This window comes from Alnus glutinosa, chromosome 9 (genome assembly GCF_958979055.1).
Source record: "Alnus glutinosa chromosome 9, dhAlnGlut1.1, whole genome shotgun sequence".
In the NCBI taxonomy this organism is placed as follows: domain Eukaryota; kingdom Viridiplantae; phylum Streptophyta; class Magnoliopsida; order Fagales; family Betulaceae; genus Alnus; species Alnus glutinosa.
In genome coordinates this window covers 25,650,040-25,794,218 of record NC_084894.1, presented here as the reverse complement: position 1 = coordinate 25,794,218, position 144,179 = coordinate 25,650,040, and the positions used below count along the sequence as shown (strand labels likewise).

At 35.4% G+C, this 144,179-nt stretch overlaps 9 protein-coding genes and 1 pseudogene across 18 annotated transcripts in view; 6 read left to right on the top strand and 4 right to left on the bottom strand.

Annotated features, from left to right (window-relative positions):
- Positions 1-41,885: 41,885 nt before the first annotated feature.
- Positions 41,886-48,509, top strand: LOC133877481 (uncharacterized). The gene is made up of 9 exons (XM_062315798.1): positions 41,886-42,167; positions 42,704-42,908; positions 43,592-43,682; positions 44,135-44,280; positions 44,757-45,000; positions 46,220-46,324; positions 46,409-46,591; positions 47,335-47,536; positions 47,628-48,509. Exons 1-9 carry the CDS (start codon positions 42,011-42,013, stop codon positions 48,140-48,142), a joined length of 1,848 nt encoding a protein of 615 aa, XP_062171782.1. The 5' UTR covers positions 41,886-42,010; the 3' UTR covers positions 48,143-48,509.
- A 6,355-nt stretch (positions 48,510-54,864) lies between these two features.
- Positions 54,865-65,337, top strand: LOC133878620 (uncharacterized). Of its 6 annotated transcripts, none has more exons than XM_062317192.1 (10): positions 54,883-55,317; positions 55,802-56,006; positions 57,840-57,930; positions 58,956-59,101; positions 60,252-60,495; positions 60,836-60,940; positions 61,024-61,206; positions 62,170-62,371; positions 62,955-63,390; positions 65,312-65,337. In XM_062317192.1, exons 1-10 carry the CDS (start codon positions 55,143-55,145, stop codon positions 65,322-65,324), a joined length of 1,800 nt encoding a protein of 599 aa, XP_062173176.1. In that variant the 5' UTR covers positions 54,883-55,142; the 3' UTR covers positions 65,325-65,337. The 6 variants fall into 6 exon arrangements, with proteins under 6 accessions (XP_062173174.1, XP_062173176.1, XP_062173177.1 ...); XM_062317191.1 differs by lacking the exon at positions 65,312-65,337 and having other exon boundaries at positions 54,902-54,999; positions 55,080-55,317; positions 62,955-63,694; XM_062317190.1 differs by lacking the exon at positions 65,312-65,337 and having other exon boundaries at positions 54,865-55,317; positions 62,955-63,694.
- An 8-nt stretch (positions 65,338-65,345) lies between these two features.
- Positions 65,346-72,924, top strand: LOC133878621 (uncharacterized). Its single transcript, XM_062317197.1, has 9 exons — positions 65,346-65,520; positions 66,428-66,632; positions 67,227-67,317; positions 68,456-68,601; positions 69,103-69,346; positions 69,760-69,864; positions 69,949-70,131; positions 70,984-71,185; positions 71,897-72,924. The coding sequence occupies exons 1-9, from the start codon at positions 65,346-65,348 to the stop codon at positions 72,391-72,393; spliced, it is 1,848 nt and encodes a 615-aa protein (XP_062173181.1). The 3' UTR covers positions 72,394-72,924.
- Positions 72,925-77,631: 4,707 nt separating this feature from the next.
- On the bottom strand, positions 77,632-80,129 carry LOC133877633 (transcription factor DIVARICATA-like). Its single transcript, XM_062316023.1, has 2 exons — positions 78,713-80,129; positions 77,632-78,364 (listed from the first exon to the last, which is right to left on the bottom strand). The coding sequence occupies exons 1-2, from the start codon at positions 79,129-79,131 to the stop codon at positions 77,842-77,844; spliced, it is 942 nt and encodes a 313-aa protein (XP_062172007.1). The 5' UTR covers positions 79,132-80,129; the 3' UTR covers positions 77,632-77,841.
- Positions 80,130-89,196: 9,067 nt separating this feature from the next.
- On the bottom strand, positions 89,197-94,539 carry LOC133878022 (laccase-4-like). Its single transcript, XM_062316502.1, has 6 exons — positions 94,270-94,539; positions 92,465-92,616; positions 91,523-91,767; positions 91,305-91,433; positions 89,816-90,736; positions 89,197-89,711 (listed from the first exon to the last, which is right to left on the bottom strand). Exons 1-6 carry the CDS (start codon positions 94,360-94,362, stop codon positions 89,581-89,583), a joined length of 1,671 nt encoding a protein of 556 aa, XP_062172486.1. The 5' UTR covers positions 94,363-94,539; the 3' UTR covers positions 89,197-89,580.
- Positions 94,540-106,246: 11,707 nt separating this feature from the next.
- LOC133877634 (laccase-4-like) lies at positions 106,247-111,842 on the bottom strand. Its single transcript, XM_062316024.1, has 6 exons — positions 111,666-111,842; positions 109,499-109,650; positions 108,548-108,792; positions 108,324-108,452; positions 106,863-107,783; positions 106,247-106,758 (listed from the first exon to the last, which is right to left on the bottom strand). The coding sequence occupies exons 1-6, from the start codon at positions 111,756-111,758 to the stop codon at positions 106,628-106,630; spliced, it is 1,671 nt and encodes a 556-aa protein (XP_062172008.1). The 5' UTR covers positions 111,759-111,842; the 3' UTR covers positions 106,247-106,627.
- Positions 111,843-121,780: 9,938 nt separating this feature from the next.
- On the top strand, positions 121,781-125,085 carry LOC133876916 (protein NRT1/ PTR FAMILY 8.2-like; annotated as a pseudogene).
- Positions 125,086-126,729: 1,644 nt separating this feature from the next.
- On the bottom strand, positions 126,730-141,572 carry LOC133877497 (protein COFACTOR ASSEMBLY OF COMPLEX C SUBUNIT B CCB1, chloroplastic-like). Its single transcript, XM_062315826.1, has 5 exons — positions 141,513-141,572; positions 128,024-128,364; positions 127,725-127,849; positions 127,456-127,608; positions 126,730-127,380 (listed from the first exon to the last, which is right to left on the bottom strand). Exons 2-5 carry the CDS (start codon positions 128,354-128,356, stop codon positions 127,194-127,196), a joined length of 798 nt encoding a protein of 265 aa, XP_062171810.1. The 5' UTR covers positions 128,357-128,364; positions 141,513-141,572; the 3' UTR covers positions 126,730-127,193.
- LOC133877495 (protein NRT1/ PTR FAMILY 8.2-like) lies at positions 135,540-139,887 on the top strand. 5 transcript variants are annotated; one of them, XM_062315819.1, is made up of 5 exons: positions 135,540-135,679; positions 136,436-136,605; positions 136,942-137,159; positions 137,434-137,987; positions 138,815-139,887. In XM_062315819.1, the coding sequence occupies exons 2-5, from the start codon at positions 136,476-136,478 to the stop codon at positions 139,647-139,649; spliced, it is 1,737 nt and encodes a 578-aa protein (XP_062171803.1). In that variant the 5' UTR covers positions 135,540-135,679; positions 136,436-136,475; the 3' UTR covers positions 139,650-139,887. The 5 variants fall into 5 exon arrangements, with proteins under 5 accessions (XP_062171803.1, XP_062171802.1, XP_062171804.1 ...); XM_062315818.1 differs by having other exon boundaries at positions 135,653-135,793; XM_062315820.1 differs by lacking the exon at positions 135,540-135,679 and adding an exon at positions 135,706-135,793 and having other exon boundaries at positions 136,452-136,605.
- The window catches only part of LOC133877496 (protein NRT1/ PTR FAMILY 8.2-like), a 31,576-nt gene continuing 23,151 nt past the window's right edge, over positions 135,755-144,179 (top strand). The window contains exon 1 of the mRNA XM_062315825.1: positions 135,755-135,793. The gene's annotated coding sequence lies outside the window, so the exon portion shown is untranslated. The remainder of the gene's footprint in view (positions 135,794-144,179) is intronic.

Here is a 144,179-nt window from a genome sequence, read left to right as displayed (position 1 = left end):
TCAGCCCTTAACCGGCTTTAGATCGTGGGGCACCTCCCTTTTGTGTGGATCATGGGACTGAGGTATATTCTCCACGATCGTTGCCAAGTTGGTCTTTAACCGACTTGAGATCGTGGAGTTGTGGGACTTCCTTCATGGTCGTCATAAGGTCGGCTTTTAACCCTCCTTGATCTTTATGTAGTGACGGCAAATTATCGAGTCTGTTGGATATGACAGTCTTGGCAAGTCTTAATTGGCCACAATCCTAGCCCATTGGGCAGAATCCGACTTATTCCCTAACAGTTACCCCCCAATTCCTTTCGCATGAAGTAGTTTCAGTGAAAGGAATTTTCTTGCGCGGTTCTGCCGGGCTTTGGATGCAAATTATACTGGCTCGCTTTTCTGGAAAGAACCGGGAAATCTTGTGTTGCAAAATTTTTGAAATTCAAAATGTTTGAATTTAAGCGCCCTTGGAAACGGAAACGTCAGAAATAATGACTTTGGTTATGATGAGATTCGAAATCTGTTGTCAGATCGGTTCGTATTCTCGCACGGCACAGACATTATTAGGTTGATCCGAGCTTCTCATGTCGCATGTAATCACACTCGTTAGACTTTTGGCCGTGGAAGCTATTTCACGCACGGGAACACACATGTTGCTCTTCTCTCGAGGCCAGTTGTACGCCCGACGGTTAAAAAACTTTTAACTCGGCGCATTCAATGAACGTCTTTTTAGCTTCCTGACGAAGGACTATATAAACCCCCCATTCCTCATTTTTACTTTTCTTCATTCACTGTTCTGTAAAAAACCTCTGAGTTTTCCTGCGAGGATTCCCTTATTCGGCCAATCTTTTCCTGTTTCCCGGTTCTCTTCAAACAGCTAACCGATCTCCTTTAGACTTTTGACCGATCTTCTTCAAACCTTTGATCGATTTCCTTCAAACCTTTGATCGATTTCCTTCAAACTTTTGACCGATCTCCTTCAGACTTTTGACCAACCTTCTTCAAACCTTTGATCGACTTTCATGGCTTCTGATTCTGATTCTAATGGTGCTCCCTTCGGTGGCGGCCTGAATCTCGTTCCTCATGAGAATAGGTTTAGGTCTTTGATTCCGGCTTCTGAGGAAGGTCCCCTCCGCCAGAGCTATAATATCCCGGACTCCGTGACTTTCCACTTTCAGGAGCCCGGCCAACTTTCCATCGCGGGCGGCGACGTGGCAATTACCGAGTGAATGCTGATGGTAGGATTTCGATTCCCTTTCACTGGGATTGCCAGGGAACTGCTAGTGCAGCTAGGGGTGGCTCCATCTCAGATAAAACCGAACGGATGGACATACCTGTTCTCTTCTTTCATCCTTTAGAGGATCAAGCTTCAGAAGAGGATGTATGTAGCTGAGTTCCTCACCATTTGCTGAGCTGGCTTCCGAAGAGATGGCGCGGTAGAGTTTACCTTCCGCAAGAAACCGTCTTTCATCCACCTAGCTTGGAGATATTCTAACAGCAAAGAATGGAAGGAGCAAATCTTCAGAGTCTCTGGCCAGTGGGAGAGAGTCGAGTCCTCATCGTCCCCGGACCAAAGGGTACCCCGGGAATGGGCCCGTATGAGATCGGGGCTGCAGAAGCCCTTGAGCTAACTGATGAGCAAGCCGATAATGTCGACGCCATGCTTGCCTTTGCGAAGGCTATGCCTGCCGAAGAGGCGTCAATGGTGCTGGATTTCGACCACCTCGTGACAAACGAGAATATGCGAAATATTCTTGGTTACGATATCCCTATTTTCGATCTTCCCTTCTTGAAGGTGGGGAAGGGTAAATCCCAGAAACCAAAGGAAGATCCTTGTCTGCTACCCGGAAGGGTAAGGAAAAGGTTCCCGAGGGACCGAAGAAGTCTAAGGAGCATGAAAAGGCTCCAAAAACTGTCAAGAAACTTCTTGCTGACGCCCAACGGATCGGTGCCGAGCAGGAAGCCAAAGCCAAGAAAGCGGCTGAGAAAAAAGCCGCCGAGAAGAAAACTGTCGAGCTGAAGGCTGCCAAGAAGTGGACGGGAAAATCAAAGGCTTCCCAAGAAAGACCTCGGTTGGGCAAGGAGCCTGAGGGGGAGCCTGTTAAGAAAAAACCAAGGATTGAGGCGGCACGATCGTATCTCAAATCAATTGGTTCGGCGGTTAAGGGTATTTGGTAGCGCGCCAAGCGGCTACGTGGATTTTAAATTTAGGGGTAATTACCTTTTTCCCCCATCAACTACCAGCCATTGTCAACATGCCCCCATGAACTGACACCTCAACCAAAAAAAAGCATCAAACTACCAACTTTACACACTTTGCCCTATTCCGTCAGTTTAATTCGTAAAAAGACATAAATGCCCTCAACTTTTTTAAACATATTAATTTTAATATTTTTTTTTATTAATTACTGTTGGAGGGCATTTTGGTCTTTAAACCAAAATTAACGCCCAAAAATGGAATATTCCGTCCAAGTTAACGGAATTCCTTGACGGAAGGGGGCAAAGTGTGTAAAGTTGGTAGTTGGATGCTCTCTTTTGGTCGAGGAGTCAGTTCATGAGGGCATGCTGACAATGGCTGGTAGTTGATAGGGGGAAAAGGTAATTACCCCTTAAATTTATAAGTTTACCACTCGCAATAGTACGTATCGATTGTACTATAGTAAGGGTAATCGAACCACAGATATTATTGGTTGTTTTGCGTAATAGGATATCTAACGGAACGTATCTAACTTAACTTAAGAGTAAAAATAAAAGTAAAGGTTGTAAAATTGAAGCTACAACAATAAGGTGAAGGAAAGAGGAAATTGAAAATAAACTAAGAAAACTTAGGGTGTTGATCTTATCCAATACTCCACCAATGAATGCTCAAAGTCTATATGGATCTTCCTAACATGCTTGATATGAGCACATAATGGGCGTCAACCATTATGATGACCTCGACACGAAAATACTTTCGTTAAGACGTAGTTATAAAGCACCTAGTTTTACATTAATCTACTCCACGTAAAGATTAAACTATAATTAGGAGTGGGCGTCGGTTCGGTAGGCGATTAATTCGGTTAATTCGGTCGGTTAACCGACTTTTGTCGGAATGTAGTCGGTGAATTTATTTCGGTTAAGTCGGTTAAGCGGTTAATAGGCGGTCGGTTAAGCGGTTAATGGGCGGTCGGTTTAGTCGGTAAAGCGGTTAATAGGCGGTCGGTTAAGTCGGTAAGGCGGTTAATAGGCGGTCGGTTAACATTCGGTTAAAATGGGTAATGAAACGACGTCGTTTTGATTTTTTAAAGGAAAAAAAATATCATACGTTTCGTTCTTACTAAAACGACGCTGTTTCGTTTTATGTTGGTTCGGTTAATCGGTCGAAATAGAATTCGGTTCGGTTCGGCTGCCGCTTAAAAGGCGGTTCGGTTCGGTTCGGCTGCCGATCCGGCTTTCGAAATAAAATTTTATACCGACTACCGAACCGAAATTAGTCGGTTAAAGTCGGTAGGCGGTTCGGTTCGGTTTAATTCGATAAGCGGTCGGTAGGCGGTAGGCGGATAATTTGCCCACCCCTAACTATAATTGAAAAACATTTACTCTACCAAAGGTGTGGAGTGACTAATGCTCCCTAGCTTACTACTCTAAAACACATCCCAATAAGCATACAAGATATACAAAAACCCTAACTATGCCACAATGATAAGGTATCTAGTTTCGCACCAATCTATTCCATGTAAAGATTAAACTACAATGAAAAGACATTCTATACTACCGAAGGTATGAAATGATCGGTGTTCCCTAGCATACCCTATAAGGTGACTCTAATAGGTAGTCATACATCAAGTCATATAGAACCATTGCAAAAGACATCATTCTTATTTCTAAGAATGTTGGTTTTACTCAAGAAATCTAAGAAAACTCATAGACAAGTTTAACTCTTTTTCATGAATAAATAGATTAGAATCTTGATACCAAAACCTTTTAGCATGGGTTTTGATATCCTCTAGCCCTCAACAATCATCAAACACATCTAGAAAATCCTAAGAACCTCAAGAACACTACATAGGTTTTGGATAGAATTAGGATCAAACCCTAAGAACTAAATTAGCTAGACATGAATTGAATCTAATCTAAGCATGAATTTAAAGGAAAACAGTAAAGAAACAAGAAGGAAATGAATTAAAAACAACTATATTAAAATCATAAAATTCGGATTACAAAAAGGGAGAAAAACCTAAGCTAGAACATCAAGAACAAAGAAGAAAAGGAAAGGAGACAAGCTCTCTGGAACTAAGCCCAAAAAACATGCATTAAAGGAAATGAAAACATGAGAAATTAAAGTGATACACCTAAGAAAATCCGTACAAACCCCAAAAGATGCATGTTCTAACCTAAAACCCTCATCTCATATATATATAGAATTAGATTTACAAAAGACCATCAAGAGTTAATTCTAGCCGCACAAACAGAGCTGGTTGGCGTCCATTTCTGTCCATTAAACTCAACTTTCAATTTGGATCGCACAAAGATTTGGAAATATCTTGATCTTCTGGAAGACGCGAAGTCGATCGATCTACTTTTATTTCGATCGATCCAATTTTCGATCGATCTACTTTAAAGTCGATCGGGCAGAACCAGTCTCGGGTAGAACCGGACAAGGTGAGTGGGAAGGCTCGACAAGCCAGTTCTTGCGGAGTCCCCTGCAGATCCATGTGCGTTTTGTAGTTGTCCAGGTGCTCGGTAGGATCCTCAACCCCGGTATAAGTTTGGATAGCCGGAATTTTGAATTTTTCCAGCAGTTGGACCGCCATGATACACTCAGCAAATGGGGAAGACCTGTTCAAGAGACCGTCTACTCGAGAAATTTTCCCCTTGCCCTTTTGCTGGATTTCAAGCTGCAATTGGTTATACTTTTCTTTGTACTTCTCATCAAGCGTGGCAATGGCTTCATTGAGCCTTCTTTCTTCATAATGGTGATTCACCATACCTTCGCTAGGAGAAGGGTTCACGACTCCTTCAGCTCGCCAAGATCAGTTTTCAGGTTGAATTCTTTCCGTGAGCCTTCTACTTTCCCTGTCTTCTTCCTCGTGGGTGTTGCTTTCTACTTCTTCATGTCCTCTAGGTACTTCAGGAACTCGTTCTTCTGCCAACCGCCTCTGTAGACGGATGTTTTGCTGAGTTAGGACCTCTATGTCCCTAGACATTTGGGCTATTCGAGCCTCCATCTCAGCCGTATGTTGATGAGATGTACCCCCCACCTCGTTACAGGGGGTTATTTGCTCCTGAAGCTATGGCTCTTGTTCGTACCATTTCAGATATACTTTTCCGTAGTAAACGACGCACACTTGCTAGTCGTTTCCCACAGACAGCGCCAATCTGTTAGAACAGATTCTGGTATGGTAGTTGTTGAACGAAAGAGGCTTCCTCCAATATCCTGTAAAAGAGAAAAACCTGTTGGGGAAATTATCATCCCCTAGGCAAATGGGCCTATATCCGAACCTGGGCCCAGTTGATCTTGCTGGCCCAACTTGACCCGCTAAGTTACTAAGATTTAACAGAATCCTATAATACCTTGAAGGCTATATTTAGAACACATGGGATAAGATACATGATTAAAATATCCTATGAAGAGTAAGTGTCCCACTCTCCTACTCAACCTCTATCTCATCCCACTAAGGGTCCCACTCAGCCATGACATGAAGGTGGAACAATGCGGTTGATAATATGTGCCTATATATAGGTTGCTACCCCAGGTACAAAATACACTCTGATTATATATTGAAAATACACAAAAACTCTTGACTCTAAATACTCTCCAAAATGGCACACTGACATAGACATCGAAGAAGGGACGTCGGGAGACCCCCCCTTTGACGCATTGTTTGTTCTTCCTTATAGATTACGAAGTACACGGCGAATCAAAGATCTACACGTCACCAAACAGAAAACTGTTCTAACAGTTTGGCACCGTCTGTTGGAAACCGCAAATCGTTTCTTACAAAAAATAAATCTAAAATGGTGACTTGCGATTAGATCACGCCCTTTGTCAACAGTGGCAGATTTGCGCAGATTTAGGTTTGCAGGCAACATATCTGAAATCAAAAACAACTTCAGATCTATAATCATCAATAGCTCATGCACGTTCAAGGATACCGAATCTGCGCTAAGCAATACCAGATCCGTGTTCATCCACAAACAGATCGTCGATCTACGCTCCATTATGCTAAAAAAAAAAAAAAAAAAAAAAAACACCTTGAGACAGTCTTCATGGCTCGGGACCTCCGAGGCGATCCACTTAGAATCCAGCAACTCATGCTCCTCACGGTCACTGCTACCTATTGCAGATCGAGGATCTAACGTTCCTATATCTAGCGGCTGAAACCAAGACCGGGCCCTTGGGCCAAGCGCTCGGCCTCTCTTTACACGACTCACAAGGGAAACACTAGGCGATAATTGATCTACAAACACAGAAGCACAACCAACTTCTGGGAGAATCCTCAAAACTCCATGACCGGCTGGAATACTTTGCGAAACTGACGGTGGAGGAAGACCTGTTGTCAGAACTGGAAACCCTAGCTACATTGGGTGATAACAACGACGAGAAGGCCTCTCCATTGTCTCTTCGCCCTTTACAAGGCTATCTGTACCCACGACATCATGTGGCTGTAAATTTCTCTTGGCAAAAACGTGGAACCACGGCATGCGACTGGTAGATACACGACGTGACCTACCAACCGAACCATTAGGCTGAAGGCTCGGCTTTTCTTCACACAATTGTCCTTGCCGGTCGAACAGAAGGTTTCCTCTCACAGGTTGCCTTTACCAACCTTTCCGAGAAGCCAAATTCTAGTGGGAGTTAGTTTCTGTGGCATCATGCATGCACGACACCGGCTCACGTTCTTCCACGAAGAATCAGACGAAGCCGAGTGCAAGATAAGTTTATCATGTTCATTTGATTAGCTCAAAATATACTTATCCTGTCATTAGTTTTAAGAGAAAGCACCGGTAGAAAACAGACACTCTACGTGTTCGATTCTCTTTTCTTGTTAGTTGAAGTGCCAGCACCAAAAAGAAAAAATGAAGACAAAACCGAGCCGGAGACGTCCATAACTCTGATCCTCACTTTCTAGCCTGAGGTGATCGTCGGTGGGAAACCGAGCCAGAGACGTCAACAACCCACTTGCAGCCGCCAGGCCTGGGACATATCTAATTCTCCACGGTCCCACCTTTATCCAAAACAACCGAGAATCCTTGAGGCCACGGCAGTGGGCCGCGATACACAGAAGATAAAAACAAAAGGTGGTTGAGGAGTCCGGATCATCATTCTTGCTGCTCGGGTCACCCCCCTTTTGTGCTGCTAATGCAGGGTGTTGATCTTTTTCAAAGTACTGCCCATCTTTATCGAATGCACAGGTTCTTTTTGTAGCTTCAGATGTTCTCCAAAGAACCAAAATGCATGCAATTCAATATTGCAACTCTGGGTTCCGCATTCGGTGCTCCACAGAATATGATCCACAACTCAGTTCTAGTCATCTAAAACAAATGTATTCAAGTCTACTTGAACCCAAGCCAAAAGATTAGAAGTGGATCTATCTATGGCAGGCACAAGAACTGATCATCACCCCAGCCATCAAGATTATAATGTCTGAAGCTGCTCATCTCGCTGTGATGCAAAAAAAAAATAAAAAAATCCTAGGCACAACTTGCTGAAATGTCCTGGAAAATAAAGGTCAATATTGTGGAGCAAAACGTGGCAGCAGTCACGCCCCCGTTTTGGGATATAAGGGGAACGCGAACTTGAGCTATAAAACATCTCTATAATTTAAAACATGTACACAATTTCCCAGGAATAGCGCATGGCTATATTTCATTATATGTATCCTTATATCCCAAAACGGGGGCGTGACAGCAGCTAACATCCAAGATTGGGTGAAAGATCCTTGTAGATGCCGCCGAGGCCAGGGGCAACACACACCTCACAGAGGAGGCCTACCCAACCATTCTCCACTCCAATGGGTTTCGAAGCTCCACCTTGAAGGGAGCGCACTTGCTTCTTCAACAAACCCTTCGGCCGGTAAATCACCGATTAAAGGCCGAAGCACCTGACACCGGGCCACCACAAACACCGAGCATTTCACCATCTAGCCGAGGAGCAGACTGTCAGTCCAGGTAGTTCTCCACGATCAGCACGAAACCAACCACCAGACAGTCCTGTGTGGGGAAAGGACATACGCGAATATTCTGTAGAGAACAATCAGACCCTTTTGTGTCAACAAGTGGAGCAGAATTGAGTCTATAACGCAGAAAAGTTTTGTGTAGCTATCAAGTCCAAAGATTCTAAAGCCGAGGGTCTAATTTGACCGAGGATCCAATCCGACCAAGGATAAAATCCGAGTCGAAGAAAATCCGAGCTAAAAGATAACTTCCGAGTCGAAAGAGCAATTTTCCTGAAGGCTCAAATCTGAGCCGTGGGTCCAATTCGACGAAGGTTCAAATCCAACCAAGGGTCCAACTTTTCGGAAGGTCCGATTTCCCGAAGGCTCAAATTCGACCAAGGGTCTAACTTCCCGAGGCTCCAATTTTCGAGGGTGAAATCCGAGCCGAGGATCCAATCCGAGTCAAGGATCATTCCGAGCCAAGGATAAATCCGACCCAAGGGTAAAATCCGAGCCAAGGATAAATTCGACCGAGGGTCCAATTTTCCCGAGGGTACAATCCGAGCCGAGGATCCAATCCGAGTCAAGGATCATTCTGAGCCAAGGATAAATCCCGACCCAAGGGAAAATCCAAGCCAAGGATAAAAAATACGAGCCGAGGATAAAAAATCCGAAGCCGTGAAAATCCGAACCAATGATAAATTCGACCGAGGCTCCAATCCGACCGAGGGTCCAATTTTCCCGAGAGTAAAGTCCGAGTTAAAGATAAATTCAAAGCTGTGGAAACATTCCGAGCCAAGGAAGCAATCCGATCGAGCCTCAATGCACAACTCCATCAGAATATTGAGATCAGTTCACTCTTTGCATTTTCATTTATGCTAGCCTACTCATAAATTTTTAGACAGTCAAATATATCTCATGCATTGATCGATGAAGTTTAAAATGAACTTCTCACTGCAACATATAAAAATGATTACACATCAAGTCTAAAAATTGGGGGTACCAACAAACTTTTCCTCTGGTAGTACAAAACAAATATCATAAACTTTCATACTTAGCTAAAAATCAGCTAAGTATAAAAGTTGGGGGGTACCAACCCGGTGAAATAGAAAACTGAAACAGAAGACTATATCAAATCAAATGATTGAATCTTAATGCAATTTTGCATACTTTGCATTAATAAATTGTTAATTGCTAGATTTTGCTGCATATATGCATACCTATGTGCCTTTTAGACACAGGCGATGCTAATATTTCATACCAGAGGTCTCTATCTAGCGAGATCGGAATGGGTTATCTAGCGAGATCAGAATGGTAATTATGTATAAGCAATTATTGTTGAATCTGCAACATTATCTTCATTTGAAATCTGCTCATATATGAATGATCTTATCCGAAGACGTCTCAGTACTTGACAACACATTTTTTAACTATAAAAATTAAAAAATTAAAAAAAAAAAAAAAAAAAAAACACATTCTAAAATACATTGACAAACATACTCATAAAAAATCTAAGTAATTATCATCCAAGTGCGCGCTTTTTAAACGTAATTTTTTTTTTTTTTTTTTTTTTTTTTTTTTTTGTGTCTGAGATCCATGATATGTTTGCTTTATATTTATCCTTAATACCCCATAGATAAAACAAATAGATAAAACCTGTATAATAATGTTATTTACTAAATTGTTATATGATTATTTGTGACATTAAAAATTAATACTTGTAATAACAATTAAAATATAATTTTTATTGTCACATCATTTCAATTGTATAATAATCCTATAGCATTGCCATTCATAATGTGCTTTCTAATCAAATTTCATGCGACCTTTTACGTTATGATAACCAAGGCCTCCCAAGCTCCAAGATTTATACAATTTATCCTTAACTTCAATTAATGTTTTGATTTTGCTTAGAGAAAAAATAATAATAATAAAAATATTGTTTTTTTATAAATATAAAAATATTGCGTTTGATCAAGTGGGTGATGCGACTAATTCATAACACAGTAAATCCACGTGACTAGTATGTGGAATGTTTTAAGTACGGGGTTTGCATGGCAATTATTCGATAATAAATTAGTCCTTAATGGAAATATAGCATAATAAACAGGACCTAAAAGGTAAAGAAAACATAAGCAGATCGATCAAGTCCTGAACAGACTTGATTGTCTTCTTAAAGTGGTTATTTAATCTCTTGTCAACTGCTAGTCTTACTATGGTTATATACAGTGGCGGACCCAGCCTTGCAAATATGGGAGGGCCAAATTGAAAGAAAAAAAATTTGAAGGGGCAAACTTAAAAAAGTAAACAAAATTAAGGGCAAAATTTTATTTTATTTTATTTATTTTAGAATTTTTCTTTTTTTTTTTGAGAAAAATTCTGGGGTTTGGGGGGGCCAAGGCCCCCTTAGCCCCATGTAGGTCCGCCATTGGTTATATATGCATTAGGTGTCATATCTTGAAAAGCTAAGTCTTCTATTCGGGGCTGGATTAGGATGGTATAATATTATATTAAATGGGTATCAAGTCTATTTTGGTTAAATATTATTTAGTTCCTTCAACTAATTAACAGCTATTTTTTATCAAACATAGCGAATTGACAAGTGTAATAATTGAGCCCTTCAAACTGTCAATCTGTTATTATTTAGTTACATCTATCAATTTTGACCGTTATATTGGATAGAAAATCAAAGTTAATCAAAGTGTTTTGAAAATGCCCTTATTTTGACCATTGAAAAACAAAAAATAACCCTTTGTATTTATTAATTAGTAGAAAAAATATTTTTTTTTCTCGAATTTAAAATTAAAAAAAATTAAAAAAAAAAAAAAAAAAGTACACATATCCCTCTTATACTATTACTCAATTGTCAATGTACCCACCAAACTACCAATTGTGTCAATGTCCCCCCTTAAAATACCAATCAATGTCAATGTCCTCCCAATGACAAAAATAACCTTCATAAAATTATAAAATTTCTTAAAATTATATAAAAACAAAAAAAAAAAAAAATTTAAAAAAAAAATTAAAATTAATTAATTATTTTTTTTTTTTTTTAAAAAAAAAAAAAGGTTTTTCATTATTTTTTTGAGATTTTGTTTTATATAATTTTTAGTTTGGGCCACTCCCTTAGATTTTCATTTTTCTCATTTTTTTTAATCTTAAAAAAAAAAAATCATTTTTTTCTCGAATTTAGAAAAATATGTCTTATTGTAACTTTTTTAGGGTTATTTTTGTCTTTTTGTTGGCTTTATGAGGGATATTAACATTTTTTGGTAGCTTAGAAAAAACATTTACACAATTGGTAGTTTGAGAGGCACATCGACAATAGAATGATACGTAGTTTGAGAAAGGTATGTATATTTTTCCCAAAAAAATTACTCTGTGTTTATTAAAAAAATAAATTTGTATTCACATGATGTCGAAATTAAAATATATATATATATATATATATATATATATATATATATATATATATATATATATATAACCATTTTATTCATACTAGGATATGCTGAATTGCATTCATACTATTTGAATTCTTCGTGTTAGATCAACTTTTACACCGACTTAATCCTTAACTCAAACATAAACATTACAAATCAAAAACTGTTTTGGACACGTAAATTTGCTAATTAATACAAAATAAAACCTAACAAATTTTAAAAAGCTTTAATAGTAACCAGACAAATTATGTTAGGGTGCATTTGGAATTGCAATTTCGTAGACAAAAAAAATACTATTTTAAATAAAATCACAAAAAATGAATTGTTTGAAAATTGCGTTTTTAAAAAGTTATAATTTGAAAATGCATAAAACTATTTTTTCAAATCGCAGCCAATTAAATGGTTGCTTTTTTGAAAATGTAAAATTTTAAAGACTAACCTGCGATTTTAAATGTCAAATTACGATTTTATCAAATGCTTAACTATGTTTTAAAAATTAATTTTTCAAACTACATAAATATCTTTAAATATCTTGAAAAACTAAATTTTGTGGTTGTGAGGGGTGGAGCATCTAAAGCATCAACTGCTGTAGACTGTAGTGCTGTGTGTCGCTCTTGAGAATTGGCCGGCTGTCGGGAAAGTCATTTTAGCTATTTGCTAAAGCTAGAGTTGTTGTCTAAAGTTTCTTACTTTTTTTCTTACTTTTCTTGAACGTGATTGACGAGCCTGAAGAAAAAAGATGTAATTAAGGTCATCAATTAGATTTGACCACCTTAACTCCACATTTGGTTCGAAGTCTTCCCTTGACCCATTGACCCGCCCGAGGGTTACAAGTTCTGCATGGCTTCTGAGTGGTGCCGTGAAGAATCTTATTTTAGCTTTATACCACGTCAATGTCATTTTTTCATCTTTATATTACATCATTCATTTGTTCTTTTTCTAAATTTTCTTCTACGGAAAAACATTTGACAAAACGTATCCATTGATGTCACATCAATAAGATATCATAATTATAAAATAAAAATATAATTTTAGTGTTATAAGTCATATTTTTATTTTATTATTATTTTATTTTGTTAATATGGCAGTATCAATCACATTAATATTTTTTTTTAGCAAGGGCTAATCTAACCGCTTTAGAGTAATATTAGAAACTGCACTTTTCTCACACCATGATGTCACTCTTTTAATGTGGCACTGCCAGTGAGTAGAGGTAAAAATGCAAGCGAATAATAACCATTCGCATCCATTATCTGCACATAACCACTAACCATTATATATATTCACTAAAACAATGTTGTTTTGAATTTAGTAAGTTTATGACGTTTAGGTTGGTTATGTTATGTTATGTTATTTATTTTTTTTCACTATCATTTCAAAGTAATATCTCACTATATTTACTTAATTCTCAACTATAACATTTATCAACATGAGAGTTTTGTTCTGCGCGCGCCGGGGGGGGGGGTGAGGTTTCATGCCTCCCTCCCCCGGTAGTGTTTTTCCCCCCCTCCCCCTTCTTTTTTAGGCTGGAGATGTTCTTTTGTTCCTCTCTGGTTAGTGCCAGTGGAGTGTTTGTTTTCTTGCAATCATTAGGTTTTTGGAGTTTTCATTCTCCCGAATTAGATCCGGTAGTGGTTGTTGTTCCCCGACAAAAGACTAAAACGGGATTTTGGTTGGGAAGCGACTCTCTGGTGTATTTTTTCTCGGCGAAGTTTTCTGACCTGATTTTCTTTGTTTGGGTTTTATTCTTTGGTGTCGGATTTACTCACTTCGGCGGGTTCTTCCAAGACACGCGCCTCATCACAATGGTCGTTGGCTTCTTCCATTCCAGCAGCCTCCAGCCACGGCAATGTCAGTCCTTCACACTCGGCGCGTGGCCTACACGCGCTAGGGAAGTCTCTCCCTGGACAGGCGCGTGTGTATCACAACTTGTCTTCCAAGGCGAGGTTTGGGGTTTTTCGGTGGATCCGAGGTCTTTTGGAGGATTTCTGCTGTTAAGGAGGTCTCCGGTGGCGGCGCGTGTGGTACAAGCGCCGTCGCCAACGACGGCGCCACCCGACGCCGGTCTCGATTTGTGCTTCTGGTTTAGGGTGTTTTATTTCATTTTTTTTAGTGTTTTCTCACAGTTTGCCTTTGTGATACTTAAAAGTTACTGGACTATATGTTGGCCTAGGTGCTAGATCTGCCCTCTTCTATTTGTGAGTTGTGTTTTAAATGTAAAAAGTGGCTCATTGTTGTCCCTATAACGATTTGTATTGTTCAAGTTGCTGTTTCAAGTCAGATTTATCTGGCTTAGGATATTGGGGGTCTTGAACCTCTTGTTTTTGTCCTTGCCTAGGACTTTATTCATTAATATATGATGTCATATGCTATTTGTTCAAAAAAAAAAAAAATTATCAACTATAACATATCATAATTTTAATAAGTAACATTTTGCATGCGTTTCGATATAAAGAAACAACTTAAAATGATTTAATCCTTAAATTATTTAATTGAAGTTAAGGATAAATTGTATAAAGCTAAGATTTGAAGTTAGGATATTTAGTAACTGATTACTTATTTTAAAAGCTTAATCTTTACGGGTTTTTGTTGAGACTCCTACTTAACAAGTAAGATTCCACACGTGTAAAATATTTAGCTGAAACTAAAAGTAAATTGTGAAGTAAATGTTCAAAGTAAATCATTACATATTTTAAAAACTTGAGTTTACTTTATGAATATTTGTATGTGATTGTGAGCATGTGGCGTGTGGAAGGACAAAAGAAAAAGAAAAAAAATTCAAGTATGCATTTTTTTTTTTCCATACAAGATCACAAGGACTCATTCTAAAAGTTACTATTTTGCCACTCTTGTGTCCATCTAAGAATGATGTGACTTTTAAAATTACCACTTGATTAAAATTCAATAGTGATCAATCACAAGTTTAATGATAATTTTAAAAGTTACATCATTTTTGGGAGGGCACAAGAGTTATAAAAGAGTGACTTCTAACATTACTGGATTACAACTCAATGATAATTTTAAAAGTCAAATCATTTTTTAAGGGACACAAAAGTTACAAAAAAATGACTTTTAGCATTACTCGATTACAATGAGTAATATTAAAAGTCACTATTTTGTCACTCTTGTGTCCCTTCAAGAATGATGTGGCTTTTAAAATCAACACTTGATTAAAATTCAATAATAATTAATCACAAGTTCAACATTAATTTTGAAAATCACATCATTTTATTCAACAGCATTCTTTGGTCTATGAACAAACCTACAATACAAAATAATTCAATTAACCTATTATCTTTGAATGGTCTTCTTCTACACCTAGCTAGCTAGGCTTTTATTGTGACTTCCCAACCATCATATTAATGCAAAGAAGCATATATACATGGAATCAGGGGCCACTTTCCCCCTCAGTTTTTAAATTATTGCTTAGCTTAGACAGAACAGGAATCCTTATGGGGCCAAGAATCTTTTGGTCTCTGCCAAAATAAAAAATAAAAAATGGGAATGAATACTTTTTATAAACACAAACTAGTCTATGGGAGCTGATGCTTGTATTTATAAATAAAAACAATACAACTGAAAATTATTTACAAAATTCAAAACTTAAACTACACGTACAATCTTATCTACTAAATTCAAAACTTTAATTGCACAATCTTATCGTGAGCTAGAATCTGGTCTCACTATTTTGTATTTGAATTTTGAGTTGCTATTGTTAAATCTGCAACGTTATTTTCATTTGAAATCTACTCATATATGGATGATCTTATCTAAAGACGTCTCAATACTTGACAACACATTTTTAAACTTAAAAAAAAAAAAAAAAAAAAAAAAAAAAAAAAAAAAATCTAAAATACATTAACAAATATACTCATAAAAAATCTAAGTAATTATCATCCAAGTGCGCGCTTCTTAAACGTAATATCATTTTTTTTTTTTTTTTTATGAGATCCATGATATGTTTGCTTTATATTTATCCTTGATACCCCATAGATAAAACAAATAGACAAAACCTATATAATAATGTTATTTATTAGATTGTTATGTGATTATATGTGACATTAAAATTTAATACTTATAATAAAAATTAAAATATAATTTTTATTGTCACATCATCTCAATTATATAATATATAACATTGCCATTCATAATGTGCTTTCTAGTCAAATTTCATGCGACCTTTCACATTGTGATAATCAAGGCCCCCCAAACCTCAAGAATTTTCCAAAAAAAAAAACTTTACTAATAATTTTTTTTCTTTTTCAATTTTACCCCCTCCCCCAAATTTCAAATGCTAGCTCTACCCTTGGTGATAAGTCTGATAACCATGTCTACCTTGGGCTCGATCGACTTTTCGGTGAGTTCGATTACCTTACCTACCACGAGTTTCAAACATTGGTCCCTTTCTTCTGCCCTTGGGCAAATATTGTTGTGGTGGGCCTTAGGTCCATTATCTTGTCCTGGGATATGTTTGGTCTTGTATCACTGATTGGATTTGGACTTCAATATTGTGACGCTATTTTTTTCATTAATATTTTGATTTTGCTTAGAGAAAAAATAATAATAATAAAAATCTTTTTTTTTCTTCTTATAAATATAAAAATATTGTGTTTGATCAAGTGGGTAATGCAACTAATTCATAACACAGTAAATCCACGTGACTAGTATGTGGAATGTTTAAGTACGGGGCTTGCATAGCAATTATTCGATAATAAATTAGTCCTTAATGGAAATATAGCATAATAAACAGGACCTAAAAGGTAAAGAAAACATAAGCAAATCGATCAAGTACTGAACAGACTTGATTGTCTTCTTAAAGTGGTTATTTAATCTCTTGTCAACTACTTGTCTTACTATGGTTATATCTGCATTAGGTGTCATATCTTGGAAAGTCTTACATTGGGGGATGGATTAGGATGATATAATATTATATTATATGGGTATCAATTCTATTTGGGTTAAATATTATTTAGCCCCATCAACTAATTAACAACTATTTTTTTTATCAAGCACAACGAATTAACATACTCTTATAATTGATAACGTTTTTGTGGTTGTGAGGGGCGGGGCATCTAAAGCATCAACTGCTGTAGACTGTAGTGCTGTGTGTCGCTCTTGCGAATTGGCCCGCTGTCGGGAAAGTCACTTTAGCTATTTGCTAAAGCTAGAGTTGTTGTCTAAAGTTTCTTACCTGAAGAAAAAACATGTAATTAAGGTCATCAACTAGATTTGACCACCTTAACTCCACATTTGCTTCGAACACATTCTCTTGACCCATTGACCCGCCCGAGGGTTACAAGTTCTGCATGACTCTAAGGGGTATTGTTAAGAATCTTATTCTAGCTTTATATCAAGTCAATGTTATTTTTTCGATCATCTTTATATTACATCTTTCTTTCTTTTTCCTAATTTTTCCACCACTCAAAAACATTTGACAAAACATGCCTATTAATGTAACATCAATAAGATAACATACTTGTAAAATAAAAATATAATTTTAGTGTTAAAAATTATACTTTTATCTCATTATTATTTTATTGTTAATATGGCAGTACCAATCAAATTAATATTTTTTTTAGTAAAAGCTGATCCAAGCACTTTAGAGTAATATTAGAAACTACACTTTTCTCCCACCATGATGTCACTTTTTGATGTGGCACTGCTAGTAAGTAGGGGTAAAAATGCGAGCGGATAATAACCGTCCACATCCGTTATCCACACATAACTACTAACCATTATCTTAATATACGGATGCAGATGCGGTTATCAAAATTCATTAAGTAACATTTTTCATGCGTTTCGATTTAAAGAAACGGTTTAAAAGGATTTAATCCTTAAATTATTTAATTGAAGTTAAGGATAAATTGTATAAAGTTAAGATTTGAAATTAGGATCTTTAGTAACTGGTTACTTATTTTAAAAGCTTAATCTTTACGGGTTTTTGTTGAGCCTGCTTAACAAGTAAGATTCAACACGTAAAATATTTAGGTGAAACTAAAAGTAAATCATTACATATTTTAAAACCTTAAGTTTACTTGATGAATATTTGTATGTGATTGTGAGCATGTGGCTTATGGAAGGACAAAAGAAAAAAAAAAAAAAATATCAAGTTTGCATTTTTTTCCATACAAGATTACAAGAACTCATTCTAAAAGTTATTATTTTGTCACTCTTGTGTCCATCTAAGAATGATGTAACTTTTAAAATTACCACTTGATTAAAATTTAATAATGATCAATCACAAGTTTAATGATAATTTTAAAAGTCACATCATTTTTGGGAGGGACACAAAAGTGATAAAAGAGTGATTTCTAGCATTATTGGATTACAATTTAATGGTAATTTTAAAAGTCACATCATTTTTTGAGGGACACAAGAGTGACAAAAGAGTGATTTCTAGTATTACTCGATTACAATGAGTAATATTAAAAGTCACTATTTTGTCACTCGTGTCCCTCCAAGAATGATGTGGCTTTTAAAATCAATACTTGATTAAAATTTAATAATGATCAATTACAAATTCAATCATAATTTTGAAAGTCACATTATTTTATTCGGTAGCATTCTTTGGTCTATGAACAAATCCTACTATACAAAATAATTCAATTAACCTATGATCTTTGAATGGTCTTCTTCTACACCTAGCTAGCTAGGCTTTTATTGTGGCTTTCCTACCATCATATTGATGCAAAGAAGCATACATACATGGAATCAGGGGCCACTTTCCCCCTCAGTTTTTAAATTATTGCTTAGCTTGAGACAGAATAGGAACCCTTATGGTGCCAAGAATCTTTTGATTTCTGCCAAAAAAAAAAAAAAAAAATTAAATAAAAAAAAAATTCGGAATGAATACTTTTTATAAACACAAACTAGTTTACATAGTGTAATACTTCCCATAATTAACTATGGGAGCTGATGTTTGTATTTATAAATGAAAACAATATAACTGAAAATCATTTACAAAATTCAAAACTTTAACTACACAATCTTATCGTGAGCTAGAATCTGGTATCACTATTTTGTATTTGAATTTTGAGTTGCTATTGTTGAATCTGCAACATTATCTTCATTTGAAATCTGTTCATATATGGATGATCTTATCTGAAGACGTCTCAATGCTAGACAACACATTTTTAAACTAAAAAAAAAAAATGCATTCTAAAATACATTAACAAACATACTCATAAAAAAATCTAAGTAATTATCATCCAAGTGCGCACTTCTTAAACGTAATATCGTTTTTTTTTTCTCTGAGATCCATGATATGTTTGCTTTATAGTTATCCTCGATACTTATAGATAAAACAAATAGACAAAACCTATATAATAATGCTATTTACTATATTGTTAAATGGTTATATGTGACATTAAAAATTACTACTTGTAATAAAAATTAAAATATAATTTTTTATTGTCACATCATCTCAATTGTGTAATAATCCTATAGCATTGACATTCATAATGGTCTTTCCAGTCAGATTTCATGCGAGCTTTCACGTTGTGATAACTAAGGCCGCTCAAGCCTCAAGATTTTTCAAAAAACAAAAAACTTTACTCCTAAATTTTTATTTATTTATTTTTTTGTTTTGCCCCTCCAATTTTTTTTCTTTCAATTTTACCCCCCACCCACCAAAAAAATCCCAAGTGCTAGCTCGGCCTCGATGATAAGTCTGATAACCATGTCCACCTTGGGCTCAATCGACTTTTCGGTGAGTTCGATTACCTTACCTACCACGAGTTTCAAACATTGGTCCCTTTCTTCGGCCCTTGGGCAAATACTGTTGTAGTGAGCCTTAGGTCCATTATCTTGTCCTGGGATCTGTTTGGTTTTGTATCACTGTTTGGATTTGGACTTCAATATTGTGACGCTATTTTTTTCAATAATATTTTGATTTTGCTTAGAGAAAAAATAATAATAACAAAAATCTTTTTTTTTTATTTTTTATTTTTTTTATAAATATAAAAATATTGTGTTTGATCAAAAGTGGGTGATGCAACTAATTGATAACACAGTAAATCCACGTGACTAGTATGTGGAATGTTTAAGTACGGGGCTTGCATAGCAATTATTCGATAATAAATTAGTCCTTAATGGAAATATAGCATAATAAACAGGACCTAAAAGGTAAAGAAAACATAAGCAGATCGATCAAGTACTGAACAGACTTGATTGTCTTCTTAAAGTGGTTATTTAATCTCTTGTCAACTACTAGTCTTACTATGGTTATATTTTACAAACATAAGCCATTCACTAAAGAGGTATCATATCTTGAAAAGTTAAGTCTTTTATGGGGGCATATTAGGATGCTATAATATTATATTATATGGGTATTAAGTCTATTTGGGTTAAATATTATTTAGCCCCTTCAACTAATTAATAACTATTTTTTATGAAGTACAACGAATTGACAAGTGTAATGATTGAGCCCTTCACACTGTCAATCTGTTATTATTTAGCTACATTTATCAATTTTGACCGTTATGATGAATGAAAAATCAAAGTTGACCAAAGTGTTTTGAAAATGCCAATATTTTGACCATTGAAAAACAAAAAATAACCCTTTGTATTTATTAATTAGTAGAAGAAGAAAAAAAATATATATATATATATATATATATATATATATATATATATTAAAAGAAAAAGAAAAAGTACACATATCCCTTTTATACTATCACTCAATTGTCAATGTACCCACCAAATTACTAATTGTGTCAATTAATGTTCCCATTTAAACTACCAAGCAATGTCAATGTTTGCTCAATGACAAACATAACCTTCATAAAATATAAAAATTCTTAAAATTATATAAAAACAAAACAAAAAATTAGTTTTTTTTTTAAAAAAAATAAAAATATTTAAAAAAAAAAAACAAGGTTTTTCATTATTTTTTTGAGATTTTGTTTTATATAATTTTTACTTTGGGCCACCCCCTTAGATTTTCATTTTTCTCCTTTTTTATTTTATTTTTTTAATCTTAAAAAAAATCATTTTTTTTCTCGAATTTAAAAGAATTTGTCTTATGAAAACTTTTTTAGAGTTATTTTTGTCTTTTTGTTAGCTTTCTGAGGAAGATTGACATTTTTTGATAGTTTAAGGAGGGCATTTACACAATTGGCAGGGCCGGCTCAAAGCCTAGGCGAGTTAGGCACTCGCCTAGGGCCCCCGATTTGATAAGGCCCAAAAAATAAATTCTAGGCCCAATTTTTTTTTTTTTAATTTAAGGCCCAAAATTTTTTTAGTAAGGTCCAAAAAAAAATTCATAAAACTTAAGGCCTCTAAATAAGTAATTTAAAAAAGGACTTAATTTAATAAGGCCCCAATATAATAAGCCCATGGGAACTTATCAAATAGAAACTTAATAGAAAATGATTAGTCTATTCAAAAGATTTAGATAGAATATTTTGTTTTTGTTTACAAGTTGTTTAATTCAAAACCTAATAGAATGCAACTAGATAATGAAGGAACTAATGACTTGAGAAATCTTAGCGCTAAACTTAAAAGTCGTGAAATCTTAGTGTTTAATTAATATAATAATAATAATATTATTATTATTATTTTACTTAATTTTTTTTTTAAGGCCCCATTTTGAAGTTTCGCCTAAGGCCCCCAAATACATTGAGCTGGCCCTGACAATTGGTAGTTTGAGAGGCATATCGACAATGGAATGGTACGTAGTCTGAGGATGATATGTATATTTTTTCCCAAAAAAATTACTGTGTTTATTATAAAAAAAAAACAAAAAACAAAAAAAATTTATTCACATGATGTCAAAATTAAACTATATATATATATATATATAACCATTTTATTCATACTAGTATGTGCTGAATTGCATTCATACTATTTGAATTCTTCATGTCAGATCAACTTTTACAAAATTTGCTAATTAATACAAAATAAAACCTAACAATTTTTAAAAAGCTTTAACAGTAACTAGACAAATTATGTTAGGGTGCGTTTGAGATTACGATTTCGTAGACAAAAAATACAATTTTAAATCAAATCGTAAAAAATGAATCATTTGAGAATTGCGTTTTTAAAAAAAGTTGTAATTTAAAAACGTAGAAAACTGTTTTTTTAAATCGCAGCCAATTAAATGGTTGTTTTTTTGAAAATGCAAAATTTTAAAAGTTAACCTGAGATTTTAAAGGTAAAACTGCGATTTTATCAAATACGTCACCGTGTTTTAAAAATCATTTTTTTAAATTACATATTTTAAAATCATTTTTTTTTTAAATCGAATTTTTTAAAATTTTAAATTCAAAAAAAAAACCCTCAAGAGTCGGTAGCGTTTTTGTGGTTGCCAGTGGCGGGATCTAAAGCATCAACTGCTGTAGACTGTAGCGTTGTGTGTCGCTTTTGCGAATTGACCCGTTGTCGGGAAAGTCACTTTAACTATTTGCTAAAGCCACATTTGCTTCGAACATCTTCCTTTGACCCATTGACCCGCCCGCGGGTTACAAGTTCTGAATGACTTCTGAGTGGTACTGTGAAGAATCTTATTTTAGCTTTATACCACGTCAATGTCATTTTTTCATCTTTATATTACATCATTTATTTGTTCTTTTTCTAAATTTTCTTCTACAGAAAAACATTTGACAAAACGTACCTATTAATGTCGCATCAATAAGATATCATAATTATAAAATAAAAATATAATTTTAGTGTTATAAGTCATATTTTTATTTCATTATTATTTTATTCTGTTAATGTGACAGTGCCAATCACATTAATATTTTGTTTAGTGATGGTTCATCCAAGCCTTTTTAGAGTAATATTAGAAACTATATTTTTCTCTCACCATGATGTCACTCTGTTGATGTGACACTACCAATAAGTAAGGATAAAAATGCGAGCAAATAATAACCATCCGCATCCGTTATCCACACATAACTACTAACCATTATATATATATATATATATATATATATATATATATATATATATATATATATATATACTAAAACGATGTTGTTTTGAATTTTGTAAGTTTATGACCTTTAGGGTTTTTTTTTTTTTTTTTTTTTTTTTTTTTTTTTTTCACTATCATTTCAAAGTAATATCTTACTATATTTACTTAATTTTCAACTATAACATATATCAACATGAGAGTTTTGTTCCGCGGCCGCGGGGGGGGGGGGGGGGTGGTGTTTTTCCCCCTTGCCATTTTAGGCTGGGGATGGTCTTTTGTTCCTCCATAGCTAGTGTCAGTGAAGTGTTTGTTTTCCTCAAGTCATTAGGTTTTTGGGGTTTTTGTTTCCCCAAGTTAGATCCGGTAGTGGTTGTTGTTCCCCGACATGCAAAAGACTAAAACAGGATTTGGGTTGGGAAGCGACTCTCTGGTATGTTTTTTCCGGCGGAGTTTCTTACCTGATTTTCTTTGTTTGGGTTTTATTCTTTGGTGTCAGATTTGCTCACTTCGGCGGGTTCTTCCAAGACATGCGCCTCACCACAGTGGTCGCCGACTTCTTCCGGTCCAGCAGCCTCCAGCCACGGCAGTGTCGGTCCTTCACACTCGGCGCGTGCCCTACACGCGCCAAGGAAGGCTCTCCCTAGACCGGCTCGTGTGTGTCACAGCTTGTCTTCCAAGGTGAGGTTTGGGGTTTTTTGGTGGATCCAAGGTCTTTTGGCGGATTTATGCTTTTGAGGAGGTCTTTAGTGGCGGCGGGTGTGGTACACGCACCGTCGCCGGTCTCTATTTGTGCTTCTGGTTTTGGTGTTTTATTTCATTTTTTTTAGTGTTTTCTCACAGTTTGCCTTTGTGATGCTTAAAAGTTTATGGACTATATGTTGGTCTAGGTGCTAGATTTGCCATCTTCTATTTGTGAGTTGTGCTTTAAATGTAAAGAGTGGCTCATTGTTGTCCCTATAACGATTTGTATTGTTCAGGTTGCTGTTTCAAGTCAGATTTATCTAGCTTAGGGTATTAGGGGTCTTGAACTTCTTGTTTTTGTTCTTGCCCTGGGACTTTATTCATTAATATATGATGGCATATGCTATTTGTTAAAAAAAAAAAAAAAAAATTCTCAACTATAACATATCATAATTTTAATAAGTAACATTTTTCATGCGTTTCGATATAAAGAAATAGCTTAAAATGATTTAATCCTTAAATTATTTAATTGAAGTTAAGGATAAATTGTATAAAGTTAATATTTGAAGTTAGGATATTTAGTAACTGATTACTTATTTTAAAAGCTTAATCTTTACGGGTTTTTGTTGAGACTCCTACTTAACAAGTAAGATTTAACACGTAAAATATTTAACTGAAACTAAAAGTAAATTGTGAAGTAAATCTTCAAAGTGAATCATTACATATTTTAAAAACTTAAGTTTACTTGATGAATATTTGTATGTGATTGTGAGCATGTGGCGTGTGGAAGGACAAAAGAAAAAGAAAAAAAAATTCAAGTTTGCATTTTTTTTCCATACAAGATTACAAGGACTCATTTTAAAAGTTATTATTTTGCCACTCTTGTGTCAATCTAAGAATGATGTGACTTTTAAAATTACCACTTGATTAAAATTTAATAGTGATCAATCACAAGTTCAATGATAATTTTAAAAGTTACATCATTTTTGGGAGGGCACAAGAGTGATAAAAGAGTGATTTCTAACATTACTGGATTACAATTCAATGGTAATTTTAAAAGCTATATCATTTTTGAATGGACACAAAAGTGACAAAAAAATGACTTCTAGCATTACTCGATTACAATGAGTAATATTAAAAGTCACTATTTTGTCACTCTTGTGTTCCTCCAAGAATTATGTGGCTTTTAAAATCAACACTTGATTAAAATTCAATAATGATCAATCACAAGTTCAACAGTAATTTTGAAAATCACATCATTTTATTCAGCAGCATTCTTTGGTCTATGAACAAACCTACTATACAAAATAATTCAATTAACCTATGATCTTTGAATGGTCTTCTTCTACGCCTAGCTAGCTAGGCTTTTATTGTGACTTCCCAACCATCATATTAATGCAAAGAAGCATATATACATGGAATCAGGGGCCACTTTCCCCCTCAGTTTTTAAATTATTGCTTAGCTTGAGACAGAACAGGAACCCTTATGGGGCCAAGAATCTTTTGGTCTCTACCAATAAAAAAAATCGGAATGAATACTTTTTATAAACAAAAACTAGTCTACATAGAGTGTAATACTTTCCATAATTAACTATGGGAGCTGATGCTTGTATTTATAAATGAAAACAATATAACTGAAAATCATTTACAAAATTCAAAACTTAAACTACACGTACAATCTTATCTACTAAATTCAAAACTTTAACTACACAATCTTATCGTGAGCTAGAATCTGGTATCACTACTTTGTATTTGAATTTTGAGTTGCTATTGTTGAATCTGTAACATTATCTTCATTTGAAATCTGTTCATATATGGATGATCTTATCTAAAGACGTCTCAATGCTTGACAACACATTTTTAAACCAAAATAAAAAAAAATAAAAAAATAAAAAAAAAAAAACAACGCATTCTAAAATACATTAACAAACATACTCATAAAAAAATCTAAGTAATTATCATCCAAGTGCGCACTTCTTAAACGTAATATCCTTTTTTTTTTCTCTGAGATCCATGATATGTTTGCTTTATATTTATCCTCGATACCCATAGATAATAGACAAAACCTATATAATAATGCTATTTACTATATTGTTATATGATTATATGTGACATTAAAAATTAATACTTGTAATAAAAATTAAAATATGATTTTTTATTGTCACATCATCTCAACTGTATAATAATCCTATAGCATTGACATTCATAATGGTCTTTCTAGTCAGATTTCATGCGAGCTTTCACGTTGTGATAACCAAGGCCCCTCAAGCCTCAAGATTTTTTAAAAAAGAAAAAACTTTACTCCTAAATTTTTTATTTTTTATTTTTAGTTTTGCTTAGAGAAAAAATAATAATAATAAAAATCTTTTTTTTTTTTTTTTTATAAATATAAAAATATTGTGTTTGATCAAAAGTGGGTGATGCAACTAATTCATAACACAGTAAATCCACGTGACTAGTATGTGGAATGTTTAAGTACGGGGTTTGCATAGCAATTATTCGATAATAAATTAGTCCTTAATGGAAATATAGCATAATAAACAGGACCTAAAAGGTAATGAAAACATAAGCAGATCGATCAAGTACTGAACAGACTTGATTGTCTTCTTAAAGTGGTTATTTAATCTCTTGTCAACTACTTGTCTTACTATGGTTATATCTACATTAGGTGTCATATCTTGAAAAGTTTGGTGTGTTTGTTTTGAATGTTGAAAAACATTCGAATTGGGTTTTTTTTCAAAAACCCAGAACCCGGAACCAACCCGAATAAAACCCGAATGATGCTTGAATATGGTTTGAATTTTGAGGTGAAAACCGTGAAATGATGACATGCTCGACTTGCTTTTCAGACTGGTAGCATTGATTGCAACAGTCAAACCAACTTTTTCTTCTTTTTTAAAAACAAAACTCTCTCTCTCTCTCTCTGGCGAAAAAACTCGGGACGACGGGATTTGGAAGGCCGGCGGGATAGGGATGATGGGTCGGGACGCTCGGCCGGATCTAGGCGGTTTTCTGGTTAGATCTGGGTTTGGATCGGGACGCATGGATGGATCTAGGCTCTGGACGGCATGGTTTTTCGGCCGAATCTAGGTTTCCGTCTGGATCTCTCAAACCCACTCCGGTGTGCGTGGGTTCCTGCCGGATCTTTTCCGAGCTCAGTCGCCGCCCGTCCATGGCCTTCGGAAATGGACGCTCGGCGGTGACTGTCTTGGAGGTGGCGATGCCAACGTGTTCCAAGGTGGTGGTGCCGGGTGGTTCGTGTTCCAGGTGGTTTGGGTGGGTGGTTCAGGGGCACCGATCTTGCCTTAGAAGAAAACCAAAAAACTCAAAAAATAAAGATGGGAATAAGCTTTTGGGTGTGAGTGTAGCAGAAATGATTTGTGGGGAACGAATTGTTCTTGTGAGTGTAGCAGCCTTTTTTATTTTTTTGATTAACCCAGATTTTTGCTATTAACCCAAACCTCTTTTTTTTTTTTTTTTTTTTTGGTCAAAAATAAAAATAAAAATAAAATTTTAGTTTTTTGAGTTTTTAATTTTTAATTTTTAATCCTTTTTTTTTTAGTTTTTTTTATTATTAGTTTTATTTTTTTAATTGAAAAGTGACACGTGGCAGGGGTAATATGAGAATATTTCATCAAATATGACATTTTCCAAAGGTTTTGGTAGTTTGGGGAACCGGAGTCGAAGTGTTGGCAGTTTGTGGGGCTAAAATGGTATTTTTCCCAAGATTAATTTTCATCATACCAATCATTATTTACAATTTTTCAAAAATATTTTTTTTCAATCTCAAAAATTTAACACTTATTTTCATAACACCAATCATTATACACAACTTTTCATACAATCTAATCATTTCCAATCACTTTCTATCATTAAAAAACATTTTTTTTTTAATCTCAAAATTCAACACCCAAACACATATTCAAAAAGAATCTGAATTTTATTCAACATCCAAACACATTTTCATTATCTTGAAATTCACAAACGGATTCAGAATATTATTCATATTCGAAATATTCAATACCCAAACGTAAGTCTTTTATTGGGGGCATATTAGGATGGTATAATATTATATTATATGGGTATCAAGTCTATTTGGGTTAAATATTATTTAGCCCCTTCAACTAATTAATAACTATTTTTTATGAAGCACAACGAATTGACAAGTGTAATTATTTAGCCCTTCAAACTGTTAATCTGTCATTATTTAGCCACATTTATCAATTTTGACCGTTATGTTGAATGGAAAATCAAAGTTGACCAAAATGTTTTGAAAATGCCCATATTTTGACCATTAAAAAACAAAAAATAACCCTTTGTATTTATTAATTAGTAGAAGAAAAAGAAAAAAAAAAAGTACACATATCCCTTTTATACTATCATTCAATTGTCAATGTACCCACCAAACTACTAATTGTGTCAATTAATGTCACCCTTTAAACTATCAAGCAATGTCAATGTTCGGTACAAACATAACCTTTATAAAATTATAAAAATTCTTAAAATTATATAAAAACAAAACAAAAAATTATTATTTTTTTAAATAAAATAAATTTTTTTTTTAAAAAAAAAACAAGGTTTTTCATTATTTTTTTGAGATTTTGTTTTATATAATTTTTAGTTTGGGCCATGGCCACCCCCTTAGATTTTCATTTTTCTCCTTTTTTATTATTTTATTTTATTTTTTTAATCTTAAAAAAAAAAATCATTTTTTTCTCGAATTTAAAAGAATTTGTCTTATTGAAATTTTTTTAGGGTTATTTTTGTCTTTTTGTTAGCTTTATGAGGAAGATTGACATTTTTTGTTAGTTTAAAGAGGACATTTACATAATTAGTAGTTTGAGAGGCATATCGACCGTGGAATGGTGTGTAGTTTGAGGAGGATATGTATATTTTTTTCCAAAAAAATTACTCTGTGTTTATTATAAAAAAAAATAAAAAATAAAAAATTATTCACATGATGTCAAAATTAAAAAAATATATATATATATAACCATTTTATTCATACTAGTATGTGCTGAATTGCATTCATACTATTTGAATTCTTCATGTAAGATCAACTTTTACACCAACTTAATCCTTAAGTCAAACATAAACATTACAAATCAAAAACCGTATTTTGACACGTAAATTTGCTAATTAATACAAAATAAAACCTAACAATTTTTAAAAAGCTTTAACAGTAGCTAGACAAATTATGTTAGGGTGCGTTTAGGATTACGATTTCGTAGACAAAAAATACGATTTTAAATCAAATCATAGAAAGTGAATCGTTTGAGAATTGCGTTTTTAAAAAAGTTGTAATTTAAAAATGTAAAAAACTGTTTTTTTAAATCGCAGCAAATTAAATGAATGCTTTTTTGAAAATGCAAAATTTTAAAAGTTAACCTGAAATTTTAAAGGTCAAACTACGATTTTGTTAAACACTTAATTGTATTTTAAAAATCGCTTTTTTAAATCACATATTTTAAAATTATTATTTTTAATTCGTACTTCTTAAAATTGTAAATTCAAAACAATCCTTTTAAGAGCATTCCCAATGGTTTATGTATTTTTCAATCTAGAATAGCTAATCAAAATCTAATTTATTTAGTTTAGCTAATGAATTTTAAATGCACTAAACATCCGATTATCTATTTTTAACTCTATATTATTTTTTTATTATTTATTTCATTATAGTATTTTTTTTCACGTGGGTCCCGCTTTATAACCCCACTACTTTACACACTTTCTCTTAAATCTCCACTATAAAGAAAAAAAAAAAATGTGGAGTGGTAGAGGGAAAAAGGAAAAAAGCAAAGCTAAAAAAGTGGAGATAAAGAATAAAAAAAAATAGATAAGTGAATAGTATAACTCTACATGTAGAGTTTCACTATTTATGGAATTAAGGAAAATCTATTATAGAGTTGGAATACATAAGCTGATGGAGTCTCATTTTAACACTTTTATTATCTATTCTAACTTAAAGTTGCAAATAGATAATCCATCAGGAGTGCTCTAAAAGCCCATAACTTTTTTGTGGTTATAGGAGGCTGGAGGCGGCATCTAAAGCATCAAGGCATCTAAAGTGTCTACATATAGACGGTAGTGCTGTGTGTCGTTTTGCGAATTATCTGCTGTCTGGAAAGTCACTTTAACTATTTGCTAAAGCTAGAGTTGTTGTCCAAAGTTTCTTACTGTTTTGTCGTTTTACTTTTTGTTTTTCTTTTTAAAGTAAAGTTTCTTTACTTTTCTTGAACGTGATTGACGAGCATGAAGAAAAAACATGTAATTAAGGTCATCAATTAGATTTGACCACCTTAATTCCACATTTGCTTCGAACATCTTCCCTTCGCCCATTGACCCGCCCGTGGGTTACAAGTTCTGAATGACTTCTGAGTGGTACTGTCAAGAATCTTATTTTAGCTTTATACCACGTCAATGTCATTTTTTCATCTTTATATTACATCATTCATTTGTTCTTTTTCTAAATTTTCTTCTACGGAAAAACATTTGACAAAACGTATCTATTAATGTCACATCAATAAGATATCATAATTATAAAATAAAAATATAATTTTAGTGTTATAAGTCATATTTTTATTTCATTATTATTTTATTATGTTAATGTGACAATGCCAATTACATTAATATTTTTTTTTTTTTTAACAAGGGCTGATCTAACCGCTTTAGAGTAATATTAGAAACTACATTTTTTCTCCCACCATGATGTCACTCTTTCAATGTGGCACTGCCAGTAAGTAGGGGTAAAAATGCAAGCGGATAATAACCATTCGCATCCGTTATCCGCACGTAACCACTAACCATTATCTGCATATGCGGATGCGGATGCGGTTATCAAAATTCATTATCCGCATATATATATATATTCACTAAAATGATGTTTTGAATTTGGTAAGTTTAGAACCTTTAAGTTATATTAGTTTTTTTTTTTTTTTTTTTTTTTTTTTTTTTTTTTTCACTATCATTTCAAAGTAATATCTCACTATATTTACTTGATTCTCAACTATAATATATCACAATTTTAATAAGTAACATTTTTCATGGGTTTCGATACAAATAAACGGCTTAAAAGGATTTAATCCTTAAATTATTTAATTGAAGTTAAGGATAAATTGTATAAAGTTAAAATTTGAAGTTAGGATCTTTAGTAACTGATTACTTATTTTAAAAGCTTAATCTTTACGGGTTTTTATTGAGACTCCGCTTAACAAGTAAGATTCAACAAGTAAAATATTTAGCTCAAACTGAGAGTAAATTGTGAAGTGAATGTTCAAAGTAAATAATTACCTATTTTAAAAATTTAAGTTTACTTGATGAATATTTGTATGTGATTGTGAGCATGTGGCGTATGGAAGGACAAAAATAAAAATAAAAATTCAAGTTTGCATTTTTCCATACAAGATTACAACGACTCATTCTAAAAGTTACTATTTTGTAACTTTTGTGTCCCTCTAAGAATGATGTGACTTTTAAAATCACTACTTGATTAAAATTCAATAATAATCAATCACAAGTTCAACAGTAATTTTAAAAGTCACATCATTTTATTTAGCAGCATTCATTGGTCTATGAACAATCCTACAATACAAAATAATTAAATTAACCTATGATCTTTGAATGGTCTTCTTCTACACCTAGCTAGCTAGGCTTTTATTGTGGCTTCCCTACCATCATATTAAATTATTAATGCAAAGAAGCATATATACATGGAATCAGGGGCCACTTTCCCCCTCAGTTTTTAAATTATTGCTTAGCTTGGGACAGAACAAGAACCTTATGGGGCCAAGAATCTTTTGATCTCTGCCATATATATATATAAAAAAATAAAAAATCGGAATGAATACTTTTTATAAACACAAACTAGTTTACATAGAATGTAATACTATTTAGTAAATTGATATACGATTGTTAAATAACGTAGTGACGTGATATAAAAAAAAAAAACAGAGTCCTTGAAACAGTAATACATTATTTTAATTATATGACAGTCATATAACATTATTCGTTTACACGTATTTGGCACCAAGTCAACTTATCTTTTACTGCAGTTGTCTATATAATTTAAATTAATAGCTAATGCTTCAATGTAATCTTATTGTTTGATACCTAAAAGTAGTAACCACATTATACCGATGCAGATTCGGATATTGCTAATAAACGCATCCACATCCGCATTTTCACCCCTACCATTAAGTCATTTTTATTTTTATTTTTATCGGGTAAAATAACGATGGAATAAAAATTTAGTTTATAACATTACTCTAACTATTATTAAAAAGTCATTTATAAATTGACCTAACAATTTATAATTTATTAGATAATTATGAAGTGTGGAATTGATAAATTAGTCCACTATAATTATTTTATTAATTATTGAATTATAAACATCATAGTACTTACCCCCACTATATTTTATAGTAAACATCGTTAATACCTACCACCACTATATTTGTTGTCTAAAGTTAGAGTTGTTGTCTAAAGTTAGTTTGGCAAACCACTCAAACTCTCCCTTTATTTTTTTTTCACTTCTTCCAAAAAAAACATTCTAATTTTTTTACACTTTTCATATCACATCAATCATTTTTTATTATTATTCAAATAAAAAAACCCACTACAAAACAAAACTTTTTCACTTTTCTATAAAACATTCTCAAATTTTATATCACATCAATCACTTCTTACTACACAACACACAAATATTCCACAATACAATTACTTACCAAACAAGCCCCTACTTTTCTTGAACGTGATCAACGAGCCTGAAGAAAAAACATGTAATTAAGGTCATCAATTAGATTTTTTGACCACCTTAACTCCACATTTTTGACCCATTGACCCGCCCGTGGGCTACAAGTTCTGCACGACTTCTGAGTGGTACTGTTAAGAATCTTATTTTAGCTTTATATCACATCGGTGTCATTTTTTCATCTTTATATTCTATCAATCGTTTTTTCTTTTTCTACTTTTTCCTCCGCTCCAAAACATTGGACAAAACGTACCAATTAATGTCACATCAATAAGATAACATAATTGTAAAATAAAAATATAATTTTAGTGTTAAAAATTATATTTTTATTTTATTATTATTTTATTCTGTTAATGTGGTAATGCCAATCAAATTAATATTTTTTAAGTAAGGGCTGATCCAAGCGCTTTAGAGTAATGTTAGAAACTAAACTTTTTTCCCACCATGATGTCACTCTGCTAATGTGGCACTACCAATAAATAGGAATGAAAATACGAGCAGATAATAACCGACTGCATCCATCATCCGCACATAATCACTAACCGTTATCTGCATATGCATATGTGGATACGGTTATCAAAATTCATTATCCGCATATGCGGATAGCGGTTTTAGAGCATGCAGATAATAATTGTATCCGTGTTCTCTTTATATATATACATATATAATTAAATTCACTAAAATGAGGTTGTTTTGAATTTGATAAATTTAAGACCTTTAGGTTATGATAGGTTTTTTTTTTCACCATCATTTCAAAGTAATATCTCACTATATTTACTTAATTCTCATATGTAACATGTCACAATTTTAATAAGTAACATTTTTCTTGTGTTTCGATATAAAGAAAAGGCTTAAAAGGATTTAATCCTTAAATTATTTAATTAAAGTTAAAGGATAAATTGTATGAAGTTAAGATTTGAAGTTAGGATCTTTAGTAATTGATTACTTATTTTAAAAGCTTAATCGATCTTTACGGGTTTTTGTTGAGACTCTCGCTTAACAAGTAAGATTCAACCCGTAAAATATTTAGTTGAAATTGAGAGTAAATTGTGAAGTGAATGTTCAAAGTAAATCATTAACTATTTTAAAAACTTAAGTTTACTTGATGAATATTTGTATGTACGTGATTGTGAGCATGTGGCGTATGGAAGGACCAAAAAAAAAAAAATAAAGTTTGCATTTTTCCATACAAGAATAAAAGGACTCATTATAAAAGTTACTATTTTGTCACTCTAAGAATTATGTGATTTTTAAAATCACCACTTAATCAAAATTTAATAGTGATTAATCACAAGTTCAATGATAATTTTTAAAGCCACATTATTTTTGGGGAGGGATACAACTTACAAGAGTAATAAAAGAGTGATTTCTAACATTACTCGATTACAATTCAGTAGTAATTTTAAAAGCTACATCATTTTTGGAGGGACACAAGAAGTGACAAAAGAGTGACTTATAGCATTACTCGATTACAATGAGTAATTCTAAAAGTTACTATTTTGTCATTCTTATGTCATTTCAAGAATGATGTGGTTTTTAAAATCAACGCTTGATTAAAATTCAATAGTGATCGATCACAAGTTCAATGATAATTGTAAAAGCCATATCATTCTTAGATGAATACAAAAATGACAAAAAAATGACTTCTAATAGTACATTCGATGTAGATGTATATTTTGTTTAGGCATTTTTCCATACACATGGTGAACTATTGTTGTAGGGAGTATATATGCGCATTGCTGGTGGCAGTGGACCCAAAGAGAATCCATCGCGGCTCGGGATACTGCTTATACATGGCCGGCCTTCTCTTTCTGGTCCCTGTCTGATTAACTTATTGATAATTACATTTTTTTTTTTTTTAGATTTTTACCCCTGAATGATATCATTTGTATAATTGTATTGATCTCTATCCCTTTTTATGATCAAAATTATTTATATATATATTTTTATACGTATATAAATATAGAGAAATGATATAAATATAGTTTTTACACGTTTTATTTTTGAATTTATTATTAAATTTGTATGGAGATGTGTAAGAAATGTATATATATAATTTTTCATAAATGTAAATAACTGTGGGATCCGGCTTCCATGCGGTAGTTCAAAACTACCGCATGGGTGCTGTAGTGGAAAACGGTACCGTTTTCCACTTAAAAAAATTTGCAAAATTTTTAATAAATTTAAAAATAATAAAAATAATAATAATTAAAAACAAAAAATATAAAAACCTAAAAAAAATTAAGGGGTGGCCGGCCACCCCCTTGGGCAACGCCGGCCACCCCATTATTGGCCAAGGGGGTGGCCGGACCACCCCCTTGGCCGATTTGGGGTGGACGAACCACCCCAGTCGGATTTGGGGGTGGTCCGGCCACCCCCAAAAGGCCAAAAAAGAAAACAAAAAAAAAAAAGTTAGGGGTTTGGGGGGTGGCCGGACCACCCCCAAGGGCCTGGGGGTGGTTTCGACCACCCCATACGGCCGATATGGGGGTGGCTCGGCCACCCCCAAGGCCTTTAGGGGTGATCCGGTCACCGGCCACCCCCAAAAACCCATTTTTTTGTTTTTGGGTTTTAGGCCTTTTAGGGGTGGCCGGACCACCCCCAAGGGCCTGGGGGTGGTTTCGACCACCCCATACGGTAGATCTGGGGGTGGCCAACCCACCCCCAAGGCCTTTGGGGGTGATCCGGCCACCCCCAAACCCCTACCCTTTTTTTGTTTTTTTTGTTTTTTGGCTTTTTGGGGGTGGCCGGACCACCCCCAAAGCCGACTGGGGTGGACGATCCACCCCAGATCGGCCAAGGGGGTGGTCCGGCCACCCCCTTGGCCAATAATGGGGTGGCCGGCGTTGCCAAGGGGGTGGCCGGCCACCCCTTAATTTTTTTTAGGTTTTTATATTTTTTGTTTTTAATTATTATTATTTTTATAATTTTTAAATTTAAAAAAAAAATTTGCAAATTTTTTTTAATGTGCTGTAGTGGAAAACGGTACCATTTTCCACTACAGCACCATGCGGTAGTTTTGAACTACCGCATGGAAGCCGGATCCATAACTGTGTCCCTGGGTTCCTTTGGTTTCTTACATAATTGGTCACTTTTTTTTTTGGCAAAACTAAAATACACACAAGGATTTAAAGGAAAGAAATAAATATCTATTTATCAAAAAAAAAAAAAAAAAAACCTAATGAAAAAAAAATTAAGAGCATTTACACCTGGTTAGCTGAATGCAAATTTGGGTAAAAATCTAACTGCATCTTACTAGTTATTTAGCACAAAAATTGGTGAGCTAAAAAAAAAAAAAAAAATCTTTTTGACTCTATAAGATATGCACATGACTTTGAAATGTAGGTGCTTTGAAAAAAAAAAATGTAAATGAAATAGTGAAAGTGAATATTTAAAATAGAGGGTGAAATATAGGTACTTTGAAAAAGTTGATAGCTAAAATAGAAAAAATATGATTTTTTTATCTTATTATTATTTTATTCTGTCAATGTGGCAGTACCAATCAAATTAATGTTTTTTTTAGTAAGGGATGATCCAAGCGCTTTAGAGTAATGTTAGAAACTACACTTTTCTCCCACCACAATGTCACTCTATTGATGTGGCACTGCCAGTAAGTAGGGGTAAAAATGCGAGCGGATAATAATCGCCCGTATCCGTTATTCGCACATAATCGCTATCTGCATATGCAGATGTGGTTATCAAAATTTATTATCCGCATATGCGGATAGCGTTTCTAGAGTACGTAGATGCAGTTAATAACCGTATATGCGTTCTCTTTATATATATATAACGAGGTTGTTTTGAATTTGATAAGTTTATAATTTTTAAGTGGGTTAAATACTTATTTGCCCCCTGTGCTTTACGACATTTATTTTTTGCCCCCTCAGTTTTACTTTTTATCAAATTTGGTACCTGTGGTATATGAAAATACGGAAATGGTACCTCTGTCCAATTTCTCATCCAAAACTAACGTCCAGCCACGTCATCCTACAGGTGTCGGCGTACATGCGGGACACTTGTCTCTGTGCACACCTCAGCCAGAGAGAGACATCCACATCAGCCTCTCTCCACTACTGATAAGTCTTGAATTATTCGATTCAAGATAGGGGTGATCAAATACCCGCAAACCTGCCCCAATCCGCAAGCCCCGCCCCTAAAATTTCGGGTTTTAGTTGATTTTTTGCGGGTGCAGGTCTAAAAATGAGATACTCGTGCGGGACAGGGCGGGTTGCGGGGGGAACCCTTAAAAATTTGCGGGTCCCCGCCCCAACCCGCATATTATTTTTTTTAAAAAAATTACATAAGTTACAACTTAGCTAACCCTAGCTGCTCTTCACGTCTTCTGCCTCTTCATCTTCGCATGACACAACCCACAAGCCACAACCCACAGTGCTGCACCCCACGACGCCCACGCCCACTGCCCACAGCGCCGCAGAGGACGACGAAGAGCCCAACTCTACACCAGCACAACTAAGAGGACGATGACGGCAAGGTCTTTCTCGATGAGTCAAATATCGTTCACGAACTCCCTATTGACGATTGACGAAAAAGGTCCTTCCTCCTCTCTTTCTCTCGCTTTACTTGTGAATATGTATTCATGTGTGAGTGTTTTGTGGACGCAGATCTTCCTGATGCAGAAGAAGACGAAGCCAGCTCTGATGCCAATGTTTACGGTACGCCACCCAGCTTCAATTCATCCATATCACATTCTATTCATCTAGCTTCTCAATATCACTTTCTATGTATGCTTTTTTCTTTTCTTTTTTTTTTTTTTTTTTTTTTTTTGTAAATATATATATATATATTTTTCTTTCGTTGGGCGTGGAAGCCTTTTGTTTTGTTTTGTTTCATTTTATTGTTTTTTCCCCATCTGTGCGATGCTCACAACTGCATCTGAATGTCAAGTTCAAGAAATTTCATTTGAGAATTGTGCTGAATGCTGATAATCTGTATTATTCCATACCCGCGGATCCCCACCCCGTTTATCCCCACCCCATCCCCACCCGCCCTGCACGGGTGCAGGGAGTTTTTCACTGGGTGCGGTGCGGGGTCAAAAAAACCCATCCCCGCCCCATGCTCAGCCCTAATTCAAGACACCTTAATTTGCATTTGTTAGACCTAGTTCTTGTTGTATATATAACGTGTTGTTGTAGTTTTTGTGTTTTGTCTTATTTTCAGGTCTTAGTTGAAATCTAGTTCAAAACACTTGAATTAGACTTGAAAATACGTCAAAAGCGATTTGGTCATTTCCAGAGTTCAAAATTGCTCCTGCCAAGTGAAGAATCGGCTAAGGCAAATCGATTGATCGACTTTATAATCAATCGATCGAATCATCAGTCGAAGAAAAATCGATCGTGCGAGATGCGATCGATCGAGACAGGGCAACCACGACTGCGATCGAGTGAAATGCAATCGATCGATCGAATTTTCCGTCTTCCAAAAGATCAGATATTTGAAGATCTTTTGAATTCTTTATGCAATTCAAATTATAAGTTGGATTTTGTGGACAGAAATGGACGCCGACCAGCTCTGAATACTTGGCTAGAATTAATTCTTGATGGTCTGCCCGGGAACCTCAGAGGTAGTCAGTCCGGCAGCCAGCACAACAACAGCCTCAAAATGAGGATGTGATGCAATAAATGACCCAGATGACATGTCCCCAAATAGCGAGACATTTGACAGTATGAGCAGTGAAGAGGATGATGAAGGTGAACATCATCCGAGAAGAGCGAGGAGGTGTCCCCAGTGGATGCCGAAGCGGGACCTTAAAGAAAAAGTGCAATTATCAGTTGGGTTGAAGTTTAGCAACCCTACTGAGTTCAAGAAAGCCTTACAAGTGTTTGCGGTGCAAAATTCATTTGACTACAAATACCAGCACAATGAGAAGACACGGGTCTCCACAGTCTGTAAGAAAAATTATCCATGGAGAATACACGCAGCTAGTCTAACTGCAAATCATTCTTCCAGATCAAAACCTTCCACTCAAATCATAATTGTGGCAGCCATTACCACAACAAGCGGGCAACAATACCTTGGGCTGCTAATAGATATATAGACAGTTTTCGGGACAATAGAGACTTGAAACCAAAAGCTCTGAGGGAGATGATCAGGAGGGATTACCATGTTGGGATGAAACTGTTGAGCTGCCACCATGCAAAAAGAAAGACACTAGAGATCTTGGATGGTATAGATGGTAAGCAATATAAGCACACTAGGAAGTACGCCAATGCATTACTGCATTGGAATCAAGGTTGCTCAGCGTACATTCAGCGGGATGGAGTGTTCTTTCAGCGGATGTATGTCTCGTTGGCTGCCTGCAAGCAAGGCTTCTTGGCTGGCTGTAGGCTGATGATCTGTGTAGATGTTTGTTTCTTAAAGGGGAAGTGGGGAGGTCAGTTGCATGCAGCAGTTGCAAGGGATTCAAATGATGACATATTTCCAATAGCATATGTTGTATGCGAGTCTGAAATAAGGGAAACATGGACCTAATTCTTACAGGCACTGTTAGAAGATATTGGGTACCCTCGTGAGCATAAGTAGTCATTCATGTCCGACCGTCAAAAGGTAATATTTATGTAATTGTCTTGTGCTCCTACAAAATGTACTCAAAAATATTTTACATGACTCTACTGAATATTATCAAACAGAGGTTGATTCAGGCTTTAGAGGAACTGATGCCTGGCTTGGAACACAAATACTGTGTCAAGCACTTGCATGCCAACCTGAAGAGGAAAGGCTTTAAGGGGAAGGAGTACAAGGATGCTCTTTGGGGTGCAGCCAGGGCACCCAACGAGATACAATTCAAGTATTAGCTTGAAGTAATCAAAGGAATGCACCAGGGTGCATACAACTACCTTGAGAAGGTTGACCCTAAGATGTGGTCACGCCATGCTTTCAGACCGAGCAGCTGCAGTGACATATTGTTGAATAACATTGCGGAGAGCTTCAATGCATGGGTGATGGAAGCGAGGGACCAACATATTATATATTGTTTGGAGACAGTACGGCGACAGCTGATGAATCTGTTTAATAAGAAAAGGGTTGAAGCAGCAAATACAACTAATATAATGTGTCCTAAGATCATAAAAAAGATGGAGCGAAATAAGGAGGAGGTTGATGATTACATATGTCACTAGAGTAATAACCTCCAATTTGAGGTTGACCACATCCATGAGCCCAGGAGGATCGTTGACCTTGAAGTAAAAACTTGTGAATGTGGTCGATAGCAGCTAAACGGTATTCCATGCCCTCATGCAGTTTGTACAATATACAGAAACAAGCGATACCCTGAAGAGTACATCAGCAAATGGTACTTAATGGACACATATAGACTGTCATATGCCCCTAGTATTCATCCAATGCCTGGACCCAGTGACTGACCCATTGACCGCGATGTAGACCCTATATAGCCACCGATTTTAAAGCCATAACGCGGTAGGCCAAAAAAGCTCAGGAGAAGAGGCATTGATGAGACGGAACCAGATGAAAGTGTTAAGGTCACTCGAAAGAGCTAAGATGTATGTTGTGGAAATTGTGGTAAAAAAGGTCATAATGCTAGAAGCTGCAGCCAACTTGAAAATCCAAATAGGAAGAAGTACCCCAAAAGGGTTAGAAAGCCAAAGCCGAAGCCAACAATTGTAAGTTATAATATAATTTTTTTTTAACTATACAAAATAACCATAAATTGATTTATAATTGAATGTTATGTGTTTTCTATGTCCCAGGGAGGAACCTCGAAAACAGTATCTACCCCTGAAAACAATGCCCCTAGAAACACTGTTGGTCAACCATCTACAAGTCAACCATCAGGCAACCCTCAAACTACAGGTCAATCATGAGGCGACCCTCAAACTACAGGTCAACCATCAGGGGACCCTCAAACTACAGGTCAACCATCAGGCAACCCTCAGACTACATCTCAGCCCATCAAGAATAGAGAAAGGCAGGTCTCTGACCTATACCGGATGTTGAAACAGGTGAGCTTCTCATAAAGTTTGTGTGGATTTTTCTTTAGGGACAAAATATTAATTTTTTACTTATTACTTACAGCTTCAGGAACAAAATTGAAACCCAGTGCATCAACTGCAAGGAGGATCGCAGCAGGATTACAAAACTGATTGTGTCTTTGACATTTGGTCCACTAGTGGTGTATGTAAATTTTGAGATCTAGTCATTGAATGTGAATGACTATGAAGTTGTGAAAGATGTGGACATGTAGAGTAGTGCATAGGTTGGTCATTTTCTGAACAGGTTTATGATAAACAGGTTGAGTGTGTGCAACAAGTTTGTCATTTTTTTAACAGATTTAATTGTAACAGATTATTATTAGTTTTGGTCATTCAAAGTAGTGAATGTAAATTTTGTGAATCTAGACATTGAATGTGAATGAATGTGAATGAATGTGAAGTTATGAACCAGTTAGGCATGTTATTATTGGTTTTGGTCATTCAAAGTGGTGTATGTATATTTTGATATCTAGACATTGAATGTGAATGAATGTGAAATTGTGAAACATGTGGACATGTTATAATTGTTTTTGGTCAAGTTCATTTTTTTTTTTTTTTTTTAGAAAAGGTCGTGCAGGACCTGTGGGACACCACAGAAATATGCGTCGGCCTTATCTGCTCCAGTTCCTAGGTTTGATTTGGGGAGATTCGTCAGGCCGGAGCTGGTTAGGGTTAGGGGTTAGGGTTTTCAAGCATTTGGGGAAAAGGGGGAGGAGGAAGACGGCTTGTTCAGTTTTTAAATTTTCCTATTTTTTAAATAATTGAATGTGATTATGTGAATTTTTATAAGCACGTAGGATGGCTGAGGTATGCACGGAGACAGGTGTCGCGCATGTACGCCGACACCTGTAGGATGACGTGGCTGAACGTTAGTTTTGGACGGGAAATTGAGCGGAGGTACCATTTCCGTCTTTTCATATACCACATGTACCAAATTTGATAAAAAGTAAAACTAAGGGGGCAAAAAATAAAGGTCGTAAAGCACAGGGGTGTACAGGCGAGTAATTCTAAACGTCATACCCATGTCCCTCTTGTGTCTCTCTAAAAATGATGTGGCTTTTAAAATCACCATGTGATCAAAATTTAATTTTGATCAATCACAAGGTCAATGGTGATTTTGAAAGCCACCTCATTTTTAGAGGGACACAAGAAGGACATAGGTATGACATGTAGCATTACTCGTGTACAGGCTATTTAACCCTTTTTAGGTTTTGTTTGGTTTTTTTTACTATCATTTCAAAGTAATATCTCACTACATTTTTATTTTATTTTATTGTATTTGGATAATCCAAATTTCGATTACTTTATGAGACAATGACCTCATGTATATGGTTGATAATTATGAATTGTATAACAAATGAAATATTAATTTATTTAAGCTTGCATATAGCAATAACTGCTTTATTTAATCTTACATATAGATTTAGATAGTAATTCAAAACGCTCATCACCTCATATGTAGATAGCGGATAATAACCGTAACGGATAGTAATCGCATTATGCGAATGCAGATGCAAATACTTAAAAGTGGTAATCGCATCATACTGATGTGGATGCGGATATTGTTAATAAATACATCCACATCCGCATTTTTACCCTTACCAATAAGTCATTATTTTTTTTTATTAGGTAAAATAACAATGGAATAAAAGTTTAGTTTATAACATTACTCTAACTATTATTAAAAAATCATTTATAAACTGACCTAACAATTTATAATTTATTAGATAACTAAAAAGTGTGGAATTGATAAATTAGTCCACTATAATTATTGATTTATAAACATCATAGTACCTAGTACCTACCATGCACCACTATATTTTTGTAGTAAACATCGTAGTACCTACCACCACTAGATTTGGCTTCCAATTATTTGCAAGTAATTAACAATAATTCTGTGACTCTGTCAATCATTGCGTGAGGAGAGAGAGAGAAAGAACGGTCGGTATACCAATATTTTCAGCAATTATTAAAGAGGGCAAACTCTATAAAACTTTCGCGAACTACTTCATGGTCAATACAGTCAACTGGTAGTGTCTGTTTGCTCCTCCGACTCCGACGAGCGTGATCGTAATGAGCGAAGTGGCCAGGCGGGCATGGATTGCATTTACAGAGACCCCAACGCACCCGTTGAGGCTCGGGTCAAAGACCTTCTTTCTCGAATGACATTGGAAGAGAAGGTCGGCCAGATGACCCAGATTGAGCGCCGCATCGCCCAACCCAATCCCGACCTTATCAAAGACCTCTGCATCGGTACCACCCTCCTTCCTCTCTCTCTCTCTCTCTCTCTGTGCATAAATTAATATATCTACCGGTAATCGGTGGTATATGATTTCACATTATTTAAAATTTTAAAAGATATATAAACATTAACTTCATATATATCGTTAAATGCACCGACTTCTGACATTTTATTTACGATGAATAACATCCATTTCATTAAATGAAATGGAGTGGATCCTATTCTGTATGGAATTAAGGACAGAAGAAAAAAAAAATCAAGTTTGCAATATTTTTACATTTTTCCATACAAGATTACATTGAATAATTCTAAAAGTTACTATTTTATCATTTTTGTGTTCCTCTAAAATAATGTGACTTTTAAAATCATAACTTAATCAAAATTTAATAGTATTCAATCACAAGTTTAATGATAATTTAAAAAATCACATCATTTTTAAAATTACACAATAATAACAAAAAAATACTCGTAACATTACTCGAAATTCGGTGTGAATGTATATTTCGTTTAGGCATTTTTCCATACACCTGGTGAACTATTGTTGCAGGGAGTATGCTCAGTGCTGCTGGCAGTGGACCCAAAGCGAATCCATCGGCTTCGGATTGGGCCGATATGGTTGACGGCTTTCAGAAGAAAGCGCTTGAGTCGCGGCTCGGGATACCGCTTATATATGGGATTGATGCAATTCATGGTAACAACAGTATCTATGGCGCCACTATATTTCCTCACAACGTTGGCCTTGGAGCTACCAGGTTAATGTTAATTAGACTGTGTCCCTGGCTTCCTTTGCTTTCTTACATAACTGGTCTTTTTCTTTTTCTTTTTTTGGGCAAAACTAAAATACACACAAGGAAAAAAAGAAATATTTATTTATAAAAAGAAAAAAAAAGTGGATAGCTAATATCGAAAAAATGTGATTTTTTTTTAGCTAAAATGGAGAGGAAAATTGTTGAGCCGGATGTGAGTGTTCCAGCTAGCTTCATAGATTCTAAATTCAGACATTGCTTTCAAATCACTTCATTTAAACAATCTTGGCCTCAATACTAGCAGCAGACAGCAGTAGTATTCCCTGGCCTGATTGTCTGTTCACTTGATGTGGAACTGTTAAAAAAAGAAAACGAAATGACACTTTGAATCTTAATTTAGGAACCCAAATAAACAGGTGAAGGATAAGAACTATCAATTAGTATACTTTTGCTAGCCACTATAATTTCTCACAATGCCAGCATATGAACCACTTACCACCACCTTAGGTTATCTTTGAAAAAGAAAAAGAGATTTCGTTTCTGTTGAAGCTAAATGGCAAAGTAATGTACTTAGCACTTAACCTATTTCTATTTCTTTTTAATACTTTGAAATTTACTTAGCAGCCAAATGGAAGGTTATTGGTCTTGTAGATTTAGAACCACTTATACTTCTACACTCGTGATCAAAGGGATGCAGATTTGGTTCGAAAGATTGGAGAAGCAACAGCACTTGAAGTCAGGGCAATCGGCATTCACTGTACTTTTGCTCCCTGTGTAGCTGTAAGTGTTATGAATTTGTTTTGAAGTGATGGCACTGTTTGAGTTAACCGATAAATTAAGTTTCAAATCGTGATACCAATTGATGAGTAAACCCAACTTGGTGTAAACGCATGGTTGCTTGCAATTTAGCAAGCACTTGGTTTCTCTGGAAGAAGATTGTGGTTGTTTGACTGATTTGGCCATTTGATTATGCTTGGCAACGTCTGTGGATGATATTGACTGAGTTTATCTTTGAATGTTGTTGCCATTTCAAATGAGACATAAGATTTGTATCGTAAATATCTTTCCATAGGATTCCATATATACCTCGGATTTCAAACTGGGAGCTGGAGTTTGACCAGAACATAGATTCATATTGTTCTCCCGTCTTCTTTCTTTGTATTTTTTCCTCAAAACTTTATGTTTGTGAATAACAGATTGTTGAGAAAATTCATTTACATGGGTTCTGGCAGGTATGCAGAGATCCCAGATGGGGAAGATGCTACGAGAGTTATGGTGAAGACACTGAAATTGTTAGAAAGATGACATCCATTGTCACGGGCTTGCAGGGAAAGCCGCCTGATGAACACCCAAAAGGCTACCCTTTTGTGGCTGGGAGGTAGAGAAAAGTCATTGATATTATTATATTCTCGTATCTTTAATCAATTTACTCATTTAGCAAGTTCATTTCCCAAATTCATCGTCAATTTAAATATGTATCATGCATACTAGTCGGCCAAAAAATATGACAACTGAAGAACTATATTTTTGCCTTTTCTTTCTGTTTTGTTCCCAATGAGTCTTGGCTCTTAAATTAAAACATGTTTGAGATTCACTTGGGACTCTAGGAAGAACTTTTCCTGCTTCTTTTTCCCTAGTTGTATCATATAGTGTGCCTAAAATAATGTTGTCCTTTCCACATATTTTTTGATTCTTAAATAGTAATACAACTAACATAACTCTTCGTGCTTCAAAGCTTTGTACTCACCTTGTTTCGTTCCTTCTACTCATATTGTAGACATGCCCTGATTGTCAATTCCTCTGTTAGCAGCCATTTATTGGACTGTTTCTCATAATCCCACTTTTGATATCCAGAAACAACGTTATTGCTTGCGCAAAGCATTTTGTGGGAGATGGGGGTACTGAAAAGGGGAAAAATGAGGGGAATACCATATCATCTTATGAGGACCTAGAGAGGATTCATATGGCACCTTATCTGGACTGTATTTCTCAGGGTGTTTCCACTATTATGGCATCCTATTCGAGCTGGAATGGGCGTAAACTCCATTCTGACCATTTCCTCCTGACAGAAATTTTAAAAGAGACGCTAGGTTTTAAGGTAAAAATCCTGATGGTATTCATATATTCTGAAAAAAGTAAAAAAATCAACTTTTTTTCCCTATCAATTTACGGTATTATAATTAGAAATTTCGATATTCTACTGCAAAAATAGTTTTGCATATTTTGGTTCTTTGCCTTCCGGTCTCCAAATATTCTTCTTGTTGATCAATTATTTTTTTTGATGAATAAGTACTCAATATTATTAACAACTAAAGTCACCAAACAAACAAAGTACCAACATTACAACCAAAACAATCAGCAGCAAAACTGTAGAAAACCAAAACCAAATAATTGCAGTAAAACAGACTGCTACAAAATGAATAATAATTTAACAACCCCAGACTGGAATTAATCCAAAACAGAATCAGCTAAATTCCAGAGCTGACAAATTCTAACATTTTCCCTTATCTTCTTGAACTTTCCTTTACAAGTGATTCGGGTTCTAACTTCTCAAAAAATCAATTTGAGAATCTGCTCCTCAGATTTTGGATGACCATGAAACCGAATTTCATTCCTAGCTCGCCATATACTATACACAGTAGAGCAAAAAACGAGTCTGCAGTGAACCCCCAACATTGTCTTCTTCTTCCAATTCCTGCATTCCTCATTCAGTACATCCTGCCAAACAAGAGAACAGGCCAAACCAGGACATCTTTGCATATATGAATGCCAAATACGAAAGCTAAAACTACACTAAAAAAAGAGGTAATCCTGGCTTTCAACACCATGCCTACAGAAACCACAAAGTGTTTCACCTCTGAAACCCCACACCAGAAGACGATCACCGGTAGTTAACTAGTTCTGCATAGCCAACCAAAGAACAAAAGTTTGCTTCAGAATGGCATGAGGAAACCAGATTAAATGCCACCAATCAACATCAGGTTTCTTATCCATCAAGAAATCCCAAGTATCTGAACTCACATATGAACCCTTCCGACCAATAGTCCAAACTGGTTTCCCTATCAATTTACAGTATTATAATTAGGCATTTTGATATTCTACTGCAAAAATAGTTTTGTACATTTTGGTTCATTGCTTTCCAGTCTCCAAATATTCTTCTTGTTGATCAATTTGATGGAAGGATAACCTCTAGTTCTGTTTTAAATTGCCCTTACAGTAGTCAAATTCCGTTTTTTTTTTTCCTTATTTTTTGGTTGTGTTGTGAGATCAGAGTCGCTGTGCATCTAGATAAATAATGAGCCAGTATTCTGCTGCAGGGTATTCTAATTTCTGATTGGGCAGGACTTGACCGACTGAATGAACCTCGTGGCGAAAACTATCGTGACTGCATTTCCTCTGCTGTTATGGCAGGAATAGACATGGTAGAGATTGAACTCCAATTCCAAAGCCTAAACTAAGGTTGGCTTTATTTATGTCTTCCTTTTCCTGACTGAGAAAATATGCAGGTGATGGTGCCTTATCGATACGAATTATTTGTGGACAATTTGATTTCTTTAGTTAAAGAAGAGAAGATACAAATGGAGAGGATTGATGATGCCGTTGAACGAATACTTAGAGTGAAGTTTGTTGCTCATCTTTTTGAATTTCCGTTCACAGATAAGTCTTTGCTCGACACAATTGGTTGCAAGGTAACTTTTGCAATATTTAGTACATGGGGTATTGGCATTTTGGCATGTTTTTAATGCGTTATCCTTAAGAAAAGCAAAAACATTTCCATTTTTCATCAAGCTGAATAGTCATCTGTCCCTTGAATTTGACCCCTCTTCTGACCTTCCATCTATGATAAACAATACGCTTGAGGGAGAAAAACAATGACTGAATCAGGAACTAGATTCTTTCTTTTGAAAATGAAATTTTTTTTAGGTCTTTTTTTTTCTCTTTGCCACAACATTTGACTCCACTATGTAAGCAATCATGATTGACATTACCCTAGGGAGAATGGTGGAATGGCCTGGAACAGTGGCTAAAAGTCTATCACAGTAAGTAATAGTCATTGGCTTATTGCCATTGCGACAAAACTTGACTTCACTGTCACCTGAAACCCTTAGTTAGCTAGAAATATTAAGGAAAAAGGACAATTACCATTATGTTGGAAGAATGGATCACTGGCAGCTACAGACAGATAGTGTGGATGATCTAGGATGAAGAGAAAGGCAAAGGGAGAGGAGAAGGCAGGATGAAGAAGGATTTCTAAAGGCCGTGAAGGCCTGAATACTATTTTCATTGCTATAAAAATTTACAATATATCATATTATAATGCATGGTGGATATAGTTGAATGCTTTTAATAAGAGTCCAACTACAATATGTAACTGCAAATGATTTATTACTTAAAAGCTGAGATAAACTCTTAGCTTTGACATTTTCTGCAGTTGCATAGAGATCTAGCACGTGAAGCAGTCCGCAAGTCATTGGTTCTTTTGAAAAATGGCAAGGATCCTAAGAAAAATTTTCTTCCACTAGACAGAAATGCAAAAAGAATTCTTGTTGTTGGAACACACGCCGATAATCTTGGATATCAGTGTGGAGGGTGGACATCCAACTGGTTTGGAAAAAGTGGAAGAATTACAATCGGTACGCAGTTACATTGTTTTAAGCGTTAAGCAATGTGTTAACTGCCACAATCAAAGTGGCTTTTTGTTATTTATATTTGTTATCGTCTTAGGCACAACCATTTTGGATGCTATTAAAGAAGCAGTGAGCGACGAAACAGAAATAATTTATGAGGAAAAGCCATCACCAGAAACCTTAGCACGTCGGGATTTCTCTTTTGCAATTTTTGCTGTTGGTGAAGAACCATATGTAGAGAGCTTTGGTGATAATCTGAGGGGGCTAGCAATCCCCGTAGAGGGAGTTGACATAATTAATTCAGTCTCTGACAATATCCCCACATTGGTGATTCTGGTATCTGGAAGACCTTTAGTTTTTGAGCCATGGCTTTTGGAAAAGATAGATGCACTGATTGCTGCTTGGTTGCCTGGAAGTGAAGGAGGGGGAATTGCTGATGTTGTCTTTGGGGATCATGACTTCGAGGGCCGACTACCAGTGACATGGTTTAAACGGGTTGAACAACTGCCTTTGCATATTGGAGTCAATTCGTATGACCCTTTATTCCCCCTTGGCTTTGGGTTGAGGTACAAAGAAGAGAAATCTCTGAACTTGTGCAGAAACAGCTTGTAAGGGTATGAAGTCTTTAATAGATGGATTTTCTCAAAACCCACTTATGCAGAAACAGCTCTTCCATGAATATACTTTCCATTGGTATCAAAGTTGTCTGTAATTCATATATGAATTGACCCATGATTTACCACAGCCCCATTCTCATATTACCCTCTAAACAGTGCTTTTTGCTGAAGATGAACTATGGTTTGTTGAATAAGCCACTTGGTCGTGTTCAGTTGATTATATGTGGGATGTGCCTCAGATGGATACCTCATGGTTTCTTGTTATTGGGTCTCATCTATTTTGTGAACAATGGCATCCATTTTTGTTTTATTGGTCTTACTTTCCAGATATGCTTTGAATAATGATGTAGTCTGCTTACTCTGATTGGTTTTGCTTGTCAGGGTATGAAGTCTTTAATAAGTGATTGTATTTCTGTTTGGCCCTACAATTTAGCATGTCAAAAGTGTGTTTTTAAACAAAATCGATAAAAATGTTTCATTTGGAAATACATTTAAAAACGTGAAAAAATTCATGTTTTCAAATCGTAAACAAGAAATTGCGTTTTAAAAATGCACGACTTTGAAGTCCTAACTGTGATTTTATCATACGTTAACTGCATCTTTAGAAATCACGTTTTCATTAATTACGTTTTGATATCACTATATTTTCAAACCTTACGATTTGAAACAAATAAACCAAACGGACTAAACATATGATACATACTTGTTGGGCCTGAGGATCAACAAGTAGGCCTTAAGGTCTTACGTTTTTGTCATCAAAAGCCTTACCAGGCCCACTGTCTCACAAAGCTGAGCACCCTCCTATTAGCAGGCCTTTATTGGGCTTTTTTGTCAGATGTCATGCAAAGTTTTACGTTATAACGCCCTCGAAATTAATTAACCAGTAATTAACGCGTTGGGCCTCTCAAAACTTATTTACTTAAGTAAATAAATTTCAAAGGATCTCTTAATCCTCCAAATAAAGAGCTTTACAGCAAAAGATAACACTTAACGTCATCTTAAGATAGCTGATTCTTATAAACCATAACACAATAAATATCTAGAGCAAAATATTAGTCTTATAACATAACTTAAATTACAAAAAAAAAAAAAAAAAAATCCAAAAGTAAATGTCTCCAAAACAGAAATCAGAATTAAGTCCACTAGTTTGTTTCATCATGGTGTTCTTCAAAGCGTTCATCAAGGCCTATAGATAACCAATCCAGAATGATGTTGGATATCGTATACCATCAACAAAAACCCTATAAACTTATAAAGGTATTCTCTATGCTCAACCACGGGTAATGCCACAAGTCAGGGTCTAACTTCCCAAACACCATGCTGGCCAAATCCTCCAAAGCCTTCAGAAATAAAGGGACTGTCATCTAGTGGCTAGCCAACCATAAAACATATATGTTTTATCGGTGAAAACAAAGCAAGTGTAAGTTCACACAGTAGCGAGTAAAGTACACATAGAAGGCAATTATCAATGCAATGAATTCATTAAGTTTAATAAAAAGATTTCAGAACAAAATACCTCATCGTTTAAGAGAGTTCTTGGCAAAATGTCAATGCCAATGGGCAATGATGTAAATGCATTATACGTATAATACATGATGTAGCAGAATCGTAAAGTCATATCCTAACTCCATATAGTCTATCCGTATCCTTAACCCTTTTATGGTAGGGTTTGCGCTTTCTAAAGGATCTGTAGTACAATACCGGTGCCTCGATGAAGTACAATAACAACCACCTATGACTACTTGTAGCCCGACAGGGTCTAACCTCGGGTGGTCAACACTACTAACGATGTATTTTCATCTTGACCACCATCTGTATATGGTTACACTAGTCGCTTATTTGGCCTATTAGATCCAAGTGATAAAACATAAATTAATAAACATAAATCTGGACTATAGGGTCATGCCGGTATAAAGGTAAGCTCATGACTAAAAGTCATGTCATACGATGCAGTTCTTCTCTATCTTTTATATGTATGCAATGATAACTACTTATACAACATTTCATACCGTTGCCAATATTTCATGACCAAAACCAAGCAACTCTTGTCTCCATCCCACTAAAAAGATTATGGCGTGCACTAACCACTTACACATTATAATCCCCTTCACGAACTGATGCACCCTCTTACCTAATGCCACCTACACATGCGTCAATCGCTTCTGTAAAGAAGTGTGGTCATGTAAAGCATTATTGGAGGATAAATATCATCAACACAAGAGGGGACGAACAACTTAAATTAACATCTTCTCACTAGGCTAAGGCTCTAGACTTTATTGAGCCGAGCTGAAACACGCATTTCTTAGCCCGGCTCGAAGAAGGATCCTCAAAAACAAGTCAATACCGAATTCTTAAAACTCGGCTCAACTCGATTACGCACAACCCTATTTCGTGTTCACAAATTTGAGTTCACATTGTTACAAAATGTTTTCGTGCAAGTAGTAAGCATGCATTTTTCATATACCAAAATAATAAACCAACAAAATAATAGATTACAGTATTCATGTAAGCTTTACTTACCTTGATTGTAGATATTACACTGAAAATCGTCTTTGAACACTTCTACAATGTTCTCTGCTAAAAACTCTAATGTTAGAAGGTTCTATCAGACCAAAAATCTACCCTATAACCCCTAAATTGACAAAACAGGGTGTTGAAATAGGGCAAGATCTAGGGGTGTACAAGCAGTACTGTTATTAACCGCATACAACCTCTAACCATATAACCACAACCAGAAAACGGGTAACCACCTAGGCCGGTTACGGCTACCGGTTTCAAGGATTAACAAAAGTGGTTAATAATCTGGTAACCGATTTTATAATATATATTATATTAGTCCTACTATTTTCATAAGATCTCAAGAACAAGTTCTAGGTTCTTTGTCTATATACTTTATCTTTGTAGTAGACACTGATTTAATTAGCTAAGCACGAAAGGGGAAAAAAATTTTATTTTGTTGTAGTAGACACTGCTTCTAACAGTGTCAAAATCTTTTATTAAGAGATAGTTATTAAGATGATGTAAAACTTATTCATTGGTACTCGTAACATTTATTTTTATTAATTATTTTGATCATATTCAATGAATAAGCTCCACATTATCTTGGTACTCCTCTCTTAGTAAAAAAAATTAGTACCTCATTTATCTACTTGCTTTTAAAGAAGCAATAAGGCCAAGGGTTCTTTGATACCAAACCCCCATTATGAACGCTATTTGTAAAACCTTCTTGATCATGCATTTCTTCCTTTATCAATAAACGCTTCCCTCCTACTTGTCCAGCTTGAATCTAATTTTGGTAACCCCCCTTGTCCAGCTTGAATCTAATTTTGGTAACCCCCCTCTCATTCTTGAAGGGGATTCTTTGATCACAATTCTCACCATCAACTTGCCTCTCATCGCCACTGAATGGGCCTCAGCCGAAGCTCTTGCTGACATCAACCAGCAGCTCCACCGTTTTTCTAACGGGACTACCTTGAAGTCTTATAGTCATGCAAATTTCTTAGCACACCATATTGCCAAATGGGTCGCTTCGAACTGTGTTTGAAAGCATTTCCAATTATTCTCTCATTTCCTCCTCTTTACGTTTTAGAAGTGGGAATGACTCTTTTGTAACCCTTTTCTCATATTGAATTATATATATATAAACATAAGAAATTACTTAGCAAATGTATCTGTCCACAAATTTGGACCCCAATTCGTTTAGACTGTCCACTGTCAACTTTGAGATAAATCCATGAAACAATGAAAGAGAACCAATTAAAAGAAACTGGTTTGTAGGTCATGCGCAATGGGAATGGTGAGAAAAAAATCGAGAGAAACTTCTCTCCGGTCTTAGAAAATTAGGGCTTTATGCCCACCAATAAGAGGTTGACACATAATCCTAGAACAAGAAAAGTAAGTGTTGCCAAAGCATTGGATCATCCATCCTTCTTTCACTTTTTTAGTCTGAAAAAAAAAAAACAAAAAAAAAAACCTCCTAGCTACCGCCAACGCCAGACGCCACTGCCCACCCAAAAACGCCGCCACCACTGCCCACCCCAGACGCCGCCTCCACCTCCCACCGCTCGATTCTTGCTTTTAAACCCCTCGACCTTCCACCCTTCTTCCACTCAAACGTCTCCTCTTCCTTTCTTTCTCTCTCTGCTTTCCTTTTCAACTACTCCTTTGCTTTTTTGGGTCTCCTTGTTAAATATATATATGAAATAGAGAAAGATATGCGAAAGAGAGAAAGAGCGGAAGAGAGAGCGGAAATATATTAAGGACTCCATTGTATTGAGTAGTATATAATATTCATAACATATTACAAGAGATTTCTATATATAGAGAGGTTATGAGTAGTGACCAAGAAACCTTAGAGTAAATAAGGTAGGGAATAAACCCTATTAGGAAAGATAATAAACTTAGAATAATATAATATTCTAACATATCCCTTCAAACTCAAGGTGTAACCTTGTGTTTGGGAAAAAGAAAGGGAAAATATGTTATTATTATTATTTTTTTTTTGGGGGTCTCCGGAAAAGTTGCCGGAGTTTGGTTGGAAAGTGACGGCCGGAGGCGGAGGACGGCGGCTGCTGGCGGCAATGAATTATTTGGGCCTTCAATTGGGCCTGAGACTGGAGCCTTATAAAATTGGGCCGGTTTAACTGGGCCAAAATAGGCCAAAACCGATGGAACAAAATAGGCCAAAACCCATGGACCATTGAATATGGTCTAACCCGAAATTAAGTGAACCAGGTCTAACCCGATAGTCCGGGTTGACAAATGTGGACCGGTTAGAAAAATGTGGAGGAACCAGGTCTAACTCGCTAGTTTGGGTTGACAAGTGTGGGCTGATTGCTTTGGCGATCCAGAATGAAGAGACCCGGGTCTAACCCGATTGGCCGGGTTGACTAATTTGGTCCGGGTCAGAAACGTTGACGTGGCTAGGGCTGACGTGGCACAAAAACATAATAGGCGCTTGGAAGACACGCGTGGCAGGAGGGCGGCGCGTTGGCGCATGAATCAGAGAACTAGAGACTTCGGACGGTGCATGGAGGTGAGTGGAAGGTCCAATGGCGGGTATCGAGGCATATATGGAATTTGCAGCGCTTGATCTACCGATTGGTAGGGCCACAAATGCAATTGGCTGAGACACGGTGGCACGTAGGAGCGTGGGCCAGAAGACTCGAAGCTGTGCTCGGCGCGTCAGAATTCTGATGACGGTGATCTCAGCGGCTCTGGAATTTACGTCTCCTGATTTGTTGATTGGTGCTGTCACAGAGGGCATTGACCGAGTATGGAGGCGCGTGACAACACGGGCAGTGTGCTTGAGGGGCACATGGAAGCTTGTGCGGCTGTCGTCAGCGGTGGATCTTCCCCAGATCATAATCTGTACCTTGCAGACTTGATTCTGGGATTGGTTTTCCAGATGTAGATGCGATGAAGGCGTGGAAGAGACTAACAACAATTTTAAAGGCGGGAGGCGGCATGTGGGAGACTGGAATTATGAGACAGTCGTAGAACACATGAAGGACACCTGGAAACGTCAATGACGTTTATTGAAGGCAACAAGAAAGTGGTTCTGATACCATATTAAATAAATATATGTTAGAGTATTATATTATTCTAAGTTTATTATCTTTCCTAATAGGGTTTATTCCCTACCTTATTTACTCTAGGGTTTCTTGGTCATTACTCATAGCCTCTCTATATATAGAGGTCTCTTGTAATATGTTATGAATATCATATACTACTCAATACAATGTAGTCCTTAATATATTTTCGCTCTCTCTCTTTTACATATCTTTCTTTATTTCATATATTTATTTAATATGGTATCAGAGTAAATAAGATAGGGAATAAACCCTATTAGGAAATATAATAAACTTAGAATAATATGATATTCTAACAGTCCCATTTTCGCTATGAAGATCTGAATACATCTTTTATTTTCCTAACTCTTTAATTTGGATGCTTCGTCCAATCTCAAACAAAGACATACATGCAACAATCTGTTAATGGAGCTTTATTCGTTTCTAGAATGTGCTATAGGATTCTAAAGGCAACTTTGAGTCCAAGAAGAGCCGATCCTTTCTGTCCAGGGCTACCCACCTCGTTCGACTCCGTCACGTCGTCGTCTTCTTCTTACTCGAGTTTCGACACCTCCACGTCACATGAAAAGCCCCGGTTCGATCGTAGAGTTGCCAATCTCGGGACACCAAGGAGCGTTTTGCCCAGAATATCAGGGTCTTCAGGGCCATAGGTGTCCGGCATAAGGAAATGGTTGGGAAGGTTTTTTTGTTTTTGTTTCATTTTTTTATTTTTCTAAAGACTAAAAGAGTGAAAGGAGGAGGGATCATCCAGTGTTTTGCTTTTCTTGTTCCAGGTAGATATGTCAACCTCTTATTAGTGAGCAAAAAGGCCTCGGCTTTTGCCTCTATGGATAAAAGTTATACTGTTATACTCAAAAAAATCTAATTTAATGTCATTTAATTAAATAAAATATGAATCATGAATTCACCAGCATTATCCCTAATATTAAATTATGCACGAAAGGTAAGCAAAAGCCGGCTTAAGCGGAGATTCTCTCAGGTGTTCCCGTCTTTACCGTTAGAGAAATACTACTTTATACACCACCATGCCACTCCTATCCCGTCCGTCGTACGGGAACAGCATTAATTATTATTTGTTTATTTGTTGAAAGAAAGAAAGGCAGCAACTTCATGGGTAGAAGACGGGTCTCTGAACTTATGCTCTGGTTTGTTTTTTCTTTTCAGTCTTATGAATCGAATCAGCACCTTTGTTTCAAAAAAAGAAGAAGAAGAAGAAGATGGGTCTCTGAACAAAAGCGTGCATAAGCGGAGATTCTCTCAGGTGTACCCGTCTTTCCCGTTATTATAAAGACAGGAATTTCTAAAACTTTGGTGCACTACTTCATGATCAATATTGTGTAGTCTCTGGCTAGTGTGTTGTTTATTCTCAGCTCTTCTGAGTAGAAGCCGACGAGAGTGATCAGAATGAGCGAAGCGGCGGGTATGGATTGCATTTACAGAGACCCCAACGCACCCGTAGAGGCTCGGGTCAAAGACCTTCTTTCTCGAATGACTTTGGAAGAGAAGGTCGGCCAGATGACCCAGATTGAGCGCATCATCGCCCAACCCAAGCCTGACCTCATCAAAGACTTCTGCATCGGTACCCTCTCGCTCTCTCTGTCTCTCTGTCTCTCTCTCTCACGTACTCGTAAATTATTTAATTAAAATTGAAAATAAAGGTTTGAAGTTACAACCTTTGTTCTTCTACTATAAATTATAATAAATCACCACTTTCAAAAGGATGGACGTGCTCAAACTCGATTTCGACAAGGGAGATTCAATAGGCTGAAATTGAGATTAAATTGTGAAGTGAATGTTCGAAGTGAGGATTTTTGTTAAATCATTACTTATTTCAAAAATTTAAGTTGATAAAAAAGTAGTAAATTTAATAATCTAATTGATATTGTAACACCAGCTTAATGAATAGTTAAATGTACGTGTGCGCATGTAGTATACAGGAATGGGTGTGAATGGTTAAATTCCATGTTGGTAATAGTCAGTCAGGAGTGAGTGATTGCCATAATATAACGAATGGATATTTCGTTTACGCATTTTTCCATACACCTGGTGAACTATTGTTGTAGGGAGTATTCTCAGTGCTCCTGCCAGTGGACCCAAAGAGAATGCATCGGCTTCGGATTGGGCCGATATGGTTGACGAGTTTCAGAAGAAAGCGCTTGAGTCGCGGCTCGGGATACCACTTATATATGGGATTGATGCGGTTCATGGTAACAACAGTATCTATGGCACCACTATATTTCCTCACAACGTTGGCCTTGGAGCTACCAGGTTAGTGTTAGACTTGTGTCCCTGGGTTTCTTACATAATTTAGTCACTTTTTGGCAAAGGAAGAAATATCTAAGGAAAACAGAAGGGCTAAAACAGCTAGCTTTAGATTCTAAATTCATACATTGCATTCAAATAACTTCATTTCAATAATCCTGGCCTCAATAGTAGCAGCAGTAGTATTCCCTGATTCTATGTTCAAATGAGGTGAAACTATTGAAAAAAGAAAACAAAATGACACTTTGAATCTTAATTTAGGACCCAACTAAACAGGTGAAGGACAAGAGCTGTCAGTTAGTATACTTTTTTGTTAACCCCTATAATTTCTCATGGTGCCAGCATATGAACTACCAGCTTAGTTTATCTTTGAGTGGTTGAAACATAGGTAAAAACAAAAAAGAAGAGGTTTCATTTCTGTGGAAGCTAAATGGCAAAGAAGGGTTACACTTCCAAGGGTGGTAGGGTTACCCTTATTAAGAGCACCCTTGCCAATTTGCCTATGTACTTCATGCTTATCTTTCCTCCCGTGGCGAGTGTTGCTAACTGTTTTGAGAAGTTCTAGTGTGATTTGTTATGGGGTGGGCTAGGTGAAGAGTTTAAATATCACTTGGTGAATTAGTCCAAGGTTTGTTTACCGATCTCTGAGGGAGGGTTGGGTATTGGGAACTTGATGATGTTCAATCGTACTCTCTTAGGAAAATGGTTGTGGCACTATGGGCTTGAGAGAGAGGCTTGGTGGAGAGTGGTGATGGACTCCAAATTTTCCAGTTTATGGGGTGGGTGGTATTCTCTTAAGCCTTCTGGAGCGTTTGGGGTGGGGTTATGGAAGAATATCAAGAAAGGATGGAAGAAATTTCCGTGTCATACTAGATTTGAGATGGGAGATGGATCCACGATTAGATTTTGGCATAATCAGTGGTGTGGGGATGTAGCTCTAAAGGAAGCTTTTCCAGATTTATTTGGTAGCTCGTGCAAAGAACACCTCTGTTGCGTCTCGCTTGGAGTTTGTGGGTGGTTCTAACCAGTGGAATGTGAGCTTTGCTAGAGCGGCGGATGATTGGGAGGTGGATGTCTTTGCCTCATTTCTCCAAGTGTTGCACTCAGCTGGAGTGAGAAGAGGAAGTGAAGATAAGCTATGGTGGGACCCCTCCAAAAAAGAGTTGTTTAAGGTCAAATCCTTCTATTGCTCCCTGGATTGTACTGAAGGTTGCCGCTTCCCTTGGAAGAGTGTGTGGCAGACTCAGACTCCTTTGAGAGCGGCCTTTTTCGCGTGGTCGGCGGCTCTAGGTAAGATCCTTACCCTGGATAACCTCAAGAAGCCGCACGTTCTCGTGATGGATAGATTTGCATGTATAAGAGGAATGGGGAGTCCGTGGACCACATTCTTCTTCTTTGTGATGTGGCTTATGCCATTCGCATTGCCTTTTTTAGTCGTTTTGGTTTGTCCTAAGTTATGCCTAGACGTGTAATCAATCTGTATACTTGTTGGTGGACCTTTGGCAGTCCGCGAAGTGCTACAATGTAGAAGATGGTGCCTACGTACCTTTTATGGTGTTTATGGAGGGCAAGGACTGACAGAATTTTTTAGGACAGGGAGAGGACAGAGGAAATTAAATCTTTATTCTTCAAAGCTTTGTGTTTGTAGTCAGCTGCTTATGTGTCTCTTCTGACAATTAGTTATAGTGATTTCCTTTTTCTTTTTGCTACTTCTAATTAGATTTTTTCTTTTGTACACTTTATGTGTTCTTTAATTCTTTGAAATTTACTTAGCAGCCAAATGGAAGGTTATTGGTCTTGTAGCTTCAGAACCACTTATACTTTTACACTCTGTTATAGGGATGCAGATTTGGTTCGAAAGATTGGGGAAGCAACAGCACTTGAAATTAGGGCAACTGGCATTCACTATACTTTTGCTCCCTGTGTGGCTGTAAGTATTATAAATTTGTTTTGAAGTGATTGCATTGTTTGAGTTAACTGTTAAATTAAGTTTCAAAGCGTGACACACATAGTTGGTTGCAATTTAGCAATTGGTTTCTAATTGGAAGAAGATTGTGGTTGTTCACTGATTTGGCAATTTGTTTATTCTTGGCAACGTCTATGGATGATATTGACTGAGTTTTATCTTTTAATGTTGTTGCCATTTCAATGATTTAGTTAATTACTGTAGTGTAAAGAAATTAACAAACTTGTTTAAATGTTGAAAATGATTGTTTCATATGATAGAAGCCTGCTATATAAATTACAACGATGTGCAAGACCTCTTAAAAAGGTTTTGTAGGTGATTCAGCTCCTAATATTTTAAATTCTTTCAGAAAAGATTATAGTATGGCATCTCTGTTGTTAATAGGAGGAATGTTTTGTCGCCCTGAGGAGATGTATGCAACTGTCCAACGGAATTTGGCTGGAGAAAACTAGCTCTGGGTCCAATAGCTACTCATTAAATCTTGCCATTTGCTGTATTTAGGGTGCAACTTTTGTTAAATTTGCAGGCCACATGTCCCTTTTATACCCCATGACCTTCAGGTCTTCCCATCATTCTTGTTGCATTCCAAAACCATATGAATCCTCATTTTTTGCATTATTGATCTTAATTTCATAGGATCCGGGATTATATACCGCATTATGCGGTGGGCCAGGTGCAATATTCCACAAGATTTCTCTTTCCTGCCATATGTAGTACAAAATTGTGTGTGTGTGTGTGTGTGTATCATAAAATTATAAGAAATTGTAGGACCTGAAAGATCTCAAATTCAAATGAGACATAAGATTTGTATCATAAATATCTTTCAATAGGATACCATACCTCGGATTTCAAACTGTGAGCTGGAGTTTGACCAGAACATAGATTCATATTGTTCTCCCATCTTCTTTCTTCGTATGGTTTACTACTCTAAACTTTCTGTTTGTGAATAACAGATTGTTGAGAAAATTCATTAACATTGGTTCTGATAGGTATGCAGAGATCCCAGATGGGGAAGATGCTACGAGAGTTATGGTGAAGACACTGAAATTGTTAGAAAGATGACATCCTTTGTCACGGGCTTGCAGGGAAAGCCACCTGATGAACACCCAAAAGGCTACCCTTTTGTGGCTGGGAGGTAGAGAAAGGCTATTGATATTATTACATTTGTTAGAGCATTCCCAACAAGCTCTCAATTTCAAAGTTTTCACTAAATTTTGGTGACTATCTCAAAAAAGCCCATTTCAACAAACTCTGTATAATTTCTCTATTTTGTTTCTTATCAGAATTCCACCCAAATTTGGCTTACAGATTCCATAAAGTTTTCAATTTTTTTTTTTTTAATTTTTTTTTTTTTTTAATTTTTTTTTTTTTATCATTTTTTGAATTCCTCTCCCCTTTTACTTCACTTTTCACTTTTCCTCTCTTCTCATTTGTTAGGAGTTGTTGCTTAAAAATAATAAAAAATTAATATTTAGTTAAAATAGAGAAATATTTGGAGAATTTGGTGTATGAAATTTGTTCAAAGTAGTAGTTAAAATAATAAAAGTAGATTTTTTAGCTAAAATTTGGTTAAAGTTTGGAGAGCTTGTTAGGGATGCTCTTAGAATATAATTTTAATGATTAAATTCATCTTTAGAGGTCGTGAGTTTGAACTCTATTTCCTTCATTCACCTCAAATTTAATTAAATATTCTACGTGTTGGTTCACCTATTAAGGGGAGTTTGAGCCCACACATGAATGTGTGTTAAAATAAAAATTAAATGATTAAATTCATATTTTCCTATCAGCTTAAGCTTTTGGAATAAGTGGTGACATTCTCAAATCTTTAATGACTATACATTTGGTAACTTCAAGCAATTTACTCATTTAGCAAGCTCATTTTCCAAATTCATGGTCAATTTAAATATGTATGATACTGGTCAGCCAAAACATATGACAACTGAAGCACTACTTTTTTTGCTTTTTCTTTCTGTTATGTTCAAACCAATGAGTCTTGGCTCTTAAATTAAAACTTGTTTGAGATTCACTTGGGACTCTAGGAAGAACTTTTCCTGCTTCTTTTTCCCCTGTTGTATTATATAGAGTGTGCCTAAAATAATGTTGTCCTGTCCACATATCTTTTTATTCTTAAATATTACAACTACTATAGCTCTTCATACTTCCAAGCTTTGTACTCACCTTGTTTCGTTCCTTCTACTCATATTGTAGACATGCCCTGATTGTCAATTCCTCTGTTAGCAGCCATTTGTTGGACTGTTTCTCATAATCCCACTTTTGATATCCAGAAACAACGTTATTGCTTGTGCAAAGCATTTTGTAGGAGATGGGGGTACAGAAAAAGGAAAAAATGAGGGGAATACCATATCATCTTATGAGGACCTAGAGAGGATCCATATGGTACCTTATCTGGACTGTATTTCTCAGGGAGTTTCAAGTATTATGGCGTCCTATTCTAGCTGGAATGGGCGTAAACTGCATTCTGACCATTTCCTCCTGACAGAAACTTTAAAAGAGAAGCTAGGTTTTAAGGTAAAAATCCTGATAGTATTCATATATTCTAAAAAAAAAAAAAAAAAATCGACTTTTTTTCTTGTCAATTTACAGTATTATAATTGGGCATTTCGCTATTCTACTGCAAAAATAGTTTTGCACATTTTGGTTCATTGCTTTCCAGTCTCCAAATATTATTCTTGTTGATCAATTTGATGATCTGTTTTGGGGGGTGGGGGGGGAGAACTATTAGAGAAATTGCTTACAGTAGTCAAATTCCTTATTCTTATTCTTATTCTTATTATTATTATTTTGGTTGTGTTCTGAGATTAAAGTTGCTGTACATCTAGATAAATATTGGGGCAATATTCTGCTGCAGGGTTTTGTAATTTCTGACTGGGAAGGAATTGATGAACTTCATGAACCTCGTGAAGAAAACTATCGTAACAGCATTTCCTGTGCTGTTAAGGCAGGAATAGACATGGTAGAGATTGAACTCCAATTCAAAGCCTACATTACGGTTGCCTTTATTTAAGTCTTCCTTTTCCTGACTGAGAAAATATGCAGGTGATGGTGCCTTATCGATATGAATTATTTGTGAAGGATTTGATATCTCTGGTTAAAGAAGAGGAGATACCAATGGAGAGGATTGATGATGCCGTTGAACGAATACTTAGAGTGAAGTTTGTTGCTGGTCTTTTTGAATTTCCTTTCACAGATAGGTCTTTGCTCGACACAATTGGGTGCATGGTAACTTTTGCAGTATTTAGCACATGGTGTATTGGCATTTTGGCTTGTTTTTAATGTGTTATCCTTTAAAAAAGCAAATGCATTTCCTTCTTTCATCATGCTGAATAGTCATCTCTCCGTTGAATTTGACCCCCTCTTCTGCCCTTCCATCTATGATAAACATACATTTGAGGGAGAAAAACAATTTCTGAATCAGGAACTAGATTCTTTTTTTTATAACTTTCACAAATAATAGGAATATGAAAGAAAACTTTAGGTCCTTTTTTCTAGGGAGAATAGTGGGATGGCCTGAAACAGTGGCTAAAAGTTTATCACTGTAAGTAATAGTTATTGCAGTTGCCACAAAATTTGACGTCTCTATCACTTGAAACCCTTAATCGTAGAGAAAAAAAATGACAATTACCGTTATGTTGGAGGAATGGATCACTTGTAGCTACAAACGAGTAATGCTAAAAGTCACTCTTTTGTCACTTTTGTATTCCTAAAAAAATGATGTGGCTTTTAAAATCACCATTGAGCTTGTGATTGATCACTATTGAATTTTGATCAAGTGGTGATTTTAAAAGCCCTATCATTCTTAGATGGACACAAAAAGTTCACAAGAGCGACTTCTAAAATTACTCGCTACAGACAGATAGTGTGGATAATCTAGGATGAAGAGAAAGGCAAAGGGAGAGGAGAAGGCAAGATGAAGAAGGATTTCTAAGGCTGTGAAGGTGTGAAACACTGATAATTCTGCCTCTTAGAGTTCTCAAAAACCATTTAATATAATACCGAGGATGAGTGGATTCTGATATCGGATTAGAAACAATAGCATTTTATTACTATTTCCATTGCTATAAAAATTTGTCATATTATAATGCATGGTGGATATAATTGAATGCTTTTAATTAGTGTCCAACTACCATATGCAACTGCTACTTCAAAGTTGAGATAAACTTTTAGCTTTGAAATTTTCTGCAGTTGCATAGAGATCTAGCACGCGAAGCAGTCCGCAAGTCATTGGTTCTTTTAAAAAATGGCAAGGATCCTAAGAAACGTTTTCTACCACTAGACAGAAACGCGAAAAGAATTCTTGTTGCTGGAACACACGCTGATGATCTTGGATATCAGTGTGGAGGGTGGACAGCCAACAAGTATGGAAAAAGTGGCAGAATTACAATCGGTACGCAGTTACAGTACTGTTTGAAGAATTATGCAATATGTTAACTTTCACAATCGAAGTGAAGATATTTAGCTGTCACTTTTTGTTATTTATATTTTTATTTTATTCATTGTGCTAAATTTTTTTTTTTTTTTTTTTTTTTTTTTTTTTTTTTTTTTTTTTTTTTTTTTAGCTTTGTAAGATTGGTTTTTTTATTTCTCGGCATTCAGTTTATTACTGAAGCCATTTAACATCTACGCAGTTCATTTTGTTTATTTAGTGATATATATGATCGTACATCTGTCTTTGGTTGTCAAGAATCATGCAATATGTTACTCTATGGGCATGTCTAGGTTAACATCTGCCCCAGCTTCCTACAAAAGGACACAGAAATAATCTTATAGTTGAAGAAGGAAAAATGTTTTTTTTTTCTGTCCTGTCAGGTTTTCTCATTTTGGTTGCAACAAATAGTTTGATCTTTTATTGGAAATTTCTTGTAAGAAAGCATCTATGGACAATAAATTCAACCATTTAGATTTTTCTTTCTGAACGTAATGCCTTGAATGCGCTTTTGCATTGAACTTATGATGCCATTGCATTTTAGGCACAACCATTTTGGATGCTATTAAAGAAGCAGTGAGCGCCGAAACAGAAATAATTTATGAGGAACATCCATCGGCAGACACCTTAGCACGTCGAGATTTCTCTTTTGCAATTTTAGTTGTTGGTGAAAATTCCTATGCAGAGAACGGCGGTGATAATCTGAATGAGCTAGTAATCCCCTTCAAAAATGGAGCTGGCATAATAAGTTCAGTCACTGACAATATCCCTACATTGGTGATTCTGGTATCTGGAAGACCCTTAGTTTTAGAGTCATGGCTTTTGGAGAAGATAGATGCACTGATTGCTGCTTGGTTGCCTGGAAGTGAAGGAGGGGGAATTGCTGATGTTGTCTTTGGGGATCATGACTTCAAGGGCCGACTACCGGTGACATGGTTTAAACGAGTCGAACAGCTGCCTTTGCATATTGGAGCCAATTCGTATGACCCTTTATTCCCCCTTGGCTTTGGGTTGACATACAAAGAGGAGAAATCTCTTAACTGATTAGTTGTGCATCCACTTATGCAGAAACAGCTAGTCCATAAATAGTATCAAAGTTTGTACCTCATATATGAATTGACCCATGTTCTACCACAGCCCTATTCCCATATTACCCTCTAAACAGTGCATGGGGGCCATCTATGCTTTTTGCTCAAGATGAACTATGGTTTGTTGAATAAGCCACTTGGTGATGAAATTAGTCCTTGATGGAAATATAGCATAATAGGGGGATGTTCTTTAAAAGTGGTTCTTTAATCTCTTGTCAACTACTAGTCTTATCATGGTTATGCATAAAGCCATTTAAATAATCAAATGATGCATTAGGTGTCGGATCTTGGAAAGTTAAGTTTTATTTTGGAAAATGGATTAGGATGGTATATTCTATGTGTATCAAGTCCTACAATAGTCTTTATTAAATGAAGTTGAACTTCATAAATAATTGTGAAAATTTTGTTTTAAGCTGAGTTATAACAATTTAGATATAATCTCAACCTTATCTCATAATTCGATTATGGCTCAGCAAGAGGGTGCCCCTGCCCCCTCCCCTGTTGCGGGTTAGACGACATTTAGGCCCCGTTTGAAAACCCCCTTGCCCTCCCCTCCCCTTGGGTTTTTTTTTTGAATGATTGAAAATTAAAATTGATGTGATATAAAGTTGATATAATTTATATGGAAAAGTGAAAAAAATTTGTATTGTAGTGAGTTTTTTATTTAAAAAGTAATAAGAAAGTGTTGATGTGATATAAAAAGTGAAAAAAGTTAGGAATGTTTTGAAGTTGATGTTTTTTGGGAGAAGTGAAGGGAAGGGGAGGGGAGGGGAAAGTGGTTTTCAAACGGGGCCTTAATGCTTCAACTTGCCTCTCGAATAGGAAGTGAAGGGGTAAATTTAATGTTGTCTCCGTCTATCAAGGAGGTAAGGGTGCATTTAATGCTATCATGGGCTTTTATAGATCCCGTAGATACGACAGTCACTTCCCTCTTTTTCTTACAAAGGGGAAGAATCGTGTGCTACGCTTTTGCTGGCTTTGTTGGGTACAACTTATTGAGATGGGTAGAAAAGCCTAGTTAGGCATGGACCAATTACCCTTTGGAATGGGTCTCTTGCCTTGGCATAGAGGGCTTGATTCGGGTCCAAAAAAAAGTAGTAAGAAATAAGAATAAGAAAAAAGTATTCATACTCTCCTCAAACTATTAAGGTACTATCCAATTGTGTTAATATCCTCCAAAAGTATAAATTGTGTCAATGTCTTCCATAAACTACTAAAAAATGTCAATGTTTTATTATGACCAACAAAAAGACAAAAATGACTTTAAAACTTTTTTGACAAGACAAAAATATCACTATAAATTCGAGAAAAAAAAAACCGAAGAGAGAGAGAGAGAGGGTGATTCGAAAACCACCCCTAAGTTTTTGGGGTGAGCAACCACCTTAGCCCCCCGACGCTGTATGGGGGTGGCTTGTTCACCTCTACGAGGGTCTTTCGTCTTCTTCTTTTTTCTTTTGCTTGTTCTTTTTCAAATTTTCGATTTTTTTTTTTAATTTTTTTATTAAGGATACTTTTGTTATTATGTGAGATATATATATATATTAGTTTTTTTTTTTTTTTTTTTTTTTAAAAAAAAGTTGATATAATTGATAATTTGCATGGATATTAATAAAGAAAAGATAGTTTGAAGAGATAAATTTACGTTTTTTTTTCAATAATAGTTCTACCAATAACTTGGGAGGAGAGAAAGAATGGTAAGTAAGGCATGTGAATGTGGGTCCCAAATCATATAATCACCCGTCTTCCCAAAATTATATATTGTGGTCAATAATATTGTTGCAGTCTGACTCTCTGCTAGTGTGTTTATTCTCAGCTCTTCTGAGTAGAAGCCGACGAGCGTGATCAGAATGAGCGTAGCGGCGGGCATGGATTGCATTTACAGAGACCCCAACGCACCCGTAGAGGCTCGGGTCAAAGACCTTCTTTCTCGAATGACACTGGAAGAGAAGGTCGGCCAGATGACCCAGATTGAGCGCCGCATTGCCCAACCCAATCCCGACCTCATCAAAGACCTCTGCATCGGTACCCTCCTCTCTTTCTCTCTCTCACTATCCTATTTGGCTCATGTTTACAGTAAGAGCACTACCGGCCGTTTCTCTTAAATTCTTTCTTAATTTAGAGAATTAAACCACTTTCTACTTCTCTGTATAAATGTACTACACGATAGCTCCTCTTATTATTTCATTATATCATTTAAATATTATTTAAATTAAATGCTAAAAAAAAAAATCATTTAAATATTGTTTAAAATAAATACTAGAGAAAATGAGAGAAAATAAATAAAGTTTTTATACTAAAATAATGTTAAGGAAACCACTTTTACTTCCCTAAACATAGGCTATAACTTTTGATTTCCTTGTGTCTCTTTAGTTTAGGAAATAACAAGAGAATCTGATTCAAATAGCCTTTTTTATATTAAGGGAATGAGATATAGGGAAGTTGTTCCTAATGGTCTAAGCAAGTGAGACCCAACAAGTAAATTTTTACTTAATTATTTAATTAAGACTGAAAATAAATTGTAAAGGTTTGATCTTTCCTATTTTACTTTAATAAATCACTATTTATTTTAAAAGCAAATTCTCATGGATGTGTGATTAAACTCTCTCTCAACAAGTGAGATTTAAGTGGTTAAAACTGAGACTAAATTGTGAAGTGAATATTCGAAGTGAGGACCATTCTGTTAAATCATTACTTATTTAAAAAATTTAAGTCGATCAAAAGTTGTGAATCTAAAAATTTAATTGATATTGTAACATGAACTTAATGAATATTTGTATGTATGTGTGCGCATGTGTAGCATACAGGAATGGTGTGAATGGTTAAATTCCATGTTGGTAATAGTCAGTCATGAGCGAGTGATTGTTATAATATAACGAATGGATATTTCGTTTACGCATTTTTCCATACACCTGGTGGACTCTTGTTGTAGGGAGTATTCTCAGTTCTGGTGGCAGTGGACCCAAAGAGAATCCATCGGCTTCAGATTGGGCCGATATGGTTGACGGCTTTCAGCAGAAAGCGTGTGAGTCGCGGCTCGGGATACCGCTTATATATGGGATTGATGCGGTTCATGGTAACAATAGTATCTATGGCGCCACTATATTTCCTCACAACGTTGGCCTTGGAGCTACCAGGTTAGTGTTAGGCTGTGTCCCTGGGTTCCTTTCAGGTTTCTTACATAATAGCCACTTTTTGGAAAAACTAAAATACACACAAGGAAAGGAAGAAATATCTAAATTCATAGATTCATATACACACAAAAGGGCTAAAACAGCTAGCTTCATAGATTCTAAATTCATACATTGCATTCAAATCACTTCATTTCAACAATCCTGGCCTCACAAGTAAACAAAATGACACTTTGATTAACTTAAGGCCCAAGTAAACAGGTGAAGGACAAGAGTTATCAGTTCATATACTTTTTTGCTAACTACTATAATTTCTCACAAAACCACTATAATTTCTCACAATGCCAGCATATGAACCACCAGCATAGTTTATCTTTGAGTTGTCGAAATACAGAAAAAAAAAAAAAAAAAAAAAAAAAAAAAAAAAAAGAACAAAGAAAGAAGAAGAGAGATTTCATTTCTGTGGAAGCTAAATGGCAAAGAAATGTAGCAGGTAATCTATTTCTATTTCTTTTATTCTTTGAAATTTACTTAGCAGCCAAATGCAAGGTTATTGGTCTTGTAGATTCAGAACCACTTATAATTTTACACTCGTGATAGGGATGCAGATTTGGTTCGAAAGATTGGGGAAGCAACAGCACTTGAAGTTAGGGCAACCGGCATTCACTATACTTTTGCTCCCTGTGTGGCTGTAAGTATTATAAATTTGTTTTGAAGTGATTGCACTGTTTAAGTTAACTGATAAATTAAGTTTCAAAGCGTGATACCAACTGATAAGTAACCCAACTTGGTGTAAACGCATAGTTGCTTGCAATTCAGCAATTGGTTTCTAATTAGAAGAAGATTGTGGTTGTTCACTGATTTGGCAATTTGTTTATGCTTGGCAACATCTGTGGATGATATTGACTGAGTTTTATCTTTTTTGAATGTTGTTTCCATTTCAGTAATTTAGTTAAATATTGTAGTGTAAAAATAAATTAACAAATTTAGTTAAATATTGTGTCATATGGTAGAAGCTCGTTATATAAATTACAAACGACGATGATGTGCAAGACCTCTTAATAAGATTTTGTAGGCGATCCATCTCCTAATATTTAATTTTTTTCAGAAAAGATTATAGTGTGGCATCTCTGTTGTTAATAGGAGCAATGTTTTGATACGCTGGGGAGACCTAGGCAACCGACCCTTAGAATATGGCGAGAAAACTAGCTCTGGGTACAGTAGCTACTCATAAAATCTTTTACTCTGAACACCTACTGTTGGCTATGTGAATCCTGTCTTGCCATTTGCTGTATTTAGGGTGCTACTTTTGTTAAAAAATACCCATGACCTTCAGGTCTTCCCATCATACTTGTTGCATTCCAAAACCATACGAATCCTCATTTTTGCATTATTGATCTTACTTTCATAGGATCCTGGATTATGTACCATATTTTGTGGTGAGTCAGTTGCACTACTCCACAAGATTTTTATTTACTGCCATATGAAGTACAAAGTTATGTGTGTGTGTGTATCATAAAATTATAATCCTTAGTTTTGACACAAGGTGACTTTGTATTAGATAAAATTGTAGGACCTGAAAGATCTAGTATTAAAATGAGACATAAGATTTGTATCGTAAATATCTTTCAATAGGAACTTATCAAAAAAAAAATATCTTTCAATAGGATACCATACCTTGGATTTCAAACTGTGAGCTGGAGTTTGACCAGAACATAAATTCATATTGCTGTCCTGCCCCCATCTTCTTTCTTTGTATTTTTTCCTCAAAACTTTTTGTTTGTGAATAACAGATTGTTGAGAAAATTTATTTTCATGGGTTCTGGCAGGTATGCAGAGATCCCAGATGGGGAAGATGCTATGAGAGTTACAGTGAAGACACTGAAATTGTTAGAAAGATGACATCCATGGTCACAGGCTTGCAGGGCAAGCTGCCTGATGAACACCCAAAAGGCTACCCTTTTGTGGCTGGGAGGTAGAGAAAAGTCATTGATACTATTATATCCTCATATCTTTAATGACTATACATTTGGTATCTTTAATCAATTTACTCATTTAGCAAGCTCATTTTCTAAATTCATCGTCAATTTAAATACATATCATCCTAGTCGGCCAACAAATATGACAACTGAAGAACTATTTTTTTTGCCTTTGCCTTTTGTTTTGTTCAAACCAATGAGTCTTGGCTCTTAAATTAAAACTTGTTTGAGATTCCCTTGGGGCTCTAGGAAGAACTTTTCCTGCTTCTTTTCCCTAGTTGTATTATATGTGGTGTGCCTAAAATAATGTTGCCCTGTCCACGTATCTTTTGATTCTTAAAGAGTAATACAACTAACATAACTCTTCATACTTCCAAGCTTTGTACTCACCTTGTTTCGTTCCTTCTACTCATTGTAGACATGCGTTGATTGTCAATTCCTCTGTTAGCAGCCATTTATTGGACTGTTTCTCATAATCCCACTTTTTTTATATCCAGAAACAACGTTATTGCTTGCGCAAAGCATTTTGTAGGAGATGGGGGTACTGAAGAGGGAATAAATGAGGGGAATACCATATCATCTTATGAGGACCTAGAGAGGATCCATATGGCACCTTATCTGGACTGTATTTCTCAGGGAGTTTCCACTATTATGGCATCCTATTCTAGCTGGAATGGGCGCAAACTGCATTCTGACCATTTCCTCCTGACCGAAATTTTAAAAGAGAAGCTAGGTTTTAAGGTAAAAATCCTGATAGTATTAATATATTCTGGAAAAAAAAAAAAGCAACTTTTTTTTTTCTTGTCAATTTACAGTATATAATTGGGCATTTCGGTATTGTACTGCAAAAATAGTTTTGCACATTTTGGTTCATTGCTTTCTACTCTCCAAATATTCTTCTTGTTGATCAATTTGATGAAACAAAAACCTCTAATTCTGTTTCCACACTCTTTTTTTTTTTTTTTGATAAGTATTTTTTCTTTTTCTTTTTCTTTTTAAAAAAAGATGGATGCAGGAAGAGGGGTGGGGGAGCTATTAGAGAAATTGTGCTTACAGTAGTCAAATTCCTTTTTTTATTATTATTTTTTTGGTTGTGTTCTGAGATTACAGTTGCTGTACATCTAGATAAATATCGGGGCAATATTCTGCTGCAGGGTTTTGTAATTTCAGACTGGGAAGGACTTGACAGACTGAATGAACCTCATGGCGAAAACTATCGTAACAGCATTTACTCCGCTGTTATGGCAGGAATAGACATGGTAGAAATTGAAACCCAATTTCAAAGCCTAAACTAAGGTTGCCTTTATTTATGTCTTCCTTTTCCTGACTGGGAAAATATGCAGGTGATGGTGCCTCTTCGATACGAATTATTTGTGAAGGATTTGATATCTCTTGTTAAAGAAGAGAAGATACCAATGGAGAGGATTGATGATGCCGTTGAACGAATACTTAGAGTGAAGTTTGTTGCTCGTCTTTTTGAATTTCCTTTCACAGATAAGTCTTTGCTCGACACAATTGGTTGCAAGGTAACTTTTGCAATATTTAGCACATGGTGTATTGGCATGTTTTTAATGCGTTGTCCTTAAGAAAAGCAAAAACATTTCCTTTCTTCATCAAGCTGAATAGTCATATCTCCCTTGAATTTGACACCTCTTCTACCCTTCCATCTGTGATAAACATACACTTGAGGGAGAAAAACAATTTCTGAATTAGGAACTAGATTCTTTCTTCTTTTCTTTTCTTTTTCTTTTCATAAGTAATAGGAATATGATTTTTTATTTTTTTTTGGTTCTTTTTTCTCTTTGTCACAAAATTTGACTTCACTATCACTGTAAGTAATAACTATTGCCATTACCCTTTGGAGAAAGGTGGGATGGCCTGAAACAGTGGCTAAAAGTCTATCGCTGTGAGTAATAGTTATTGCCGTTGCCACAATATTTGACTTCACTATCACCTGAAACCTTCATCGCAGACAAATATTGTGGAAAGAATGACAATTACTATTATGTTGGAAGAATGGATAACTGGCAGCTACAGACAGACAGTGTGGATGATCTAGGATGAAGAGAGAGGCAAAGGGAGAGGAGAAGGCAAGATGAATATGGATTTCTAAAGGCCGTGAAGGCGTGAAACGCTGACAATTCTGCCTCTTAGAGTTCTCAAAAACCATTTAGTACTGGGGATGAGTAGATCCTGATATTGGATTAGAAACAGTACCATTATTACTATTTCCATTGCTATAAAAATTTACAATATATCATATTATAATGCATGGTGGATATAACTGAATGCTTTTAATTAGCGTCTACAATATGCAACAGCAAATGATTTATTACTTCAAAGTTGAGACAAACTTTTAGCTTTGAAATTTTCTGCAGTTGCATAGAAATCTAGCACGTGAAGCAGTCCGCAAGTCATTGGTTCTTTTGAAAAATGGCAAGGATCCTAAGAAAAATTTTCTTCCACTAGACAGAAATGCGAAAAGAATTCTTGTTGCTGGAACACATGCTGATAATCTTGGATTTCAGTGTGGAGGGTGGACATCCGACTGGTTTGGAAAAAGTGGCAGAATTACAATTGGTATGCGTTACATTGTTTTAAGTGTTAAGCAATATGTTAACTTTCACGATCTAAGTGACAAGATATTTAGCTTTGTAACTTTTTGTTATTTATATTCATTGTGTTACTTGCTAATATTTTCATTGTTATTCGTTGTGCTAATTTTTTCTATTTTTTTTTTTAACCTTTGTAAGATTGGTTTTTTTTATCTTTCCACATTCAGTTTATTACTGAAGCCATTTACACCATCGTTCACTCTAGCCCAACATGTTTGGTGTCACATTTAACTTGGTTCAGAGAAGTGTGGCAAACTAGGAAAATGTATCTGTTTCACAATAATTTCACCAAACTGCATTCCATGTAAGGAAGATTATCGAAAATATTCAAAGGCTTACCAGTTCATTCTGTTCATTTAGTGATATATGATCGAACATCTGTCTTTGGTTGTCAAGAATCATGCAATATGTTATTCTATGAGCATGTCTCGGTTAACATCTGCCCCAGCTTCCTACAAAATGACACACAAATAATCTTATAGTTAAAAAAGGAAAAACATGTTTTTAGGTTCTGTCAAGTTATCTCTTTGGTTGCAACTAACAGTTTGATCTTTTATTGGAAATTTGTTGTAAGAAACATCTATGGACAAAAACTTCATGCATTTAGATTTTTCTTTTTGAACGTTATGCCTTGAATGCACTTTTGTATTGAACTTATGATGTCATTGCATTTTAGGCACAACCATTTTGGATGCTATTAAAGAAGCAGTGAGTGACGAAACAGAAATAATTTATGAGGAAAAGCCATCGCCCGAAACCTTAGCACGTCGGGATTTCTCTTTTGCAATTTTTGCTGTTGGTGAAGTACCATATGCAGAGACCCCTGGTGATAATCTGGGAGGGCTAGCAATCCCCGTAGAGGAAGCTGGCATAATTGGTTTAGTCACTGAAAATATCCCCACGTTGGTGATTCTGATATCTGGAAGACCTTTAGTTTTAGAGCCATGGCTTTTGGAAAAGATAGATGCACTGATTGCTGCTTGGTTGCCTGGAAGTGAAGGAGGGGGAATTGCTGATGTTGTCTTTGGGGATCATGACTTCAAGGGCCGACTACCAGTTACATGGTTTAAACGGATCGAACAACTGCCTTTGCATATTGGAGTCAATTCGTATGACCCTTTATTCCCTCTAGGCTTTGGGTTGACATACAAAGGGGAGAAATCTCTGAACTGATTAGTTGTGTAACCAAGGCTGGTTTAAAAGATTTGAGTTTCTCAAAAACCACTTGGCAGAAACAACTCGTCCGTGAATAAATTTTCCATTGGTATTGAAGTTGTCAGTACTTCATATATGAATTGAGACAGTTCTTTTCTTGTTCTACCACAGCCTCACTCCCACTGGCTTATAGTCATTTATCCTTTAAACAGTGGATGTGTCCCAGCTATGCTTTTTGCTGAAGATGAATTAGGGGTTTGTTGAAAAAGGTTAAGCCACTTGGCCGTGTTCAGCTGTTTATATGTGGGATGTGCCGTGAGGATGGATACCTCATGGTAGCTTGTTATTGGGCCTCATCTATTACAGCCTCACATTCCCTGCAAAATTTCAAGATATCAACTAACCTTACGAACAATGATATCCATTCTATTTTTTTGGTGTCACTTGTCCAGATATGCCTTAAATCATGATGTAGTCTGCTACTCTGATTTGCTTTTCTTGTAAGGGTATGAAGTCTTTAAGAAGTGATTGTGTTTTTGTTTGGCCCTACGATTATGTTGGCTAAAAGTGTATTTAAGAAAAATCGAGGAGTATCCCGTTTGGGAGTATGTTTGAAAAAAAATAGCGGTTTGGAAACGTGAAAATAAAATAAAATAAAATAAAATATCACGTTTTCAAATTGCGACGTGCGTTTTTAAAAATGCACAATTTTAAAAACCAAACCACGATTTTACCAAACACTATTTGTATCTTTAAAAATCATATTTTCATTAACCATGTTTTGAAGTTGCTATTTTTGAAACGGCATGTTTTGAAATCGCTAAACCAAACAGATTACAAGTGTGGTTCGATTGGGAGGCTCTGATTTCCCACGCAGGAGAACAGAAGGTCCAAGGATTGAAGGACCACGTTGAAGTGGAAGATTAGAATTTTCTTTTTATATATTTTTGCATGGAGGTCTGCCTGCTTTCTAACTCATTTTTGTTCCTTCACTTTCTGTTTGTGAAAACAAGATGAAATCGCAAGGCAATTGTTTTCGCTCTGTTTGCACATGTGGGCGTCCTGCTTGCACCATGGCAATTGCATTAACACAAATGACCCAAACAGCAAGACCGAACAGAGAACCAGCAAATCAACAACGAAAGGGAACCCACAATGATAAAAATAAATAAACAATAATAAAAAAATCCCATATTTTCTTCTTCAAATAAACATATCTCAGGCCCTAAAATGGAGGTGGAGAGTTGTGAGCAGCGGAGTGACAGAGGCAGAGAGGAGGGGTGGCAGCGGTAGCGATGAAATGATCTTCGTTCGGTAGAAAAGAGGTAGGGGTTCAGAGGGGTTTGGGTAAAGGAAATAGAGAAGATAAATGCTTGGTTGTACACTCACATCCCACTTTTATCCCACCCTTGTTTACGTGAACCAATAATGTTGTTAAAAAAAATCAAAGTCCCACAACACTCTAGATCTCTTTACTATTTCTCATATTATTGGTCAACGTAGACAAGGGTGTGATAAAAGTGAGATGGAAGTGTACAACCAAACATTTCTCAATAGAGAAAGAGGAGTTTGAGAGAATGGGTTTTGATAGAAAGAGGGAGAAAAGAAAGAAGAAAAGACAAATAATAAAGAAATACTAAGAGGGAGAGGGAAATATAAAAAATTTATGCATTCATTTACGGTGCATCTCCATATTTGGGATGGCACTGCCAATGTAGACGTTTTTTGTGGCTTTTGTTAGCCATTTTACATAATACCCTAAAATGTACAAACCATTGTGAGTGCTATAAGTGTAACACTCAAGAAATAAAAATATGAATGTTTAATTAAAAAATAAAGAAACACATTATAAAACACGTTATGGACTAGGTATGACTTGACTTGTTAAGTCTCGGGCAAAATGGAGTTGAGAATTTGATTTAGAAACTTAGAAAATATTTGGACTAAAGAGCCCGTTCGGACGAGAAACAAGCTTTGTTCAAACGAGACTAGGCTAAAATTTGGAGAACACGTACATGTTGTGTCACGTTCGGATCATAAGGAAGCTTCGTCCAAACGAAACTTGGATCAATTGAAACATTTTACGTCGAAACAAATGGATTCTAAACAGATAAATACGAATGCTCAAGTCGCCGCAATTATGAGCCTGCTTACACTTTGACATCTCAAGGTTGCCTTAGAGCCCATTAAACCCGAGTTCACCGAGCTTCCAACGCACGAGATCGCTTCTTATCCCACTCTCACACAACCCGAACAACTACCTCAACCACCTCCACAATTCTGAATATAATGTAGGAAACACGAAAGAAAATGGAAGATGTGGGTAAAATGCTTCTGGGAATAACCCCCCAAGGAACAATTCGCGATAAACAATTGAGAACCATCTCTTATAAAAGGCACCAGGAGTAAAAGGGGCTTTTGGTCTCTTTTCAAAACTCTTTTTTATTTTCATTTCAAACTATTTCTTAAAACACTTATTGATGTAAGCATCAGAGTAATTCACCGCCGGCTCACACCGAGAAGCTCCATTGCTTACTTTCTCTCTCTTTTACATGTGGTTCCGATCGATAGTTTGGCACGAGAAAAACTATTATAACATTATATTTTAGGGTGTACAATAACATAAGCCCCCACCAAGAGATTGTTCGTATATGGATCACTGTGGACCAAAGTAGGACTTGGAGTTCAAATACATCTGTCTAAAGTTTTGATTCACTAAAAGCAGATTAATTAAGAATGAGAATATTGTTGAGTAAGCAGAGGAAGAAGGTAGATGGCCGAAAGTGTGCAGATGTGATACTGTGGTATATGGTTACAACTTGTTAAGGTATTGATCGAATTAAAGAATAAAGTGGGCAAGGTGCTTTCCTATGCAACTTGCGGAAATGCTTCTCCTTTTGAAAAGATTGGCGGTTTGCTTTGTCATCTACTGTAGAAAAACTGATTGGAATGGCCACATTGCTCATCTTGCCCTGAATTCTTTGCTTAATGGATGGGACTGAATATACTATATGCGAGTCATGTGGGGTGCTTGCTAGGCTTTTCATGATATAGTAGGTGCTACAGAGAAAAGAAACAATTTTCCTACTACTGACATAGAGGAAAAAGAAAGGTAGGGAAAAGAAGAGAAGGGAATGGGACATAGGGATTGAGTAATAGAATTTGGTGACTTTTAATTATTTTTAGATTATACTTTTTGTTTGAAAAAGTTTTATAACGTAACTTAAATGCGAAAGTAGTTTTGAGTATTTTGAAGAAATTCCCACATATCTCACCGTATTATGCGCAGGAAAATTCTAAGGGGTATTAACGTTTTTACTACAACTTCTTTACGAACTCACGTGCATGAATGCCACGTGGTGCAACATGGGTAAAAAAAAAAAAACAATTAAGCAACAAAATTTAATAGGTAAATTTAATTATTTAGTAGTTAACATAGTAAGTATAACGTGGATTATTACGCCAATTTGTAAGGAATTTGTAAAAGAAAAAAATGTAATTCCCTTTGCAGCACTGTTATGTGCATCTCCTCACGTGTATACAGATGGGAAATGCAAAACCTAACTTAGTTCAAATAAAAATTAAGTTGAAATTATTAATGGCCTTTTGCACCAAATCTGATATCTATGGAGCTACTTTGTAATTCACCAATCATTATGCTACCATGTCAATATTAGGGGAAAAACCATAATTTCAATGCCCCAATCAATTATTAGCAAGATTCTTGTTTGGAGGAGGGAGAGACAAAACCTAACTTGAGTGCCTAATGACTAATATTACTTTTCACACAAATTTATTACAATTATATCACAATCGTTGACATGACGTGTTTTAAATGGCTTTCACTTTCTCTTTTTTATGTAGTTGATGTGGAAAGCCCATTAAAACTCACTACGTCCGCTAATATGTTGTGGGTGTGATAATTAAATTAGTGTAAAGTGTGGCATGCCAACCAAAGAAGGCTATACCTTCGCTTAAGAAATATTAGATAATAATTGTTACTTTGTCTTATTAGATGATCATCATTAGCTCAACATAGCACTTAATTAGGAAGAAGATTCTTGTTCCAAGGGAAAAAAGAAATTAGAAAGGAAATAAGAGGCCAATGAAATTTTTCCACCAAAAGAGAATCTCAAAGGCCATTAGAGAGGTATCAAAGTGCAATCTACACTGATTAAGAAAAGGTAAAGAACTCTTTCTGCCGAATGAAAAGGTAGATAGTTTGTCTCCATGAACGGGATCACAATTTGTCTCCAGATATTGAGAACAGTGAAACCATTAAAATTATGTTTAATTGGTTGGTGCCGTACACTTAGAATCACAACAAAAAAAACCACTATGCAGACCAGTCGCATGCTGTTGCTGCTACAGTCATGCCACCATTGACGACGAAATCCGGGAGAGAGAGAGAGAGAGGATTTAAACATAGATTACTGGGGGTAATCCAACATGAATCTTACTTGTACCATATAATTAATACTTCTAAAAGGGAACTTCTTCTCTCTAACAGGATCATTTGAAAAAGATCCCACAGGAAAGAAAGAATGCCAAAAAAGAAATTGGTTCAATCATGTGATGCTTCAGTTAGTGCATGTAGAGTCAGCATCGACTATGGCTTGGAGGTCAAGCCCAGTCAACTCAGCCATTTTAGCTCTTGGAAAATTGGATTAGTGAAACAGTCGAAAAGGTTTAAAAAGAAAAGTTGTTTGCAATAATCAGATGCTACGGAAAACCAAGCTTGAGTGCTCACTGACTCGGCCAGCTTTGAGACCATATTTAGGAAAGCCACCTAGCTAGGGCGCCAGCAATGCTTCATCAAATTTAGAACAGAACTTTTGCTCGTGTAGGAGGCATACCTCCAAATTTTTTAAAGGGTTTGTATCTTTCTAGTGTCGGAGTTAGAATTTTGGTTTACAAGAACAACTTGAAATTAAGGATAACTGATCATGTTTAGCAGATAACTTATGATTGAAGGTTTATATTCTGTTTAATTTTCCATGCAAAACTGGCTTTCAGAACCACTTTCTGCTTTCTAATCTAGTCTGAGAGAGAGACCATTCTTGGGGATCAAATGATGGGCAGTCAACTGTGTCATCGACCTATATATTTTGGTTCCAAATTAATTATTTCCTATATCTATCAAGGGCCATGCACCATGCCCATCATTAAATGCCTTCTGCTCTCCATTCTTGACAGCATAACAAGAAAAGTGTGCCTGGCGAAACCTGAGAATTCCAAATGAACCACTGAAACTCATACAAAGAAACCCAAGTTGGAGACTCTTTCCACTCAATTTTCACCAGTTCCGAGAGAAAACATAATCCTTGACCACTTCAAGTTCATAGCTATGGACTAACATATTCACATAAAACCAGCAAAAAGCACAAATTAAACAAAGCTATACTAGCAAACAAGACAAAGATATGGCGGTTCAAGCCATTGAAAGTATAAAACAACTGCTACATCTCATCCATGGGGGTAGTGCTGTGCAGAATGCATTTGGAAAACCATACTTTGAGGTCCGAGGTAAGACTCATGTGAAACACCTCTTGGCAGATTTTGGCCCTGCATTTTAAGCCCATAAGAGTTAATAATCCCATAAGGAGAGGTCATGAACACGTTTCCATGTGTTGGGTTGAAAGCCATGGTTGCTCCACCATTTGGCTGATTCCATTGAAAAGGTGTTCTGGGCGTAGAGGCAGAATTCATCTGCTGCTGCTGCGGCGGCGGCGGGGGGTGAAGCACAGTAGAGTTCTCCGGTGAAGAGGGTATTTTGTTGTCCGGTGAAGGAGTTTTCGCATCGACGAGATTCACAGTTGTAATGTCATGGATGCTAGCTCTCCGCTTATCTTTCCCTCCCGAATGCTGCCTGATGAAGTATTTCTGCGCATGGCTAGCCACCTGAGTCGGTGTCCTAGAGATAACGAAATTGCGCGAGATATTTCTCCAGTCCCCTTTGCCGTACTTTTTCAGTCCCATCAGAAACAATCTGCAGGCGATGATTAAAATCCCATGTCAAAGAAGAAGCGAAAGACCAAAATTAACATGTGTAACTAGCAAACCACATAAAAGAGTGAAGCAAGTTACTACAAAAACAGTAAACATAAATACTTTAAGTTTGATAAAATATACCCACTTGATGACTTAATTCCTAGAAATCATATAAAAATCATGTTTTTTTTTTTTTTTTAATTATTTATTATATATCATTTCTTGAAAGTAGATTCTAGTGTCAAACCAATCCTAGTCCAAGTATTAAAGTTTTGTGCCGTATCACATTAAACTTTTACCATTACGTAAAATTTAAGCAGAACAAGAATTTGATGGCAAAACTTACTTATGCTCCTCCTCTGTCCATGGAACCCCTTTCTTTCTCTCATTCTCAGGCCGAGTTGCCGAAGATCTCTTCCCGCCGATGCCATACGATTGCCGGAACCCATCATAGCCATGACTGTTCACCCAATCCAATGTGAAAGCTGAGGTAGTATATCCAGGAATTGGCACCAGCCCTGCCTCTATATTGTTAACATCAACTTCCAATTCCATGTACTGCTTCATCACATCCCCAGCGGTTTTTCCCGGGATCATCGCCGCCACTTGGTGCCATCGGTCCGGGGACTCCTTGTCGAACAGCGCCAGCGCGTTTTCGAACATCTTATTCTCCGCCGGAGTCCATTTCGTGCTCTTACTCTCCTGAAGCCAATTAGCGTTTGGAATATACGGGGCAGGGGAGAGAATTTCCATTTCCCACTTCATCGAATCGAATTACCATGCAAATTGCAGCTGCCCACAAGAAATTTTTGAAGAAAATTCCCAACTTTGATTGTTGTTAACTGATTTGTGACTGTGAATTTAAGATTTGGTTCAAGATTTTGAATTGGTGAGACAGAGGAAAGGCAGAGCAAGAAGGGGGACAACCCAGAGAAGGAAATGCAGAGTGGTGGAGGTTTCACAGCAGTACTATCAGCGTTAAATCAAGAAGCATTTTGAAAGGAATCAGAATACCTTTTTGCGCATAGGCATACCCTGAGGAATCTAGTAAAGACCAACCTTTTTGAAAAATCAGAGATAATGTCACAAATTAAATTAAAAAAGGAAAGTAATTTAGCTACTCCGTAATGGAACCCTAGAACCAACTACTAAGATCTGAACCCAATGGGCTTTCCAAGGAACACAAACAGAAACAGAACAAAGAGAAACACCCAGAAACAATTTTAAGAAAATGGAACAGAAATAAATAATCGGAATTCTAAGGGAGTACAGCTTGTAGGTCAGACTTGCCAAAAAAGGAAAGTGCTTTCAAGTTAGAGCTAACTAACACATGTACCGCTACCTGCAACCCCTTGATATATCCCAATTGGGAAAGAAAAAGAAGCAGAGGAAGAAGGAAGTAGGAAACTAAACAGAGGGTGGAAATGAAAACCCAATTGGGAAAAAAGAAAGAAAGAAGGGAAACACTTGAACTCAGGATTTGGAGCAGTGAAAAAAGCTGGTAAAGATCTGTTCTTTCTTCCTTTTCCTTGTGGCCTCAGCAACAAAGAAAAGGGAAGAAAGAAAAAAAAGTGAGTGAAACTATGAAGGGAAAGAGAGAAAATCGAGAACCTGAAAAGCAAGTTAGCAAGCTTCAAGGAATGAATCTAAGTGCTGCTTTGGGCAGTGAGAGAGAGAAAGAAAAGCTGAGACTGAAGGTGGTGGGCTGTGATTGGAGAGGATGGTGTTTGTGGATAGTGCAACTTATGGAAAAGTTCCCTCTTATCATAATAGACTCATCCCCCCCTCTTCTCCATTTATTCAGATATAATAAGATACTTAGGGAAGACCACTTTTTCTTTTTCTTTTTTCTTTTTTTAATTTTTTTTTTTTTTAAATTTTTTTATTTTATTTTTGGGCCCTTTCTTATTTTCTAATTTGGATGTTAAAGAAATAGGGGCTGGCAGCGCATGACGAATGATGGAACCTCACCTGTACAGCACTAGTCAATGGGGCTCCACAAAATGCACCCATCATTGCTCCCAACCGTCTGATGAAGTATTGACTACAATCATGATTGGTTTAACCTTTCTTCCTTTTGCCCTTTCTTTTGTGGCTGTAGAGGGTAGCCGCCAAAACAACGGTCCAGATCAATGGTAAAAATTTCACTCTAGCAAATTGATGCTGTGGGCCCCCCGAATACTGTTACAACTCACTGACTTCTCATTGGGCAGTCGCCCCCTCCTCACATAATTGTATTGGTTATGATCTCAAGGAGCTGGGTCCGTCCCAATGGGACTCCCTCTCACCACGTGGCGTCTTTTAATTGGTTCATACAAGCTGCACTATGCAGTCCAAGGCAGAAGCAGCCAACAAGGGTAACCCTCCAATTAGCTGGAACCACGTCAGAGGGAAAAAAACCTTAATTATTGGACCAGCCACACATAATTGCAACCCCCCCCCCCTCCCCTGCCCTTTGTGAGGCTTTGGGCCTTTGGCCATCCAACCACCGCCTTTCACATCCCTTCTCACTTTTTTTTTTAAGCATTGTTGGTTAGTGGAATTGAGTAGAAGAATTGATGAAATCTCCACGCTCTTCATTGGCGCGTGGTAAACGCACTATCGAATCACAGCTTAAAAACCCAGTAGGTCCCACGTTTGCTTTTTCCAAACCCCACCCGAAAACTGCACCCGGTCACCCTCCAACCGGCGCGTGCTCCCACGCGCAGACCACGTCGGTTGTGCTCCACCGTCCATGTCTTGGAGGCTCAACCAATACAACGAAGCGGTCCCCTTCTGATGTGACCAACTGCTCCACTGCTTTTGTCCTTGTCCTCCCTTTCCCTCCCCCCTCTTTTCCCACTTTTCCTCCTATTGGAAATCCACACAACTAGGGCTCTGCCTCTCCAGTCCCACAACTAATTCTCCGGACAACAATTGTTTCAAATTAATTATTTAAATTTAAAATAATTATGATATGTTATTTAAGATTTATCCGGCCAAATAAAAATTAAGCTTATCCGGTCTATAAATAATTTTTCACAATCACTTGTTCAAATTTTTTTAAATTTATGCAAATAATTTAAGAGGATCCTAATCCACAGCGCCTTTCATCATTATCATCACGAATTTGTTTGCGCTCCTTTTACCTAGTTACCCATCATATTTCACCAATAAATCACGTTAAACAAGGGCATCTTTGGCATTCAAATTTGGCACCCACCCCAGCTGCACTCCAATTTTTGGTTGTCCTCACATGTATGGAGCCCATACCTCGTCCTAAATCGTAGGCCCATTACCAACATTGTGTAAGCAAACTCAAATTATAGATTCAACATGTCGATTAAACATTAACTTGTCGGCTTTTTTAATTCTGAGTGTGCCATGATTTCTTAATTTTACTTCATGATTAGCAGTTAATTGTTGGTGGTGTCATTAAGCGACACCTTTCTTCAAACTGGGCTGAAAACTTTGATTCAGTCTATTAAGTTGGCTCGTTATTAAAATATATATATAATTTTTAAATGCATTTTTAATTATATTTTGGATAAATATCAACGTAATAGACTTGACAGTTGGACCAAAAATTTGTTCAAAATGAATTATTTCTACAGCTCAACTTCCATTTTTGAACCAACATTATAAATGCGATTGAGAGGTTTGATAGACTGGTCACCGAACGTGGGTTTGAGTGGGATGGACATTTTCAAGAGGAGAGAAAAAATACACGTACAAAAATATATTTTAATGATTTTAATGATTTTACTAATTTAATTTAGATAATTAATTTCAAATTAACCGGTGTATAAGTATACCCTCTTAATCAAATGGATTATACTATATGGGGTTGTGAAATAGAGAGATAGAAGGTGGAGTTTTTCTTCAAATTGTCTATGAAATTGTCATTTATCCGTTAATATGTGAGAGAAATATTTTTTTAATAGAATTCCTCCAACTTTACTAGTGCTATTAAAAAAAATTCTAACATGACTTAAAAAAAAATAAAAAAATAAAAATAAAGGCACTTAGAATTGAATTAAGTGCCAACTAGTTTATTTGGTAGAGACATAGAGTGGAAGAAGGTTGTGTGCTAAGTCTAAGGGCTTCGTAGTTACAAACAAGAGCAATAAAGACATAAAGAGAGAGCAGCCGATCGTAAATTTTACTTCTCAAAAAACATATTTGAGAGAAGGCTCTCTTTTCGTCTCTTTTTTCTTTCTTCTTCTTCCCTTTTTCTATTTTTTTTTTTTATTTTTCTCCTCCTACTCCTCGTTTCTACCATCCTCCTCCCATTCGAGTTTTTTTTATTTTGTTTGTATGTGTTCTCCGACCAGATCAACAATTTTAACATCTCCGTTATGCATCCGTCCATCTATCTCAGTGTTGTGCTGTCCATCTCCTTTTTTCTGGCCACTACTGCTGTTTGTTAGTTGTGTTTTTGCTTTAAATAAGAATTTTCTTCTCTTTAGATTTGCCTTTATAGACAATCTATGAGATGAAAATTAATCATGTGTGGAGTGTTATCTCTCATGGCTGGTTTAAATAAATTTTTAGAATATTTGGCTATTCTTTTCTTAAATCTAGTCTGCTTAGAACAGATTTACTCTTTAACTATGTTTGTATATGGATTAGCGAAACATGAAAGCGATAGATATCACTTTATTGTAAGAATTTTGTTTGTATCTAACTATGACTAAGTAATTTCATATCATGTAGCTATAATTTTGTAAAATTATATATATATATATATATATATATATATATATATATATATATATATTATTCTAACATGCAGAAGTTTCACATAACAATTTTATTGATTTTTTTTTTTTTTTTTTTTGATTTCCATCTCATTTTGAACTCATATTGGACTTTTCAACGCTACTTTATGCTTTTTTTTATTATTATTATTATCAATACCCTTTTTGGCAAGTGGAAATCTCAGTCACAAAATTGAGAATAATCATGACTCATGTCAACAACCATGAGTATTACAGATGGGCCGGGTTTTATTGCAATACGGAAGTCGGGCCTTAAAGAAGAAGAGATGCTTTTTGTGTCACATGTAACATATTCTATTGTTCTCGTGTTGACCAGAATACGCCATTTCCATCTTAAATTGGGCACCTCGAATCTCGCACCCTGCATTCAATGGGGACAACGTGACCAAATATTAATATTAATAAGCTACGCTCTTCAAATGTCACAATTGCCCTTCTCGTCGTCCATGCCCCCATTATGCTGCTGTCGTTATCGAAGCAGAATCAAAACAGTGATGGGCAACTTTTGTTTTTATATATATATTGTTTGTTTACATATTTTTTAATGTTTATATGTATTTGATATAAATTTTGTTGTTGGAATACGATAGTTTTTACAATAAGGGTTTTTTTTTTTATAATTTTTTTTTTTTGAGTAATAAGTTTTTGTTAAGCTTTTTGGTTCAACCCAAACAAAAAAACTCTGGCGATTCCGCGATTCCTCTGCCTCTGAGGGCATCGTCCATTTGTTGAGCATGTTTCGGACGAGGGAAACCCTACACTTCTCTCCTCCCCCGTTTATTAGTTTTAGGTTTGTTTCTCAGTAAAAGTTTTTCTTTATTTGGGCGTCGTTGGCATCCTAGAGGATATAAAATGGTTGTTTTTTCTTGGCATTTTTTGGTTTGAGAATGTTGTTCTTGTGGTGGTTTGTTGGGGTTAACGGCAGTCGTTCAGGACTGTTTCGTGGCCACCAGTGCTGATTTTTGGGTCCGAGATCTGGTGTTTTTTCCTTTTCGACTGCTATGCCTGATGATGCCCTGTTGTTCTTGATTAGGTCTATGGGGTTTTTTATGGGTGTGCTTTGGGTGCGTTGTTGAAGAGATTGGCTTTATTTCTTAGATTTCTAGATGTGTTTGGTGCATACCGGTGCTGGATCTGGCATTTTTTCCACTTTGACGATTTGCCTGATGATGCCCCTATTTTGATTTTCCTGATGGTCTTGCTGACATCGGTCTGTTGGCTTGGGTGACGGTTATTTCCCTGGGTAACTGTTTCCTTGCACAAGGGCGTATTTTTTGGGTTCAAGGGTTGTCTTTCGGGCGTGCTCGTGGGGGTGTTTTTGCCAAGTGTTTGGGTCCGGATTCTTCTGGACGGTTTGTTGGCATGGCCCCGATTTTGTTCCGAATTTGTTGTTGTTCCTTGTTGTGTTTTTGTTTTAGTCTTGTTATAATATTGTAAGGCAGTTGCTCTGTATTTTTATATCAAACATGGTCTGTAAAAGCTATTGTATAGCACAGAATGTGTGACCTCTCCTCTATCAAGTAGAGGCTTATGTATACATAGAGGCATCCAGGGGCAGAGCCAGCCCCCCCAACTTGGGGGAGCCAAATTGAAAAAAAAAAAAAAAAGTTTTGCGGGGGGCCAAAATTAGAAAAAATAACAAAATTTGGGGTAAAATTTTAATTTTTTTTTTTAATTTTTTTTAATTTTTTTGGGGAGAACCTTGGGGCTTGGGGGGCCCCTTAGTGGCTCTGCCCCTGAAGGCATCTTATATTGTCTAGGTTATTTTGTAGCAGCTGTGGTCTGTTATGGTAGTCTAAGTCTGACCTTGCCTGGGTAGAGGATACTATGCCCGTGTGCCTCTGACTTAGTTTATTATGGATTCTTTGTAACCCTGGACATTAGACCGATTTGGTCTCGTTTCTATTTGTTGAAAGGGATCTTTCACTTCAAAAAAAAAAAAATCAATTTTATTTGTTAATAATTCTGGCAATAAATGTGAGAATTTTATGAGTCTTATTTGTCCAAACAGGTCTTAGGCATGAATTGCTAGCTGCTTGCATTGCAAATTGTAGGAAATTCGGATCCGGTGCTTACTATGTCAACTACTAAAGCAAAGACGGTCATGTAAAATTCATTTTCATAAAATGTAGACTACCACATTAATTTGAAAGGAAATTACAGTAAAAAAATGTAGCATTCTAAACATTGTTCTAGCGGTTCTCTTTTTCAGGGACTATTTCATAATATTCAGTTAAAACTCTTTTTCTTTTGGAAAAAAATGCAAAATCAGTCATTGTAGTTTAACCAATTTACAAATAGCTCCTTGTGATATCCAAATGAAATCAGAGATCTCTTAGGTATTTTGAAAATTTTAATAGGATTTAACGAAAAATTCTAACGGATAGCTAAGATTTAAACTTTTTGAAAAATAGATACCCTAAATTTAGACGTTTTAAAGTTTAGGTACATTTTTTCAAAATAAATAATAATTCAGGGGTTATACTTGAAGTTCTCCCTTTGTTTTTTATAATAAAGATTAGTCTAAAAATTGAGTTAAAAAATAAATATGTGGTTCTTAGTATTATTCTCTGCAAATATTCAAAACTTGCATAGAACACCTAATGTGATGGATTAAAGTAGAGTTAATGTTTAAGAGCTCCAAACAACATAGAAACTAAAGATTTTGCTAATAACATAAAAGAGCTCCAATATATATATATATATATATATATATATATATATATATATATATATAATTTTTATTTCATGTGAGGTCAGTATTGAATGGTTATAGATAGAGATGGAATTTAAACTTTTTATTAGAGGGCCAAAACATGAATGAGAAGCTAACCCTAATTTTTAGGCACTAAATTATATATAAATATTTTAATAAAAAAAAAATTCAAAATTCAGGGGGTGAGGGGACCCTGGTTCCCTCCCTGGTAATAGATAAAAGCTTAGGAGAGAGAGAGAGAGAGAGAGAGAGAGAGAGAGAGAGAGAGAGAGAATGGATAGTATAACCATATATAATTGAATCGTGGATGACTCAATTTTGTTGAAAATGCATTTGAATAATCTTTTTCAAAGTTGTTGCTTTTTGTCTCATATATTATATATTCGGGTTGATTTTCAGAGTACATGTAACACACGCCATCATGAAGAACAGAGCAAAAAAAAATAAGAAAAGTTATTTAATAAATTATTAGATGAAACAATTTCCAATATGGTCGGCTCTTCCTTCCAAATGGTTGGCTGTGCCGCTTTAACCAAAAGATACCAAAAAATAAATAATATAAATAAATAAAAATTACATCAGCAAATATTCTTTCTAGTTTTTGACAGACAAAAAAATATTCGTTTTAACTGCTAGTAGCCATTCACAACATTAATATATTCCTCAATTAGCTACTTCTTCCTGCTAAATTGACTTATCTAAAAGCTTTATACAAAAAAAATAAAAATGACAATTTTAGACAAGTTTAGAAAAAAAACCAAGCCAATTTGTTAAGAGGATAAAATTTTCGTACGGTAATTATTAAATTGACATATATTTTTAAAGCACGTAATTCTTACCTGTGTTTTTAATATGTATGTGAAATTTACATGCTCGGTTAATGTTATTAAAAATGCATCGTGAGAATCATATGCTTTAAGAGTCGATATCAATTTAACATACTGACCGAAAATAATTTCCCAATAAAGGACCGTACATTCTTCAAAGAATAACATAAAAACTATAATTTTGTTCATTATTATTTTATCTTATTGACGTGATGGTACTTTTCGATCTTAATTTTTTTTTTTTTTTTTTTTATTTTTAACAATAACTGATTAGCATTATCAGATCAACAAAATGAGATAATAGTGTAATTTCTAACCTTATTCTTTCCGAAATAGTTATTATCTCCACAAATATTAAATCAGATCACAGAGAAAAAGAAAAAAAAAAGGAAAAAAAATGCCCCTTCATGCACTCAAGGGGTACAGGCTGTTATTGGAAATGGTGACAATGACATGTAAAAAAATAAGGCAAAAAAATAGGGGGTTGTTTCCATTAATGGAAAGATTCCTTTTTGCGTGTTCTTTTCTTTTAGAAAGAGTCAGAAGGTCGGAGAATGCAAATTGCAAATTATGCGATTAAGATCTGATCTGAGAGCACACCGCTCAGCGTGTGCGCCAACTCATCATGTGCACGCGTGCAATTGCCGCAACGACGCGTAGTCACAAAGGCGGATCAAAGTCATATAAATAATGCCCGTTTTTCAACAATATTCTATTTTATTTCTTTCGCATCTCATCCTTTAAAAAATTAAAAAAATAAATAAAAAAAAAGGGATCTGATACAAAATTCACATTGTGCAAGGGGGAGGAAGATGTAAAAGAGACGAAAAGAGTGTTAAATTAATGGCATGTTAGGAATACGGGCCTGGGCTCAGGAGGCTGGCCTAAGCTGTAATCCCCGATTAATCAACACGCCAACTACTTATATAACAATTAGAAAGAAGTGCAGAGAATAGCTCTTCACTATTTCAGTGTTTTGTTTTTATCTTTTGTTTGTTTCGATGTAAAATGATTTCCATCGTAAAATATTATCGACGAAATTAATTTCAAAAAAAATTGTTTTCTAGAAAATATTTTTTGGTGTTTGATTCGCACGAAAAAATTATGAAAAAGGAAAATGCAGTTGTCGCTAGATCCCGGCAAGCATGTTTGGACAGATCTGGTCAGATCAGGCCGGATTCCGACCATTTTGGCTAGATCCGGCCGGATCAGTGGCCCGATCCGATCAGATCAGGCTGGATTTCGGCCGGTTTCTAACCATGTCAGGATTCCGGCCAAATTTTGTCGAAATCTGGTCCGCCGGCATCCAGCGACGGTGCTTGGATGTCGCCGGATTCCGGCGCTAGCATTATTCCGGTGCCTGGATGATGCCGGATTTCGGAGCTCACTTGCCTCCAACAAATTTTTGACAACCCACTTCTCTGTTTGGACAGATAGACCCAATAAAAGCTACATAATTGCTAGTTATTCCGGCAACAAATGTGAAAGAGCTCACTTGCCCCCAACAAGTTTCGGGCAAACCACTTATCTGTTTAGACAAATAAACCCAATAAAAGTTCAATTACATTTGGTGTCACGATTGCTAACAATCCGGTTAACAAATTGTTGCTTCTTGTTAAAACCAAAATCAGCCCCATTATGGTATGGAAAATTAAAACCCTAACCATTTTTCACGACTAAGTACTGAATGAGAAAAAACTTTCAACCTAATCAAATTAGATAATTCTCAGTACGTGTATATAGCTTGTGCCCATGAAGGCTTGGATCGTAATCAAGTTATGATTTAACGAAAATTTCGCTTGGTTTTAAATCAAAAGTTAAATCATCTAAAAACTCAAAAATATATGGTACAACATCCGTGTTAGAAAGGTTAACGAATTAATTAATTATTAGCATATAAAGCATTCTTTTTCATTATTATTATTTAAGAGTAATCCTATTCTTTAAGTCCATTCATTTCACATCGGATCGGCCGACCTAACAAAGCTAACATGTTTTAATCCGCTTTTCATGTTAGCCATTTCAGGAAAAAAAAATATTAAAAAAAAAATCACTTAAAACACGTTACATCAGTCAATCAGTATGAAATGAACATGTATAACAAACAGATATAAAAAGTAACATTACTCATAATTATTTAATAAATCTAACAAATGTTTAAACAATCAGGATTTTTCTTTTTTTTTTTCTCCACCTAACTTGTAAAGAGGAGGTTGAAAAGCATCCTGCCTATTCTTAGTTCTTTAGATGGTAGATTTATTATCTTAAAGTATTAATTAATGATTAAATTTGTCCTTAACTTTTAAGATAAATGGTAAATTTCATCTTCCTCCATCCTTGCACAAGTATAGTAGTAAGTGTAGAGCACTTATATACATTCGGCCTACCATTTTTTTTTTTTTTTTTAGCTATTAACTTTTTTAAAACACATTTTACCTCACTTTTTATTTTAAATATCAACTTTCATGATTTGATTTAAATATCATTTTTTTTATTCACTTTCACTATTTCCAAAGAAGAGAGAGAATGGTACTCAACATGCACGTACAATTTTATTAGTTTATTTTATATTTGTGAAATTACAAATCCTTTGGATAGACTTTAATTAGAAGCATAGGCTTAATTACAAGAATTCAAAATATTTATAAGCTCATCAGGATGAAAAAAATGATGTTATCAAAACTAAAAGAATTCCAATCTGATTTTATTCAACCTTGAGTAGACTGTTGCCACGTAGGCTCAAAAGAACTCTTCTCTTCTTGTGATCAGCTACATATTTCCCACCTTGTAATTTCTTCCATTCTTTCTGTAATTCCTTGTGATCATGATCTCCAATGCATATATAATTTCTTTCTCGATGTGGAAGCCCTTGAAAATGTTTGAGTACGTGGAGCTACGTACTTGGCGATTGCTAGCACTTGGGAAGATCACTTGGAGGAGGAAGAAGAGATTGATTAGGGCCTTTCCCGTTGTCCACAACAAATGCCATCTTAAGGCCCCATGTCGTGTGCACTTCCAAATGGCAATGCATGAACCAAACCCCTAATCAACCAAAGCATGCAGTAAATGCCACAAATATGATCAGTATATATTATAGAAATTTGCAAAGTAAGAAGTTATTTACAAATAATTAAGGAGCAATTTACCTGGATTATCAGCCCTGAATCTAATAGCAGTCCATCCCCCGGTAGGTACTCCAATGGTGTTCCTCTCCACAGGGTCAACAAGATTGAATTTCTTCGGATCTTGCTTTGGATTATAATTGCCTAGTCCCCTCCCCACCTCAAAGAAATTGAATCCATGAAGATGAACCGGATGGTTTTCTGGGGTTATCATCCCTGTATCTTGTAGGACTAACTGTACCGTTGAGTTGTAAGCAAGTCTATAAAGCCTCGTTCCAGTCGTGGTCTGGAAGTTCGCCGGCTGCGTGCCGGTGTAGTTATACTTTATTGGCGGGTTTCCAGGGAAATCATCAGTGAAAACTCCACTTATATTGAAAAAATGAGCTTGAAGAAGTGAAGTGGTCGGCATCACAAATGTGACGTTGTTAATATCTGCCACCACGCGGCTGCCATTCACGCAAGTAGAGCAAGGGTTAACGCCGAGTCCAACGGTGAAAAGCAGAGAACGGTCGATTTTCAACGGGACTCTAGCAGGGTACTTCCTCGAGTTGAGGCTTCTGAGGGATTTTGTGAAGTTTGAGGCTATTGGCGTTGCGTTTTGTGGAGGTGCGGCGATGCGAGTGGTGGCGGTGGAGGACAGAGTGCCGGAATAGTGTAATGTGGCGGTGGCCGTCCTGTTGTCAACGGCAATGGGTGCGTCCTGGAAAGGCGAGGCTGCAACCAAGTACTTGCCGGTTCGAAGATCAGTAGTGAGGAGGGCGTTTGTGGTCTGGCCTGGTGCGATGACAATGGTGTCAGTTTTGAAGGGCTTTGTGTAGGCAGCGTCAACCTCGACAACGGTGAGTTGATGGCCGGCAATCTTGAAGAAAAGCTCCTCATTTAGTGCAGCGTTGATGATACGTAGCAAGTACGTCTTGCCGGAATTTACTGGCAATGTAAAGCCTCCTGCCAACAATGTAAAGATGGTGAAAATCAACCCATAAGTTTGATAAAACTTTGGAGTAAACTTAACTTAATTCCTTTCAACCATATATTATCACTTTTGTAATATCCTTCCAAAGTCTATTAGGGTTTGGGGTTAAATCGAAAGAAACATTAATAGTGTTTTTTGAACGAAGAAGTATTGTGACGTGTAATAAAGATGAAAGTAGTTTTGAGTGTTTTGTGAATATTTTGTGTTTGAAGTTGTTTGTTAATGTTTTTATTTTTTTTTTTTGCTGAAAAGCCAAAAGCAAGCAAAAATAAAAAATTAATTTATTCCTCAACTTTAGCCAAACAGAGTCTTTATTCAAATTTTCATTTAAATTTCAATGCACCATGTGTTTTAATATTAACTAAATGATTAAATTAACTATTTATAACCTTAAATTATTGGAATAACTAGTGATTTAATAAAATATCATGCAGAACAAAAATCATGTTCAAACCTTGTTTATGTAGTTCACCTCCCATTTGATAAGTAAAGAGTTAGTAATTGTTTATGCAGCTATAGGCAAGTCTATATATTACGTACCCTGTGAAGGGCAGCTTGAGAGACGTCCAGGATGACCATTGATGGTATGAGCATCGGAGACATTAGGGGCCAACCCAGATTTTAGAGCTTCATTAATGATAGCTTCGACATCTGATTTCCACCATTCTCCTGTACAAGTCAAAAAAACAAGACTGAAAATAAGAATATTCCTGTTGGCATGACAAGTTTTGAAATTTTTTTTTTTTATTTTTTTTTACCTAAGACAATAACTTCTTCCTTGTGAGGTGTGGGAAAAGGATAAGGAACCCCACGCTTGGGCAAGATGACCAAAGCGCCTTGGACGGTGGCCCTGAGCCAGAGGATGTGTGCATGCCACCAAAGGGTACCCCTTTGGCCGGTGATGGTGAAGTTGTACACATATTGTTGCCCTGGTTGAATCGGGCACTGCGTAATGTACGCTGGTCCATCAGCCCAGCCCGTCCGTAGTTGTCTAATCCCATGCCTGCCCATGATTAAACATATTATAAGTAGGACCTTTTTACAAACTTTTTTTTTTTCCCATTTATTATGCCAATAAATGATCTTTTGAAATTTATTTCAAGATGTTGTTAGGGGGATAATTAAGAAGTGTAAGATAGAAAAGGGGAATAAAAGCCAAAACCCTGAGGGCAGAATTACTGCTTTTCCTACTAAAAAAGAATCAAAAAATAAAATAAAATAAAATAATTGGATGACATTGCATGACCATGTATAAGGACTAGAATTCCTTGTAATTGATTGTATAGATAATTAGGCTCTAATCGGATCCACCTATTCGAGTAGGTCTTAAGCAGTTCGATTAAGCACATGTTCGAACAAGTGGGCTCCATTAATTCCTTATTTCATGAGGTTGAGCAAATTATAATTCAGTCAATGAATTGCAACTAATTCCAATTTTATGTATAGATCAAGTAGTAGCGAACCCGGAGGTGCCCCTTTATTTTTTTTTTTTACAGTTTTGCTTGACCGATTTTAAAATTTTTGGTTCTACCCTAAAAGCAAGATTGAGATCTTTAACAATTTGTTACCTATCAATTATGAAAGAGTGCATCAATAGATGGCTGGACAATAAATTATTAAACTATTATCCATTTAAACAATAAATTACTGAAAATTTCAATTAATATAATAGACGAGGAGTGAGTCTGCAATAAACTCACCAGTGGATGCTGACATTGTACTTGACGTGGTTGACCACCTTAACAAGCACCGTGTCGTCCTCCCTAGCATAAATGGTGGGACCAGGGAACCTTCCATTGATAGTGACAATGGGCTTAGTTGAGCACAATCTTGTGGTGTTCTTCAGAACTACCTGTGTATATATATGTACGGGAAGTTAATTAATTAGCACCAACTTTAACAAAAAAATGGATCAAAAAATTTGGTGGCTTTCTCAACTAACACCACCATTAATTTTGCTGTTTGATCGAGATTTCTAATCGAATCGATTACGTTAATTAACAAATGGGGAAATACAGGATTTTTTTTTTTTATGAAAAAAAAAAAAGAAAAGTGAAAATTGAAGATGAGATGGTTTCAAACGGATCAGAATCTTTTCAAATCATCTGCTTGAATTAGAGAGAGAGAAAGATAAAAATGCATACTTTACACACTTACTTTCTCACATAGAGTAGAACTGGATCTCATCTCATGTAAGAAGATGGATGTGTAAAGAGTGTTTTTATAACTTGAGTTTAACAAGTTATCTTTTACAAACACATATTTAAATTCTCTTAAATTTTAATAAATAATTTGAGACAATTCTGATCCGTTTCAAACGGGGCCAAATATGATATATAAGTTCTTTAGTCACCTCATGCAATTGAAGCATTCATGAACACAATTATGTATGGTTGAACTTTTCCCGAACGAAAATCCATGCATAAAGAAAACTTTTTTTAGTTTAGGAAAAAGCGAAAACATTCTTGTACGGCTTGTACAAACAACAAGGATATTGCAAGGGGATAAAGTAGAAAATCATGGGTTTTGAAATTAAAAAGAAAATATATATATATAAGAAGCCGACAGAGATGCGTAGACTTGGATTTTCTTGCATAATTAATAAGTATTTAAGTGGCTTAATTTTGATGATTATATAGTCCGACCTGTACCAACGAATCATATTATTGAAAGCTCTTGCTCTATTGAAACTTGAAGAAAGATACACAAAAGCCTCTAGCTAGCTTCAAATCATTTGAAAGCGAACAAAAATAAAATAAAAAAAATTGACACCCTGGCCTACACGACAACAATAACGTTATCGATCATATCGAAACTAATGATTTCTTTTTTATGTTTGAGTACTAAAATCTTATCAAAAAGTTTAACTTTTTTCAAAACCATTAACAAATAATTCAAAATGAAAAATAATTTTTTAAACGTAAACCCAATTAAAAAAAATCATTTTTATTTTATATTTATATAACGTTGATCAAAACAGTTTTTTTAATTAAAAAAAAATGTTTTCAAAATCATAATTATCTAACATACCCACAAATATATACTAGAAAACATATTTGATTTCTAAAAATCTTTATGGTTTTCGGCATGGTTATTTGAGGAATTAATTTGTTATATTTTTATACAAGAAACCCTTATCTCTACAACTTAATTATGTTACATGCATGCAACTCGTTATTTGCTAATTGCAAAGCTAGAGACTGCAGGAAAACCATACAATTTCCTGCAGTATATATATATATGAACAACACGACTACGTACGTTATATATACATTGTGGTTTGATTTTGAAGCTTGTTTCAAAATCTGGTTTTTCTGCTAGTCAGGCATACTTTGAGTCATCGATTTTTTTCTCTCTCTCTTTCTGTTTTAATAAATGAAGAGCCTGCTAGCTAGCTCTATATATATATACCATAATGTGGCTGAAATTGACAAAGCGAGAGTTAGCCTGCAGGCCATGAAACACCATGGAATATTATTGCATAACTGATCAAAATTGAACTCACATTGAACTTGTAGTATCGCTCCATGCATTCCACTGACGCTGGAAACAGGCAAGCCACCAGCACTAGGAAGACTCCGATGATCCATCGCTCCATTTTCCAATATCTCAATCTCACTGACTCTGATCGATCAGGAAACGGTTTTGTTTTTTGTCTGATGATCTTTTGCTGCAATGAAATGTGGCTGACCAAGCCCACCTTATAAAGAGATGATCACAGTCTCCGCTGCCATGTCGTTTTTACTTATTAGGTACGACGGAAGAAAACTTGAGACGAAAGCTCTCTAGACTCTACGTATGAACAAATTAAAAGGTGGGCAGCTAGACCATCAACAAATTAAGACACCTTTTGAAGCTAAGCTACAGGTTGAGATTTTGATGGTGCTGCTTTTTTCAAATAGACTAGGTGGTCAGCCCCATGGGTTTGGTCCAACCATATTTGGTAAAGTACACCCGATCCCCCAGCTTACATAACTAAAATCCCGATACTCATCTCCTCCTGACTTGAGTCAAGGAGATGACGTATATACATTTACAACATGATTCCCACCAGTACTTTTTCTGTTTTCTTTGCTTTATATATTCGATCTTGTCTATGGTCGTTAATTAGTTTAACCACAATTACCCTCGTCCCTTAAAAAAGTACTAAGGAAAACTTCGCTCAACTCTTCTAAGCTATTATCATATTTGTAATTAGAGATAGTTATTTTTTCTTTTCATGAACTATCGGTTGTTGTCAATTTGTTACCACGAACTGATATTCTCACTAAAAGAGAGCACTGAACTACATTTACATACCAAAACCCACATTCCATTAGAGAATCTCATTAAATCGAACGGAATATGCTATTTTTAAATGTTAAATTTTGTTTAAAAATAAAAATGCCCTCAAAAGAAATTTAATAAAAGAATATTAAACCTATATATATATATATATATATACACAAACCATTCTACCAAAATACAAAATGAGTAATTTTATGGTTTAAAATTTTATTTTGTTGTATTTAATAATTTTAAATGGTATGACAACTATATATGTGTGAGAGGAAAGGACACGATCAACATGTTGCACGGTAACTGTCACCAATCTGAGTGTGCATTTATATATATATATATATATTGTTCATGTTGGAGAGTTTAACGTCTCTTTTACTCATGCATGGTTGGAATTTAAACAACCGCGTGGGAATTAACGTTAATAGAAGGAAAACTGACATTTTTCACACGATCAATTGTCGGGTCTATTGGGTTATTTTCCATGCGTTTCATGCTCTGAGAAAGTTAACTACTACGTCTGGAATTAACTGAAACGGTAGTTGGGAGATCGATGATATGTACGTGGGATGTTAGCCCAACCAGATTTTGTAGTTGAGAGGGGGGCTTTCAGGGATTCCCAAATTGGAATGTTAGCCCAATCATATGTTGGCGGCTATGCTAATAATTATGTGTCAAATTCTAGATCTCTCTCTCTCTTTCAAACAGAAAATAAGAGAATGACAATATATAATTATAATAATAAAATGGATTTCTCATTCTTTGTACATGTTATTTTAGTTTTTAGCATAAGTGACACCAAATTTAAGATATATATACATGTTTATTAATTTATGTACAAGTTCAGGTTGCTTGAAGCGACCCTCAAGTATGTATATATAATAGCACATTATCATGCAATCTTGCAAAACTAATAGTGATTAATTTTTTTTTAGTGACAACTCAAAAATCCCGTTTGATAAGTATTACGACTTTTGGGTTGTCGCTAATATTAAAAAAATATTGCCAATGACCTGTCATTGTTGATATATTGCCGCTAATAACCTGGTGGTATTTTTCTTTCGTGTTAGTTTTTGTGTTGGCTGTATTTTGTTAAACAAAATCACTTTTATGTACTGTTGCTGCTTTCACATGGATGTCGTTTATTTCAGAGTCTTTAGATATTCAGAGTATATTTCTCTGATATGGAAAGACCCTCATTATGATAAGTTTCAAGAAAGCTATTTCAGTGTTCAAGAAAGATTCTGTGCAGATTCCAACTCAGAGAAGTCGGATTCCAAGCTTCTGTTCTGACGACTCAGCATAACGTCCGGACGCTCATCAGTCAACAACATCCGTCCGAACAACGAGAACTTTCCGTCTGGACGTTCATCAGTGTTTAGAAACTTTCAATTGTTCAAGATTGCATCCGTCCGGACGTAATGACAAATCGCTCGGCCGCTATTCAGAGTTCGAGAAGAATCCAGCGTTCAAGTACATCCGTCGGTACGCCATTCAGTATTCGACAAATAATAGGATTTTTGTCTCAAACACATATATGGGAAGACAGCTGCAATCGTTCGGACGATATGGTATTCCTATCCGGACGCTATCCTTAATAAGGCAAGTCATGTAGAAGAAGTTCAACCGTCCGGACGTCATACTCTATGGTTCGGACGCTCAGACCTTAATATGGAAATTGCGTGTAGTAGAAGTGCAACTGTCGGGACACTAGGGCAACCCTGTCCGGACACCCTCCAGTATTTTGATCATAACTTTATGCTCAAATATCGGATTGGAACGAAATTGGCGTCATTGGAAAACTAACAAAAAATGCTGCAACTTGATGGTTCGGACGACCAATAGAAACGTCCAAACGGCCCACTATCCAGACAGAAATATCAAGCATCTGGACGGCCTGCCAAAATTCAAGAATTTTCGGAATTGATTTTCAGACACGGAAATAGTTGACTGTTCGGACGCTCAAGTCTGCCGTCCGGACGCGCGTGCCAGAGACTTCGATTCTAACTAGAATTAGGTCTTGTAAAGCCTATAAATAAGGGGCTCTAAGCATGCATTATGTACAGAATTCGGTAGTGAATTCCTTATAGCTTAGAGATGGTGTTTAGGGAGATATTGAAGATCTGCTAGCTCTCTAGCTTTTGTCAGTGTGTATTTGATCAGCTGTGAAGTCTAACTTAGGGGTTGGCCCTAAGGTAAAGGATTCCATTGAAGACCCCTTCAGGTAGGAGACCTGAATTAGTAGGCATTCATGTTGGGTTACACGTCAGAGTTCAAGGTACGACCACTGCATCAGGGGTATGTGAGTGCTACTGCTTTGTAACTAGCTTTGTTTTCTGAATAATAGATATTCTGGGTTTGGCTGCCCCGGAGTGGTTTTTCTCTTAATTGAGTTTCCACTTCGTCAATAAAATATTTGTCTCTTTTAAATTCCGCATTTAATATTTTGTTGCACATTGTTCACATACACAGTTAATTAAAAGTCCAATAATTTGCATTTCACGCATGATTTGTAGCGAGAAGCTATTAGCTATCAACAAAAATTTCTAATTAGTGACAACAAAAGTCATCCCTGATAATCTAATCAGCAACACTGCATTGGGTCATCGCTCATAGTTAGATTATCCGTGAAGACCCAAATCGATCACCCCTGATACTATGTAAATTAATAAATAAATAAAAACTTATATGCAATTCTTATCAATAACAACTTATTAGGAAAAAAAAAAAAAAAAAAAAAACAAGGGCTTATGAGCATTGTCACATCAACCCAGTGAGATGGGGGTGTAGTATGTAGCATTTATCTATTAATTTTAAGTAATGTTACTTTTCATACCCATTTATCACATCTATCTCACACCGGCTAACATAACGTGTTTTAAATAGCTTTCCTTTTGTTTGTTTGTTTGTTTTTTTTGTTTTTTGTTTTTTGTTTTTTGTTTTTTGTTTTGTTTTGTTTTTTTTTTTTTTTTTTTTTTGATTGATATGAAAAGTTATTAGAGTATCTCCAACAATAATAGCCAAAGTAGCTATTAAAAAAATACAACTCTCTATTTTATCTACAATTTTTTCTATATCATCTCAACAGATTCTCTATTCTACTGATTATTTTCTTTAAATATTTATTTTGTGTGGAAGAGAGTGTGAAAGAGAGAGAGAGAGAGAGAGAGAGAGAGAGAGAGAGAGAGAGTGTGTGTGTGTGAAAGAATGAATGAAGAAGGAAAAATAATAAAAAACTGTTTGTAGTGTGAGTAGCGAATATGCTCTTATGCTGATTTACGAAGAGCCTATTCGCTATTCACACTAAAATGAAAAATTATATTTGACTTATTCTACTAGCTAGAGAAGAAAAATGGCTTATAATAGTCAAATTTGACAATTATGAGCCATTTCCCTATTCTATTGAAGATGCTTTTAAAGACCTACTTGCCTAAATAGCGAATAGGCTCTTCCATAAATAGTTTCTCACAATCACTTGCTCGAATTTTCTTAAATTTATACAAATAATTTAAGAGGATCCTAATCCTCAGCGCCCTCCATTATTATCATCACGAATTTGTTTGCGCTCCTTTTACCTAGTTACCCATCCTATTTCACCAATAAAGTACGTTAAACAAGGGCATCTTTGACATTCAAATTTGGCACCCACCCCAGCTGCACTCCAATTTTTGGTTGTCCTCACATGTATGGAGCCCATACCTCGTCCTAAATCGTAGGCCCATTACCAACATTGGGTAAGCAAACTCAAATTAGAGATTCAACATGTCGATTAAACATTAACTTGTCGGCTTTTTTAATTCTGAGTGTGCAATGATTTCTTAATTTTACTTCATGATTAGCAGTTAATTGTTGGTGGTGTCATTAAGCGACACCTTTCTTCAAACTGGGTTGAAAACTTTGATTCAGTCTATTAAGTTGACACGTTATTAAAATATATATATATATAATTTTTAAATGCATTTTTAATTATATTTTGGATAAATATCAACGTAATAGACTTGACAGTTGGACCAAAAATTTGTTCAAAATGAATTATTTCTACAGTTCAACTTCCATTTTTGAACCAACATTATAAATGCGATTGAGAGGTTTGAAAGACTCGTCACCGAACATTTTCAAGAGGAGAGGAAAAAGACACGTGGAAAAATATATTTTATTGATTTGAATTACCATAAAAATGCCTCCAAAACTTAAGAAAATACATCAAAGGGGCTAATATGAAAAGAGCCACCCAATTTTTGGTATTTTCAGTTTTTTTTTTTTAATAACTTAAAGGGTATTTTAGAGATAAAAAAGTAAGAGCAGAAAGTGAAGAGTGAAAACACATAATTATACTGTTAGGATTCACATAATATAACTAATCTAATTTAGATAATAATTTCAAATTAACTGGTGTATAAGCATTCCCTCTTAATCAAATGGATTATACCATATATGTGGTTTTGGAATAGAGAGATAGAGGGTAGAGTTTTTCTTCAAATTGTCTATGAAATTGTCATTTATCCGTTAATATGTGAGAGAAATATTTTTTTGATAGAATTCTTCCAACTCTACCAATACTATTAAAAAATTCTGACAAGACTTAAAAAAAAAAAAAAAGAAAAAAAAAAAAGAAGAAGAAGAATAAAAAAAAAACAAAGGGAACTAATTTATTTGGTAGGGTGGAAGAAGGTTGTGTGCTAAGTCTAAGGGGTTCGTAAAATCAAAATGATTTACAAACAAGAGCAGTAAATAAATAAAGAGAGAGAAGGACTTTACCTCTTAGAAAACATATCTGAGAAGTGGATCTGCTCCCTCCTCATTTTCATTTTCTTTTCTACTCCTTACTCTTTCGCTCTTCACATTTTGATTTTTTTAATTTTGTTTGTAGGTGTTGTCCGACAAGATCATCGGCAATTTTAGCTTTTCCGTTTTCCATTCATCCATCTACCTCTATATTGTGCCGTTCAGGCGTTCATCTCTACCATGGCCGCTGCTGCTATTTGCTAATTGTGTTTTTGCTTTAAATAAAAGTTTTATTCTCTTTAAATCTGCCCTTATAGGCGATTTATGGTATGAAGGTTAATCATGTGTGAAATGTTATCTCTGACGGTCAGTTTAAATAATTAAATTTTTATGATATTTGGCTACCCTTATCTTAGATGTAGTCTGCTTGGAACATATCTGTTCTTTAACTATTTTTATACATGGGTTAGCAGAAAATGAAAGTTATAAATAACGTAAGAATTTTGTTGATACCTATAACGATGTAACCTTATAGTTTGTGACTAAAATTTTGCAGAATTTTATATTTTGTGATATAAGAATTTTATGTTCGTAATCATTGATTAATGAAATATTCAAATCTTTCGTTTATATATATATATATATATATATATATATATATATATATATATATGTAGTGAATCATTACTCTATATATATATATATATATATATATAATTCTAATATGCAGAAGATTCGCACAACAATTTTATTGATTATTATTTTTTTTTTTTTGGATTTTCATCTCATTTTGAACTCATATTGGACTTTTCAACGCTACTTTATGCTTTTTTTTTTTATTATTATTAATACCCTTTTTGGCAAGTGGAAATCTCAGTCACAAAATTGAAAATAATCATGAGTCATGTCAACAACATGACTATCAGAGACGGGCCGGGTTTTATTGCAATACGGAAGTCGGGCCTTAAAGAAGAAGAGATGCTTTGTGCCACATGTAACATATTCTATTGTTATCGTGTTGACCAGAATACGCCATTTCCATCTTTGATTGGGCACCTCGAATCTCGCACCCTACATTCAATGGGGACAACGTGACCAAATATTAATATTAATAAGCTACGCTCTTCAAATGTCACAATTGCCCTTCTTGTCGTCCATGCCCCCATTATGCTGCTGTCGTTATCGAAGCAGAATCAAAACAGAAAACAGTGATGGGCAAATATAATTTGTATTCATCAATGGAGGACTTCATATCTCTCACGACATGTCTAGTGTACCTGGTTGAATAAGTGTCCGTTGAAATCTCGTTCATCTTTTTCGTGATGTTTGTCTGTCATGCTGCAGTCCAAAATATAGATTAAAGGAACCCAAAAAAAAAATATTATTAACAATTAACATATTTCAACTAAAGAAAATCGCATAATCACTTTAATCAAATAATGAATAATTAACAATTTATAAACCACAAAACATAAAGCCAAATATTATATTGTCAATATTATAAATATTCTTTTCTTAATACTGTATACATGGTACCTTTAAAATGGAGGGCAATATCAAATATATATATATATATAAAACGTAAAAGAAACTACATTTAGAAAATAAGAACAAAAAATGGAAACGTAAGAATTATATTTTTTGTATACTGTTTCAAAGAAATTGATGGGTATTGGAAGAAGTCCAGTCAAAATGAGAATTTTTTTTTTGGACTGTCCTTCACATATATATCATAAAAAAAAACACTTTTAGCACAAAAATAAACAATAATATATAAATTCGAACATAAAATAAAGACAATAAATGAAAACAGGTAACAAACAAAAAATGAAAAATACTCGTATAGTATAAAAATAATTCTTTTTTTTTTTTTTTTTTTGCATATTTTCTCCGATTCCAATAAATTTATAGCCTCATAGATATAATAAGAAGTTATGTCTAATAGAGATTTTTTTTTTTTTCCGATCATCCTTTGCATATATAACGTTAAAATTAAAAAACTACTTTTAGAACGTAAATAAAAATAATATATAAATTAGAATAGAAAATAAAGATAAAATATGAAAACGAACAACAAACATAAACTGAAAAATACTCCTATAATAGAAAAGGAACTGTATTTTTTTAATATCAATTAGAACATAAAATAAGGAAGAAAAAAAAAATGAAAATGGACTACCAACGAAAAACGAAAAAAGAAAACTCATATAATAAAAAATGAAAGTTTTTTTTTTATTTTTATTTTTAACGATAATCCTTTGCATATATAATGTTAAAAATAATAACACACACACACACACACATATATATATATATATATATAAACTACTTTTTAAAACAGAAATAAAAATAATATATAAAGTATAACAAAAAAAAATAAGAACGAAAAACAATAACAAACTAACATGACCATAATAAATAAAGACAAAATAAAAAAAATAAAAACCAAAAAAAAGGAGAAATTACTCAAATAATAGAAAATAACTATATGCTATATATTTTCCCAGTTCCAAGAAAGTAAACAAAAAAATATAGAGTGAATGGACACCCCAATTTTTGCTATAGGCAAAAACAAAAACCACTTATATGATAGAAGAAGAAAGTAAGAGCATTATTTATTTCGATAGAAAAATAAGACAAAAATCGAAAAATAAAACATACTATAATAGAAAATAACTGTATTTTATGTATAATTTTTCCTGTTTCAATGAAACCTTGAAAGCAATGCCGTATCAATTATGTCAATAAACAATGTGTAATACAAATTCCAAATAAAAGAATAAAAAAAATAAATAAATAACAGTGTAAACTAAAAAATCGTTATACCTCGTACAAAAAATAACGATAGGAATTTTTCTCTATAACCATAATTTTACTGAATTTAATGTAAAATTTACGAAAGGAAAAATAGAATATAAGTTAGAAGGAAAAAATAATGGAAAAAACAGAAAGGAAGAAGAAAATCACATAAAATAAAAATATAAAATGGCAAAGTAAAAAGAGTGTTAATATATAATATATATATATATATATATATATATATATATATATATATATATATATATATATAAATGCCCGTTTTTCAACAATATTCTATTTTATTTCTTTCACATGAATCACTTCTCATCCTTTTTTTTTAAAAAAAATGGGATCTGATACAAAATTCACATTGTGCAAGGGGGAAGATGTAAAAGAAATGAAAAGTGTTAAATTAACGGTATGCCCGCTATTCAATCGACCAACCCATGTTAGGAATACGGGCCTGGGCTCTGGAAGGCTGGCCTAAGTTGTGAGCCCTGATTAGATAACAATTAGAAAGAAGCGTAGAGAATAGCTCTTCATTGTTTTGTCTTAATTGTTTCATTATTCTTGGCAGAAAACCGGGCAACGTTCTCACAATCTTACGCAGCCTTCGATAACGACTGCAGCCTGACAGCGGGGAAGTATTTGATCGCCACGATCGGTCATGGTTACACCTTTTTAGCGAGCAACACTTGGCTAAGGGCATGCCTAGTTTGGGGGCACATATTTGACACCACGCTCGGATAGAGTCGTGCCCTAGCTACCAGAGGATAGCACCGGGCCAGCCACACCTTATGAGAAGAAAATATTATGCATAAGAAATGGAAGATAACCGTTTCAAGTACACCAACCATATTCTATCATTCTTGTGTTGCACCTTTTTTCTTAGTTATAGCTCTTACTCATAAAAATATATATTAAATTTTTTTGTTAACTTAAGCTTATCTCTCTCCGAGACTCCTAACAAGGAGTCCTTCTACACATGTACCCCTCATTCCCCCTTGTCACCCATTTATAATAAAAAAATTAATTTTTATTAAAAAGTTGTCTAGTTTAATAAAAAAATTAATTTATAATAAAAAAATCCTTCTACACATGCACCCTTCATCTCCCCTTGTCACCCATTTATAATAAAAAAATGGAATGACAAGGGGAATGAGAGTCTCCTCTTTAGCATTTCCCCCTAACAAGCCTCGGATCTTATTCCCCCTCTACCTTATAGGAATTCATTGCTTAGGGTTGACCGTGCATATATATATATATATATATATATATATATTCTACTTTATCATCTCCCTCTTGCATAAGGGGAATTTTGTATTAGATGAAATGTGAAAGAAAAAGAGTGTTATAATAAGACTATTATATATACTGCTGATAATAAAAGAATTAGATCTTTTAGTCTTCGTTTTTCCTTTTCTGTTCATCTAAAAAGAACTGGGGAAGGGGTACCATAGTCATTACCCAACCCATCTTTTTGCACATAAATTGCTTATTGTGTATTGAGACGTGTTATTTAGTATATTTGGATCATTCTCCTATCTTTTCATTGTAAAAGTTAACGATTGAATTTATGTGAGTCTTACAGATTCAATAATTAATTTTTAAAATTGAAGAATGCGAGAAAAATAGAAAAAATACAATAAAGCATTTATCTTATTTATCTAACGGTGAGAATTAGAGAGTAATACTTTTCAATTATTGGAGAGGATCTGTCTTCTTTATGTGATTTAGATCTGGGGGTCCAAAATGAAAATCGTGTGCTGCTACCCCTGCTTCAAGGCGTGACTGGGAAAATTGGTTCAAAGTGAATATAATTAGAAAAAAAAGTACACATATCTCCCTCATGCTATCATTCAATTGTTAATGTATTCCCAAACTATCAATTATGTCAATGTCCCATTAAGACTAACAAAAAGACAAAAATGATCGTAATTTTTTTTAATAAGACAAAAATTTCCTTACATATTCGAAAAAAAAAAACTAAAACTAAAATAAAAACTAAAAAAATAACTTTTTTAAAAAAATTAAAAAATCAAGGAAAAAATTAAAAAAAGGAAAAAGAAAGAAAAATTAAAAATTAAAAAATAAATAAATTGAAAATTATATATAAATAAATAAACAAAGAAAGAAAAAAAACCCGTTTTTATTTTTTGTATAACTTTTGTTCTTTTAGATTTTTTTAAACAATTTTTTAATTTTTTTTTAATTAATAATTTTGAAGGGCATTTTTGTCATTAGGGGGGACATTGATGTTTTTGGGTAGTTTAGGGGAAGAAATTAACACAATTAGTAGTTTGAAGGAGACATTGACAATGAGATAATAATTTAATGATGTTATGTGTATTTTTTTCCATCTAACTACGTACATATATAATGTCAAAAGTTTTGTTGCTAGTACAATAAACTATCCATATTGCCTGTGATAGGGACAACTGATTGCACCCAATTCATGTTCGTTATGGCCATGCATTTAGAAGACGACATATTTTCGCCTCTTTTTGTTGGATAGAGATTTTCAACATTTTTGTTGCATAAATTGTTAGCAATTCTAACAATAAATGTGAAAAAGTCCACTTGCCCAATAAGTCTCGAGCAACCCAGCATTCTGTTTAGACAGGTAGACCCTATAAAAGTTGCATAAATTGCTAGCTATTTCGGCAACAAATGTGAAAGAGCTCACTTGCCCCCAACAAGTTTCGAGTAACCCACTTCTCTGTTTAGACAGATAGATCCAATAAAAGCTTAATTACATTTAGTGTATGAATTGCTAACCATCCGGTCAACAAATTGTTGCTTCTTTTTTAAACCAAAATCACCCCCATTATGGTATGGAAAATTAAAACCTTTAAAGCTAAACCTAAACCATTTTTCACGACTAAGTGAAGGAGAAAAAACTTTCAACCTAATCAAATTAGATAATTCTCTGCACGCGCAGCTTGTGCCCATGAAGGCTTGATCGTAATCAAGTTATGATTCAACTAAAATTTCGCTTGGTTTTAAATCAAAAGGCAAATCATCTAAAAACTCAAAAATATATGGTAGATAGAACATCCGTCTTAGAAAGGTTAAAGATTTAATTATTAGCATATAAAGCATTCATTTTCATTATTACTTAAGAATAATGCTATTCTTCACACTCATTTATTATAATCATTTCACATTGGTTGATCTAAAATAGTTAACATGTTTTAAGCGGTTTTTCATGTTAGCTACTTAAAAACCAAAAAAAAAAATTAAAAAAAAAATTCACTCAAAACAAGTAACATCAATTTGAAATGAGCATATGTAACAAATAGATGTTAAAAATAACATTAGTCGTAATTATTTAGTGATCCTAACAAATGTTCAAACAATCACATGCTTTTTCTGTTTTTCTTCACCTAACTTGTAAGAGGAGGTGGAAAAAGCATACCGCCTATATATTCTCAGTTCTTTCTCTTAAAGTATTAACTTTTAAGAGAAATGGTAGTGATTTAACAATTTTATCTTCTTCCAACCTTGCACTAGTAAAGTAGTCAATGTAGAGCACTCACATTTCGGCTCACCATTTTTATTTTTTTTTTAGCTGCCAATTTTTTCAAAACACTTTTTATCTGGCATTCTATTTTAACTTTCAATTTTCACTATTTCATTTAAATATCATTTCTTTATTCAATTCCACTATTTCCAAAGAAGAGAGAGAATCGTACTCAACAATTTTATTAGTTTATTTTATATTTGTGAAATTACAAATCCTTTGGACAGACTTTAATTAGAAGCATAAGCTTAATTACAAGAATTCAAAATATTTATAAGCTCAGGATGAAAAAACTGATGTTATCAAAACTAAAAGAATTCCAATCTGATTTTATTCAACCTTGAGCAGACTGTTGCCACGTACGCTTAAAAGAACTCTTCTTCTTATGATCAGCTATTATCTCCCACCTTGTAATTTCTTCCATTCTTCCTGTAATTCCTTGTGATCATGATCTCCAATATATGCATATATAATTTCTTTCTCGATGTGGAAGCCCTTGAAAATGTTTGAGTACGTGGAGCTACGTACTTGGCGATTGCTAGCACTTGGGAAGATCACTTGGAGGAGGAAGAAGAGATTGATTAGGGCCTTTCCCGTTGTCCACAACAAATGCCATCTTAAGGCCCCATGTCGTGTGCACTTCCAAATGGCAATGCATGAACCAAACCCCTAATCAACCAAAGCATGCAGTAAATGCCACAAATATGATCAGTATTTATTATAGAAATTTGCAAAGTAAGAAGTTATTTACAAATAATTAAGGAGCAATTTACCTGGATTATCAGCCCTGAATCTAATAGCAGTCCATCCCCCGGTAGGTACTCCAATGGTGTTCCTCTCCACAGGGTCAACAAGATTGAATTTCTTCGGATCTTTCTTTGGATTATAATTGCCTAGTCCCCTCCCCACCTCAAAGAAATTGAATCCATGAAGATGAACCGGATGGTTTTCTGGGGTTATCATCCCTGTATCTTGTAGGACTAACTGTACCGTTGAGTTGTAAGCAAGTCTATAAAGCCTCGTTCCATTCGTGGTCTGGAAGTTTGCCGGCTGCGTGCCAGTGTAGTTATACTTTATTGGCGGGTTTCCAGGGAAATCATCAGTGAAAACTCCACTTATATTGAAAAAATGAGCTTGAAGAAGTGAAGTGGTCGGCATCACAAATGTGACGTTGTTAATATCTGCCACCACGCGGCTGCCATTCACGCAAGTAGAGCAAGGGTTAACGCCGAGTCCAACGGTGAAAAGCAGAGAACGGTCGATTTTCAACGGGACTCTAGCAGGGTACTTCCTCGAGTTGAGGCTTCTGAGGGATTTTGTGAAGTTTGAGGCTATTGGCGTTGCGTTTTGTGGAGGTGCGGCGATGCGAGTGGTGGCGGTGGAGGACAGAGTGCCGGAATAGTGTAATGTGGCGGTGGCCGTCCTGTTGTCGACGGCAATGGGTGCGTCCTGGAAAGGCGAGGCTGCAACCAAGTACTTGCCGGTTCGAAGATCGGTAGTGAGGAGGGCGTTTGTGGTCTGGCCTGGTGCGATGACAATGGTGTCAGTTTTGAAGGGCTTTGTGTACGCAGCGTCAACCTCGACAACGGTGAGCTGGTGGCCGGCAATCTTGAAGAAAAGCTCCTCATTTAGTGCAGCGTTGATGATACGTAGCAAGTACGTCTTGCTTGAATTTACTGGCAATGTAAAGCCTCCTGCCAACAGTATAAAGATGGTGAAAATCGATATATATATATATATATGGGCTAATTAGTTTGATATAATTTTGGAGTAAACTTAATTAACTTAATTCCTTTAAACTATTATCACTTTTTTATTATCCTTCCAAAGTCTATTAGGGTTTGAGCTTAAATCGAAAGAAACGTTAATGGTATTTTTTGGATGAAAAAGTATTATGATGTGTAATAAATATGAAAGTAGTTTCGAGTATTTTGTAAGTATTTTGTATTTGAAATTATTTGTTAATGCTTTTACATTTTTTTTTTTTTGCTAAAAAGCCAAAAGCAAACAAAACAAAAAAAAAAAAAGTTATCAGATGAATTAATTTATTCCTCAACTTTAGCCAAAAAGAGTCTTTATTCAATTTTTCATTTAAATTTTAATGCACCATGTGTTTTAATACTAACTAAATGATTAAATTGACTATTTATAAGCTTAAATTATTGAAATAACTGGTGAATTAATAAAGTATCATGTAGAACAAAAATCCTGTTCGAACCAAGTCTATATATTACCCTGAGAAGGGCAGCTTGAGAGACGTCCTGGATGACCATTGATGGTGTGAGCATCAGAGACATTCGGGGCCAACCCAGATTTCAAAGCTTCATTAATGACAGCTTCGACATCTGATTTCCACCATTCTCCTGTACAAGTCAAAAAAACCAGACTGAAAATAAGAATATTCTTGTTGGCATGACAGGTTTTGATATATATATATATATATATTTTTGTTAATTACCTAAGACAATAACTTCTTCCTTGTGGGGTGTGGGAAAAGGGTAAGGAACCCCACGCTTGGGCAAGATGACCAAAGCGCCTTGGATGGTGGCCCTGAGCCAGAAGATGTGTGCATGCCACCACAGGGTACCCCTTTGGCCAGTGATGGTGAAGTTGTACACATATTGTTGTCCTGGTTGAATTGGGCACTGCGTAATGTACGCTGGTCCATCAGCCCAACCTGTTCGTAGTTGTCTGATCCCATGCCTGCCCACGATTAAACATATAAGTAGGACCTTTTTACCAAAAAAAAAAAAAATAAAATCCCATTTATTATGCCAATAAAAGACCTTTTGAAATTTATTTAGAAATAGCCAAAACCCTTAGGGCAGAATTACAGCTTTCACTACTAAAAAATTAAAAGAATAAAGAAAAAAAAAATTAGATGGCATTGCATCATTTGCATGACCATGTATAGAGACTAGGATTCCTAATAATTGACCGTGTAGATTTAGCTTTAATCGGATCCATCTATTCGAACGGGTCTCGAGCTATTTGATGGAGCACATGTTTGAATAAGTGGGTTCCATTAGTTCCTTCTTTCATTCATGGGTGGAGCAAATTGTAATTCAGTCAATGAATTGCAACTAATCTCGCAACCGAATTGTAACTAATTCCAATTTCATGTACAAATTACATAGCAGCGAACCCAGGTGACCCCATTTTTATTTTTATTTTTTTTTTATCTTTTTACAGTTTTGCTTGCCTGATTTTAAGGTTTTTGGTTCTACCCTAAGAGCGGGGATTGATCGGATCTTCACCAATTTGTTGCCTATCAATTATGAGAGAATGCATATAAAATCCAATTGTCTAAATACATAATTGGATAATAAATTATTATCCATTTAAATAATAAATTACTGAAAATTTCAATTAATATAATAGAAGAGGAGTAAGTCTGCAATAAACTCACCAGTGGATGCTGACATTGTACTTGACGTGGTTGACCACCTTAACAAGCACTGTGTCGTCCTCCCTGGCATATATGGTGGGACCAGGGAACCTTCCATTGACAGTGACAATGGGCTTAGTTGAGCACAATCTTGTGGTGTTCTTCAGAACAACCTATACATACGTACGGAAAGTTAAGTAGCACCAACTTTAACAAAATGATGCGCATCGAACCAAAAATTTGGTGGCTTTCACAGCAACACCTCCTTTAATTGAAAAATGACTTTTTACAACTTTTGTGCAAGATTTTAAAGATATGAGGTGGGTTTTATGTGGTGGATTTCATGTGGGATCCATCCCATATCTCTAGAGTAGTACACAACAGTTGCACAACTACAACTGTTGTGCACTAATCACTCCCCTTTTTAATTTTGCTCTTTGATCAAGATTTCTAATCGAATCCATTTCGTTAATTAACAAATGGGGATGTATAGTTTTTTTTTATGAATAATGATTCAATGCAACCTAAATATACAACTTTTCACCACCTTGCCTATGTGGCAAGGTGGTCCCCCACTACTTTTTGAGTTTTTTTATTTTTTAAAAATAAATTAAAGTGGGGGACCACCTTGCCACATAGACAAGGTGGTGAAAAGTTGTATATTTAGGTGGTAGTGAATCATTACTCTTTTTTTATTTTTTATTTTTCTTTTAAAGAAAAGTGAAAATTAAAGATGAGATGGTTTTAAACAGATTAGAATCTTCTCAAATTATCTGTCTTAATTTAAGAGAGAGAAAAGATAAAAAAAAAAACAAAAAAAAAAAACACACCCTACACACCCACTCTCTCACATGGGTGGAGTCCATGTAGTGTGGGTCTTATCCTATGTGAGAGAGTAGGTGTATAAATAGTGTTTTTTAACTCAATTCCTATAAGTTATTTATCATAATTACCTATCTAAATTCTCTCAAGTTCAAAAAAATAATTTAAGAGAATCCTAATCCGTTTGAAACATGCCAATTTTGATGTAAGTCCTTTAGTCACCTCAATTGAAGCATTCATCAACACAATTATGTATGGCTGAACTTCTCGTGAACGAAAAGCCATGCATATAGAAAACTTTTAGATTAGGAAAAAGTGAAAACATTTTTGTACGGCGTGTACAAACAACAGGGATATTGCAAGGGGATAAAGGAGAAAATCATGGGTTTTGAAATTCAAAAGAAAATATATCATGTGACAATCCTATATCAAGCTATAAGAGGCCGACAGATCGAGATGCGTAGACTTGGATTTTCTTGCATAATTAATAAGTGGCTTAGTTTTGATGATTATATAATCCGACCTGTACGGCCAACGAATCATATTATTGAAAGCTCTTGCTCTATTGAAACTTGAAGAAAGATACACAAAAGCCTCTAGCTAGCTTCAAATCATTTGAAAAGCGAACAAAAAAAAAAATGGCACCCTGCACGACAACAATAACGTTATCGATCATATCGAAACTAATGATTTCTTTTTTATGTTTGAGTACTAAATCTTATCAAAAAGTTTAACTTTTTTCAAAACTATTAACAAATAATTCAAAATGAAAAACAATTTTTTAAACGTAAACCCAATTAAAAAAAATATATATTTTATATTTATATATATAACGTTGATCAAAACAGTTTTTTTAATTAAAAAAAAAAATGAAAATCATAATTATCTATCATACCCACAAATATATACTAGAAAACATATATATTTGATTTCTAAAAATCTTTATGGTTTTCGGCATGGTTATTTAAGGAATTAATTTGTTATATTTATACAAGAAACCCTTATCTCTACAACTTATGTTACATGCATGCAACTCGTTATTTGCTAATTGCAAAGCTAGAGACTGCAGGAAAACCATACAATTTCCTGCAGTATATATGAACAACACGACTACGTACGTTATATATACATTGTGGTTTGATTTTGAAGCTTGTTTCAAAATCTGGTTTTTCTGCTAGTCAGGCATACTTTGAGTCATCGATATTTTTCTCTCTCTCTTTCTGTTTTAATAAATGAAGAGCCTGCTAGCTAGCTCTATATATATATATATACCATAATGTGGCTGAAATTGACAAAGCGAGAGTTAGCCTGCAGGCCATGAAACACCATGGAATATTATTGCATAACTGATCAAAATTGAACTCACATTGAACTTGTAGTGTCGTTCCATGCATTCCACTGACGCTGGAAACAGGCAAGCCACCAGCACTAGGACGACTCCGATGAACCATCGCTCCATTTTCCAATATCTCAATCTCACTGACTCTGACCAGGAAACGATTTTGTTTTTTGTCTGATGATCTTTTGCTGCAATGAAATGTCGCTGACCAAGCCCACCTTATAAAGAGATGATCACAGTCTCCGCTGCCATGTCGTTTTTACTTATTAGGTACGACGACTGAAGAAAACTTGAGACGAAAGCTCTCTAGACTCTACGTATGAACAAATTAAAAGGTGGGCAGACCAGAGGGTTGTGTTATTTTTCTTGTCTATTACACAAAGTAGTTATCCATCAACAAATTAAGACACTTTTTGAAGCTAAGCTACAGGTTGAGATTTTGATGGTTTTGATTTTTTCAAATGGACTAGGTGGTCAGCCCCGTGGGTTTGGTCCAACCATATTTGATAAAGTACACCCGATCCCCCATCTAACATAACTAAAATCCCGATACTCATCTCCTCCTGACTTGAGTCAAGGAGATGACGTATATACCTTTACAACATGATTCCCATTAGCTAGTACTTTTTCTGTTTTCTTTGCTTTATATATTCTTTTCTGTGGTTGTTAATTAGTTTAACCACAATTACTCTCATCCCTTAAAAAAGTATTAAGGAAAAGTTTGCTTTAACTCTTCTAAGCTTTTATCACATTTGTAATTAGAGGTAGTTACTTTTTTTCTCCATAAACTATCGATCATTGTCAATAGGGGTGATCAAATACCCGCAAACCCGCCCCAACCCGCATGCCCCACCCCTAAAATCTCGGGTTTTAGTTAAATTTTTGCGGGTACGGGTCTAAAAATGATATACCCGTGCGGGGTGGGGAGGGTTGCGGGGGGAACCCTTCACGTCTTCTGCCTCTTCATCTTCACATGGCACAACCCACAGCGCCGCACCCCACGACGCCCACGCCCAGCTGCGCTCACGCCCACACCCACTGCCCACAGCGCCGCACGGCCCATCAAAGCATTATCCAAACGTTAGCTCTGTGAAGACTCCACCAAGCAAAGAAGGAAAAGGGAAAGGGGCGATGAAGAGCCCAACCCCACACCAGCACGGCGAAGAGGACGATGACGGCGAATATGTATTCATGTGTGAGTGTTTTGTGGACGCAGATCTTCCTGATGCAGAAAAAGACGAAGTCGGCTCTGATGCCGATGTTTACGGTACGCCACCTAGCTTCAATTCATCCATATCCCATTCTATTCATCTAGCTTCTCAATATCACTTTCTATGTATGCTTTTTTTTTTTTTTTTTTTTTGTAAATATATATATATATATATATATATATATATATATATATATATATATATATATATATATATATATATATATATATTTTTTTTTTTTCTTTCGTTGTGCGTGGAAGCGTTTGTTTTGTTTCATTTTGTTGTTTTTTTCCCCTCTGTGCGATGATCACAACTGCATCTGAATGTCAAATTCAGGAAATTTCATTTGAGAATTGTGCTGATAATCTGTATTATTCCAAACCCGTGGGGATCCTCGCATACCCGCGGATCCCCGCCCCGGACAGTTGCAGGGATTTTTTCACGGGGTGCGAGGTAAAAAAAAACCCCATCCCCGCCCGCCCCCCTTCGCCTCATGCTCAGCCCTAATTGTCAATATGTCACCACAAACTGACATCCTCACCAACAAAGAACATTGAAACTACATTTACATACAAAAACCCCTATTCCTTTAGGGAATCTCGTTAAATCGGATGGAATATATTATTTTTAGACGTTAAATTTTGTCTAAAGACAAAAATGCCATCAAACAGTAATTTAATAAAAAAATATTAAACCTAATATATATATAAACAAAAAAAAATGAAAAGAAAATGAGTGGCCTACGAGCCACCCCCTTAGATGTCCCCGGCCACCTCAGATGAAACCCGGGAGTGGAGTGTAGCCACCCTGTAGGTCGGGGGTGGACCTCCGAACCTGGTGGCTGGTAGCCGTGCGGCCACCTCCAGGTTTCATCCAAGGTGGCTTGCAAGCCACCCTAGAAAAACCTAGGGTAAGAGGCACTACAAAAATTTTAAGAATTCTGGACAGTTTGAAACCGTCTAGGAATTGCAAAAAACTGTTTAGAAAAATGTCCAAATGGTTTTTTCTGAACGGTTTCAAACCATCAAGGAAAATGTGTCACTAATCCGGGTTATAGACGGTTTGGGCCAAACCATCCGCAATTACAAATGGTTTTGCCCAAAACCGTCCAGAATTTGTTATTTTTATTTTTATTTTTTATAATTATAATTATTTTTATTTTTTAATATAATAATAATTATATTATTATTATTATTTTTAATCCAGCGATCAAAGACTCAAAGCTTCTACGTTCTATCGGAGTCTAGAAATATCCGCCAAAAATCAGCTCCAGTCATCACCATCCACAATCCAGCCGTTCAGCCGCACCAAACCCCCATCGAAGCTAGACGTCTTCCTCTATTTCTCTTCCACTCCGAGAGAAACTAAGAGAGACAATTCGCAGCCCATATCTCCTCCCTCATTGCACAACCCAACAACCACAGCCATAGCCAAACACCCCCCTTTCACCAATCAATCAAAAGGTATAGTACCTCAAACAATCAACACAAACAAAGGGTGTATCTCAGTCAATCGATAATGAATTTCAAAACTCCATAACCTAAATCAAATAACCATTGAAATTATAAAATAACCTAGAAACACTGAAACCCACCCCAATTACCAACCCGTCAGCTCCAACCGAAAACGACCCAGAGCCGGTTTTGGCCGGAAAACTCGACGACCTCGCCAGATCGGCTAGAAACCCACGCACACTGGTGAGGGTTTGACAAATCCGGCACTCCATCTCCGGTACTTTCTCCCGCTGTTCCGTTCCCGTCATCCTGATCCCACCGTTCCTTCTAGATCCAGTCGCCTGCCGGAGAGAGAGGAAGAAGAACAAGACCTGCGCGCCTTGCCTCTTGGGAATTCTTTGGCCAAGTCAGTGAATAAAGTAAAAAGAGATTGTGTGATTGTGGAGTGTTATGAGTCGTTGATAAATTTGAAAGAGACGGTTGAGATGTGAACTTTATTTTGTGGTGCGGATCGATGACATGAAATATGTATGAATAGTATTTTTGATGAGTGGTGTGGAGTCCTTTTTAAAAACTAAATTGCAGACAGTTTCATTAAAACCGTCTAGAAATTTACATTTTCAAACGATTCTTCTAAACCGTCTGTAAATTTACGGACAGTTTTATTGAAACCGTTGTAATTTATTTTTTTACGGACGATTTTCAAAAAACCGTCAATAATTGGGGTTTTTTTTTTTGTAGTGAGGTTTCAGTGAAAAGAAATAACATTAAAAAACTCAATGGCCAAAAGAAGTTGTGAGCCAAATTTAATTTGTAGTGAAAATCTGACAATAGTCAATTTAAAAAAATGATAGGGTTTGAGAAATGTACTTTTTGATGATATTATCCAAACTTCGGTGAAAACTTAGAAATGGAGAGCTTGTTGAGAATGCTAAGGGATGAATGAAATTGAAAAAAAATAAAAATAAAAGATGAATACATTAAATTGAGAGTTTTTGAAGTTTAGGGGAGTAATTGTAAACATGGCAGCACTTCAGGGTGGTTAAATGAAGTTTCTCTAAGTATTAGGAGAGTGTTGAAATGTTAATTAAATCATTAAATCAACTACTACTTATCAAATTAAACTTTTGAAATAAGCGGTGATTTAATATATATATATATATCTTAAGAAAATTACCACTGCCTACCTTACCCAAATAAATCATGAGCAATTTCTTGGTTTAAAATTTTGTTTTGTTCTATTTAAGGATTTTAAATGATATGACAAATATATATGTGTGTGATAGAAAAGGACACGATCATCCTGGATCCCCCATTGGAACTGTTAGGTTTCAATCAAATTCAATATGTTGCAGGGTAACTGTCACCAATCTGAGTGCATTTATCTCTATATATGCATATTGTTCATGATGGAGAGATTAACGTCTCTTTTACTCATGCATGGTTGGAATTTAGACAGCCGCGCGCGTGGGAATTAATTAACGTTAATAGAAGGAAAGCTGACATTTTTCACACGATTAATTGTCGGGTCTATTGGGTAATTTTCCATGCGTTTCATGCTATGAGAAAGTTAACTACTACGTCTGGAATTAACTGAAACGGTAGTTGGGAGATCGATGTTATGTACGTGGGATGTTAGCCCAACCAGATTTTGTAGTTGAGAGGGGGCTTTCAGGGATTACCAAATTGGAAAACTTTTGTTTTCTGAAAGCTAAAGATTTGAGAGGCCAGGGTGGGTAAGCTTATCTATTCTTTAATTAGCTTGATTAATTACGTTCATTAAATTAAATTAAATTAAATTAATCATATGTTGGCGGCTATGCTAATAATTATGTGTCAAATTCTAGATCTCTCTCTCTCTTTCAAACAGAAAATAAGAGAATGGCAATAATAATAATAATAATAATAATAATAATAAATGGATTTCTCATTCTTTAATTTGTACTTGTTATTTTAGTTTTTAGCGTAAGTGACACCAAATTTAAGATATACATATTTATTAATTTATGTACAAGTACTTCAGGATGCTTGAAGCGACCCTCAAGTATGTATATATAATAACATTATCATGCAATCTTGCAAAACCAATAGTGATTAATTTTTTTTTAGTGACAACTCAAAAATACCGTTGATAAGCTTTACGACTTTTGGGTTGTCGCTAATATTAAAAAATATATTTCCTAAGACCTGTCATCGTTGATATATTGCCGCTAATAACCTGGTGATATATTTATTTCGCGCACGACCTCTAGCAAGAAGCTATAAGCTAGCAACAAAAATTTCTAATTAGGGTGCGTTTGAGATTGCGATTTCCTAGACAATAAGTGCGATTTTAAACCCAATTGCAGAACATAAATCGTTTGGGAACTGCGTTTTTAAAAATTGCGACTAGAAAACGCAGAAAATTTGCGCTTTTTTAAATCGCTGGTAATATGGTGCTTTTTTAAAAACGTAGAATTTTAAAGACTAATTTGCGATTTTAAAGGCTAAACTGCGATTTTGTCAAACGCTTAACTGCGTATTTAAAAATTATTTTTTTGAAATCGCACATTTTAAAATCGTTATTTTAAATCACAAACCCAAACAAACCTTAGTGACAACAAAAGTCATCCCTGGTAATCTAATTAGCAATGACTGCGTTGGGTCATCGTTGATAGTTAGATTATCAGTGAAGACCCAAATCGATCACCCCTGATACTGTATGTAAATAAAAAAAAATAAAAAAAAATTACTTATATGCAATACTTATCAGTGACAACTTATTAAAAAATAAAAAATAAAAATCAAATGCTTATGAGCATTGTCACATCAACCCAGTGAGATAATGGTATAGTATGTAGCATTTATCTATTAATTTTAAGTAATGTTACTCTTTATACCCATTTATCACATCTATTTCACACCGGTTAACATAACGTGTTTTAAATGACTTTTTTTTGTAATTTTTATTTTATTTTATTGAATTGATATAAGAAGTTATTAAAACACGACACGTCAATCGATATAAAATAAATGTAAAAAGTATCATTACTCTTTAACAATCCTCAACATGGAGCTGCTACTACTTGTGGTGGTTTACATTTCCAAATAGAGAATGTGGAGCTAATTAAAATTGATATTCAGTTGGCAAAAAGATTTGATAGACTATTTACTGCCATTGACATAAAGATGAACCGTCAAATATAAAATTTAGGAAAAAGTATACATATATTTTTCAAACTATTAAATAATTTGTAATGGTCCTCCAAACTTTAAATTGAAGCAATATTTCCTTCAAATTATCAAAAAATTACAATGTATCCACTTCCTTTTATAAAAACTATCATTATTAAATATTTTTTAAAAAAAGATAAAAAAAAATACAGGAAAACCTTAAAAAAAAATGTGTGAGGCAAGGCAAAACCAAAAGAAGAAGAAGAAAAAAAAAAACAATGCAAGGGGTGTTTGTAGGGTGGGCCCATATGGGAGGTCGAGGTGGCATAACTACTCTGGATGATCGTGAGAATCAAGTGGTCACAGCTACCTCAAACCCATGAGGATTGGTCGGAACTACCCCCAACAGAAGAAAAAATTATATTCTGTCTATTTTGTTTGAAACGAAAAAAAAATTGCTCATAATAGTCAAATTTGACTATTATGAACCATTTGTCTATTATGTTGGATATGCTTTTAGAGCATCTCCAACAATAATAGCCAAAGTAACTATTAAAAAAGCACAACTCTCTATTTTAGTTACTGTTTTTTCTATACCATCTCAACAGATTCTCTATTCTACTCTTTATTTTCTTTAAATATTATTTTGTGTGGAAGAGAGAGAGAGAGAGAGAGAGAGAGAGAGAGAGAGAATGAAATGAAGAGAGAAAAAATAATAAAAAACTGTTTGTAGTGTGAATAGTGAATAGGCTCTTCTGCCTATTTACTATTTACACTAAATGAAAAATTATATCCTGCCTATTCTTATGGAGACGAAAAATGGCTCATAATAGTCAAATTTGACTATTTTAAACTTAGAGCATCTCCAACAGAATAGGTAAATGGTTCATAATAGTCAAAATTAATTATTATGAAACATTTTTCGTCTCCAGCAGAATAGGCAAAATAAATTTTTTCCTTCCAATGTAAACAGTGAATAGGCTCTTTTTCCTATTTCTTTCACACTTTTTTCTGCACAAAATAATATTTAAATGTAAATAAATATTAGAATAGAGAATCTAACAAAGAATATAGAAAAAGTAATAATTAAAATAATTAGTTGTACTTTTTCAATAGCTACTTTAACTATTATTGTTAAAGATGCTCTTAGAGACTTGCCCAAATAGATGGGCGAGCCGTAGAAAACATGTTCGGACAATCTGGAAAGATAGGTTTCATGAGAGTTTTCTTATATTTACGGCTCAAAAAATTCGGGCCTCAAAATTATTGAATATCACTATCCAAAAGCTATTGGGCTTTAGTTCTAAGTTCTAACCCATCTAGAGTAATTTTGCCGTCAAAGGATTGCGTGTCCTCTATTATTATGAAGAATTGATAGAGAGGAAACGTCTCCTCTCCCTATTTTAATATAAAAATAATGATTTTAAAAATAAAATATACTTTTTTATTATTATTTTTTAATTAAAATTAATTTTTTCTATATTAAAATAAAAAGGAAGGTTAAACGTCCATTCTCTATTAATTCTCATTATTTTGCAGCAGTGTTTCAAGTGGACAAACGTATGGTCTTGAATCAATGCGAATTATTTTGGGGAGTTCGCCAGTTGGCACGACAGAGATTGATGGAGAGGCCAGGGGGAACCAAAGCCCTTGGCTTTCCAAGCCGTTTTGATTCCTTTTTCCTTCTCTTTTGCCATTTGGTTTTAGAATTCAACGTACGGAGAGTAGTGGGCCTTTCCTTCTTTTCACACTTCCATCAAAGTAATATCCACAGTACTGCAGCTTTATGGGGTACTTCCTCCAAATATGTTCACACTATATCATTAAATTAATTTAAGGTTTGCGATTTCAAATCGTGATTTTAAAATGTTATTTAATGTTTGATAGAATTGTAATTTTTTTTAAAAAAAATTATATATTTTGTGTTTATAAGAGATCACTTATGAGATCTACCTGACTAAATAAAAATTGAGCTACCCAATTACTTACCCAATCAAGTATATCTCATAAGTGGTCTCTCACAACTACTTGCCAAAAATCTCTCAAATTCAGACAAATAATTTGAGAGGATCGTCATCCGTGAAACCAACTTTAATACTTTATGGAAATATATATGAGCAGTAGAATAGGAAGAAGCATTCCATAATCTAAAAGCCTAATCAAATTAATGTCCCAACGTGGATTTTTACTATTCAAACCCACATTAGCGTTCAATATCTTTATGCCAATCGACCATAAGTTATTCTTCTTAAATCATAACCAATAAAGAAATAAAATAAAAAATAGTCAACAATGATTAATTTCTAGTGTGCATGTTGGCGGGGGCGGACCCACGTTGGTGTCCGGGTGGCGAACGTCCCCCCAAAATTTTTGAAATTTCACTTCAAATATATAAAATTATAAATTTGTCCCTACAAAATTATTTTTTTTTTCCCCCAAAAAATTTTTCTTTCCACTTTAATCCCATATTTTCTCCTCCCACCCGCTTCCTCCCCTCTGCCAGCCTTCTACTTTTTGCAGACCCTTTCAGCTTGTTTTTTTTTTTGCCATTTTTACCCCTCTCATTTCTTTTTCCCCCTTTCCCACGCGGCCACGCGTGGCATCCTCTCCCCCCAACGCCTCTCTCTACACCCCATCTGGCCATCTCCATGATCTCATTTTTCCCCCTTTCCCCCACGCATGGCATCCCCATGAATCCATGATGGTCGAATGGTGGTCGAATCGAAGTCAAGCTATGAGGACTGAGGAGTATCGGCGACAGAGGCTGGAAAAGAACAAGAGGAGACTAGAGGAACTGGATCTGGAAAAGTTTTCTTAAAATTAAAACTATTTTCTAGTGTATTTGGCTGTAGAAAATAGAAATCCCACTTGGATTCTGGGTTTATATAGTTAGTTTAGAAATTTTCATTGCATTGTAATGAGAGGTTATGGTTCAATTATCTCGGTCAACCCATATAGAAAAAAAAAATTAAAAACTTATTCTCAGTCATAGATAAGGAGTTTGCTTTACAGTTTCCAAGTCTAGATTTTTTGTACAATTTTTTGTTGTAAATACTGGACTTCATTACTCTATTCATGGTCTTGGCACCTAGATATCTCTTAATCAAGCTTAGAATCTGTTATTTCCTCTATTTCAGGTAGGGGCTCGCACCCTGAGCCACCCATCGATCGATCGTCACGGAGGTGGAATCATATAATATACTGAGTAACATAAATATGATCATATAATATAAAGCAATTAAATATAGCATAAGAAGTTGTTCATGTTGAGTTGGAGGCCGGCGGGCTTTGTAAGCATGTATATATATATATATATATATATATATATAGCTCCTTGAACTCAACGTCCTCCTTGTCCATATTACAAGCCCATCCTCCTCATTTCTTCCATTGGAGGAATCATAGGACAGATTCATTACTTCCCAACCTGGGTTTGAACCGAGAAGCCATGTTAATGTTCATTTGTGCCTCGAATTTTCACTATCTCCAATGTTTTTGATGATAATTAATATACATGCATAAGGCCAATAAGGTAAGAATCTCACCTAGTTTGGAACCAAATTCTAATGGATTTAATTTGTTCTTGTTTTTGTTTTTCACTACAAATTTAGGATTTGGTTATGCGAAATAATTTAAAGTTTTAACTTCTTTTTTTTGTCTTCATAAAATCCACACTCAATATAAACTCTAAACGTCCAATACATCCATAATTGCATGAGTTTTTGAAATTTAAGGTATATGTTCGAGTTGAGTTCATGACTTCCAAACAAGTCATAGTTTTAAATAGAGATTGCTTGTAGCTAGTTAGTCATATATATGTCGGTCACAAGCCACGATACGATCAGAATCCGACACGCAAACACGAATTGTCCACTCTAGCTATATATCCATAGGGTCAAAAGTTTCCGAGAATGACAGCCAGAGAAGACGAGCAAAAGATCAGACCATAAGAGAGTAGATCGATGACACTCGATCGTGTCCATGGCTCCTGAATTAGAGTGTCTGTGTTGTGTTTATGGGCAAACTCTCTCTCTCTCTCTACTGTTCTTCTTATGTTCTTGAGGCATGTACTGTTTTTCTAAATACATATAATGAACTGTGAATTGAAGTGCCACGTTTTATAATGAACTGTGAATAGGAATTTTGTTGAAATGAACATAATATACCATAATAGTGGCATAATTTATCATATATGTGAGAAAATTAATGGACTTTATGGTTCTTGTTTAGTGCGTTATTAGCTCAGCCTCAAGCTCTGAGTTGATCAATTTTTGAGTAAATCCCCTAGAAAGAGCAAGCAAACACAAGAAGTTTCCAAAAAACCATGGCAGAAGATGATACTTACATGAAAGATGGGACGGTAGATTACAGAGGAAATCCGGTAGATAAAAGCAAAACTGGAACCTGGAAGGCCTGCACTTATATTCTAGGTACAGTGGTACATTGGTACTTGTGTAATCCATCTCCTAATACAATTTGGAAATGCTCGGGCGGTATTGAAGCACGTATTTAATGAAAATGAGTGTCACGTGAAATCCCACGTGATTGTTCATATTTTAGTGGTTGACGTAATAAGTGTCATGTGAATTGTTACATCAATTTATAAATGCGGTAAATGTTATGTAAACTGTAAATGACGTAGTGAGTATCACGTAAATCGTCACATCAATTTGTAAGAAACTTGTAATAGAAGTTATATTACACCTAATCGCACTTGTACAACTAAGTGGAATCTGGTTACGGAAATAATTCACTTTCGGCTTTCATAAACAGGAAATGAATGTTGTGAAAGATTGGCATACTATGGGATGAACTCCAACCTGGTGCTTTACTTTAAGAAGCGACTCCATCAGCAAAGTGCCACTGCTAGTAAAAATGTAGCAGATTGGAGTGGAACATGCTACATCACCCCGTTGATTGGGGCATTTTTGGCTGATGCCTATCTTGGAAGATATTGGACTATTTTCTGTTTCTCCATCGTCTATGTTATTGTAAGTTTGGTTAACCTGAATCTTCTTTAACTTGGTAGCTTAATTATATACTTGAGTTTCGGTTTATTTAGCGGTTTCAAAAAACAACGATTTCAAAATGCAGGTAAACGTTTAGTAACTTACGTAAAAGAATGTTATGTCAATTGGGCCTTAAATCAAGTGTTTTTAAAAATGCTCCATTTTGCCTGTTGTTTCCAAATGTAGTTTTTTTTTTTCATGTTTTCAAACTGCCAATTTTTTTTCAAATGGCTCGTGATAACACTTGATTAAGAAACATATCCAAATGGCTAAGGAAAACACTAAAGAAGATTGTTATTTTCTTCCCCCACTTGATTTCCAAATACCCCTTCTTTCATCAACTGATCCATCCAGGCTTACAATCATGTACTTCGGATTCTCCAAAAGTTTGACCAGAGTTTGTCACATGCATGTTCTTGCTCCCTAAATGATGAAATCTTCTTTCTATTTTACTTGGGGGATGACTCTTTTAACACTGTCAGCATCAGTCCCTGGCCTAAAGCCAACATGTTATGGAGAAGATAACTGCCATGCAACAGATACACAATCTACAATGTGCTTTCTAGCACTTTACCTCATCGCACTGGGCACTGGTGGGATTAAGCCTTGTGTCTCATCGTACGGAGCAGACCAGTTTGATGATATGGATGAGGTTGAGAAAAAACACAAAGGTTCCTTCTTCAATTTGTTCTTTTTTTCAATCAATATTGGTGCTCTCATTGCTTCTTCTGTGCTGGTCTGGATACAAGACAATGTGGGTTGGGGATGGGGCTTTGGGATCCCTGCGGTGGCCATGGGAGTTGCTGTATTGAGCTTCTTTTCGGGTACTCAGTTGTATCGGAACCAGAAACCTGGAGGCAGCCCTTTGACACGTATCTGTCAGGTGGTCGTGGCATCGGTGAGAAAGTATCAGGTTGAAGTACCTGATGACAAGTCCCTTTTGTATGAGACTGCTGATGCAGAATCTGCTATCAAAGGAAGCCGCAAGCTTGATCTCACAAAAGATTTCAGGTAAGTTTATGTTAAATCACTACTTATTTCAAAAGTTTAAGATGATAGGAATGAGTTAAATTAATCATTTAATTAGTAAGTGAAGCCCAACAAGTAGAGTATTTAATTGAATTGGAGGGTACATTATGGATCGTCAGGGTTCAAAGTCATATATATGGCTCTAATGTCATGTTAAATCATCATTTATCCCACAAGATTAAGCGAATGAGTGAATTTAATCATTTAATTAATATTTTAATACTTTAAACTGGAAATTTTGAATTATTGATGAGAGTTAATATGCAAGGACAAAGGAATTTGTACTCCTACCCTTCATGGCTTTGTCATAGGATTTCATGTACATAAAATTTACAAATTCCACCCACACAATCCAATTCTTGCATGCCAAACTATAATGGTTCAAAATGCTGTTGTAAAAGAATTTTCAAAATCTGTATATATATATATATATGGTTTGTGTTTTGAGAATGTTTTAAATTGAAGGTTTTAAAAAGCCTTAAAAGAAGAGTCTCACATAGGAAAAACAAAAAGAAGAGGAAAAAGAGCAATTCATTTAACCATTTGCATACCAATTCATCAAATTTGGTAGGGACAAATAATTAGTAACGCACCCTAATAGCATTTCATTTCATGTTCTCCATTTCTGATCTAACAGCTTTGGTATAAATGTAAGACATAGTCTTCTTTCTTTTGTTGGATCTGTTTGCATTTTCCTTGGCATTCCCTGGCTTGTTCTATCTCCTTACAATGTAATGTTGTATTCTTCAGCTTCTTTGACAAAGCGGCAGTAGAGGCACAAACAGATCATGTAAAGAACTCGAAAGATCCATGGAGACTATGCACAGTTACCCAAGTTGAGGAGCTGAAAGCTATCATACGCTTGCTTCCTATATGGGTCACAGGCATCATCTTTGCCACTGTCTACAATCAGATGAGCACCTTATTTCTGTTGCAAGGCGACACCATGGATCGTCAGTTTGGTTCCTCTAGCTTTAAGATCTCGTCTGCATCTATGTCAGTCGTCGACACCATTAGTGTCATTTTCTGGGTCCCTGTCTATGATCGAATCATTGTTCCATTTGCTAGAAAATTCACAGGACACAAAAATGGCCTCACTCAACTCCAGAGGATGGGCATTGGCCTCTTCATATCCATCTTTTCCATGCTATCTGCAGGAATTTTGGAACTTGTAAGACTCCGAATGGTTAGAAAACACAACTACTACGAACTTAAGAGCATGCCCATGTCCATTTTTTTGGCAATTTCCTCAGTATTTCATCATTGGGTGTGCAGAAGTTTATTCATTGGGCAGCTGGAGTTTTTTTACGAGCAAGCACCTGATGCCATGAGGAGTCTTTGCTCTGCTCTCTCACTGACCACAGTAGCACTGGGCAGCTACTTGAGCTCTCTGCTGGTAACCATTGTTACCACAGTGAGTACAAGGCACGGGAAGCTCGGATGGATACCAGACAATCTGAATTATGGTCATATTGATTACTTCTTTTGGCTCTTGGCTGTGCTGAGTGTGCTGAACTTGGGAGCTTTTCTCTTCGTTGCAAAATGGTACACATATAAAAGGCCTGTGGCCGGGACTGATCTCAAAGAGTAATGCTAAATACTAAATATATTTCTATCTTACAATTGTCCAATAATATTGACGTGTCACTCTAAATCAACCATTGGATCTTGTGCCAAATTATTGGATAATTATAGGATAAAAATATAATATCTAGCATTACTCGATCTCAAATCATGGGTTGCTCTGGTGGTTGAAGCACCTTGTATATACAGCCTGCTTAATAATTATCATCTCCTTATGTCAGGAACACAGTTTGAAGTCTACTTCATATAAAACAGTCTCTGTATTTTGTCTTCATTGGATAATGCAAAACAAAAATCAAATAGGGTGAAAAAAGAAAGTGAACTAGAGTATAAATTAAGCCAATGTTTTCTCTCTTCATATATCGATGTACCACAAGAACAATTTCTGAGCACTTACTGCACCCTCAATGATTTCCAGCTTTTTCCTGAAGCCGTTCTAGCCAACATTGAGCAAAAATGATCGATATGAGAGAATCACAATTTCAGATATATGGATATATTGAGCAAAAATGAAAGTAAATCAGAATGGGCCTACTGTTAAAACAGGAGCAGGGCTGTTGCTGCAAGAGAATTCGTATTCCTGTATGCCGGAGGCAGCACGTGCACGCGGCGTTCTTAGAGAGATGGTGATGGTGGGAATTAATGAGGTTGCTTAATGATTTTCTGAGCAGCTTCCCTCTCGTCATCATCAAATTAATTCATGTCCATGATCAACTTCCTCTTTGATATTAGTCCCTTCCTTATCATGAAGAAGCTGATCATCAACACATTCCATAGCCTCTTGGCTATAACTGGAGAAATTGAATGAAGCTCCTCCATATATATATATATATATAAAAGAGAAACTTGTTCAATCTGTTAAAGTGTCCCACATTGTTAAGATTTTTTTCACCTAAACACTTTATAAGCCATGGCATCCTCTCATCTCTCAAGACATCTTTTAAGAGTGTCAATGGGCCTATGAACTTTTCACATAGTATCAAAGCGGGTTCATTAGATTTTGTTGGGCAACTCCCCCCTATTGGTCTACGTGTTTGACCATAATGCTACAGCAAGCATGTCAAAGTGTCTCACATTGTCAAAAGATCATTGTTTTGTGAACTTTATAAGTCATAAGTATCTCTCATCTTTCAAGGCGTCTTTTGAGAATAAAGTTCATGAACTTTTACACAATTCACTCTCTAGAATATATAAGAGATAATATAGTAATAATAAACCACAATGAAATTAATTAAGATAGAAGATAAAGATGAGAAGAGGGAGGGTTTTCTTTTCTTGTTTATAGCTGGAAGATGATGATCGAGCTCAAGCCTCAAGTGATAATTATTAATTAGTATTGATTATTTTAAGAATAAAGTTCTAAAGAAGCCATGGAAGAGAAGTGGAACGGAAGGGCCATCTGGTGCCTTCCACTTCCAAAATTGAACGGCTCCTCCTAAGGAGAAGTGGAACGGAAGGATCGGAGCCCCTCTCTGTCTTTTTTAAATAACGGGAAGTTCATTCAATTAATTAATTTATTTTTATTTCGTGTCTTGACTCTTAATTGTCTTGATTAATGATATTAATTTATGTATATTTAGACTGCCTTTGAGTTCATATAAGTGTGATTTAAAATCAAATAACAAAAAATGTATGATTTGAAAGGTGTCAGTTGAAAATGTAGACAAATATTTATTTTTAAATTGCAAGCATAAGAACATGGAACAAATAGAGAATACCAAATATAGACTACTCCTCGCGGTTCCTCCTGCTTGATTTCAGGCCTGCAGGTTTAACACGGCCATTAGCAGTATTAAGACCGCTAGCGATAGATATCTAACTATTTTTTCTAAATTTAAGTAATAAAACTATTTTTTACTTTCCTAATCAAATATACTCCACAATAAATTCTCTTAATCTTCCATATATCATTAAAATAATATTTTTTTAATTCCAAAAAAAATGTCTCTTCTCTCAATCTCTCATTCTCTCTCTCTTCTCCGTCTTCCTTCTTTCTCATTTGTCTCTGCATCTTCTCCTCTCTCTCTCCCTCTCTTCCCCGTCTTCTTTCTCTCATATGCGTCTTCTCTGCCTCTCTCTCTCTCTCTCTCTCTCATTTGAAAATTGAAACCTTGATCACCTCTCGAAGAGTCCCTTGACATACACCATGCCCTTTTCACTTAACTGAAGCTCCTTCCTCAATTGCTCTACTTGCTGGTCATCCCCTTGAACTGTGATCTCTGAAAGGGTCCCATCATTTGCAACCACCAATTTAACCTTGATCTGCTCCTTTCTTGATGCTCGTTTCCAGTAATAAGCTCCTCTGTGTTCCATTCTTATAAGTGTTAGTATTTCAGATTACATATGTTACCTGGATAACTAATCACAGGACACTTACGCCAATGGGCTTAGGACCGTGAGCCAGAACCAATTATTGCCAAAATCTGGTACAGTTATTGTAAGAACAAGGGCCACGCTTCCCAGGCTGATGCAGGTGCAGAAAGTGAGCAGTGCTGCTTGACCTCTGCTTGGAACCATCATGCCTTCAAATCTTCAATCAAATAAAAAAAGAAAAGAAAGAATCATATGTTAATTTTATACAACTTCACAAAAACAACAACAATGATTTTTGGACTCTGGAGGAGGATGGTCATGGTGGTGGCTTACGTAATGGTCTCTCCTCTATCAGTCACCACAAAATTGTTGCGGGTGAAGAAAGATAGGATTTCCCCTGCGACCTGATTAGGTGCCTTTTTCCCTTCTCCTTCACCTATAAACGTCTTCTGCACAATCTGATATGGCATCCCAATTAAATTAGTGAGAAGATAACCACCGAAACTCTTTCCCCTTCATTTATAAACGTGCCTCTAGCAGTTAATGTTAAGAACAAATCAAATTCCTGACCATTTCAAGGGAAATTAGAGAAAGAAACAAGAAAAGAATTGGGGAAAGTGACGAGAATGAACCTTGGACTTAACAGAGCGCTTGATGAGGGACCATAGGCCAGGAACTGAGATTACAAAGAGACCCAATGAAGTATAGTAGCTAGCCAAAGAATAACCCGTGCTCTCTGCAAGAAGGATGAGCGAAGATGAATTGTGGTGTTCCCCAAGAGCAGCAGAAGATAAGACATCCTGGAGGGAGACACACACCGCCACCCTCTTGGCTTTGGTGGGGTTCCGAGCCTGTCCAGGCCATGGTTTCTGGTGGGTGAAGCCCCTGTTGTTGTTGAACTTGGAGGCAGGAAGATAGAGAGAAGTAAGAGGGTGGGGATGTGGGGATAATATCTTAGCTGCCATCGGTCTCGCTGAGAGAAAAAAAACAAGAGGATCAGCTATGTTTCAGTGAGATAACCACTAACTCTGTGATGCTCGGTCAATTGAATGGTCTAGATATAACACGCCCATTTCACCAGTACCTGTACCGTGTACCGCCGCTCCTTTTTCTTTTTTCTTTTTTAAGTTTTTTCTTTTCTTCTTGTTACGTAGAGAAACATTGATGATAATGACTTCTTTTTCTTTTTCTTTTTTTTTTTTCTTTTTTTTTTAACAAAATAGCATATGCCATCATATATTAATAAATAAAGTCTCAAGACAAGGACAAAAACAAGAGGTACAAGACCCCAGTACCCTAAACCAGATAAATCTGACTTGAAACATCAACCTAAACAATACAAATTGTTACAGGGACAATAATGAGCCACTCTTTACATTTACAGCGCAACTCACAAATAGAAGAGGGCAGATCTAACACCTAAGTCAACAAATAGTCCAGTAACAAATAAGCATCACAAAAGCACTTTTAATTTATGAAATAAGCATCACAAAGGCACTCTTTTTCTTTTTCTTCTTTCTTTATGAAACAAGTTTCAGCCACTTTTTTTTTTTTTCCCCCCGGCTTTTCTCACATCTAACTTATTGTTTATGTTCAATATATTTTTCTCATATATGTACTGTTGACAATTTTTTACGCAATTTATAAATTTAATTTGAAATTAATAGGGTAGGATTGAAATGTCTAATCCATTTAATTAAATGAATTAAGTTATGATCAGTGATGGAAGAGGGGCGGTACCCAATTTCTTGAAAAATAAAAATAAAAATAGAAGGATAAAAAAAAACAATCTGAAAAAAATATATATATTTTTTTAGCCTATTCCCCTTTCCAACAAACAAAGTATCATTTTGTCTGCTAAGAAAATTTTGAAAAAGAAAGATATGTAATCGAGCAACATAGAGCTCGATGTTTATCTGATTTCCCAGAAATATGGGAACTTCATCTTAACAAAGTCAATAGGGTTATTAGGTTCAGATGAGTCAAAATTTCGATTTCCTTGAGCCAATAAAATAAATTTTCTGAAGTTTGAGGATTTTCTTTTCCTTTCCTATATTTTCTCAGCAACCAAACATATCAGGTGTTTTCCAAACGGAAAACCCAAGAGCAAAAAAAAAACCTTAGCTAACTGAAATTTTCAAAAAGAAATAAAAAGTAAATAAAAAATAAAAACGAGATCGAAATCGAACAACATTATTTTAGAAAATATGATGGGAAATTGATATTACATGGTTGAAGCATAGATTCGTGAAGCAGAACAGTGTGTTCTCCGGGATCAAAGCAGTGGCTAAATTGAAATCGCTGTGCGAAGTAGGATAACGTACCTAAAGCCAAGGCTCAATTAGGGGTGGGCATCGGTTTGGTAGGCGGTTAAGTCGGCTAATTCGGTCGGTTGACCGACTTTTGTCGAAATGCAGTCGGTGAATTTATTTCGGTTAGGTTGGTTAAGTCTGTAAAACGGTTAATAGGCGGTCGGTTAAGTCGGTAAAGCGATTAATAGGCAGTCGGTTAAATCGGTTAACATTCGGTTAAAATGGGTAATGAAATGACGTCGTTTTGATTTTTTTAAAGGAAAAAAAAAAAAAAAAAAAAAAAAAAAAAAAAAAAGATCAAACGTGTCATTCTTACTAAAACGACGTTGTTTCGTTTTATGTCGGTTCGGTTAATCGGTCAGAATAGAAGGCGGTTCAGTTTTGTTCGGTTACCTCTTAAAATGCGGTTCGGTTGCCGCTTAAAAGACGATTAGGTTTGGTTGCCGATCTGGCTTTCGGAATAAAATTTTATACCGACTACCGAACCGAAATTAGTCGGTAGTCGGTTTGGTACGGTACGGTAAGCGGTCGGTAGGTGAATAATTTGCCCACCCCTAGACTCAATGGGCTTAGTAGTTGAGCCCTGTTGAGATAGTTAATACGTAACAGCCTGGGCACAAGCCCATCATCCGCAATTCAAGCCTCAGGCCCAAAGTCAGAAGGATTTTCAAAATCTATAAGGTAATTCTATGATTGATTTTTTCTAATTTTTTGTTTTTTATAAAAAATTTTAATCATTATTTTTAATTAATTAGTTTTGATTTTATAATCTCATTATTTGTTACCGTGAGACAAATATTTAATTTTTTTCATTATTCATTATATCTTATACTGGGGTGAAAAAAATTTAGAACATTTAATTAAAAATGATGGGCCCATTGGCCCTTCGCAACAAAATTGAAGATGAATTTACGACGGATTCTCTAATGATGTACATCAAAAGAGGAGTTGCTGCAATATTTAGCATGGATTCAATTATGATTTTCAGGATTCAAAAAAATAATGGTTTCATTTTGATAGGTGTTTTGGTTGAAATTTGATGTATTAAGAAACACTTATTTTGTATATTTTCTTTTGTTTATTTATTTGTTTATTTTTTTTTTATCAAAACTAAATTGATGCTAATTTCGTTTTTATATATTTATTTCATCTTCAATCTTCATATATTTCTTATTCATACTTTGACCCCTGCCCCTATTTTAATACATTTGTAATTCATGTCATGGCGGCTTGACCTCTGCCCAAAATACTTTCTGATTCCGTCACTGGTTATGATTAATCTATATAATCTTATAACATGTCAGAATTGAAGAATCTAACTACATTTGATTATATTGATCAGGTTACGATTGACCTATGTAATTTTATAGTCGTAAATCAACATAATTTGAATACGATACGCGACATTTAAAAATATTTAGTAATAATGATGTGAAATTCCACAACCGGACTCGGACATAATAAAGGAAGTGTTGAGTTGTCAATGATGTATTCAAATAGTCAAAAAGAAATTGTCTTTTCAATTACTCATTTGCATTTGTCCCCTCCTTTTTTTTTTTCTTTTTTAAGTTGCATTTGTCTTTTTGGTGCTCCCAGAGATAAAACATTTAAATAAGTTCCAAAGATAATTAGAAGAAAATAAAGAAAAGTTCCAAAGACTACCTTGAGTTGGCCCATAAATTGGGGTAATATTTTCGAAACCGCGACATGGAAACCCTCGTGGTGTCACGTGTGTGATATTATTCTTTTATTTTCAATTTTAACAAATATTCTCTCTAAGGTTGGTAATTTTTGATACAACCCGCGAACTCGACACGAATTCGACATGAAAATACAGGGTTAAGATTTGAGTTTGGCATAATCGAGTTCGAGTCATAATCGGGTCAACCCGATTATGACATGATTATATTTGTGTCTAGCGGGTCAACCTGCGGGTTGACCCGCTAACTCTATTATGACCCTTTTTTTTTTTTTTTTCTTTTAAAAAAAAAAATATTGTAACTTCAAAAGAAAAGTAGAAAACCTAGCATCCCCTAACCGCACGCAACACACATCGCTTGGCTCCGGCTCCTTCTTTAGTTCTTCTTGGCCCTCTTGGACAAATCCTTGTTATCGGTCTCGGATATCGGCCGCTTTGTCGCTGCCGACAATCTTGCGGCCAACAACTGGGACGAGGCAGGCTTGAATCTGGGCTTGGTGGCGGCCTTCACTCTTCAGAGCCAAGTCTTCCATTGGCTTCACGCTCGTGCTTGGGGTGGCCCCGGAGACGGGTTATCCGAATCAAACCCGGATACAGTCCATACGGACGAGTCATTGACCATTTCACAACTCTTATCAGAGCAATTTTTTTTTTTCATTAGCCATCTGAGAATTTATGAATATAAGAACTTTTTTATGATTATTTTTTAAGAATTTTAAAAATCCCCTCTTTTTCTTTTACATTTTATTGTTTACAAATTGCCTCAGATCCTCATGAGGAGCGATGGATTTCAATGATTTGTAACAATGTTTTGTTTGGGTTATGAAGATGGAGCTAACGATAACCTCAAATCTCCAATGCTTTGTTTGTATGTTAAATAGGTTCATATATACAACATCATTATTCTCAGCAATCTCTCTCACTCTCTCTCTATATGTTGCTTTATCTTTTCTCTGAAGTTAAAATTGATGATGACGATTGAGGTTCAGGGACCAAAGTCTCGGTTTTTTGAAGAGGGTTTTTTTCGGTGACCGAAGGGGGTGGTAAAGAAGTGGCTTTTTCTGCTTCAGCTTTATCTTCTTCTTCAAAGGAAATAAACGTGTCAATCAAGTTCGTGTCGAGTAACCCGGTTTACAATCGGGTCGTGTTCGGCTCACAGATTTTAACCCGATTAATAATCGGGTCGTGTTCGTGTTAAACCCGTTTATGCAATCGGGTCAGTCGGGTTGACACGAACCCGCCCCGTGAACCTGAACTGCCAAGCCTAGTTCTTTCTTCTTTCTTTCTTTCCTTTTTTTTTTTTTTTTATGAGAAATTTAATTATGTCTTCTTCAAGAGGTATAAGTGTAGGAAAAATAGTATAAATAATGCTATAGATCACATTTTTATTTGACACTTATCACATTTTTTTTTTATGACGAATCTAAAAATTGATTGTGACGGCCATATCAATATTGTGGAACAATTATAAAATAAAAATCTAGTTTTTAGCACTACTTATTAGTAAAAAAAAAAATTATAAAAAAAAAATATAATATCTACCATTAGTATCTGTTTTGTTTGGAAAAAATTTTGGTTGATTTGTTCTTCATTTGAATGTTTTATGGGATTTTTTTTTCTTCGTTTGTGTGATTTACTCAGATTTTCAATCATTTTTTTTTAAAATGATTTTTCTACTTCTAAAAGCAAAAGAATGCCAAAATTGAATTGATTGTTAGGTCGAAAAAGAATTTGAGAGAATCTTTTGATTGAACTAGATGTAAAATGATTTTTTTGATTTTTTTTTTTTAATAAAAGATATGAGTATTTCATTTATAAAAAATCACGAGCAAAAAGCTCTTACATCACAAAGTATAAAGTTCTGCAAAATCATAGTCACGTGATATGAGATTACATAGTCATAAATACAAACAAAATTATTACAATAAAGTGATATCTATGACTTTCATCTTCCGCTAACCCATGTACAAAAATAGTTAAATAGCAGATCTACTTTGAGCAAACAAGATCTAAGACAAGGGTAGTCATTTATCCTAAAAAAATTTATTTAAACCGATCGTAAGAGATAACCCGTTACTCTGAATTATCCAAACCATGAGAAATAACTCCTTACACCTGACTAATCTTGTGATGTCCCATATCGCCTGGGAATGAGGATGTACTTATATGTATAAATGCATCATTTATGACACAACGCGTTTTAAAGCCGTGATGGTCATGAACCTATCAGAACTCTGTAGTTAAGTGTGCTTCTGCGAGAGCAATCTCAGGATGGGTGACCTCCTGGGAAGTTTGGTTTGGGGAGCCAAAAGTGGACAATATTGTGTCATTGGAGGTGGGTCGTTATAAATGGTATCAGAGCCATTGTCCAACCTGAGATGGTGGGAGCGTGCACAAGCCAATGAGGGACGCCAGCGGAGACGCTAGGTCCAAAGAGGGAATGATTGTGACGTTTCACATCGCTTGGAAATGAGGATGTGCTTATATATATAAATGCATCATTTATGACACAACGCATTTTAAAACCGTAATGGCTATGAACCTATCAGAACTCCGCAGTTAAGCGTGCTTCTGCGATAGCAATCCCAAAATGGGTGACCTCCTGAGAAGTCTGGTTTAGGGAGTCAAAAGCGGACAATATTGTGTCATTGGGGGTGGGTCGTTACAAATCTTTATCCCATAGATCGCCTATGATGACAGATCTAAAGAAAATAACACTCTTATTCAAAGAAAAACACAACCAACAAACAACAGCGGTAGCCAGGGAGGAGATGAAGGGCACAACATGGAGGTAGATGGACGGATGCATAGCGGAGAGACAAAAAATGCTGATTTGGTCGGAGACCTACAAACAAAAGACAAAATCAGAATGAGGGGGAGAGGATAAGAGTGAGAAGTAGAAATGGAAAGAGAGGAGGAGGGAGCAGATCTGCTCTCTCCTCCTCTCAAATCTGTTTTCTGAAGGGTGAAATTTAGGGTCAGCTATTCACAATATGAATTTGTATGGTATACGTGGATTTATTTGATTGTTGTGTAGAAAAGGCAATTTTATTTTATTTTATTTTTTTTGAAAACATCAAATATTTGATAATTAAGCTTTAAACCTAATGTGAGAGACTTTATTTGATTGCATTAAATGTTGAGTGAAAAATTTTGTATTAAAAAAAATAATATTTTGTTTCTTTTTCTTTGAATTTTTTTCGGATGTTCAGAAATATATGTATTTTATTTGCATTGAAATATAATAAGTATCACACCAACAATATTAGAAATTGCTGCTAATTTTCTATTAATACTTTAATAATCAGAATCTAGGTTTTCATTTTACTATTTTTTTTTCCTTATACTTTTTTTTCATTTTAAACTGCTCCTACGGGAACAAATTTTTTAACATGTTTTAGTATATATAGATTAAACTAAAATCAATGCCGCCATTCAATGGTCTTATGTTTTAGTTCATTTGATTTATTTTTTTTTTGTTTGTGTGATTTATTCGGATTTTGAGGCTAGTTTTGGAAGTATTTTTTCGACTTTCGAGAGCAAAAGAGGCAAAAATTTATTTAATTGTTGTGCATAAAAGGACAGAAACTCTTTCGAAACACCAAAGAGACAATTTAGCATTGAACTAAATGTGAGATGATCTATTTGATTGTGTAAAATGTTGAGCGGAAGATTTTGTATTCATTAAAAAAAATGATTTTGTATTCATTAAAAAAAAGAAAAAGAAAAGAAAAGCACGCTTAAAAACCCATTAACAGCCGATTATACTTTTCAAATGGGCCGCGAGTTGTACTGAGAAATCATTAGCATAGATTTTTTTCTTTTTCTTTTTCTTTTTCTATCAATTGTGCATAGATTTTTATTTTCTTTTTTGGTAGAAGTTCACAAACAAGCTTAAAAAAAAAATAAACAAAAGTAACAAAAACCGAAAAAAGAAAACACAATAACTGGAAGAAGCAAACAGCAACTTCCGAGCCAAAAGATCCTTAATTTATGATGACCTCCCCTTAATTTCCTTATTTTCAAGTCAGAACAAAAGATCCATCTTAAAATTTCGGCTACTTCTGCAGTAACGAGAGACTATTGGGTTTTGCTATCCCCCATTGTTGACTTTCATGAGTGACTGATGAGTGATGAGTTCTAGTTTGAAAGAATGGCAGCCACAGAAGAAAAGCACAAAAGATCAGACCATCAGAGAGTATTATCTAGATAATACTTTGTGCCCATAACTCCACGTCATGTGGCTTTGATCGTCATCCTGAATTGTAGTGTCTGTGGTGTGTATATGAGCAAATTCCTCTCTCTCTCTCTCTCTCGCTCTACTTCTCTTCTTCTGTTCTTGAGACGGCTACTGTTTGTCTGGATACATATAATGAACTGTGAATCACCAGGTTGATGTTTTCCCCTCAACCTACTATGTTCTTTTTTGTGCCTGTGGTGTGTTTTTCACTGTTGAACTTCTGCTCCTATAGATTAGTTACAGAAGAAGCATAATTTCCATTATATAAAGAAAGAACAAATGAATAATCTGTCTCTATGTCATGAAATTTGGTCAGTAATTTTTAGTCCCATTAACTGTCAGAGTATAAATATGTGCGTATTTAGATTAAAAACAAATAAATAAATGCTATACACCATGCTTTTATCTCACTTTGCTACGTAGACTTGCAAATCAACCATATATATATATATATAATCTAAGAGTCACTTGCCAGTTAGCGTTAGCAAAGTGAAATAAAAATGCAGTGCATAGCATTACTCCAAAAAAAAAAAAATGAGTATTTACTCTCACACTGAACAGTATCACAAAAAGAAATGAATATAACATAAGGAGATTCATCCTTTCCGCTCTCCCATATTGAATATAAAAATATCAAAAAAGGAGATCCAAACCTTACGCTTTCGGGTTAGAGTGGTGTTTCAACATGTTATATCAAGGCCTCACAAACTTTCATGGGTGATTATCTCTCTAACACCGTCAAGAGTTTCTTTCATTGCTTTTATATTTTCTTGACCTTGTGATTATGTATCAGATTGTACGTTGTGTAGCTTATGATCAGTCCTAACAATTGAATGGCGCTTCTTGGTAATCTTCTGGTTGCCGAAGATGATATGTACGCGAAAGATGGGACGGTAGATTACCGTGGTAATCATGCTGATAAAAGTAAAACTGGAACTTGGAAGGCCTGCCCTTATATTCTAGGTACGTACTTGTGAAATCCATCTCCTAATACAATTTGGAAATGCTTGGGGGGTATTGAAGCACATATTTAATGGAAATGAGTGTCACGTAGAATGCTACGTGACCGTTCATATTTTAATGGTTGACGTAATAAGTGTCACGTGAATTGTTACATCAATTTGTAAATGTAGTAAGTGTTGTGTAAACTGTAGATGACGTGGTGAGTATCACGTAAATTGTCACATTAATTTGTAAGAAGTAATAAAAGTTATAGTACACCTAATCGCACTTGTACAACTAAGTGGAATATGGTTATGGAAATAATAAACTTTTATCACTTTCGGCTTTCATAAACAGGAAATGAATGTTGTGAAAGATTGGCATACTATGGGATGAGCTCCAACCTGGTGCTCTACTTTAAGAAGCGACTCCATCAGCCAAATGCCACTGCTAGTAAAAATGTAGCAGATTGGAGTGGAACATGCTACATCACCCCATTGATTGGGGGATTTTTGGCTGATGCCTATCTTGGAAGATATTGGACTATTTTCTGTTTCTCCATCGTCTATGTTATTGTAAGTTTGATTAACCTGAAACTTCTTTAACTTGGTAGGTCATGTACCTAAGAGTCAAACTAATGAAGCACATTCTAAGTTCATTACTCCATTATGGGGCATCTGAAATTATGAATGATGAAGCACATTCTGAGTTCAACACCCTTTCTTTCGTCAACATTATGCAGGCTAACAATCATGTATAATTCTGATTCTCCAAAAGTTTTCAGAGCATGCTTGTCTTTGAATTTCATGCTCTTGCTCATTGATGAAATCTTTTTTCTATTTTACCTAGGGGATGACACTTTTGACACTGTCAGCAACAGTCTCTAGCCTAAAGCCAACATGTGATGGAGAAGATAATTGCCATGCAACAGATACACAAGCTGCAGTGTGCTTTCTAGCACTTTACCTGATTGCATTGGGAACTGGTGGGATTAAGCCTTGTGTCTCATCATATGGAGCAGATCAATTTGATGATACTGATAAGGTTGAGAAGAAACACAAAGCTTCTTTCTTCAATTGGTTCTATTTCTCGATCAATATCGGTTCTCTTATTGCTAGTTCTTTGCTGGTTTGGATACAAGACAATGTGGGTTGGGGATGGGGCTTTGGCATCCCTGCAGTGGCCATGGCAATTGCTGTATTGATTTTCTTTTCAGGTACTCGGTTGTATCGGAACCTGAAACCTGGAGGTAGCCCTCCGACACGCATCTGTCAGGTGATCGTGGCATCCTTGAGAAAATGCCAGGCTGAAGTACCAGCTGACAAGTCCATTTTGTATGAGACTGCGGATGCAGAATCTGCTATCAAAGGAAGCCGCAAGATTGATCATACAAAAGATTTCAGGTTATATTCTAAACTCCAAAGCTTGGCTTATTGATGATAGTCAATATGCAAGGATAAAGAAATCAGTTCTCCACACCTTTAGGCTGTATCCTACGGTAGAAGGACCACCCATCCACCAGGGTTTGCAAACCTTAGGAGTTAGGAGCAAAATCAAGTTGATGCTTTATTTAACAGGATTTAATCCTTATTCATTAGGCAACCAAAGTAACATTTCTTAATGAACAATTCTCAGTTTTTCATTCTATCTCCGAAACCAAATAGAAAGAAGAAGGAAAGATAAAAGCATAGGAATCCGAAATTCTATATCTATAATGTAATAATCATTCAGTGCTTTAAAATTACAATAACCATCCCATTTTTATGAGAAACAAAATGAAAGGATTTCATGTCCATGTGCTACGCTAGAAAGTTGGTTGTGGATGGATTGTGAATTTGTTATATGGGTGTTAAGTCCCTCATTGGTTCCTTACTAGATGATATTGGGCTTTGCAAGTGATATTAGAGAACTTCAATTGTAACTTAACTAGTCCTTTTAGAATAATAACACAGATATGAGTAGTATTTTTCATGGTTCGTGAAAGTCTCGCAACAATCCGATTCTTCTGAATCAAACTATAACAGCCCACATGCAATGATTTTGTATAAATGTAAGAGAGAGTTTCTTTTCTTTTCTTTTTTTTAGATGAATGATAATTCCATTCAAGAAACTCAACCTTACAAACACTCCAGCTAAAATGTTAGAACAAAATTAAAATCATAACACCCAACAAACACAGCTCACAGAGGATCCTTTTGACTTATTCTGAATCCTTATATTGTTGCTTCAGTTTCTTTGACAAAGCGGCATTGTTGGTGCAAACAGATCATGTTAAGGGCTCAATAGACCCATGGAGACTTTGCACAGTTACCCAAGTTGAGGAGCTGAAAGCTATTATACGATTGCTTCCTATATGGGCCACAGGTATCATCTTTTGCACTGTCTCCAGTCAGAAAAACACCTTATTTCTATTGCAAGGAGCCATAATGGATATTCGCGTTGGTTCATCTTCCTTCGAGATCCCACCTGCATCTCTGTCAATCTTTGACACCCTTAGCGTCCTTTTTTGGGTCCCAATCTATGATCGAAACATTGTCCCATTAGCTAGAAAATTTACAGGTCATAAAAATGGCCTAACTCAACTCCAGAGGATGGGCATTGGCCTCTTCATATCCATTTTTTCCATGCTATCTGCAGGAGTTTTGGAACTTGTAAGACTTAGAATGGTTAAAAGGCACAACTACTATGAACTTAAGCACATGCCCATGTCCATATTTTGGCAAGTTCCTCAGTATTTCCTCATAGGGTGCGCAGAAGTTTTCACATCTATTGGGCTGTTGGAGTTTTTCTACGAGCAAGCTCCTGATGCCATGAGGAGTCTGTGCTCTGCTCTCCAACTAACCATCGTGGCACTGGGGAGCTACTTGTGCTCTCTACTTGTAACCATTGTTACCACAGTGAGTACTAGGCACGGGAAGGTTGGATGGATACCAGACAATCTGAATTATGGTCATATTGATTACTTCTTTTGGCTCTTGGCCGTTCTGAGTGTCCTGAACTTCGGAGCTTTCCTCTTCATTGCAAAATGGTACACATATAAAAGGCCTTTGGGGACTCTCAGATGATGGGTGCCACTCTAGTAGTGGTGGTTGAAGCACTTGTATATACAGCCTGCTTAATGAGATGAGTATCATCTCCTTATGTCTGCAAAACAGTTGGAAGTCTACTTCAAAGGTAATTGTCTCTTTATATTGTTTTCCTTAATGTAATACAAATTAAGCCAATGTATTCTCTCTTCATTAATCAAGAACTATTTCTGGATACTTACTGCGGCTTCAATGATTTTCAGTTTCTTTTTTCCTTCCTGAAGCGTCTAACCAACATTCGTTCCCAGTAGCGTTTTCTTGCTGTTCTTTTTTTTGATAAGTTTTTTTCTTGCTATTCCCCTGCATGCAGTAGATCAATCATCATAACATGATCAAATTAATGGATCCGGATCCCCACGCAATTTGGGCAGACAGTTGTGGGGGAGTGGGATTTAAGTTCTAGCGTAATGGGGCCAAGTTTATTATATTCGTGTTTCATCGGCTTTTGAGCTTTTGGTGTATTGGTTAGGCTATCAGAGCACTTGTCTGCTAGTACTAGGCAACCACCAAGCTCACCACAACACTTTCTCTTTTCCTTTTGTTTGGCTAACGGACTACACATATAGAAGGTGATAGTTCTGATTCAAAGTGAAGCCATCAGGAAAGTTAAATCATTGGTCTTAGGAATTATATAAAAAGAATTTAATATAGCTGATAAAATTATGCAATTTCGAAGTAAAAAATTGATCTTAGAAAACCAAATTGTTAGTAAAAATTTGAACTGTTATATAAACAACTTGTATCCTAATGTACAACTTCTAGTCTGTTGCCCAAGTGTAAGAAACTAGAAAGCTCAAATACAACGATGACTCTCTTTAAGCCTTAAGGAAGTTGCTGTGCATTTGTTTATGGGATTTTGCACTAAGGAAGCCATGTCTCACTTTTAGAATGAATTCTTGAGAGTGGAAAAGCCTCCTTGACAACCCTGCGTGTTTTATGTATTCCCCCCCCCCCCCCCTCCAAAAAAAAAAAAAAATCATAATCCATTTTGGAAAATCGGGATTTCCTACAATTAGTTGTTCGAATTACATATAATTTGAGTGACCTCACATAGGAGGACGCCTACGAGGCCCACCCGTCTGTACTTCAGGCCATCCGAGGCAAGTAGGCCCCATAGGCACTGTATTTGTCGGACTGCTAAGTTGAATGCAATTCAGACAGCCAATTGTAAAGGACTAAACTTTCTAACTCAGGAACAACCGAACGAATATATTGTAATGCCTAAAACGTAGGCCATTTCTCATCTTGCACATGTGTGCTAGACCCACATTAGATTAGTCCAATCCAATGCTCATGTGGGCTTGAACCCAAAAGAGACCCTATAATTGTACTCATCCTTTTTCCATTCCACCTCCTTCCTCATCGAACTGTCTCGACACTCCAACTCTGTTTCCGCTTCACACCGACAAATCTCAATGATTCGCAAACGATATCAAGATGCCAAAACAGGTAAACTCGAGAGAGCCTAATATTCGCAAACTGAATAAAAAACTACATCATCCAAAGCTTTATTAAACACAACGTTTCATATGGGAGTTGGCCTCTTCATATCCATTTTTCCCATGCTATCTGCAGGAGTTTTGGATTTCCTTAAATTTCGATTTCCTTGAGCCAATAAAATAAATTTTCTGAAGTTTGAAGATTTTCTTTTCCTTTCCTATATTTTCTCAGCAACCAAACATATCAGGTGTTTTCCAAACGGAAAACCCAAGAGCCAAAAAAAAAAAAAAAAAAAACTAAGCTACTGAAATTTACAAAAAGAAATTAAAAAAAAAGAAAAGAAAACGAGATCGAAAAATGGAACAACATTATTTCAGAAAATACGTGGGAAATTGATATTACCTGGTTGAAGCTTAGAATCGCGAAGCAGAACAGTGTGTTGTCCAGGGTCAAAGCGGTGGCTAAAACTGAAATCGCTGTGCGAAGTAGGATAACGTACCTGAAGCCAAGGCTCAATGGGCTAAGTAGTTGAGCCCTGTTGAGATAGTTAACACTTAATAGCCTGGGCACAAGCCCATCATCTGCAATTCAAGCCTCAGGCCCAAAGGAAGAAGGATTTTCAAAATCTATAAGGTAATTCAATGATTGATTTTTTCTAATTTTTTTTATAAAAAAAAGTTTAATCATTATTTTTAATTAATTAGTTTTGATTTTATAATCTCATTATTTAATATTTATTACCTTGAGAAAATATTTAATTTTTTATTATTCATTATATCTTATACTGGGGTGAAAAAAATTTAGAAAATTTAAATAAAAATGATGGGCCCATTGGCCCCTTCAAAACAAAATTGAATATGAGTTTACGACGGATTCTCTAATGGTGTACATCGAAAGAAGAGCTGCAGCAATAATTAGCATAGATTCAATCAAAAATAATTTTCAAGATTCAAAAAAACAACGGGTTATACTTTAATTGGTGTTTTGGCTTAAATTTAATGTATTAAGAAACACTTATTTTGTATTTTTTTCTTTTTCTTTTTTCTTTTCTTTTTTTTTTTGTCAAAACTAAATTGATGCTAATTTCGTTTTTGTATATTTAGTTCATCTTCAATCTTAATATATTTTCTTATTCATGCTTTGACCCCTACCCCTATTTTAATATAATTGTAATTCATGTCTTGGCGGCTTGACCCCTGCCCAAAATATTTTCTGGCTCCATCCTTGGTTATGATTGACTCATATAATCTTATAACATTTTAAAATTGAAGAGTCTAACTACGTTTGATTATATTGGCCAGGTTACGATTGACCTATATAGTCTTATAGTCATGCATCAATACGATTCAAATCCGATATGCGACATTTAAATTTTTTTAGTAATAATGATGTGAAATTCCACAACGGGACTCGTACATAATGAAGGAAGTGTTGAGTAGTCAATGATGTTTTCAAATAGTCAAAAAGAAAAAGAAATTGTCTTTTCAAGACTTCCAGAGACCACAAGAGAGGGGTTCCATAAATAGTGCGTCGTTTGCTGGGGGAGGGAGGTTCTTAGCCTCCCTCCTCTTGGTTTTACTTCTCCTCTTAGCCTTTCTAAGGCTATAGAGATTTTTTGTTCCTCCTTGGGTTGTTCCAGTGGAGGCTAGAGTTTCTCGGCCATTAAGGCTGTGGAGTTTTGTCCCCCGAACTAGATTCGGTGGTAGTTTTTGTCCTTCTAGTCTTTTTGGACTATGGAGGTTTGCGTTTCTTTAGATGTCTTTGTTTGTTGGCAGGAAAGCACTCAAGAGAGGTTCCAAAGGGGCAGAGTCTGCTACTCGTGTCGCCAACAGAAGCACTTGGCCGTGCTTCAGTTTTTCAACAATCTTTGAGGTTAGATCTGCACAATTCCGCCGTCCTCTAGTCGACACGCGCTCCCCAACCTTGTTCACCGCTGTCCTCTAGTCCAGCCGCTGCTTGTCGCTATGGACGGAATGCTTGTCGGTGATCGGCGCGTGGTCATCACGCGCCAGGGTGTTTTCACATCATGGGTCGCGTGTGATGGCCATGCCCCGTCTCTTTTGCCGTGTCTTGGTGGCGCCTAGGAGATTCTGGTGATTGGCTACTGCAGGGGATCATCTGGCGACGACACATGTGTTTCACGCGCCGTCTCCAATGGTCTTTTTCTTCCGATGGCAGTTTCTTTTTTTGGTGTTTTTTTGATTTTGACAGATTGCTTTGTGCTATATTAACTTGGTCATTGATTTTCGCCCAGAATGCGTGACCGACTCCTTGTTCAAACAAAGATTTATGTCAACATAGAGGCACCATTCTGTTTGGATGGGTTTCTTTTGTTAGCAATTGTTTGGTGGGCTTATGTTGGATGTACACCAATTTGATGATTTCTTATGTAACTTTGGGCCATTAATGGAAGTTTAAGTTCTCTCTTTTTTTTTTCTTTTTTTTTTTTTTAATTTTAATGAGAAATTTAATTATGCTTTCTCCAAAATGTATAAGTGTAGGAAAAATAGTATAAATACTGTTATATATCACATTTTTATTTGACACCTATCACATTTTTTTTCGATGACCAATCTAAAAATTGATTGTGACGGCCATATCAATATTGTGGAACAACTATAAAATAAAAATCTAGTTTTTAGTATTAGTGTCTGTTTTGTTTGGAAAACTTTTTGGTTGAGTTGTTCTTCATTTGACTTTATTAGGGATTTTTTTTCTCATTTGTGTGATTTACTCAAATTTTCAATCATTTTTTTTTAAGTGATTTTTCTGCTTCTGAAATCAAAAGAATGCCAAAATTGAATTGATTGTTAGGTCGAAAAAGAATTTGAGAGAATCTTTTGATTGAACTATATGTGAGATGATTTATTTGATTTTTTTGAACGAAAGATCTGAGTATTTCATTTATCAAAAATCACGAGCATAAAACTCTTACATCACAAAACATAAGGTTCTGCAAAATCATAGCCACGTAATATGAGGTTACATAGTCATAGATACAAACAAAATTCTTACAATAAAGTGTTATCTATGACTTTCATCTTCTGCTAACCCATGTACAAAAATAGT

Excerpts from the sequence above, each read along its gene's own strand:
- LOC133877481 (XM_062315798.1), top strand. The coding sequence starts at position 42,011 with ATGGATTGCATTTACAGAGACCCCAACGCACCCGTTGAGGCTCGGGTC. Across the intron at positions 45,001-46,219 it reads AAGAGACGCTAGGTTTTAAG|GGTATTCTAATTTCTGATTG; the intron begins GTAAAAATCCTG and ends ATTCTGCTGCAG. Across the intron at positions 47,537-47,627 it reads AAGTGGAAGAATTACAATCG|GCACAACCATTTTGGATGCT; the intron begins GTACGCAGTTAC and ends TTATCGTCTTAG.
- LOC133878620 (XM_062317190.1), top strand. The coding sequence starts at position 55,143 with ATGAGCGAAGCGGCGGGTATGGATTGCATTTACAGAGACCCCAACGCA. Across the intron at positions 60,496-60,835 it reads AAGAGAAGCTAGGTTTTAAG|GGTTTTGTAATTTCTGACTG; the intron begins GTAAAAATCCTG and ends ATTCTGCTGCAG. Across the intron at positions 61,207-62,169 it reads TCGACACAATTGGGTGCATG|TTGCATAGAGATCTAGCACG; the intron begins GTAACTTTTGCA and ends AATTTTCTGCAG.
- LOC133878621 (XM_062317197.1), top strand. The coding sequence starts at position 65,346 with ATGAGCGTAGCGGCGGGCATGGATTGCATTTACAGAGACCCCAACGCA. Across the intron at positions 65,521-66,427 it reads CATCAAAGACCTCTGCATCG|GGAGTATTCTCAGTTCTGGT; the intron begins GTACCCTCCTCT and ends CTCTTGTTGTAG. Across the intron at positions 69,347-69,759 it reads AAGAGAAGCTAGGTTTTAAG|GGTTTTGTAATTTCAGACTG; the intron begins GTAAAAATCCTG and ends ATTCTGCTGCAG.
- LOC133877633 (XM_062316023.1), bottom strand. The coding sequence starts at position 79,131 with ATGAAGTGGGAAATGGAAATTCTCTCCCCTGCCCCGTATATTCCAAAC. Across the intron at positions 78,365-78,712 it reads TGGACAGAGGAGGAGCATAA|ATTGTTTCTGATGGGACTGA; the intron begins GTAAGTTTTGCC and ends CATCGCCTGCAG.
- LOC133878022 (XM_062316502.1), bottom strand. The coding sequence starts at position 94,362 with ATGGAGCGATGGATCATCGGAGTCTTCCTAGTGCTGGTGGCTTGCCTG. Across the intron at positions 92,617-94,269 it reads AGCGATACTACAAGTTCAAT|GTAGTTCTGAAGAACACCAC; the intron begins GTGAGTTCAATT and ends ATATATACACAG. Across the intron at positions 91,434-91,522 it reads GGAAGAAGTTATTGTCTTAG|GAGAATGGTGGAAATCAGAT; the intron begins GTAAAAAAAAAT and ends TGACTTGTACAG.
- LOC133877634 (XM_062316024.1), bottom strand. The coding sequence starts at position 111,758 with ATGGAGCGATGGTTCATCGGAGTCGTCCTAGTGCTGGTGGCTTGCCTG. Across the intron at positions 109,651-111,665 it reads AACGACACTACAAGTTCAAT|GTTGTTCTGAAGAACACCAC; the intron begins GTGAGTTCAATT and ends ACGTATGTATAG. Across the intron at positions 108,793-109,498 it reads TACAATGTCAGCATCCACTG|GCATGGGATCAGACAACTAC; the intron begins GTGAGTTTATTG and ends AATCGTGGGCAG.
- LOC133877497 (XM_062315826.1), bottom strand. The coding sequence starts at position 128,356 with ATGGCAGCTAAGATATTATCCCCACATCCCCACCCTCTTACTTCTCTC. Across the intron at positions 127,609-127,724 it reads GATAGAGGAGAGACCATTAC|ATTTGAAGGCATGATGGTTC; the intron begins GTAAGCCACCAC and ends ATTTGATTGAAG. Across the intron at positions 127,381-127,455 it reads ACGGTCCTAAGCCCATTGGC|AGGAGCTTATTACTGGAAAC; the intron begins GTAAGTGTCCTG and ends AATGGAACACAG.
- LOC133877495 (XM_062315819.1), top strand. The coding sequence starts at position 136,476 with ATGGCGCTTCTTGGTAATCTTCTGGTTGCCGAAGATGATATGTACGCG. Across the intron at positions 136,606-136,941 it reads GGCCTGCCCTTATATTCTAG|GAAATGAATGTTGTGAAAGA; the intron begins GTACGTACTTGT and ends TTTCATAAACAG. Across the intron at positions 137,988-138,814 it reads GATCATACAAAAGATTTCAG|TTTCTTTGACAAAGCGGCAT; the intron begins GTTATATTCTAA and ends TTGTTGCTTCAG.